The following is a 120,173-nucleotide window of genomic DNA, read 5'->3' as shown; positions in this document are numbered from 1 at the left end:
AAATAGTGTACGTCCCATGTATGGGGGGGGGGGAGAGGGGAGGAAGGGATTATAGTTACAGTGACCATCAGGAAACACAGTTTCAACCTTATTGAAAATTCTCATATAAGGGTATCAGATATATATTGATGGTCGTGCTCATTTGGTTCTATGACGAAGTTATTTGGCCAATTCAGCTTCAGGTTCAAAAGGTTGTTTTATTATTTACAAATATATACATGCATACAATAATGAACACAGTTACCCTAACTGTATGACTCAGATGTTGAGAGGAGAGAGAAGTCCACGTGTTGTCTCGCTGAGAGATAGATGAGAGAGAGGGAAAAAAGGGGAAGATATCCAAGTGGTTTCAAGGTAAGAGTCTAATAAGAGAGTTCATTGGCTGATATAGTCACATCTGATGTCTGTAAAGACTTAACTCCTTCTAGTCTCTGGTGCATCATATGCAGGCAATATCTGACAAAGGGTACCCAGATGTTATTTTACAGGGTTCAAGCCCTCTCCTACGAATTTAACTCATGGACCCTAGATGAATATATACAGTACATTAGTTTTAGGAGCAGGGTGATGCTAATATTATATTATTATAACATAGCTTCTCTTCCCTTTACTCTAAGAGTTTAAAAGATGATGAACTGAATATACCATTCTAATAGCATTATTAAACACAGAGAAGCAGGTGCCAAATTTAAAATACTTAATAGTGGCCAGGAGAGAGGTACTAGTAAAAGTCACAACTGAATTAATGCAGTCTAGCCCTCTAAAAGAAGCCCTTCTAAGGCCTAATATTATCTAGTTGTAATAGGCCTATGGTGGCAGTGCTGTGCCTTTAAGGTCACATTCATGTTATGTTAATGTATTTTATGAACCAGATGTTTCCATTGTTACAGTGTGATTTCATAGTCAGTGCATTTTAAAAAGTCATATTTGTGCAAAAAATATTTCATTCTCAGTAGATTTAATCATGACAGCATGTTATTATGAAATATAATAGATTTTATAAAGAAACTGATTTTTATATTAATATTACAAGTCCTGGAACTGAAACTTTCTTCTTTTGTGATTCATCAGTCTGTATATAGATGTAGAGATATTGATATAAATACAAAAAGCAGGCTAGTTAGAGCAATAGCCTTCCCTACAGTGATGTATGGGTTTGAGAATAGACACTAAGAATGGCTGATTGAAAAAGAATTGACACCTTTGAACTGTGGTGCTAGTGTAAATTATTGCATATACCACGGACAGCCAGAGTAACTAACAGAGAGGTATTAAATCATATAAAACCAAACACATTATTGGAAGCTAACATCATAAGACGTCTGATTAACTTTGGCCGTGTCATGCATGCAAATTCATTTGAAAAGGCAATAATGCTAGGAATGGTTAGTGGAACAAGAAGAAGGGGCAAGCCAAGAATACGCTGGCTTGATAACATAGGAAATTATCATGAACATCCAACAACTGAAAGAAGTTATTTGTGATGGGAGAGTACTTGTCTATAAAAGTCGCCAAAGAGTTAGACACAATTAAATGGTTAAAACAACAACAACATATAGAATAGAATTCTTTATTGGCCAAGTGTGATTGGACACACAAGGAATTTGTCTTGGTGCATACGCTCTCGGAGTATATAAAAGAATATATATATATATAGATGTGATGGGATGCAACTGTCATTAATGTTGCAAATTACATTATAGATTGGGTAAAATCTATTAAGTTACATACCTTTTTCTTACAGTTTATGAGAACAGATGCCTCTTTGAAAGACAAAACATTAACTCCAAGCGCTTTACAAGATGAAAAAAGAGAAACAGAAAGAATTTTCTTCTCTATTCCACAAACTTTCTCTCTGCATGACTTGAGGTTCTTGTATCAGGTTGGGTCATTCAGGCCGAAAATCAAAAGCCTATCAAATATAGTATTTATTTATTTATTTATTTATTTATTTATTTATTTATTTATTTATTTATTTATTTATTTATTTTGTTGAGTACATATTAGATAATATATATAAGTATAAGCATGAGTTGAATACATAAAATGAATACAATTAAAGGGAACATTAGGACAGGGACAGGTAGGCACGCTAGTGCTCTTATGCACACCCCTTACAGATCTCTTAGGAATGGGGTGAGATCAACAGTAGACAGTTTCAGGTTAAAATTTTGGAGGTTTTGGGATGAGACCACAGAGTCTGGTAGTACATTCCAGGCATTAACAACTCTGTTACTGAAGTCATATTTTCTGCAATCGACTTTGGATTCACTTTAAGTTTGTATCTATTGTGTGCTCATGTATTGTTGAGATTGAAGCTGAAGTAGTCATTGACAGGTAGGACATCGTAGCAGATGATTTTATGAGCTATGCTTAGGTCATACAGAAGGCGGCGTAGTTCTAAATTTTCTAAACCCAAAATTTCAAGTCTGGTGGCATAGGGTATTTTGTTATGAGCAGAGGAGAGGAGGACTCTTCTTGTGAAATATTTCTGGACGCGCTCAATTGTATTAAAGTCCAATATGCAGTGCAGGTTCCAGACAGATATAATATTTTTTATAAGAGTATATCAGGGCTCCCAGGAGATGCCAAATGTAGGAATATGACAGGCCAGATATAGGGACACTATGGTACCTTCTGCTGAAGAACAATTCAACTTCAAACAATGAAGTATAAAGAAGAATGGAATAGTGGCAGAACTCCATGATTTCCATGCTGAAGATCACATATTCAGTCTTTGTCACCTTCAGGCAAAGTTATAAAAAGCTGCATTGCCCGGCGGCAGCTGGTTCATATATTGTGCAAAGCAAAGATGCATTTTTGCTATGGCTTGTTGAACAAATTATAGTAGCCTGAGTTATCCACTTATGGGCTTACAAAATATATTGTTTAGTTTCATGTATTACCAATCAGTGGCTACTTCATATATTGTGCAAAGCAAAGCTTTCACTTGTTTTTTTCTGAACAAATTGCAGTGGCCTGATTTACACACAACATATGGGCAAATGACCAAGTGGTATACCTATTCCTATCAGGGATTTTCTGTGATTTTAAAACACACTACTTTATTAATGATTTATAAACAGGCCACCTGATTTAATATCATTCTTTCAACCAAGAGATCACTCTGTAGTATAATACCGTGTTTCCCTGAATATAAGACCCTGTCTTATTTTTTTTTGAAACCTGAAATAAGCACTTGGCCTTATTTTTGGGGAAATTTATTATTTTGGGGCACGTGGAGGAAACCAGAGGAAATGGTGGGGACCGGCTGTGCATGCGTTTAAATATTTTCGGGGAGGGGCTTACTTTAGTGCATGCGCTCAAAAGCCCAATTGGGCTTATTATCAGGGGATGTCTTATTTTAGGGGAAACGGGGTACATAATTTTTTTGTGAAGCAATACTAGGCAAACAGAACTAAAATGTTCTGTTTTAAGAATAACTTAGAATCCTATATCCAAAAAAGAATTAAGACACTCTTGGAAACATATTGTTAAGGCCTAGATGGGAATTCCAAGATTAGAAAACACGTGCTTTACTAATCTGTTTTACTGTGAATACACAAGCAGAACATTGGAACTCCTGTACCAAATGTCCTTATTGCTATAAAATATCAGAACTTCTCAAGTTTTTGTTTTTTTAAATGCTTTTAAAATATTATCATTTGTAAATGTTAGCAAGCCATGTTTATATTATGGGCATTTGGAATGAAATGAGAGAAAAAGCAAGGAAGGATAAATTTTAAACCTTTAAAATCCAATCCCCTATTTTAAAAAATTACATTTGGGCTTAAAATTTCAGAAGAACATGCATGGCATATTTATAACATCTTTGTAATTTGTGCATGATCAGGAAAATCCTAGCTACTGGCAAACTGGTTTCTCAGATAAATTAAAAACAAAACTCTTGATTCAAGCCAGGGGCTCTATGGATGTACCCATGTCATTTTTTAAAGCAATGATATATACATTTTGCTGTTACTGCCTCATGGAATGCTCCTACTTTTCAGTTTAGCCTACAGCTCTGGTATTCTGTCCTCCAAGTACTGCTTAGCAACCCCAGGCAAGGTCAACCAGATGCTACTAAGAGTTTTGGTTTCATTTAACTTTAGTTAAAAAGCAGGTCTGAACAAGCTACCATTTGCTGCTAACAACCCTAATTTCTGATTAAATTTTTAAAAAAAGTCCCTTTTCCCTAAGACTTTTTTCAAAACTACATTTTCATTTTATTATACTATGTTTTTTCCCTCTTGGTCAGAGTGATAAGAATAAGATTAAATATTTATTCATCATATTCAAGTGCTTTATATCTAAGGTGCAAAGAGATTGACCAGGAATGTTACAATATTCAGACTGATGGACTTTAACAAAAATAAAGATTTTCTGAGCAGGTTCCTTTCAATATGGGTAAAAGATTATTTGCATAGGGTTGAGTTGCCAGTAAGAGCACCTGATGAGGAATGTAAAATCTTGTCAAAGCTCCACTTGACAGCTCAGTATAAACAATTCATAAATATCATAGCCAAGGAAAATATATGCTTATGACTGTTTGCTCTTCTTGCAAAAATTAAATTGTTGGATAGCAAAGATCAGTAGCTTTATGCCGCTGACTTACAATGATTCCTCAGTACATATACATTTAAAATTAAGTTACTAGACTCTATAAGGCTTTTCTCGCCAATCTCATATCTAGAGAGAAATTACTCATTGAAAAATTATCCAAATCAACTGCATATTTACAACCACATGTCAACTGCACAATCACCTCAAGCAAGCCATTTTTGTCATTATTCTTCATCTGCTATGCCAAATACAATACTAATTTCTCTAATAGGGCTGGAGCAGGAGATGAAGAAATGTTTGAGCTAGTATCAGAGAAGTATCTTCAATGCCTAAAATATAATGTTTTCTGAACCTTTTGATCTCATTTATCGATTAATGCATGAATGTTCAATGGGAAATTGCACATAGATGTTGATGGTAGTTTTGTTTTTGAGTTTTGGGGGGCTTTTTTTTTTTGCAATTTTTTGTTGTGTTTTTGAAAATTCATATATCTTATGAAGTGGGCTGAGCATACTTCTTGAAGTCCAGCTGCTTTTATCAAACCCATCTTCTCGATCTACATTTAACAACTATACAACCTCTCTTTTTCTACCTCTGTGGCTGGACTATATACTTTAAGGCAGGGGTCCCCAATTCCCTGACCGTGGCCTACTACCATACTGAGCCTATTTGGAACCAGGCTGTATGAGCGGTGGGCTGGCGCATATGTATGTGCGCACAGCTCAACGTTTGAGCAGCAATCCACAGTGTGCACATACATCCATACAACTCAACCTGCTCACAACGGCCTGGTTCCCCTTCCCCTCCTCCTGCTAGCCCACCAAGCTGCAAAGGTTGGGGGCCACTGCTTTAAGGAAACTCAGAGAAATACTAATTATTCTAGATAGATCATTTCATGCTGGTTGTTCCTTAGCATGACCTCTAGGAATGGCAAATGAATCCGCCATGACCACTAGTGGCTAATATTAAAAGATACAAAATTTAATCTTTTTTAAGAAGTTCTCTGTTAACTTCTACATTTATTTCAGAAGTGGAAATAAAGCATTACTGCCTTTTAGAAATTTTAGCCATTAGTAATACTTAATTATGATTATTAAAAATGGAAGTGCAACAATATCTAGAGCAGTGATGGCTAACCTTTTCTGGACGGAGTGCCCAAAGCACGCGCGTGCCAGAACCCCCCAAATGCAATGTGCTCATGGCCCTGCGCATGCGCCCCTCCCCATGCATTTGTGTGTCCCCCTGCATGTGCCGCATCCCCATGCATGCACGTATGGCCCTGCATGTGCCCTGCCCCCACGCCCTACCCCTGTTCATGTGCACATGGGCCCACCGCACACACCACACCCCCTGTGCATGCACGACAGTGACCTGGCAACCAGCTGGCTGGTGGGAGGCACACACGCATGCGCAGCAGAGCTAAACTGGGGCAACAGCTCGCATGCCCACAGAGAGGGCGCTGCGTGCCACCTGTGGCACATGTGCCATAGGTTCGCCATCATGGATCTAGAGGAACTTGAGTTTCCATATCAGTCAAAGATTGTTACATTAGTTTATGAATCCATTCAATCTTACTTTCTTTTAGTAAGATTGAAATTAGAAAAAGGAATATAGGATCTAAATAAGAAAAAAGGCACCATAATTTTTACATTTATATTTCTTGTATTTTTTAAAATGTAGATTTCACTTTGGGCACATCCATTGTGAAAAATTTAGTGTGTGATTTCTGTTGAAATACTAGAGACATGCATGAAAACCAGGATATTGTCCAGCTTCTTATGAATTTCAATGAGATTTAGGCAGGACATTTTCTTTATAGATGGTGTCCTTTAATCCAATCATGTATTCGCATTAGGTTTTTCTGCAAAAAAAAATTTCTGCAGAGTCCCCACGGCTGAAGTCTAATAAATAAGCCTAGTAGTATATACATATGTGTAATTCAGCTTAAATTAAATTTCAGTTTGATCTAATATGTCTGCTAAAAAACATTAAGCTACAGCATGAGCATGTTTGCAGAATTTCCATATCATTCATATGCCAGAAAAAGAAGACATCACATTTGTTTGATTAACCATTCCATTCTGAGAGCTGAGAATGGATAAAAGCACTTATGAAACACTCAATAAAATGAGGGAAACAAAATTATTCCTGCTTAAAACATGGTCTACTAAACAAATTAAACATTGCAGATTTAAATATTAACTCCTAAATTGTCTTTTCATTTTATCCTCTTAACATAAAATCAACACATTAAAAATGGTATAAATCTTTATAGAAATTAAATTCTTCCAAAAAGGGCTAATACCTCAGAATACTTTTGTGTCCTAGATAACTTTTGCCCCTTAAATTTCTGTTGTTTGTTTTGATCTGTATGTTTTTAACTGTATGAAGAGCCTTGGTGACGCAGCAGACTAAAGCACTGTTAAGTAACACCAGCTGCCTGCAATTACTGCAAGTTCAAATCTCACCAGGCTCAAGGTTGACTCAGCCTTCCATCCTTTCGAGGTAGGTAAAATAAGGACCCGGTTTGTGGCGGCAATAAGGTGACTTTGTATAAAAAAAGAACACCGCTTGGGGGGGCGCGAAAGCCCTACTAAGCAGGTATATATAAAAGTATGAAGGCTATTGCTTAAAGCATTGTAAGCCTCCCTGAGTCTCCGGAAAAGGGCCGCATATAAATCGAACCAATAAATCAATAAATCAATAATTCATCATTTATTTTTATTTGGTTTTATTATGGAACCTGCCATGAGCTCCTCTGAATTATGGCAGGCAACAGGTGAAATAAATAAGCTGCACTTTGAATTCTCCAGCTCTTTTCTGCTACCTCTTACATTTCTTGTGGAAAACCTGATTTTCTGTGGCCAGTGCAGTGTATCATTATATTTTGCTTTACGACCACATCATTCAGCTGTCACCACATTAAAAATAATTTACCTGTAGTCTCCAGCGGTCTCAGCATTGGTTCTTGAAGCAATAGTGTCATTCTACAAAACATTAGCACTTGTCCTGCCTAAATCCTTGCAGAATAACGGATCTAAGAGCTCTCTGGAGCTAGAGGCAGCAGATCTGCCTTTCTCTAAAGATGTAGCTCTTAACAGTTTCTTGCAGGTCACATTTCCATGTCATTCTTACAATATTCAGGCAGATAACACTTCGCTTTCTGGCAAAATGTCATCTTCTACTTAAAAGATTGAAGAGTTTTTAGTTGTGTGGCACTACATCATTGGAAAAACAAATCATTACAGAGAAAGAAAGACATCTATTTTGGTATTAACTAAAACACATGATTTGGGAAACAGAACATAGTTCTCTACAAAAAGAAAATACATTTATCTCAATAGAAGTACAGTTGCATCTTTCTTAAAGCTTAATTTACATTCACAAGGAAAATCCTGAAAATGGTCATGATTATGCAAAATATAGAAATGTATCTTTCATATCCAATTCCCCCATTGATTTGGGAGGCTACAGTAGGTATTGCATGATTGCTGCAGTCAATCGGTTTCAGGGAAGAGATATTTATTCTTCTGTAAACAACTGAGCAGACTTTGTTTAACCCTATATGACTAGGTCAATCATTTATATCCACAATGAAGCGCCCCCTTCTTCATAACCAATTGCGTATATTTGTGGGAAAGGACCAGTGTCTGCCAGGCCAGTGGAGCTATAGCCAATGAAGTACTGAAGTTTTCTCCATATATTCCTGGTGTAAGATGAACTAGAGACAGCGGGTGAGGATTTGGTATTCCCTAAAATGGCATTTCTTGACCTATTAATGTAATTGGGTTCTGCCTGAACAATCAGTGTTAAACTAGGTTAGTAGCTCACTATTATATGTTATATATAAACAAGGCCATTGCTACAATATTTTGCTGATAACGAGATATGGAGATCTCAAAACATTTCACACTTTTGTAGTCCTTTGTGTTACCCTTATGTTTCATGATCTCATGAAAGCCATCAGGAAATTCCTTCTCCAATAATTTCAAACTGGTGACCTATGATCCAGTTAGCGTGATGGTGTGCTGCTGAAAGAAAACAAAAGTTTATGAGTTAAGTGGCTGATCGGGTCAAGCAGGGCCACCAAATGATTTGTCCAAAGAAAAGAGCAAGTTACCTTTCAGTTTTCAGTTAAATTCATTAAAATTCTTAGCTCATCTAGTCGGTGTCACACAAAAAATGTAACATCAATATATTATCACTACATATCTTAGTGATTATTATCCTAAAGAGAAGGCCTTCAGAGTGGTATCAGAAGCGTGAAACAACAAGACAGGAGTGCAAAAGAGCTGTATAATAAACAATGCTTGCTTTTATGTTTTATAGAATACCAGTATGCAAAGGTGAACTTATCCTTATTAGATCAAGGGCATAATGATCTCACATTATAGCATCCATGGATTCTCTACAACAGAGATATAGTTTAAATCTGCAAAAGCTGAGCTAAGCACCGAATGAGCTGCAGATTTCTTTAAATGCATTAGGTATCTACCCTGTTTCCCCGAAAATAAGACATCCCCTGATAATAAGCCCAATCGGGCTTTTGAGTGCATGCACTAAAATAAGCCTCCCCCCAAAAATAATCTCTCTCCAAAAATATTTAAATGTAGAGCTGGAAATCAGGTAAGACGGCAAGAGGAGCCCCATCTTGCTCCATGCCCAAAATAATAAGACCTCCCTGAAAATAAGGCCAAGGGCTTTTTTCAGGGTTCAAAAAAATATGAGACAGGCTCTTATTTTTGGGGAAACACGGTACAAATTTGTCAAGATTTGGACAAAAGGTATCAGGTATGTATAGCAGATGGAGAAGAGACACTGCCTTTCATTTTGATTAGAATCAGAAGCTGTGATCACAGAAGACAACATGATGACTGTTTATAAACATGCTCCCCAAGTTTGGTTAGAAATGAAGACTGGTATGATTTTGGGAAGGCAAATATAATGGCCATATTAAAAAGGGACATAACAAGAAAGATAAAAATACTAAATTGAATACTAAAATGAGAAGATAGAACTCTGGAAAAATACTAAGTTGTTTTGGAAATCTTGAGACATTTAACTCTAAGCCTGCCTCTTTCTCTTTGTTCTAGTTGTTGCTATCAAGCAAACTGCAGATTTATCCAGGCAGTCACCAGGAATGGAGTGATCAAGAAAGAAAGCATCTTCTTAGAAAACTGACTTGGAAAAGGCTCCTCAAAAGGCTGTTTATACATTGGCACAAGCTACAGGAAATGGCTGCCTTTGGTCATTAGTGCTCTTAAGCTTCCTGTCTAATTCTAGGGAGCCTGGCACAGGCAACTGTGATTTGAAAAATATGACCCTTTTAAAAAAAAAAAAAAACCACAAATTTTGGAAAAGAATTCAAACATCACATTGCAACTATGTATACGGGTCTAAGATACAATGCTAATTCTTATAAATCACCATTTTGCTCATGTTCAGAAGGGAATACTTAGAAGATAGTACTAAACAATTTTTAGTGTCCGCAAGAGTAGCTGCGACTATTTCCCCGTGCTGTTCATGTGCTGCTTAGCAAGGATCAGATATAAAGACAATATTACATAGCTAATTGCTAGTTTGTCTTATACATGTAGACTGTGAAACAAATGCAAGAAAATCTAAGCCATTTCCCCATCTTTGCAATGTATTAATCTTAGCTGCTGTAACCCAGTTGATAAATTAGAGACAAAACTATGCCGTTAACCAAATCACACATGCTATTTTTGTCTGACTTGGAAACTCAACATTTCCATCTTCCCCCAGGCAACATTAGCTTATGTAACAATTTGAAACACATAGTATTCTCATTGCTTGATAATATATAAGCTGTTTTTCCTCTGTGAATCCAGGCCTTAAACAAATGCCAGTCGTTAGTGTGGACTCATTGTTCCAAATGGGTGTTGCCAAAACTGGCAAAAATGTGGCAAATCATGGGATGTGACAACCCATAAAGGCAAGCCACTTGCCAATCCAGTCATGTGACCATGGGAGGATTGTTGCAACGTTTTACAATGACCAGAAATGTTTTGAGGGCTGTAAAACACCCATTTTGTCATAATTTGAAATGGTCATTAACTGACCAGTTGTAAATCAAGGATTACCTGTATATTTGTGTTCTTTTCCCAAATAGCCCATTTTCTTCATCTAGGCATTTTCTGAAAGTGTTCTACATTCTTTCATATGCGCTGTCTCCGACAAATTCTTGGCATCACCTGGCAGGACAAAGTTCCAAATAGCGCAGTCTTGGAACATGCTGGAATTTCTAGTATTAATACACTATTGAAACAGTGACGTATACGCTGGCTGGGGCATGTCGTGAGAATGGCTGATGGTCGGATTCCGAAAGATCTCCTGTATGGAGAATAAGTGCAGGGAAAGTGCCTCAGAGGGAGACCACAGCTGCGAAATAAGGATATCTGCAAGAGGGACCTAAAGGCACTGGGAATGGACATTAACAACTGGGAAACCTTGATCCCTGATCGTTCAGCTTGGAGCCTAAAAACGCAGCACGGCCTTCTCCAATTCAAAGAGACACTTGTTCGGCAGGCTGAGGCAAAGAGGCAGTCCCGGAACCAGCAAAATCTGGGGGCTGGGCAGGGGACAAAATGTATCTGCCCTCAGTGTGGAAGTTTTTGCCACTCTTGAATTGGCTTTTTTAGTCACACTAGATGCTGTTTTAGGATCTCTTTCCAGAGCATGATACCATAATCCCTTGAGACTGAAGGATGCCAGTGATCTACATTCTACACTGAATGTAATTACTATGACACAAAATACATTAACATCAAAAAAATTGCAAACTGATGAAAGGGTGATGGGTTCCAAAGGATTGGAGACACTTTGCTATGAGAGGAGAGATAGTACTGAAGGTGGTAGTACTGAAAGTTTCTGAAGGTGGAACCAGTCACTTCTGCATTTCTTTCTGTTAACAGAATTCTCTTTAGCTGTGAGTTGTTTTAGTTTTCCTTCCCTCATGGGTAAAATACAATTCAAGATTCAATTAATTAATTTCACATAAACATAGGCAGAACCATATCCTTAATTTGTTTATTATAGTGATAATCCACATTTGCAAACATAACAAAATACAAAATTAAACAAAGTAAAACATGAAAATAAACAATTAAATAAAGTATAATATACAAAGTGATTTTTTTTTATTAATGCAATTTTCATCTGAATTAGAAAACACTAAAACATATCCTCCAGTTGTACACATATCATAGCTAGGTACAAAACTTTACACATCTTGAAGCCTTCTAAAGGTTTATTGAGGCAAAATTTTCATGATCTGTCATCCTTGGCGGATTCACAAATTATTATTCTGAGATAATCTATATAGATGGTTGTCCAGAGAAAAGAGGAATACTAAACAGCAAGGCTAATATAGCAATCAAAAGCAGAAGGTGCAATTACATTTTCACATTAATCATTCACAAAATAAGCTCAAATAAATGTTTATCCATCAGATACCTAAGAGAAGTTGCTAGCAGTCCAATTAACTATTCAGATCAAATAAAAAATATATTTCCATATCACATGCAGCTTCCACCTTCACAAGATATCTCCAGTGAGAACTCACTACAGAAATAGTATCCAAAGCTGTAAGTTCTCAAAAATCACGAATCTGGTTTAAATAAGGTGAAAGATAAACCGGCCACATTATTTCAAATGGCATTACAAACAATTTGGGTAGATATGTTTCTACTTAAAATTTTTCCAAAAAAAAGTTTATAAAGTAATAAATGTCTATTGCTCCAGTTTAAGATGGAAATATACAATTGATCTGTTTAGTCTCACTGGTGGCCTCACATTGTATTTGATTGGGTGAAAGTTTCAATTAACAGAACAAGACTGTTCTTCCTTTGGCTCAACATGTCCCTTTTCACACTATTTCTGAAAGACCATTAACTACGCAAAGCAAATTTGATACGGGAAAACTGTGGTGAGTTATTCCTGAAAATCACATCTTCATAATGAATATAAGATTAATGAGCCCTAGTTTTCAGTTTTGTTTAAGAAACTTCAGCTGCATAATGACATGACAAAGCATGTAGGTTTGTTAAATACAGAGGAGGAATGTTATCCACAATAAAATATTACAGCATGTTCTTTTGGAAAAGAAAGTATTCTACTGAAGCCACCCTGTTTCCCACCATTTTCAAATTGTTATGCAATGTTCACTATAAAGCAATTTCAGTCTTTATTAGATCATTTTTCTTCCCTGCTTAAGAAGAAAAACAGCTTTAACTATGAATATCTAAATAAAGCAGCTATGCTGTGCTTCAGATGTAAAAAGAAAAATGTACCTTTGAGTGTACATGGATGCATATGTCCATACCAACTTAACTGCTGCTAAATCGAACAGCCTGGGATACTGGTACGGCTGTGAAGGTTATCTACGTGATCCACACAAAATACATAGTTGGCCTGAAGGAGGAGGAACATCCATTGAGCTTCAAAGCATTTTCTTCTCTTCAAGTCTGAAGCACAGTGCCGTGAACCATTTAGTGATTCTATTTTAATTATACAGTAGCATAGATATTGGAAATATCTGCTTTGATAGATGTTAGGAATGATTATATAGACAGAAATATATACAAAAAATTTGTACATTAGAAAAAAGTAAACAGATAGTTCTTGTACATTATTAGAAAAAGTAGATAATTGCTTGAGGAATGAATCAAGAACAAGACTTTTCAACACAATCTACGAATGTACAGAGATCAAAATGGAAAGCTGTTAACTCAGATTTTTGATATAATACTACAAATTTTTACTATCTTCTTAAATTTTCTTTTTTAAAGTCAAGTGTTCATTTAGGTGGTCTTTCCTTAAGTACAAAGGATCAGGGACGATATAATCCATTGCAATCAGGACGTTTAAATACTGGAAAAAGCCAATTTCAAGAACTTGAGCTGAGAGACTGTGGAAGGCTGCAGTGATTAAAAGGCCATATTCAAGAATCTGATGGTGCTGAAAGTACCGGCTAGCCAGCAAGATTCTTTCACTTACACCCTTTGTATTCTATTAACATAAAGGTGGTGTAAGCTATGATTGTGTGATGCCTCACCTCTGCAGTGTCAAATACTTGCCAACACCTACTTGACGCAGATTTAAAGAGCCTCTTTATTTAGCAGCATGGAAAGGATGACAGTATTGTTCCCCTCACTCCCCAAACATCTGTGATGTTTAAGAAAAAGTAAACTGTTTCTCTACCTCAAACTTGCACTCCTCTAGTTTTTTTTTTCTTCTATAGGGGAAAAAGAAACCTCTGAGGCATTTTATACTAGAATCATTAGATGCAAATATAATACTGTTGTTTCCAAAAGGAGGAAAGGAGGAAAAAAAAAAAGTAAAATAAACATTAAGTTCTACTGAATATTTATGTACAAATTTCGTGCAATGAAAACATCAACATTTCATTTTAAGGCAGTAGTACTATTTTTTCATTCGTTTTCATATCTACTATAGGGATGGTCGGAATCCTGGAGCAGACCTAAAAAATAAAATTACAAGAAAGTATTAAGGTAGAGATTAAGAATTATCCTTTGCTGAACATGGTGGCTAATAACTATTAAGAATGGAGCATCCCAATTTCTGTATGAATACAAAACAAGGGGGATTTTTAGTCATAACTGCAAACAGAAAATGCTTGTTGACAACCCCTCTTAGCACTGAGATAAAAGGAGTTTAACTCTCCAAGTCTTGGTTGATTTGTGTGTGACCTTTGATAATGCGGAATTCTTCTGGCTCAATAACTGAATGTGGCAATACTGTGTTGCTGTGGATCTCCTCCTTTCTCCAGGTCATTTCTAGATGGTGGAGGAAGAAATCAATCCCAAGACCCTTTGTAGGGCTTCTTGTAGCTTGATGCTCTCCTCATATATTATTTCTACAACTGCAAGCACTGAGTCAGGTTTCATCCATATGCAGAGAATAGCTCATCATCTTGAAGCCAGGATAACCATGAGATACTATGAAAGTCCTGTCTCAGTGCATTCTCGTTAATGACTGAAAGGAGAAAAATAAGCTTGGGCTCAACTCTAGCTAGACTACGTGACTGAAAATTCAAGGGTCCTCCATTTCCAGAAACTATCCAAGTTTCTGGGAATTGCAGTTCCCCAGATAGAACTGCTGCTGCTGCTGTATAGTTGGGTCTTCTCCTAGACTTGACTCTTGCTCAAGGAACCGTTAGCAGTTCTAGTCAGAGGGTTTTTCTATAGATGCATTTTGTGCATCAAATGTGCATCTTCTTCAGATTGGAAGGTTTCTTCCTGGTCACTTACGCTTTATGGTTGAACTTTTGCAATGCACTATGTGTAGGGCTGCTTTTGAAAACCATTCATAAGCTACACTTGGTCCAGAATGCATCAGAATAAGTGGTTCTGAGTGCACTTTGATTCAGCTACCCTAATTGTCAATAGCCTTCTGGGCAAAAATTCAAGGTGCCGATCACCATCTATGAAGCCTTTTACAACTTAGGGCCTGCTTATCTGTGGAGGCTACTTCTCGTGTTATGTCTGCCCGCTCTACTGTATTAGATCTAATAATGTGGGCCTGCTCCATGCCATCATTAAACACTAACCTCATGGGGGTTTGGAGATATGCTTTTCGTGACCATACTTGCTCTATTGGATAGTATCCTATCTCCTGAAGTCTACACAGTCCTAACCTGATACTGTTGTTTAGGAAAGTTCTTCACTGAGATTCTTTCCATTGGTTCTTAAACAAGTGATTTGGGATCCTGAGCTAAAATCAGGATTTTATTTCTTAGCTGTTCCCATCTCTATCCCCAATATAATACTATAGTTTTTGACTTTTATGTTTATTCCCTTGTTTTATTTCATGATGTTGTATGTTGCATTACTTATGAGGCTTATAAATTAAATACAAAAATAAATGAAATAGAAATGAGCTTACCATAATTAACTAATGCCCAGTAACAGAGACATACTGATTTATACAGCACAAATTTATCTCACTTAAAGGACTTTGTCATAATACATAAAATTAATTTGACTAGAAAAATTGACTACTACAAATATGCCTAGCACCTCAGAGGATATTTTCATAGACAGATTTTTAGTTCCTAAGTGTAGTTTAGCTCAAGATCCCTGGAAAAAAATGGACATCTGTGCATTAAACTGTAAAAAATGCTAAATCCTAATAGCCAATTAAAGTCTAGAAGCCTTCAAACCATCCTTCAAGTTAATCCAAAGCGTAAGTCATTCATCATCCATCAAAAATTTTAATCAAGGCAGAGTGCTCCCCAGACAGAAAGAAGTCTCCCTGTGTATATACTAACTAGATTGCTCACCAGTTAAATGAGCAATTGAGATTGGCATATGGTGCTTACATAACAATTTATGGCATTGAAGGATAAGCGGAACAATGGCAGTATCAATACAGTTTAAAGGGCAATCATAACACAATTCAGGAAGGACGTTTATGGAGCGCTTCTCTTGCACTAGAAAGTCCTATCTTTAATGTCAAGGACGAACAAGATTTACAGAACACAATATATAGGGAGCCAAGATGGGGTGATTAGAGTAGCCAGATTTTAATCAGTAAGTTACAGAGATAATGGTAGTGAATATCCATGCAGTAAACTTCATTCTAATGTTCACATATGCCAGTGCAAACACACATGTATAATACCGAATATGATACCCTATTCATATGCCTCATTATAAAGGCATGATTAAAAAAAATTAAAATACAAGACTTCTGTAAATATTACAGTCATGAATACAATGCATATAACTATAAGCAACCCTAGAAAGGAAAAACTTTCACAGAAGAGGCAGCATTAATGATTAAGGGGAATCTCTACAAGTATGAGGTTGCTATTAAAAACAACAAACTCATGTCAATTTTATCTGGCTCGTTATAATAATGTCCTCTTCAACTTGTGTTATGTCATTACAGTGTGTGTTTCCAAACCTTTTCCAGGAGAGATAGTAATAGGAAATGGGAAATACCTAATGCACTGGTAGTTACTTGATTAACAATCCCCTTGTTCATGACTGCTTGAAGTTACAATTATGCTGGATTACTGGTGCTTACCAATGTTCTTTGAAGTTCCGGCCATCCTAGCACCCCATAGTCAAATGATCACAATCTATGCAACAGGCTTGCATTTACAATGGTTGCAGTATCCTGTAATGCTGTGACTGTGATTTGCAATCTTTCTTGCTGGCTTCCCATAAGTAAAGTCAATGGGGAAGCTGGCAGAGAAGGACACAGTTTATTTGAATAAGTTTCTCCCGCCCATGTGCCCCCTTCAAAGCCCTCTGCACGCCATGTGCCACCTGTACACCTTTGTGCACCCTCCTGAACCTCACACCGTGCCTCCGCAGCTACTTGTGCAACCTCTCCAACCACTTACAGACTGTTGCCAAGCCTTGTTGAGACTGTGCCACTCCGTCCTCACCATTCGTGCACCCTCAACAGCAACCACTTACCTGCCTCCCAGCCTACTTCAAAGTCACCTGGGATTTCCTTCCGGCTTTCCCATTGCCTTTGGTTGTTGAAATCTGGCAGGAAGGAAATGCTCACCCAATGACCCATGATCCTCACTTAGCAATGGCAGTGAGTGCAGGGATTGCTACCATTAAGCAGTGTGGCTGCATATTATTGCGCTTTATGACCACATTGTTTAGTGATGGAAATTCAAATCCCAGTTGCCATCGTAATACAAGGACCACCTGTACTAGTGTCTTCTTTGAATCTATTCCCAGTCTAGTTCATCACAAATGTTTTGGGATTGTTGACTCCAGTAGTGGGTTTCAATTTAGTTTGCTATCGGTTCGCTCGTGTGCGCATCTGGGCGGAGCCTCCCGCCATCGCTGCTACCAGCAACCTACCACTGGTTGATTCCTACAATACTGAAAAAATTGTAGCTTTTGAGAGTAAAAACAGAACTGTAGTACATCAATAACATATGGGACCTTTGTACTTTTCGACCTTGGTTGTTGCACTGATATTATTACCTAGTTTGGTAATGAAATATCTACAAGAAAACTCACAGAGCACCAGGGACCTTACAGACCAACCCTGAGCCACTAATATTTCATTCCCTTCTATCAATGCTTACTCTATTCTGTAACAAGTTTTTAAGTCTAAAGACAATTATGGAAAGCATTGCGTTTTTCTTCTAGAATGTACAAGAATACAAATATATTTCTAAAAAAAATAATTCCTTTCATTTAGCAATGAAAGATGAATTTGGGCAATATATATTCATTCAAGAATATATGGGGGGGAAAGGACAAATCCTTGCACAAAGAAACCACTCATGTGGAGCAGTCCACTTTCGAAGTGCCGCTGCATTCTCCCCCCCCCCCGCCCCCAAAGGACCATAGCTAGAGTGAGGGACACATGGAATGCATTATCAATGTATAATTACCATTTAAATGGAGTAAGAAAAGTTAAAGGGGAGGAAGGGGAGGATGATTTTTTCCCTCCTAACAAAACAAGTCTGCAGTCATCTTAATTTAGAAATGTGTTAGCAAATTATTTCCCCTCTATTATGCATTCATGCATAAATATGAGAGAGAATTCCTTTTTCAAAATAGAGAATAGAGTAAGCAACTTAATCTACTGCTTATTTTATTCCTCTGTAGCCAGGTGAAACACAAGTCGCTTATTTTAATTTTATGGTAAACTGTTCCTTATGCTTATAACTGAGTCGTATATGCCACTGATGGCTCAATAATATTTATTTCTTTATTTCTATTTTCTTTTTTTCCATATCAAGCAATGACACAGTCACAATTCAATAGGTCTGAAGAATTAAAATAGCTAACTAACCTTTTGGTGTTAAAAATGCCATATATAGGTCAAGATTGTAGTCAAAGCTCCCACAAAGTTGCACTTCGTTTTTTAAAAAATTAACTGAACAAGACAGAATTGGAATTTTTGAATGCTAAGCATGGCTTTATATTAATCCCTGGTATGGTGCTTACTAGTGAAAACATACAAATACACCAATCTATTTTTTTTTCCAAATTGTGTTTCATTGCTCTAAAACAAAATACACATTAATTCTGATTATATATCATATTAATTATGTGTGATATGTGAATGCGGCCAACATTTTGAATGTACTATATTGGATTAATGTTATGCCAAAGGCAAACATTTAACCCTAATACTTACATGGACTAGAAAACTGTATTCAGGTATTGAATAACATGTATGAAGAATATTGGTTAAACCTGCCCATCACTTTACAAGCAGAATGGCTAATGATGCAGGAAAACTGCTTAACCTCACAATTTCACAAATTGCACTGCAAAACACTTAATGATATAGGAACAAATTGAATAAGAGGTTTCAGTAATCAGCCGTTTTCCTTTGCTAAACAGAATTTACACATCATGCTTACAAACACTGTTGAGATAAAAAGCTTTGGATGGAAATAATGTTGTACATACCATATTTTCTGCGTAGCTCATCATATTTCACTCTTCTTTCATGTCTCCTGCAAAGGTTATTAACATTAGAGAATATAACAAATATTTAAGGTGATGATGATTATAAAATAAAAATGACAAACCAGCACTAACTATTCTGTATAGCTATTAAAATAATGGAAAATGGATTACATCTACATAGTCATTTCTATCCATAAACTAGCTGAATACCCGTATTCCGCTACGAAACTATGTGATTGGGCTTGATAAATTGACACTTAAGAGTTTGAAAATTAATGAGTAGCTACGATCGGCCTCTCCTCTCCCCTTCTCTCCCTCAGGCTAGCCCCACAAAAGCCTCTCCTCCCTTCTCCCTCAGGCTGGCTCCACAGAAGCCTCTCTTATCCTACCCTTCTCTACCTCAGGCTGGCCCTATAGACCCTTTCCTATCCCCTTGTCTACCTCAGGCTGACCCCATAGATCCTCTCCTATCCCTTTCTCTACCTCAGGCTGGCCTATAGACCCTTTCCTATCCCCTTGTCTTCCTCAGGCTGGCCCCATAGATCCTCTCCTATCCCCCTTCTCTCCCTCAGGTTGGCCCCATAGATCCTCTCCTATCCCCTTCACTCCCTCAGGCTATGCCCTATAGATCCTCTCCCCTTCTCTCCGTCAGGCTAGCCCCACAGAAGCCTCTCCTATGCTATCACATTCTCTTCTGAGTTATTTTCAAGTTGGGAGGGGGAGTAGAAGTCTAACTAATTACCATCAGAGCATGTTATAATAATATAGGAAATACTAATGCTCCAATGGTCATTTTGAAAAATTCTTTCTTAGTGAGCACCTAGAAGCCAAGAGGAACATATGTGACAAATTTCAAGTTTGTAGGCTTTATGGTTCTGGAGATTTTGTGATTAATGCGTGAGTGGTTTTCGCTTTTATATATGTAGATTCAATATCAATTACTATATCAACAGAAGTTACAATATATCTGATATTGCAGTGTGATTTTCATGTCTGTAAATACTTCTGTAGCATCTAAACCAATCTTCAGTTCAAAGTTATTTTCCCTCCTCCAAATTTTATCTGTATTGATTTCCAATGACTGAGCACACATAACGAATGTGGTATGAGTACCAACCAACCTTTTCAAATTTTAGCATATCTAATGGCTTCTAAAATGAAAGTTTTGCTTAACAACTGTGACAAGAAAGGTCGTTAATCGAGAAAAACAGAAATTTTGGATTGAATTGTAGTCATAAATCGAGGACTGCCTGTAACCTAATTTACTTCTTGCCTAGATTACTGCAACACAGTCTACATGTGGCTGCTCTTGAAGCCCATTTGGAAGCTTACAGCTTATCCAGATCGCAGCAGCCAAACAGTCATAAGCATTTCTTGGTACCCTTATGTGACATCATTGCTATGTCAGCTGTTTGGCTACCAATGGGCATTCAAATAAAATTTAAAGTACTGGTTATCAAACAATTTCAAAATAAAGGAAGTAAAAGTTTACTTTATACACACACACACACACACACACACTCACACACACAAACACACTCATACTTCTTGGATCTCTCTTCTCCATCTATTGCAGCAGTAAAGTTTAAAAAAAAGGTAAGAAGCTGAATTAAGGGAGCAATTCATTAGAGCTTCACCTCAGAAAGAAATATGTCACAGGATACCCAATACATGATTAGTAGTGGAAATATATAGTAAGAAACAACAAGGCATTATTGCCTCTGGAGATTTTTTTCACTTTTAGCTCCAAAAATACATAGTTTCTCAATTTTTTCTTCTTTCCATTTACATCCTGATGGGCCTCACTTGATCTGGAATAACCCTAAACTTGTCCCTTCTTTGATTAGGTGCAGTAAGCTTTTTTAATGCCTTCATAAGTAGGCATTTTATATGTTGTTTTAACAGTCTCTTGGAAAAATGAAATAAATAAGAGTTCCCATCTAGTCTTCAGGTGAAGGTCTCTATCGTTTTAGATATTTATCAAGGAGACAAAATGCTTATCCAGCTGGCTCTTGCTGGATAAGCAAGAGAACATTTCTGCAACTTTGCCTAAAAACGAATTATATTTCACTAGACTTTATGTATATTTGCCTGTAATTCTTAACATACATGAGTTTTTAAAAACTGTACATTATGTAAGCCTCTAGACAAGACATGTATTTTAAGAATATATTAATTTGATTTATATATTGGATTTCTATTTTCAGTGGCTACCAAAATTTAAAAAAAACATTTACAATGGTTAAAAACTAAAATTGTTAACACAGTCAATCAATAATTAATAGCTTAATGAAAGAGCTATGCCTTTAAGATTTTTCTATATGTAGAAAGAAGGAAGCAATATTTAACTTCCAAGGGAGTTTGTTCCATAGCCCACAAGCAATACAACAGGTTTTCTCCTTCATTCCAGACTAACAATTGGGCATCCTCAAAAAGGCCCCTCTTGCAGATTAGGAATGGCTGCAAAGGTTTGCAACAGAAAAGATACCCTGTAAACAGCCAGACACGGACTATTTGAGAGGGAGATAGATGGCAAAAAACATGAAAAGTAGTAAATAAACAAACAAATAAACTATAATTTTTGTTGTGCACTTGATTAATCCTTGTCAACCAGTGCAGATCTCTGCAATCATGCTCTTTTAACAACCTCATAATCCCTTGCTGGGTGGAGTCTGGGCAATTGAATGGAGCTGAATGTTTACTGGCCCTTCTTGTCATCAATGCGGAGTTTCTTTTCAGCAGATATATTCTCAGTGTGCCCAGAGAGAGAAATATCTGCCTCTGCCTAGGTTCAAACTCACAGACTCCTGATTGTGATGCGAGAGCTACACCTCTAGGCCACTGCCTACTCAGTGCAGATCTCTGTAATGCATACACATTTCCTTACTTTGCTGGGCAGATCTGAATTCCAGCAGAATACAGTTAGTAGTTCTTGACTTATGACCACAATTGGGACCAGAACTTCTGTTGCTAAGCAATACGCTCATTAAGCAAATCACTGTGATGGTTAAGCAAATCATGTAGTCATTAAGCAAAATCTGGCTTTCTCTATTGACTTTGCTGCTTGAAAACCTTTGCTGGTTGAAAATAGTGATCATGTGACATGCAGCAGCCATCATAAATACATGCTGGTTGCCAAGGGCCCAAATTTTGATACATGACTGCAGTGATTCTGTAACAAGTGTCAAAGTAACTTTTTTCATGGTCACTTTAAAAGCTTGTTAAATAATTGGTTCTAACTCAAGGACTACCTATAAAAAGAAGCAGCACTATGGCAAGGATATTGGCAGAATTTCAATGAATGAATATCCAGATTGTTGCAATTTATTTCCTGCCACGCTTCCACTTGTGACCAGCAATAAACTTGATCCTTGCTTGTAACAAGCCAACAAACTATTTTGAAGCTCAAAGTTTTTCACTAAGGACAGGCTGAAAGGCATCAGGAATCCTTTTCTGTTTCTGCAACCTAATAATATTTCAGTAGCCAATACTTAAGATTTGCTAAGAGAATGGTATTACAGTTAAAATTTTCCAAACTTACCGTTGAGCGTATTGCAGTCGTCTTTCTTCCCGATCACCAATAAATGTTTCTTCTTCATCGGTTACTCTCCTGAAAATGAGAAAATTTTCATGAACATTTCAGAACATCTATATGTTCAGGTGGCATTAAATTATTAAATTACCAAACTTATAACAGGGAATTATCCTATTTTTAATTTTATAGCATCAAAACATGTCCCTTTACAAAGTGTACATTAATCAATAGTATTATCTTTACTGATTTACGATCAGGATGTATCTCAATCCCACATTATCAAATACTACTAAATTCACACTTCATCCTAAAATTTTAATTCAATTCTTAAATTAAATTTATCATTCAAATTTAATGTACTCTAGATATAGTAAAGAGATTTGTTTTATATAAAAATGAACCTCTTCTAATATATTCTCATGCATTCAAAGTGGTCGATTTATCATGATACTTGACAACATGACAAACAGAATAAAAAATCATGCAAGTATTACCAAATTTATTTTTCTGTTAGGTAGAATAGTGGCCATTCTCTACTTTCAATTCACATGGAAAAACAAGTATGAAAAAGGATCAATAGAAAAATAAATATTTCTTAGCTATTAACTTTTGATTTGTTAGACAAAATAGGAAATTTCATGTACTTGGACCATTTTAAGAAAGAACACTGACATCCAGTGGACATGTTTTGTAATAGATTAAAGAATTATTCAAAAAATACCATGAATGTATATATTTAATAAAAATGATCTACGGGGCATTTGACTTGATTTATTGGTATGTAAGTGTAGTTTAAAGACTAGTTTTCTCAACAGGTTTATATCTAACATTGTATGTAAAGTTTACAATATCAATAGGGGTTGGAATTTCCATCATTAAGCGATACAGTCATAAAGTGCCATGGCATGTGACTGCATTGCTTAGTGACATTAATCACTGCCTACCTCTTGTTGTTGTTAAGCGAGGATCATGATAATTAAGCTAGAATTCACATGAATGACTTGCAACTTCTGCTAGCTTCCCAGAAAGTGAATGGGGAAGCCAGCAGGAAGTCACAAGGCTTTGGGGGTTTACAAACAGGCAGGCAAATGAGTACTATAGAGTTAAGCAAGGTGGGAGGTTTGTGGCGAGTGTATGCAGGATATGGAGGGGAGGGCCCTGCTGTGCTGTGCAAGTGCATGCTAGACCTTCCTTTATGGTCTCTTCCCAACTGGCTGCCCCATTGATTCTGACTGTCGGGAGCTAGAAGAGGAGATTGCAAATAGCAATCGCATGGCTGCAGGATGCAGCAACTATTTTAAGTGTTAACCAGTTGCCAATTGCCCAGATTGTGATCACACTGGGATGGTGGGATGGCCAAAACTTTGAGACCTGGTCATAAACAGTTTGTTCAGCACCAAACAGTGGCTAAACAAGTAGTTGTCAATCAACAACTACCTGTATATTACATGTTTTTTCTTTAGGGCCAACTTCCATATAAGGACAATTGAATGAGTACAGGCAGTCTTCGACCTATAACCCCAATTGAGTCCAAGTGAGACATTTGTTAAATGAGTTTTACCCCATTTTACAATCTTCCTTGCCACAGTTGTTAAGTGAATCACTGCAGTTGTTAAGTTAGTAATATCGTTGTTAAGTGAATCTGACTTTCCCATTGAGTTTGCTTTTCAGAGGTGGCAAAAGATGGTAACATGACCCAGGGCACTGCAATAGTTATAAATATGAGTCAGTTGCCAACCATGTGGATTTTGATCACGTGACTATCAGGATGCTGAAATGGTCATGTCACTTTTTTCAGTGCCATTGTAACTTCTAACAGTCACTAAATCAACTATTGTAAATCGAGGACTACCTGTAATCCAAGTGCTACCACAGAGTTCATCTTGAGAGATCCATTCAGGAAGCTTTTAAAAAGGTGATTAATGCATAAGGTGTTTTCACAGCTTAACTGAAAGGAAGAGGGGATAACTGCATTCTATCTCCTATAGCCCCAAAATTCAAGGCGATATCAAATTCAGTCTATTTAGTCTAAACCGACAAGCCCTGAAAAACAATATCTGTACCACGTTATGGGGTTTAATATCGTTACTAAAAGATTACACACTTGTGGATTTATTAGACAAAAATAATATTTTGTAAAATTTATTAGATTAGACAAAAAATAATATTTTGTAAAAATAATATTCAGTTCTGAAAAATGATAATAGATTTTTTTTAATGGAAAAAATTACATTTGTCTTTTCTAGGATAATTATGGCCATCAATATTCTACTAAGGCTTAATTTCCCATGCTATGATCAGTTTTAATATTCTTGCACAGTGTTATTGTTGTGGTTTTTTAATCTTGTTGTAAACCACCCAGTGTCATGTAATAACATATTTACTTTATAAATATGCATTATCTTGCATGCATTTGGAACAAAGAAAAAAAAATGCTCCAAACAATATCTAGCCTCTGCCAAATATAAAATTACTCACAGCTTTAAAATGTGTCATAGATAAATCAAATGTGGTAAATTTCTGCAATCTTAAGTCCCATTTTTACATTTTAAAGATTTTTTTTGTTGGACAGATACGATCACACATTATTTTATTTTCTAAAATTCCTATGAGGTCCAGAAAGGCTCCAGGGATATCCTTGGAAATAAAAAGCATGTTAGCTAAAAGTTTTATAATTTTTCACTTAATTGGGAGTGAGGTGTGCATTACATATAAAGACTCTCTAAAAATTATTCAGGTAGGGAAAGTCTGGAAGATGCCAAGAGAGACCTCTATGTGTGTAATATAATCCATCATGCTTAGAGTTCAGGTCTAATATTATTTCATTATATTTGTTGCATTTTCTCTGGGAATTCAAGATGATAATTATTCAAGGTGCTATTTCCTTATTCAAGTTGTCCCTAATTATGTTTTTCATTTTTTCATTTCATTTTTTTCTTTCCAGCATATAAATAGGGTCATTATTGGTAGTCCTCGATTTACAACCACAATTGAGCCCAAAATTTCTGTTGCTAAGCAAGGCAGATGGTTAACTGAGTTTGGCCCCAATTTTATGACCTCTTGTTAAGTTTATGACCTCTTGTTAACACTTAAAGTGTTAAGTGAATTAAGTTAAGTTGTTAAGCGAATCTGGCTTCCCCCACGGAATCTGCTTGTTGGAATCAAGAAAATCTATTTAGAAAGTATGGGTACCTTTCGGAACGCCGGCGACATCTGCGGCAGCAATAACAGCAGCAACAAATTATGAACAGCAGAATGATGCCGACTACAACACCTATAGTGATGATGATTGCTTCCAAACTTGCTGGAAATCAGAAGTAAAAAAATGTTAGAAAAGGTAGAAAATGTAGCCATTAGAAGAGTTTGTCATGGAAAAAAGTGTTTTATGTCCATTATGCTTACAGTCACACTCTTATTAAAGCACTGTTATGTACCTGTCTGGTAAAAAGGCAGATCTATCACTACAATATCTATTTGCTAAATTTAGATAGTTTAATATTTTTTGACTGCGCAGTTGCCCACTTTTCATAATCCATATATCAGGACAGTATGTGTTCATTTATCACCTACTACACATTAATAGGAAGATGTCATGAGATGCAAAAATGAAAACGACTACGTAATCAATGGAACTATAGTTAATACTTAATGCTGTGCCATAATACGATTTGTTTGTCTTTAGCTTATCACAGAACATCCCCCTCAAAAAATACGAAGTTTATAAAAACCAGTGGAACAATCTGCATATCACACCAAGCTGAAAACAAACCACCCTATGGGGAATGTAGTTCGCAAACCAGACGAATATCATGTAATTCCAATATGCATTATAAAACAGTCATTTATAGATGTAACAATATTTGTCTTTCGTAAGATTCAATTTACAGCCAATATTTCTGTTATGAAGAGCCTTCAAGGTGGTTAACAAAACTATAGACACATACTGAATATAAAATTGAAAAAATATAATTTAAAATTATTAAGGGATCAGATTAACATTTGAAAGCCAAATAAAAGCAATGCATCCTTACAAATTTTCTAAAAATCTAGAGTGTGATCAAAAATGTTAGAGGGCATGCTCCATAGCTGGGATGAATACAGGACAAGGTTCTTTCCTCGGTGTCGAAAAAAAAAAGGGGGCGCAGACTATAAGGGCATCCTGCTAAACCTAAGAATTGCATCAAATATCAGACAGATTTTCCACATTTAGTCATTACAAAACTATTTTCCTGCACTGAATACATTCTCTCTTCATGTTTCACATTTATGCCAAAAAAACCTTATTAGCTGTGTTTTGATATCACAATAAATATTACATAGAATTCATTGTGATGGAAATACTCCGGAGAACCCAGGCTGCATGATCATTCTTCATCTTTTCACCTCTGGTGCAGTCTTTACATCCTTTCTAAATTAATGGAAAGTTGGAAGGAAATTAAGGGGGGTTGGGAGTCTGTCTGTGTCTGTTCATCTGTTAGCAGGGTAATTGGAAAAGAGAACAGAACTAGATCAGATCTGGTATGGGAAGAAGTTGGCAAAAGAATGACTGAGTTTGGAAACAAGCTGGATCAGGCCAAAGGTCGCAGAGATAAATAAACCTCAGTGCATCCCAATGCTGACTGTTCCATTTTAAACTTGTCACATTCCTGATCACATGGTCCAGCGCAGAGCATATGGTACAACTCAGTCTGTACTTCAAGTTCATATATATATATACAGAGAGAGAGATACAATCCACGAGAACTGAAACATATAAAATATAGAATTCCATGACATACAGAGATATGAAATTATATAGGCATCTCTTGAGCAGCCCTGAAGAAAAACAGAGCTAAATGCAGGTGAAAATCTTTATCAGAGTTTTCCTTGTTGTGATTAGAACAGTGAAGAGAGTGTATTTCTCCACTTTTGCTACAGCCAACAGCTGTTTTGGATGACAGATATTTCCTTGACAAGAACAATTAGGGGAACTCTTGCAGAGCTGCTGTGAAGGTTTTTCTGGGCATCTATTGGGTAAAGTCTCTTTGATTTGCTCTAGGTTGAACTCCAGTTGTGTAGGTCCTATGAAGTGACTGGGAAAATAGTTTTGCTACATTACCTGGGTTGATACCAAATTTACAGATAATACTAAGCTGGTAGGAAGAGCTAACACCCTTGAAGATAGACTTGAACACTGGGCCCTAACAAAATGAAATTCAATGTAGAAAAAAGTAAAGTCCGACACTTAAGCAAGAAAAACCGAAAGTACACATAGACTGGGTGAAACCAGGCTTAACAGCAGTAACTGTGAGAGGGGTCTTGGCGTCTTAGTGGACAACCAGCTAAATATGAGCCAGCAGTGTGCAGCGGCTGTGAAAAAAGCCAATGCAATCCTAAACTGCATTAACAGAGGAATACAATCAAGATCAAGTAAGGTACTAATGCCACTCTATAAAGCTTTAGTAAGACCACACCTAGAGTACTGCATCTGGTTTTGGTCACACTATAAAAAAGATGTTGAGACTCTAGAAAAAGTGCAGAGAAGAGCAACCAGGATGATTAGGGGACCGGAAACTAAAACATATGAAGAACAATTACAGGAACTGGGCATGGCTAGTCTAGTGAAGAGAAAGACCAGGGAAGACATGATAGCAGTCTTCCAATATTTGAGGGCCTGTCACAAAGAAGAAGGGTCAAGCTATTTTCCAAGGCACCTGAAGGCCAGACAAGGAATAATGGATGAAAACTGAATAAGGAGCGATTCAACCTGGAAATAAGGAGAAATTTTCTGACAGTGAGAACAACCAACCAATGGAACAGAAGTTGCCTTCGGAAGTTGCGGGAGCTTCATCACTTGAGACTTTCAAGAAGAGATTGGACTGCCGTTTGTTAGAAATGGTGTAGGGTCTCCTGCTTGGGTAAGGGTTGGACTAGATGACCTACAAGGTCCCTACCACTCTGTTAATCTGTAATCTGTAAGTGTGGACTTTTAGCTAATTGGTCCTGAAGAAGTGGACAGAGCCCCTGTAGTTGTGTGAGATCTGCCACCTTTGTTCTGAACCCATGACTCTCCTGCACATGATGAGGTCCAAGAGGTTAATGCATGTCTGTGGGAAAGGAGGTGGTAATTCACTTCTTTTCAAGAGGCCTTCTTTGGACCCTATTTTGTTGGGCAACAATCATCCATCAACAATTTTTCCTTTTTAGGAAAGTTGTTGAGGATGATAAGCATCTCTCTGGAAAATTATCTTTCACTCCTGATAGGGTACCACTTACTCAGTCAAAGGTAGTGTACAACATGGGGATCCTCCTGGAGTTGTAGCTCCTGCTTGAGGAACAGCAGCAGCTGTAACTAAGGGGACCTTTGCACAAATTAATCTTGTATGCCAACTGGGCTTATTTCTGGATCATGAGACCCTATTTCATGGTCACTGATTTTTGTTTGGATTACTGTAATGAGCTCTACATACTGCTGGTATTGAAGACTACATGGAATTTAGCTTGTTCAGAATGAAGCAATGCATGCCTTTTGGGACACCTATAATTTGCCCACATTACATCTCTATTGTGTGAGTTGCTATGGTTCCCAGTTTTCTATTGTGTGAAATTTAAAGTGCTATTATTAGTTGTAAAGTCCCATATGGCATGGGACCAGATTATTTGAGGGGCAGTCTCTTCATGAGGACAGCTACTCATTCCATTAGATTGCTTAGAGTGAATTTGCGCCAGGTCCCCACTATTAAATATGGTCACCTTGCAGGTCTTAGGAAGCAAAATTTTTGTATAGCTGCATCTACCCTATGGAACAGCCTCTCCCCTGAAATATGGAAGACCTTTACCCTTCTTGCCTCCCGAAAGGCCATTAAGATCTGGCTGTTCCATCAGATGCAGATAGGAGACTTCTGTAGTATTTTTTAAGAAGATGCTGATATGGCACTGATGTGTTAAGTGTTATAATCTTTTGTTTTTTTTTAACTGTGTGTTTATTAACCCTCTATGGTGTTTTACACAATACTGATAGCCATATTTTTTTCCCAAATAAACAAACAGCGATCCCATCTCACAGGAGACAGTGAACTCAATGTTCCTCCATAAAGACATTGTAATTATGTTCTGGCCTGTGCTAATTTAACATATATACAAGATTACATACCCCAACATATTGCCCAGTAAGACTTTGTAAGTGAACACAACGATGATGGTGGCATGATTTTGTTTACAGGATAATCCAAACAAGTAGAATTTTCACTGCACCAAAGACACTGTGAGGAAAAAGAATGAAAATAAAAACAAGTTTATCAGGAAGTATGAACCAAGCTTATTATTAAATCAGCAGTTTTATCAAGATTATCACCCATGCTTTTACAACATTATCAGTACCAGGAAAAGCCACCGAAACGGCAATTTGATTTGTATAAATCCTTAAAGCTTAATTTTTTCTTCATTACGTATTAATATTTACACCCCATTTTTACTGCACTATTCCAGGTAGTTTACATAATACTCTTGCCTATTTTCCCAACCTCCCTCTGACACAGATTGGGCTGAGAGTGGCTGACTCAATCAACCCAACCAGTGTTCATACCTTAGAGAGGAGTAAAATTTGGAATTTCTTGATATAAAGTCCAGGACCGTAAAACTATAACAAAGTATCAGTTATGGCAGGAAATGTTTTGTCCCATGAATGTTTTGTACAGATTGAATGAAATTATGCCATATTTCATCTTGATTTACCAAGATACCATTTTTAAAGGTTAGCAAGCTATAACAGCTAGCACATTTACCTTACAGGTAGTCCTTGACTCATCACAGGTAAGATGAGAACTTCTTCACTAAGCAAAGTAGTCATTAAATTGCACAGAGTTTTATAATCTTGTTTGCTGGAGCCATTAAGTGAATCACCATAATTATTAAGCAAATCCCTCTGGTCATTAAATGAATTCAGTTTCCCCCAGTGACTTTGCTTGTTGGAAACCCTCTGGGAAAGTGATCACATGATCCCAGGACCTGGCAATTATTGTAAATACATGCTGGTTGCCAAGCACCCAAATTTTGATCATGTGACTGGAACTGGGACACTGCAACACACATGAGTGAAAACTGGTCATAAGTCACTTTTTTCCAGTCACAATTTAAAATTGTTCTTAAAACAATTGTAAGTCAAGGACTACTTGTATTTGGTTTATTTCAGGCCAACTTCCTTAAATTAATCAGAAGAGTTTTAAAAATGCAAGTAGTCCTCAGCTTATGACTAGCAAATGTTCAAAGTTACAATGGACTCCTAAAAGTTACAAGTTGCAAAGTTCAGACAGCCAGGCCCCCTTCCCTATGATCACATGACTACATTTTGGGTTTCAGCAACTAGTTCCCATTTACCGCCATTTGCAGTGTCTGTAATTTACACTTTTGCCAAAAATCAGCATTTACTTCCAGTTTTTGGCAAAATCACCCCACAGCAAATAATGGGTTTACTTAACAATTGTGGCATTCACTGAATGACTGCTGTGTTTGCTTAATATTCATGGCAAGGCACCTAAGAATTTCCATTAAAAAAGTTGTAAAATCTGGTTAACCAAATGATTATCACTTTACAACTGTCATGACTTATGCTCATAATGGCAAGCTCCATTTCTGTTGTAAATTGACAACATATTATTTCCCATTCTTTATCTTGGTAGCTGAAAATACATTTTATATTAATCTGAGCAAGAAATAAAAATGTAATTTCCCAGGAATTCAGAATCTTTATACTGGCTTTACTTATAAAATTATTCCGTTGAACAATTTTATTTATGAACACTGCTATGATAAAATCCAGATGTATCTTTCCTAAGAACAATGCTGGCAGGGCTGTAGTAATTTCCCTGCTGCATTTATCATCCAATTATCAACACAACTCAACATCCCCGGAATTCAGGACTTAGTGATTCTAAAACATTTATGTTGCTTTAACAATTTCAATATGGCTTAGAAGGTACGTGTTCTGAAAAAATTCAGGGTGCATAGATACCATTTTTATTTGAAAATTGGGACTGGAAGTATCAGAAAACTTTATCAGTCTTCTTTCCTTTTTCTATACTCTTTTATGAATTTATATCTATAAAATAATTAACTTGGGCTGAGCAAGAAAGGGGAACATTTTAAAACATTACTAACAAAGTAATGGCTGTTTACTTGGCTGTTGCAATGCCAGGCTTTTCTGAAAAGAGGGCAATTAGCTGTTCTGTTCTGCTTCCTGAAAAAACCGGGTCAAACAACTCAAGGACCCTGCCTTAATGAAGCCACTCATGAATGAGGAGAATTTGGCATTACTGAGTTTCCACAATTTCATATCCTAATTTCTTATTCCTTCACACACAATCAAATTAATGAAACATGATGTGACTCTTGCTTCGCTGGCAGTATTCTGCCTTCCCACCCTCTTTTATCAAAGATGTTCTCGTCTGCTTTGTCACTGTCTCTCTCTTCTAATATATTCGGGTTTCAGCCTCACTTTTGTTCTTTTCTTGCTGAATCTAAAGTTCTCACTATAGCAAAAGAACCGAAGAATCTTTAATTAAATGGCTATCATACAACAAGAGAAAACTATTGGGATAAATGTTGTAGACAAATAATAAGGTCACTGTTACAAATTAAGCCATTCTGTGTAAAAGTTTATTATTCCTCTGAAATATTTTTTTAAAAAAAAAACTAAATATGATCTCAACTAAACAAGTGTTTATACATGAACAGTTCACAATCCAAATTCAGGAAAGTGAAACAAAAATCAATATTGATTTTAAGCCATTATCAGAATTCACCTGGGCATGAAATCCCCAGTATATGAATTCATGCCAAGAGATTAATTTTTAATTTAAAAATACACAATATTGGTAGTCCTCAAGTTATGACTATAATTGTTCACAGAATTCACAGTCATAAGTCATTACAATTGTTGACCCGATTATCACATGGCTGGACCCAATTTTACAACTTTTGTTGCAGTTGTTAAGCAAACATTGTGCTCATTAAACAAAGAGATAGTTGTTAAGGTTGGACACTAACAAAATGTTAGGTTGGGTGCTAACAAAATGAAATTCAATGGTTGAAAAAGTAAGGTTCTACTTTTAAGCAAGAAAAACAAAATGCACAGGTACAGTATATGTAGTACCTTGCTCAATAGTAGAACTCTGAGAGGGATCTTGGAGTCCTAGTGGACAGCCATTTAATATGAGCCGCAGTGTGCAGCAGCTGCCAAAAAAGCCAACACAGTTCTAGGCTGTATAAACAGAGGGATAGAATCAAGATTACATGAAGTGTTAATACCACTTTATAATGCCTTGGTAAGGCCACACTTGGAATACTGTATCCAGTTTTGTTCACCACGATGTAAAAAAGATGTTGAGACTCTAGAGATAGTGCAGAGAAGAGCAACAAAGATGATTAGGGGACTAAAACATATGAGGAACGACTGCAGGAACTGGGTATGTCTAGTTTAATGAAAAGGACTAGGGGAAACATGATAACAGTGTTCCAATATCTCAGGGGCTGCCACAAAGAAGAGGGAGGCAAGCTATTCTCCAAAGCACCAGAGGACAAAAATCAGTGGGTGGAACTAATCAAGGAGATAAGCAACCTAGAAGTAAGGAGAAATTTTCCCACATTGAGAACAATTAATCAGTGGAAGAACTTGCCTCCAGAAGTTGTGAATGCTCCAATACTGGAAGTTTTTAAGAAGATATTGGATAACCATTTGTCTAAAGTGGTGTAGGATTTCCTGTCTAAGCAGGGGGTTGGACTAGAAGTCCTCCAAAGCCCCTTCCAACTCTGTTATTCTGTTTTCCCAAAGGTAACACTGTGATTAGGCGAATCCAGTCTACCTAATGGGTATTTTTTGTTGAAAGTAAAATCTAAAAACTAACAAAGACCACTGACAATCATGGTCACGTGACTGTGGGATATTGTAAATGGCTGTAAAGGTAAGCCAACTGCCAGGCACCCAAAATGTGAGCATGTGACTGTGGGAGGGTTGCAGCTATTGTAATTTCAAAATCAGATCAAAAGTAACCAGTTGTAAGTCAAGGATTACCAGTAGTCACATTTATTTCAGTTATAAAATGTGTTGCACATTAAACACATTTGTTTATAGAATTGAGAAACAATTTTTTTCTTTCATGTTATGACAAACCATGTTTAGTAAATCATTTACAAACTCATATTTATCTCAGTCCTTGATTCCCCCCCCTTCCTTTCAGACTTTTTACAGTTTGCCTTCATGTATAATTAAATATATTAAGATTTGGTAACAAATCACAACTTGTACAATCAACTAGGTTAAACTGAAATTGTGATTTAACACAATTTCAAAAGAGGGATTAGAAGCCCACACAGGAAGAATAAACTTGAAGTTTCAGTTACCAAACAATGGCTTATTCCCATCTATGAAATAGCTTTCTTTTTCCAAATATTTATGACATCTTCCTTACATTTGAAAACTCAGCAGGAAGCTGTCAACTACCAGAGATAAAAAGAAACGTAACTCAAAACTGCATCTTTACTGTATTCTAGGGAATGGTAACCATAACAGAGAGCTAACAACTGCTGAGTGGGGCAGAAATACAAATTCATAATTTATAGCCAGCCAGATCTCAAACCTTTTGTACTCTCCTTGCAGCTGCACCCTCTTTGAAAATTTGGATTTCTTATCTATATCCCTCAGTGTCGAAATATGGCACAGTCTTCTTTATATTCTCTGCAGTCTGACTCTTTTATTCACATAAGCCCACCACTGTAGGCTGAAAATTTTTAAGTCACTGACTTAAATGTTGTTGTATTATAGTTGCCAGTGACCTATTGTTTACCGATATCAAACAAAAAATGTTTGCATTAAAAAAAATTATGTCCCTGCCCATAAAATACAGTAAAAATATTTAAATTTTTCCCTTGGTTAAATAAAAATGAAAATACTTACTGCAGTATTTTTTATACATGCTTCACATTTCATTCCAGTAAAAACAGAACATGCTGCAGAAAAAAATAATAATAATTGCATGGTAAAGTTTAAATCGGAAGGTTGTAAATTTTCTGACAAAAATGTATAGATACAGAAGCAAAGAATCCTAGACCTAGAAAGTCAAAATTTCAGAATGAATCAAATATGTATAAATACTTCAAAAGCAAATGCTTTTCTTGATGCTAGGCTTTAGAAAGCCTTTTGTTATATAAATTCCAAGTACACCTAAATAAAGCACTGTGATTGAATAGCAAAGTACACTTTATAATAAATTCCAATATTGTAATATAATAAATATGCTCAAAGCTAAGTTGCAAAGCATATTCAATGTATATCTGTAGTATTATATAAAACCAATAACTAGAATAAAATTAAAATAGTATTTACAAACATTTATCTTGTAAGCAGCGTTTTCTTGTGGTTTTTTTAGCTATAGAATAGTCTTAAGAACTGCAACCATTTCAGGAAAATTTCCTTGTAAAATCATTAAAGACTAACTTACATTTACACATTTTACAACATTTTGCTTGGGTGTTTTAAATAGTTGAGATATATTTATTTTAAATGGAAACTTCTGCAGAAACGCACTGTGACCCAAAAACTACAGAGTAACATAAAACTGGACTGCATCTGCCACATGTCATAGACAGATTAACATGCCTTTTTTCATTCTGAAATTCCTCCCTCTCCTGACCAGCACACACTTTTAACTATAAAAAACTCAAGCCACTTTAAATGACCTCTAGATCAGGTTTCACTGACACCCATATTAACTGAACTAAGGACTGATGTACAGCCAAAGTGGTTGCAGAGAAGCAGAGATTTGAATCTGCTTGCCACCTTCCCAGAGCATCCTTCCACTGGTGCCACACTGGGAGCAAAAGGGCAGGATGAGGCAGACAGAGACAAAGCCATTTAGATCACCTTTGCCCTCTACAGTCATTAATTGGAGTACTAAAGCAAGACTGCTTTGGGAAAAGAGCACAAGCTGAAAGATTTTTTTTTTTTGTGGTATCTACTAGGAAATCCTGACAAAGTGGAACATGTTTCTCTATGCAAGGGAGAGTAGAATACCATCTTACCCAAGCAATAAAACATGGTGGTTACACTCTGTATGCAGCCCCTACCAGCTCCACTCTCCCCCTTGTATCCTGCTGCTTCGTTCTCCTCAGAGCCGTCTCTCCAGAATCCCTAGGTGCTTTTTCCAAAAAACAACTGGACTTTTTTTTCTTTTGAAAACATTTCATTTACAATCCAAGAAGCTTCCAGAACTAAAGAGGTTTCTTGGATAAGAAACAAAACATTTTCAAAAGAAAAAAAACACAAGTAAGTTTAAATTGCCTTAATTGCTAGTAACACTTTTATTTATTGATAATTATAGAAAAAAATCATAATTTAAGAGATGTTAAAATATAACTTTTTTCTTATAACTGCTGTGAAGAGTATCAGAAGTCATTCTGTGTATATTTTTTTATTTTTCCTGTTGTGCTTTTAGCTTACTTTTTCACTTTTATTCTGTATTCACTTTTAATATTTTGTTGCTCAATTGCAACCAAACTAAATATTGTTGTGATTAATATAAAATCTTGCAAGATAAGGAACCGAAGTGAAACAGCAAATGGTGTTCTTCAATAAATTGTTTAATACATTTAGTTCAATGACATACTGTGAAACTATTCATTGACCTTGGAGACTTTTGTACCAATGTATGAAAAGGCTTCAGTGTTATAGACCTTTTAGGCAAATGACTGTGACAATTAGTGTTCTTTGTCCTAATCCATCATCTCAAAAGAAAAATGTTCGAAATTCACATTTTATTCAACCCTAAAATCTATTAGGGTTGAATAAACTACAAATTACTAGAAAATAAAAATCAGCTCTTTAATAAATTAGAACGTAAAATGGTTAACTCTCTCATACTATGACTAAACAGCACCTTTAGAGATATTTTAATTTAGAAATGTTATTGAGAGGTAAATAAAATCCCTCCAACTAGTCCTAAAGTGGCTCATATGCTTGATCTTACATTTTAAAATACCTACAATAAAGTCCACTTCAAATCCATAATACCTTGTCTAATTCAGTTCTAAGGCATTTTGTGGAAAAATATAGGAAGTGCTACCTGCAATAAAATCAGGTAGCTCCTGTAGGAGTTTCAGCTAAAGAGGAATGTCATTTCTACAACCTCTTAAAAAAAACAACAAAAGGCACCGAACCTTGAAGGCCCAGGTTATTCTAAGTGTTAATTATAACCATCTAATGCTCAATGAAATTAAGATTAATTAAGTTTGAGAGTACTACTGGTTCATGGAGGTTGTGGAGTAAACAGAGGAAGCCACAGAAGTCTGAGGGGGTGGTGGTGTGGAAAACAATACAAGAGCTGGAACTGCATCCAAGGAAATGTTTTAGGTCAAAAAGCAAATGATAAAACCAGGTTACTGGAAAAGATGTTCATCTGTAAAAGACAGAAGGGGATTTAGTACGATTATAGCAGATTATTTTTTTTAAAGACGCCCAACAAGACACCCAGGGGCGAGGCGACTCTGCTAAGGTACTAAAAGATTTTGCGCCCCGAGGCTGAGTTCCTGACCCTTGTCATCTCCGGGGCTATCAGTTTTGCCACTCCCAAAATGCCCAGCCATTAGGACGGGGCTTGACTTTCTCCCCACGTCTGCAAAAGACGCTTCTCTTGCAGAAGGGGGAAAGAGAGATGCGCCGGTCTCCTGAAAGGACCCTGGAAATATGGACGCCGAGGGAAGGGGGACGGGAAAAAGCGTCTCTCCCCACCGCCGAAAAGCTGCACGTGAGGCGGGAAAGGAAGCCGAGCCTGAGCGGCGGGACACGCTCCCTCCCGCAATGCACCCCCTACACCCCGCGCCCGGCTCGAACAGGGAGACAGAACCGCTCCTTGCTTACATGGAGCAGGAGTCAGCGGAGGCGACGTAGAGGGCACCGTGTCCAGTCCCATCGTCGGGCAGCAGCATAGCAAGACGCACAGTACGGCCAGAGTCCAGAGACGCTGCCAGCAGGCCATGGTCGCCGCCATCAATTCGCCCAACGCAAAGCAGACAAGCCACGCACTACTCCGCCCACCTGCTCCCATAGAATTCAGGGAGAACTTATTTTCCCGATTCGCGCAAGCGCACTTCTTAACCGCGTTGGGCAACGCCCAGGACTCCCGGCGAATAAGAACGCTCGGCACCTCCCACGTGGTCTTGATGCATTGTGTTCCCCCCCCCTCTTCCCCTCTCCTCTCGCGCGCGTTCGGGTCGCCGCGCCGTTTCTAGCAATGAAGAGAGAGGGAGGGAGGGGTGTTGTATGAAGTATTTCTATAGGGCAGTGCTTCTCACCTTCAGTAACTTTAAGAAGGATGGACTTCAACTCCCAGAATTCCTCAGCCAGTATGGTGGTTCCGGGAATTGAAGTGCGTTCCTCTTAAAGTCGTAGCAGTGTTTGAGAAACTCTTCGTGCTTCGAATTCTGGGAGTTGAAGTCCACAAGTCTTAAAGCTGCTGAGTTTGAAGACCTCTGTCTAATGCAATGCTTTCAGCACTTGATCTCTGAGATTGATGTGAGTAAACTTCATACCTCACGCAAGGTCTCATCTCATTTAACAGCTTACTAGACCAAAAAAGCTTAAAAGAATTTTCAGGTTATCTAATTCTTTTCAAACACTTTGCTAGCGCCTTATAAAGAAATTCAATTATTGATTCTCAACCTATATGGCTATAATCTTTTTTTTTTCCTTTTCCGAATCACAGGAGTTACTTTGAAGGAAATATGAACAAGGTTGCTAATTGTCGATTAGCGCAAGCTCTTTAGGTTACCACTAAAATGCCACCTTACCTCTTTTACCACCTTACAATTTTTAAGGAAATGCTGGAGAATTCAGCACAGATAAGTCTTGAACTTACAACTGTTAATTCAGCAATGATTTGGAATTATGATGGTGCTGAATAAAGGGACTTGTGACCTGTGCCCAAAGTTATGGCATCCCTGTGGACCAGTAGTGGCTTTCTACTGGTTTGCCCCCGTTCGGGAGAACGGTAGTGGTAGCGGCAGGAGGCTCTGCCCACCCTCCTGGACGTCATCACGGATGCTCTGTGCATGCGCAGAAGGTTCTGCGCATGCACAAATGTCGTGCGCGAGCTCCTAGTTCCAAACCAGTAGCAAAGGTAAAAGGAACCCACTAATGCTGTGGACATGTGAACAAATTTTGGGTGTTAGGCAGCAAACAAGAGTCCTGCAACTTCCTGCACCAACCTATCTCCAACCCCTTCCCCATCTCAATCATCAATCTAGTTCAGCAGTCTGTGCAATTAAAGCTGGCTTCCGGGACCATAGCTTATGGAAACCTGCTCAGCCCACCAGATCAGTCCCATTTAACTTCAGGTTTTTTTCAGCTGACACACCCAGTCTATACAAAGTGTGGCCTTCTTGCCACCTTTTGCCATTCCCCAACCAGGCTCCATTTTTGTGATTCTTTGAAAGCTGATTTGGAGAAGGCCCATCCAAGATCCTGATTCCCATCTGTTTACTGACCCATAAGCTCAATTAGCAACCACAATTAGGAGTCCTGGGGTTGTGGTAATTGAGTGAATCTATGACGTGCCTTGCTTTACAATCGCTTCATACAAATGACTGTGATTCTATGCCCAATTGTGGTCATAAGTCTACAAATCTTTAGCAATTGTTCAGTTAGATCTGTGATATTTTATTTTTTATTTATTTATTTTTCAATTTATATACCGCCCTTATCCCTGAGGACTCAGGGCAGTGCACAGCCAGAATTAAAAACATGAAATACAAATATTAAAAACAATTAAAATCTATATAAATTTGGCCCAAAATTTAAAAAACCACAAACCAATTAAACATTTAAAAATTTAAAAAAAATTTCTTCCTAAGCCAGCCCGGCTTGCTGGAAAAAGTGGGTTTTAAGGGCACGGCGGAAGGCACTGAGGTCTTGGATTCTCCTTATCTCTGGGGGCAGCTGATTCCAGAGGGTAGATGCCCCCACAGAGAAGGCTCTCCCCCTGGGGGTCACCAGCCTACATTGTTTGGCTGATGGCACCCTGAGGAGGCCCTCTCTGTGGGAGCGCACGGGTCGCTGGGAGGTCGTCGGTAGCAGCAGGCGGTCTCGAAGATAGCTAGGCCCTATGCCATGGAGCGCTTTAAAGGTGATAACCAACACCTTGAAGCGCACCCGGAAGACCACCGGGAGCCAGTGCAGTTCGCGCAGGAGCGGTGTTACATGGGAGCGCCATGCTGCTCCCATCACTACCCACGCTGCTGCGTTCTGGACCAGCTGGAGCCTCCGGGTGCCCCTCAAGGGGAGCCCCATGTAGAGAGCATTGCAGTAGTCAAGGCGAGAGATGACGAGGGCGTGAGTGACTGTGCACAGGGAATCCCGATCAAGAAAGGGCCGCAACTGGCAAATCAGGCGAACCTAATAAAAGGTCCCCTTGGTTACAGCCGTCAGATGTTCCTCCAAGGACAGCTGCATATCCAGGAGGACTCCCAGATTGCGAGCCCTTTCTGTGGGGGCCAAGGACTCGCCCCCAATAGTCAGTGATGGAGTCAACTGATGAGTAACTTTGCAATCAATCCTGGCATTTATGACCTTCACAGGTCAGTAAAGCAAAGGAAAGCTGATTTAAGATCCTAAGATGAGTTGTGATTTCACTTAGTGACTGTTTTGCTTAATGACTGAATTGCTTGTCCCAATTGTAGTTGCTAAACAGTAAAAACCATCTTCAAATCTTTAAGGTAAAGGTAAAAGTTCCCCCTGGACATATGTGCTAATCATTCCCGACTCTAGGGGGCGGTGCTCATCTGCTTTTCAAAGCCGAAAAGCCAGCGCTGTCCGAAGGCATCTCTGTGGTCATGTGGCTGGCATGACTAAACGCCAAAGGTGCACGGAATGCTTTTACCTTCCCACCAAAAATGGTCCCTATTTTTGCATTTTTTATGTGTTTTCGAACTGCTAGGTTGGCAAAAGCAACCTAGCAACCTCCAGGTGCCGTCAGCCAAACAATATCGACTGGCGGCCCCTAGGGAGAGGGCCTTCTCTGTGGGGGCACCTACTATCTGGAACGAGCTCCCCCCGGAGATACGGAGGATCCCGGATCTGCGCACCTTCCGACGTGCTTTGAAGACACTCCTATTCCAGCAGGCCGGCCTGGCCTAATTTTCTGTCTTTCTTTTAAATTTTAAATTGAAATTTTAATTTGTTTTAAATTTATTGGGAATTTTAATTGTCTCAGGCAAAATTATTTAATTTGGTTTTAATTATGTTTTTTAACTTTTGTATTTATGTGTTTTATTTTGTGCCTGTTCACCGCCCTGAGTCCTTTGGGAGTAGGGCGGTATACAAATTTAATAAAATGAAAAAAAAGCTGGGACAAGTAACGGGAATTCACCTGGTTATCCAGCACTAGGGATTCAAACTGTTGAACTGCCGACCTTTCAATCAACAAGCTCAGCATCTTAGCCGCTGAGCCACCGGGTTCCCTCTTCAAATCTTTAACCACTATCTTTTAACTCCCTCCCCCCTCCAAAAGCCCAATGAGAATACTTTGGAAACCTAGAATACTTAATTAGGAAGGTCCAATTTGGAAAGCTGAATTAAAAGAGCAGAGTAAATGGAAAGACAGAGATGAGATACATATAGGCCTAATTCATAATAGTATACTAAGTCATAGTGTGAATCATATCTTTCATCTTAGCAGGAATTTGTACTATTACAATGAAGAAGACTTTTCTATATGTCAACAATATATTGTCATCCTTTGCAAAATAATGTTTTATTTTTTTAATTAAAAATACACACTTTACATAAAAACATATACTATAGTATAAGATATTATTAAATGTCAAAACCAGATTTCTTCACAGTAGGCAACTCTGATTAAATACATTTCCATGCAACACAAAGATAATTTTTATTCTAAAATGAGTGGTGGGATTCACATCCAAAATTTTGTATTTGAAAAATTACTCTATTTAAATCATGCCAGACAAGATAAAATTCAAAAGAAACAGATTAATGTTATATCCAAGTCACAGTTTAATAGTTTCTGCATGCACAAGCAGTCAGCACTGTCAAAAAGTCCATTTATAATAAATATTTCATTAAGAAAATATACAAAATCCAACTAGACAAGCAGTTCAATTTTTTCTTCAGCATCAGTGAGGGATATTGTCTACCCATATTAAGGTGGTTAACTGGAGGATGAGGCAGAGGGCACAGAGCTATTACTCTGGTGCCACTTAACATGCTGGCACTGATGGTAACTTTCTCATTTTGCTTAGAGGCCTTGTACTCTTAAAACAGAAAAGCAAGATGGGCAGTATTGAGCTTCAGATTTAGTGATGTAGACCATAGGTAACTGAGCAAGATTTGACCGGGTTCTTGACTTTATAGTCAGTCAGGACACATATAAAGACTACAAAATTATATAGTTTTATATAACTTTATTAACAGTATGGCTATAAAAACAGGAGCAGTCAGCTCCTGTACAGTTGCCTGCGGTCCATGTGGCAGACAACTTTGTCTCTGAAGATGCTAGGTAGAATTGCTGCAAAATGTCAGGAAATCTGTTCCCTAAACCAATCACTAAATCCTGAAGCTCAATACTATTAAACAGATAACTGGCCATGAAAAGCTATCCCCAGAAAAGTAAGTTAGTATTTGAAGAATCCCAATACGTTGAGTTAAAATCCATAAAAATGGCTTTCATATAAAACAGCTACCTATGGAGTAATGACCAAACTAAAATACAGCAATCCTTGAAAGCATTCTCCAAGCCATCCTCTTCGTATATTAAAAGCACCAGCCATAATAAAAAGTGTATTCTCCACCATCTCAATGAAACTCACCCAGCTCCCAAAGGATCACCCTGACATACTTTCTTTCAGAGAACTTGAGCTAACAAGAGTACAGAGTACATAATGGAGTATTTATTTTGGAAAACAGTTCCACTGACTATGTGGCTATATCCATGCCACCTCGATCAATATAGTGAGTGTGTGTGTGTGTGTGTGTGTACATTCAATTGTGTCCGATTATCAGAAACTGCCTGGACAAGTCCCTGCAATTTTCAAGATTTCAGAAATGGCTTGCCATTGCCTCCTTCCTAAGGCTGAAAAGCCCAGCTGGCTTTGTGCTTAAGATGGGACTAGAACTCACTGTCTCCTGGTCTCCTTGATACCTTAACTACTACACAATATCCTTAACAAAGGGTAAAACAGAGCCTTTAAGCCAAGTACATTAGCCCCATCATTTATATTGCATGATGTAACTGATATATTGTATGCTAATTGTTTTCATACCTCCTTTGTTTTTTTATACAAGGAGCTTAAAGCATTATTCATAGGACGTCCTTTCATTTTTCCTGCAAAAACAACTCTGTGAGGTAGGTTGCCTGAGAAAAGAGTCACTAGCTCAAAATCACCCATCAAGCTTCTAAGACTAATCTGAGGCTTCTCACTCGTAGTCCTACTCATTGGTAAAATGAGACTTGAAGCAGAAAAAGAGGAAATGATCAGAATGCAGTTATTGTATTTCTGTAAGATTTCCAAATTGTCCAAAAGACAATAGAAACATTATACCTGAATGGGAGAACTGAACAAAAAGCATTGTTATATGTTTGTCATTAACAGAACACATAACTTAAAACGTGCCCTGCACTTTGAAGCTGTTTTTTTTGTGTAATTCTCTATTAACTGCAGCTATTTGAAGGAAATTGTACTCATTTCTCATTTATGAATTTCAGTTAAGTGCAAATATAAATCCTTTCTAACATTCTATTTTTAGTTGTAACAGTGCAAATATCACTGTTAAGAGTGTTACATACCCAACATTTCTGAGAAATTCCTGATTCAAAACAGTTAAAAGGCCAATGACTCAGGTTAATGTGCATATAATTGGAATGGTAAATGCAAAATAAACATTAATGCAGAACAATTTTCAATAATTTACCTAAAGAAATAGAGCTCATAAACAAAACTTTGCTTTTTAAAATTATTTTTTGCTACTTTTACTGTTTAAAGTAAATTAAAAAGTAATATACTTAGAAGCCAATAAGAAAGATACTAGATTTAATTCAATTTCCAGAATATGTTTAAAAGCTTTTGTAAATTCTTATTGGCTTAAAAAAGAGATCAAATAGCATACTTTAAAGTTCATATCTGCTTCTGGTACTACTTAGAAAGCAGTAAATACCACAAAATGGGAAAAAAACAATCTTTCTGAAAGCATAGTCTCCTGCATAAGAAAACAAAGTGGGATCTACAACCAAGCCAATATGCATGTAACAATACAGCGTTTTTAATGATAATCTCATCTTCAAAACTGTAATATTATATAAAAATATTCTATATCAGTATAATTTATTTGGAACATGGCTTTCAGGAAACCACTTATAAAAAGTAGCCCATAAATTTAATTCTCTACTTTAAAAAAAAAAATCTAAAATCAGAAAGGCATTTTTCAATAGAATAGGAAGATTTTCTTCTATGTTAACAAATATTTAGAATACTTATTATTTTAAGTATAAAGAAAAAATTCACATTAGTTATAAAAATATTTGATAATAAAAGGATATATATCATGGTAGCATAAGCCCTTAGGCAATAGCAGTCCATCTGATCAACACTTTTGACTTTGCCTCCATAATCAATCCTGAGACTAGTCTGATATTGATGTTACATTACTCACATGTTCTGTCTAAAAAACTTTTACATAATTTTCTTTGTTGAAAAAAAAAAGTTTTAACATTTTTTTTAACAAAACAAAATATTTCTTAGGCAATGTAATTTTACTCCTGCTAATTAGCATTATGCTTCTTTAGAAATGGCAATCTTCATAGGAACAAAGTTAACAAACATTAAAAAATGTTGACAAATATATTTTGTATGTGCCTAATGAAACACAATAGGCACAGGATTGAAAGTGTACATAAACTATTACTTTGCATACTGAATGTCAAACGATTACAGGTAGTCCTCAGGTTACAACCACAATTAAGCCCAAAATGTATGTTGTTAAGTAAGACATTTAAGTGAGTTTTGCCTCATTTTATGACCTTTTTTGCCACGGTTGTTAAGTGAATCACTTCAGTTGATAAGTTAGTTAAGTGAATCTGGCTTCCTCATTGGCTTTGCTTCTGAGAAATTCACAAAAGCTGATCACATGGCCTTAGGATGCAGCAACGGTCATATGTATGAAACAGTTGCCAAGCATTTGAAATCTGATCACATGATCATGGGGATGCTGCAAAGGTCTTAAGTGTGAAAAATGGTCATAAGTCACTTTTTTCATTGCCATTGTAACTTTGAAGGGTCACTGAACGAACTGTTGTAAGTCAAGGACTACCTGTACTGTTCAGCTTCAGACAAAATCAGTTTATTATTTGTAAAAATAAGAAATGACTATCAGTGAAGAAAAGATTTAAAATACAAATGTTTCAAATTAGAGAGATACTACAGTAGGTCCTTGACATGACAATTGAGCCCAAAGTTTCTGTTGCTAAGTTAAATGAATTTTGCACCAATTTATTATCTTTCTTGCCAGTTGTTAAGTGAATTGTGCAGTTAAGAAACACAGTTGTTAACTAAATCTGGCTTCCCCACTGACTTTGTCAGATGTTTGCAAAAGCTGATTATATGACCCTGGGACTCTTCAACCTTTGTAAATACATACCAGTTGACAAGCATCCAAATCATGAATCATGGAGATGCTGCAATGGTTGTGTGAAAATCGGTCATAAGTCACTTTCTGCAGACTTCAGTCATTAAATGAATGGTTATCAATAGAGGACTATCTGTAGTCTGGTAAAAAGAATAAGAAGTCCTTGACGTATGACCATAATTGTGACCAGAATTTCCTTTGTAAGTTATTGCAGTTATAAAATGGACTGGATTTTACAACCATTTTTACAATTGTTAAATGAATAACCACAGTTAAGTAATTCATGTGATCATTAAGCAGATCCACCATGCCCAGTGGACATAATTTAAATCAGCTGGGAAGATAGTAAATTGTGCTCATGTACCTGCAGGATGCAGCAGCCAGTCGTAAATGCAAACCAATAGCCAAGCACCAAATTGTGATCACATGACCAGAGGTATGGTGTCCCAGACATTAAGTACAGGTTGTAAATTATTTTTTCTGGCCATTGTAACTTTGAACCATTGTAAAACAAACAGTTGTAAGTTGAGCACTATCTGTACTTAACTGTTCACATACTGGAAGACGAACAGCATGACAGCATTATTCAGTACTATATTTTATGGAAGAAGCTTGAGTTCTGTAAAAGTAAGATGATCCTACTAAAGTTTGTTATTTTCTATAAACTTACAAAAACTGCTGGTTTCAGAGGTCCTTAAAAATTTGCAGTCACTTCTAGTATTTCAGCCTGCTCATTCCCATTTCTTATCAATCTAGGTAATGAAAGTAAAAGTCACCAAACTACACACACCCTTGCTATAGTTGCAGAAGTTGCTAAGCTGTGGGAAAGCACTTAACTTGTAAATGCTACTGTGTTTCCCCGAAAATAAGACCCTGTCTTATATTTTTTTGAAACCTGAAATAAGCGCTTGGCCTTATTGCCATGCGCTCAGAAGCCCGATTGAGCTTAGGGGATCAGGGGATGTCTTATTTTGGGGAAAACAGGGTAGCATAAGGGGAGAATACATAAAGGAATGTTTGGCTTTCTTGACCCATTCTTTTAAGAAGTACGTGTAACCACAGGGATGTCAATTTCAATGGCAGAGTGCCGTGATCGCGCAGAATATGGCTGGGAGGCATAGCTGTGCACACTAGGGGCATGCGAATATAGAGGCTGCCAGAAAGGGGAAGGTAGAGTCTTGCATGCACAGTACCAGAGGCATAAAAGAATAGCTGTAAATAATAAGCCACCTGCACTGGCAATAGCAATATAAACAGAAATGTCAAAGGTGAAAACAGGCTCATATTTCTGATTCAACTCTCTATTATGGAAGATAACCCAAACTGATGGTATCAGGCAAGTGACACAAGCAAGAAGAAAGAAAAGGCCGGCCACAAGATGGCAGCCTGCACTATTGATGAGGCACCTGACCTGCTTGATGTTGGGCACTGTGGATACAAAGGCGGTGTTACACATGCCAATTAAACAGAGAAAAAGGGCCAAGACGGTGGTCAACATGCTAATGGGAAGAGCCAACTGGAGGACACGCAAATCTAGCTGATCGACTGCTATGTACCATTCAGTGTCATAAATGACACAGTCTTTGCTCCCATCAAAGCGAACACACTTAATCCACAGCCCAGTGTAAACCGTCACGTTCTTTTCATTTTTGTTAAAGGTGTAGAGTCGCATTTGTCTCCAGTTTGGAAGCAGTGCCGCTGCAATGAGTCCTGATAAAGCAGCTGTTCCAGAGAGGAAGGCTAGGACTGTCGCAGCATGAACGTCCCGGCAGCCCATTGCAATAGGTGAAAAAGGTTCCTGTAAAAATTGGGAAACAGCACCAAGTTAACTTGTATAAGAATTCATTTCAATGTGATGAAAAAAACCAAGAAGAAATGGTGGATACAGCTGAACGTCAGATTCTTTACTGTAAATGATTCAATGTTATCAGCATATCACCTAATAGCATTGGTAATTCTCGACTTATGACCATAGTGGAACCTGCTCATTTACAACTGCAGCTCACAATGGCTAACTCACGATGGGGAGATCTAATTTGATCTCCCATTCTTATTCTCCCCAATGAATTGTTAAATAAACACACTGGTTATTATGCACTGTTACAGCTTGTGTGCCCTAGTGATGGGGAAGGCACTTGGAGGCCTTGCACAGGCCCAGATCTGCCTGCTCCGGGCCTCCCAAGCTCCTCACGCCATCCCTGAAGCATCTGGTGCTTCACTCCCTGTCCCTCGGGATTTCTGGCCAGTCAGCCCTGGAAGGGAGCCTAAAGGAGCCACTGGTGCACAAAGGGCAGGTAGAGCCAAGCATACTACTTCCCATCCAGCAACCCAAGGGACTTGCAGGACTTGACCTGTTTCCAGCCAGGCCACTTAAGACAGCCTAAAACTGGGCAATAGAAGCCACCAGAACAGGAGGCTGTTAAATCTTTTAGGCTCAGTCTACTTCTTATCCAGCATCCCAGGCATTTGCAAGTTTTGACTCTACCCCACATTCAGCTCCATGGCCCAACAGCAGTGAATTTACCTTTTTGCAGAGTAGCTTGGCTGATGCCATGCAAGGCTCAGCTTTCTCATAAAGCTGCTGGCCTCATGGCAACTTCATTCTATTCTGCAAGCAAGCAGTACTTCTCAAGAGACTGCTGGGATTTTTTAAGAAGGCTTCACAAATAAACAGAGCACAGCTAAGCTTTGGAGTAGGCTGAGGCTTGCAGGGACCCAACAGGATAGGTGAGGGAGATAGCTGTGGGGGAAGGGGGGCATTGCAGTTTCCTGCAGTTGGTCATAAGGGTGAATAATGGCAGGGGCACTGAAGTGGCTGTAAGATTAAGGCATAGTCATAAATACCTTTGGATGGTCTGTCGTAACTTCAAACAATCGCCAAGCTGTAAGTCAATGACTACCTATAATATATTAAATTTGGTCACAAAAAGTAATGCAAATGATCAATATAATTATTTGAACCAGTTTCTTAAGAGCCACAACCCCTTATTTACTTACTTGAAAATAAGGTTAAATGAATTAAATTGACTGTCAAGTAAATGAGCATATTAAATAAGTTTCTACTTCTTGATCTACATTCAACCATATTCAACCATTTAATGGCAAAGGAATGTAATTTTAATACAAAAAGCTATGTTACACTAAAATAATTCCCAAAAAATGTAAAAACAGACTCAATTACTGAGCATGTGTCTATTTGTAATTTTAGCTATAGTACAAGCACATACAGAATTTGCTATCTGACTTTTTAATTAAAACTAATTTGTACTGGTCTAAATCTAACCATGTTATTATTATTTTTTTTATTTGATTTATATGCCATCCTTCTCCAGAGACTCAGGGCGGCTTACAATGAGTTAAGCAATGTTATTATCTGTAAACCAAGATAAGTACTATTCCTCAGCCCTGAGAATGGAATTTAATTTAAAGGTGTAGTAAAATTCAGATTAATAGAAGAACTCACGTAAGTAGACCAATGTGTCTATAGCAAATATAGCTATATTTTGGTCAGTGGCCATGTTTGCATACATTTATAAGATAGGATTCCATTGAAATTCAATTTATCATTAATAAGCTGAATATTAGCATACTTAGCCCATTCACTTGCATTTTGCTCCTCGCATTTGCATGACTGTTAAACATACAGAAACACAGAAGCTTAGCATGATGCCCAAACTCACCTTGGAATCTTTGTTCTGCATGAATGCAAAAGAGTGCAGTTAATCATAGCAACTCTAAAATACTTCAATTCTATTGTAAAAAGTTCCCATATCAGAGCAAAATATCTAATTTCAGACACTGATTCTTAGGTTTTCTTTTCATTAATCTGTTGGCATCGGCAAACTTCTTTTTTAAATGCCTGGCCCTTAACTATTTTTAATAGATACATTTCCAATTTACAATATTGCTCTACACAGATGCATAGTTGTCATGGACTTGTGCACTTAAACTAGACAGAACTTAAATATTACACTGAAGGAGAGCTGTCACTGTCATTTTAGCATTCACGATAAACTGATCAATCACTGTGTAACATAATTTTGGATCAGATGACTTGAAAACACTTTCTTCTCAACTGTTTCTCTCACATTTTGATAAATCAGTGGTACAGAATACAAACTGAAACTAAGATGCTATGTTCTTCCATTTATTCTGCAAGTGCTAAAATGAATGAAACTGACAACCACCAACTCCTTACATAAAGAAAACATATTTTAAACCAATTTGTGTCTTCAGGCAAAATATCTAATATAGATGCTAAATCTATAAGAATCAGAAGCATCAACGAATCCTTCATTATCTTTCTCCAAGACAGTATTTTCTCAAGGGCAATATTTTAGGTGAACACTTTATTCTGCTCATGCTCCTCAACATTATGTTGAAGGTACATTCAAAAATGAATTTGTATTATTTGCAGGCAGCAAATCCCTCATTCAAATATCTGAGTGAGGCATGCTTTTTCTTAATTTCCAGTTGCAAGAATGGTGTGGGTACATGTAACTATATTGTAGAGATATGTCCATACAGAAAATCCAATGCCAAGTATGTAAACCATTGCGTAGACACCGAGTTCTTAAATATAGTAAAATGCAGTTGCCATTCTTTTTAACACAGGAAACATGAATCTTAACATACTGAAAATCAATTACGTTCATTAAGCTTTTCTATAGCTTCATGTATCTACCATTGTCTTTAAACTGGTCATCTGCCAAAAAACCCCCAACAGTCGTTCATAATTCTAAGTATTCAAAATCATTCAAAGAGCATAAAAATATCCATAATGTTTTCAACATAATATATATCTCAAATCAGAGTATGGAACCAAAATAGACACGGCATAGGCCATGCATACCTCATTCAGCCCCCAATCAGTTCTATACAGTATATGATTAAAAAAGCCAAGAAAACATGTTGCAATATGGTAAGACACTTACTTGTACACCGTATCTAACTTTCTTCAATCCCAATTACTGTAATCAAGAAAAATTAAAAATCATTATTAAACTGAAACATTCAAAAACAACTAAATAAAAACAATACGAAGTATTGTATTTTGTTTGCATTACTGTTTATGGCTACAATGATGAAAGACACTGACAGTAAGTTACAGCAGATGAGTTAAATTACGATTCAGGACAACATATAAATACCTATTTGAAACATGCAATTAAGAGACAATTAGAGTTCTACCAGCCAACTTGATTCATCCTCTGCCTCAAAGCAGCCAACCAGAAAATTTGTAAAGACTATTTAAAGATAGGGGTGTTGCCCTTCACAAATTTATCCAATTTCAATTTCAATTCATCTAAATCAGATCCCATAACAACTTGTGGCATCAAATCTTATAAAGCGGTAACTATATTTTTTTTCTTATCTATCCCACCAAATCTTTTCATAGGATGGCCCCTAATTTTAAATATTTTTTTTAAAAAAGTGTTTCCTTCCAAGTATTAGAATATTTGGCTTACAGGAATAGGCTCTGGTAGGCAGGCGACAAGATCCCCTCAAGAGGTTGCTGAATTACAATTCCCATCCGCCTCCCTCATCATTCAAACCAACCATGCTGATTTGAAATGCTGGATCTTGTGCTTCAGGAACATCTTTGTTATCACAGTTACCCAATTTTGCATTGGCAGATAAGCCTCTGACACTCAATGAGGCAGAGTCGCAGTATAAGTATAACAAACAATCGTAATAATAATTATACAATCGCATTTCATAGAAATGAACACTACACCGATAAAAAGCCCTAGCGGTCTAAACCGGCAGGAAAGAAAACTCATTAATGTATAATGAAAATTGGCATCTTTGTTGATAAACAGATAGGCAGACAGACAGCAAATCTCCCCTTTCTAACCTGCTTCCCACGCACAAAGCACACAATTGCAAACACCGAATCCATCTTCGATCTCCCGGATTTTCAGGAAGTGGCTGCCTTTTCCAGGTCTGCCCAAAGCTTCCTGGGACTGTAGTTTCTCTCCACAGTTCTCTTAGTTTCCACGTGCTTCCAAAGACTACAATTCCCAACATCCTCCTTTAATAGAGATTACTGAAGTCTACACCTTCCCGGCTGTAATTGAGGTTGTCCTTTGAGGACCGGATCGGGATTAATTGCCAAAAGGAAGCGGTTTGAGTGAAATGAGCTTTCGCCTTCGAGACTTCTAGTTGTTAGGGTTGCTTTACCGCAGTTTTTTTTTTTTAAACAAGCCAGTGTGAATTCTGCGAATGGATTTTTATCCTAAAAATATTAAAATGGATGTTTAATTACAAAATATATAGAAAGTACAGTTATTCTCTTGCGACGCTTTAAGTTTCATTTTGAAGAGGTGTTTTTAATGAACATTAGTAAAGTTATCGTTAGGACAAAAAACAAGTTCAGTTCCTGCAATGCATCCGTGGACCCACTATTGATCAGATAGTGATCAGATAGTGATAGTCAGATCTCGCAACTCTAGTTTGAACCAACGATAGCCAAGTTTTAAAGTAGTTGCTGATTTGGCATTAGAAAGACAGCAAGTTGCCCTTGTTTAAAAGGGGAAAGCATACACAGCCAAATCTTAGATCTAGGGAAAATTGACGTGACATTTTATAGGAAAGTAAAATGGGAATGGCCATCTCACACAAATCTGAATATGGTGCAATGGGTGTTCTTGATTTTCAGCAACTATAATCAGAGGGATGCAAAGGGTTGCCAAAAAGGAATAAAAGTCTACAAGCCCTGGGCTTTCATTTTACTCATCTCTGCCTTCAGGGAATTTACAGCATAACTAGATGGAAGTTTATTCAGAAGCTAGTTCTACTGGCTAGATAAAACCAGCCATTATATATCTAATAAGCCACAGGTTATGGCATGATGAAACGTGTACATCCATTATGGCTTAATCAACTATTTTCACAATAAATTATAGCTTAGCAGGATGTATTAACCAGGTGGCTTCTCTCTTTCTCCAATTTGGTCTCCACTCCCAACTCCACTTCCTAGAATACTAATGTACAAGCTTCATTACTGCCTTTCCATTTCTCCAAACAATGTAGGAGAACGAGAAGCTATCAATTGTCTAACTCACCACCTTTTTTGAATCATTTAGAAAACTTCCGTCTACAGAACAAGAAATTTTATAGACCACCATCCTCCCAGGTAGTTAAAATTCCCCAATGGGTACATTATATTCTGAACTCCAAGTATTTTCAACCCTAATGTTAGATTTTGCATTCATTTTTCATTAGATATGAAGTGCAAAACTAGATACATGTATGAACTATTGAATGACATTCTATGAATCGTCATTTCATACTAAGATGTTTGGTTGAATAAACCATAACTGACTAGATTTGCATAATATAGCATTAGAATTATAGAGCTGGAAGGGACCTTGAAGGTCTTCTAGTCAAACCCCATGTTCAAACAGATCCTATATCATTCTGGACAAATAGCTGTCCTATCTCTTAAAAATCTGCAGTGATGAGCACCCGTAATTTCTGGAGGCAAGCTGCCCCACTGATTGTTTTGTTCTCACTGATAGGAAATTTATCCTTGGTGGCGCAGTGGTTAGAGTGCAGTACAGCAACCTACTTCTGCTGTCTGCCAACTCCCTACAATTTGGCAGTTCAAATCTCAAGGCTGACTCAGCCTTCATCCTTCTGAAGTGAGTAAAATGAGGACCCAGATTGTTGGGGACAATATGCTGATTCCGTAAACTGCTTAGAGAAAGCTATAAAGCACTGTGAAGCGGTATATAAATCTAAATGCTATGCTATTGCTGAGTTGGATTTCTCGTTAAGCTTTGATCTGTAGGTCTTGTCTTGCTTTGGAGAATAGATTGACCCTCCTCTTCTATGTGACAGTCTCTCAAATATTGTAAGACTGATAACATGTCACTTCTAGTCCTTCTGTTTGTTAAACTAGACATTCTCAGCTCCTGCAACCATTCATTGTACAGTTTTTAGCTTCCAGTCCCCTAATCATCTTTGTATACCTCTTTGTACTCTTTCCAGAGTCTCAACATCTTTTTTGTATCCCGCTGATCAAAACTGGACACAATAGTCCAAGTATGGTTTTAGTAGTGCAGTGTAAAGTGGTACTAACACTTCACATGCTAAAAGATGTACCAGTGCAGGACTTTCTACAACTGCCATTAGAATGGCTATAAGTAATTTAAATATTTCTGCCCAAAATAGTTCCAGAAATCACTTGTAGCATTAGATATTTCTAGGACAATGTGTTGTGCTCTCTCAAAATAAATAATTATTGTATTATTCTTGAAGTCTTTCATAAAGAAAACTGAGCCCCAGGATCAATATATAAAAGTACATATTTACATGTTTTAAAAATTATTCTACAGATTTCATGAGATACATAATTTTAAAATCTGCATATGTTTTTACTATTTTACAAGAATAGAATACACATATTTATGCTTAAGAAAGAGAACCAATCATGAATTCAATTACAGGAAGAATTACAAAACTTGCTCAATTAGTTTAATTGAAAAGTGTTGCTATATTTTTGAGAGATGTAATGCACTGAGTTGCTCCCTCTGATAACTTTCAATCTTTTCTTCAGCATCTTGATCTATTATTTTTCTTAAGCATGTAATCAACTGCTCAGATCCTTCGCCAGTAAGTGCAGATATAGGAATGATCTCCCTGAATTTGACAGTGACTTCAGGAATCATCTTTCGTGGAAGCAAATATAAATAATCTGAAAAGAAGAAAATATGTCATAAATAATTAAGCTATAGAAAGTTGCTGCAAAACATCCTAACAAAGGAAAAGAAAATGCAATGAAAATGATCAGTGATGCTTCTAACATTTCCTTCTTTGAAAAAAGAGGGTAATTATACTCTCTGTTTAATATGTTTCTATTTTAAGACAAAAAGAAGGAAAAAAAGGCCAATGCATGATTGTTAATATATATTCGTTTTCTATGATAGTTCAAGAGGATAATTTGAATTGAAATTGGGATAACTACATCTCCACCAAGTAGCAATGGCCTTGTGTATTCATTATGATGCAGACAGAAATATTTTTGGTATTTTACCTTCTTGAACCACAATTATTATTTAGACACTAGAAATCTTGCTATGAATTTTTGATCTGTAAGAGAAGCCACAATTTTCACAATTATCAATTATTGTTGATACTTTAGATCCAAAAGGTAAAACTATTCTTCATTTTAAAAGGAACTAGTCAAAGTGAATCTTACTTTGAGGTTTCTGTAGTTGTTCCATTAACTTTTCAAAATTTTCTTTAGCATTAGGCAAATCCATTTTATTCACAGCAAGCAATGTAGATTTAGTTTGAAGTTCTTCTTTATACAGTTCCAGCTCCTTCAAATATAATTTGCATACAAAATAGACTTTTTGGAAAATATTTGACTACTAAGCAATTCAGTATTACTTAACATACATAACATAAACATGGTACGATATAATATTAAGGCAGTTGTATAATTATATATTTTAGTTCACCCCATGAATATGAAACTTTAGTTTTGCACTAGCAGTGAAAGGCACTCCCAAATAAAACATTTTTTAAAATGTCAAGGTGTCTTTTCTTTAATTTTTTGTTCATTTAGAAGAATACTTCTAGGTATATACACCATAGCATGGAGAGCACTTGCCTATAAAGAAAATAATCTTACAGTTAACACCAAAAAAACCTAAAGAATTTATAATTGACTTCAGGACGAAGAGAGATGTACATTTACCATTGTACATAAATGGTAAGGAAGTGGAGAGGTGGGTAGTTTTAAATTTCTGGGCATTTGTATCTCGGAGGACCTCTCATGGACTATGAATGTTAACATGCTTGTGAAAAAGGCACAGAAGAGGCTGTACTTCCTGAGAATGCTCAGGAAGATAAATCTATCTCAGCATCTACTTCTGTCCTACTATCGCAGCACCATTGAGAGTGTCCTGACATACGGCATTCTTGCATGGTATGGGAGCAGCTCTGTAGAGCAGAAAAGCTCTACAGAGAATCATTAAAACTGCCCAGAATATCATCGGGCTCCAGCTACCAGCCTTGGACGACATCTTCGAATCTCGCTGTTTGAGGAAGTTGCACAACATTCTCAGAGACTCTTCCCATCCTTCTTACAATCTTTTTGGACTGTTGCCTTCTGGCAGAAGATACAGAACAATTAAAACTCGGACCACACGTTTTCTGAATAGTTTTTATCCCAGAGCTATAATTGCACTCAACAATGAACTAAAAGGCCACCATCAGGGAGTTGTTGGACAGCATTGGTCTGTTGTGTGGATGTTTGGGTGGTTTAGGGGTGGGCAATTTGTGGTGGGTGGGTGGGGGTTTGGGTATTGTTATGTGTGTTGGACCTGGTCTTTGGATGTTAAGTGAATTTCATTGTATGGGTATACTGTGTATACATGTACAATGACAATAAAGTTATTAAATTAAATGAAAGTCGCCAAGATTCGGACACAACTAAATGGGAATTTGGTAATGGTATACTTTTGAAATATAATTACACAATTATTGCCATTCTCTGACTTAGAGGCCAGATCTGAAATCTACTGTCAATAGAAAGCAATATTTTTATCTAAATTGAAATAAAACATGCTAAACTGCTTTGAGTTATGCAGATCCTTCCAGGGACAAATTATCCCAACATCTTTATTATCACCTGTCCCTAGAAATACCAGGGGGGAAACTTCCAGATATACAATACAATTGAAACTCAATATTATAATTTCAAGGGATTTATTATGCAACTAAATATTTCATCATGAAATTATATATAGTTCAATATTGCAACATAAAAGGGACAGAATTTTACCTTTGCTAGTAACATTATAGTTTCAAATGCTGTCCTGAATGGTGTATGAGAAGAAAGTTGGAACCCAGACACATCAATCTAAATTTAAAAAATAATGAATATTTTCACTCACATGGTTATCTTTACTAAATGATGAGTAAAGGTGAAAAAAGTTAATAATGTAGCTGTTTATTTATATACAAAGTACAGTTTCAGAAAATAGCCCTTTACCTTCTAAATTACTGAAACTATTAAATAATTTATATACTTTTCTGGGTTCCATTATATCTGCATAGATCTTTTTATAGAAACTTCTTTACATAGTTGGCTATTGTCTTATTCTGGATCTAGTGGAAATTGTACCACAAGTGTCCCCACTCCTTTAAGTTACCCAAAATATTCACTACCAATTATTCATTTGCTATTTAAACTGATTGCTCAGCAGCATTTAGACAGACAATCTAGGAGACTCCAAGCTTTAATTTCAAAAATGAATTGCCATAAATATTAAAGAATTCATACTTTGAAATATACATTCAGTGTTCTGTATTCATGAAAATATTTCAGTATTTCATCTTGGAAATTGCTTTCAGTCTGAAGTTCAGACATTAAGCTTTGCCAAAATTATGGGAGGTTTGGTTTTGCTATTGTATTAATTCAACAAAGCATGGTTTAATAAATAATAGTTAACTGATTAACATGGTGTGAACAACCTTATATATTCTGCAGATAAACTGACCCTCAATTTTTTAACCAAAACACCATGAAAAATGTGTCACTTGTGAATAAGCTGGCATGCATTTTTATGGTACTTTGTTTAAAATGTGAGGATCTATTTATCCATGAGTTGGTTTATAAACAACAAAGTTGGTTTTTGTATATACACAAAAACACAGTTCGTATGTTGGCCAATCAGCCTAAATTAAGCATGCAAATGCTGACAAGGAATGTATTCTTACAACAAAGAGAAGTTGTTTAGTCCTTTCCACATGCTTCAAAAACTTATGGCCTCTTCCTTTATTTGCATGGGCACCTTCTATTAATCCTGGAAGATCAGCAACTGCTATCTACAGAGAGGGAAAAAACATCTTTTTAAAATGGTTTGGGCCTGTAGAATTCACTCAAGTGGATATCAAAATCATTAGGAAGCTAGTAACTTCATGTGGTAATTTTGCACCCCCAAATAACAAGAAGCCAAAAACAGTAGACATATATAACATATAACAATATAGTTTTAAACACTATAGCTTTAAAATCTTAACCTGTGTTTTAATATTAATGTTTTAATATTTTATTAATTTGTCTATTTGTTTTATAACTTGTAAACTGCCTAGAGTCACCTTATAGGTAAAATGGACAGCATAAAAATTTAATTAATAAATATATGCTGACAAATAAGTGAATTCATATACATTCATAAACATAGTACTTGTTTTTTTTCCTATATTCAATTTTGAGAAAATAAATACTTCCTTTTTTTTGGAAAATGCATGTTAATTGCCTTTCAGCTATTAGGAACTTTTTGATTCATACGTTTTATTGCACTAAGCGAGTTTACTTCAATCTTTAGTGAAAGAAGCTTTAAACATAAATTTAATTAATTAAAAAAATTGAAATAAACAGCAAAAGGGCAATTAGATCTTTGATTTTAAAAAGTTACAAACGAACTAAGGGCCCAGATGGATTTGAAATAAAATTTTGGGATTAATTATAAGAATCCTTCCAGTAGGAAAATGCCTTTATTTTAATTCTCTTAGAAAAAAATAGGATGAGACTTTGAAGGTTGGACCCTTAAGATTAAAAAAACATAATAAAATATGAATATTAAAAAACTCTATATTCAGGTACCAATGTCTAGGTGATCTAACCGTTCAAATTCAGCATCGTTTATATGGGAAAAAATCATATACTGGACTGGTATATATCCTCAGCTTATAGCCAGTCACAATGTGATCAACAGTTTGACATGGGACCCCACAGTCAGACTGAGGGGAGGATACTATGTCCCATTTATATAATGAATCTCAGCAGACATTGCGTGAGGTGCAAATCCTATTCAGAATTATCCACTGCTGGCAGGGTAATCAAAGCCTAGCATATTTTTTGTGGGGTCATTTATACAATATGTCTTCCTAAACCTGCACGTTCAGCGACTGATTTGGCTTTCCATTGGGAATCGATGTCAAAATTATTGAGCAGATGCTGTGCAAGTGCCAGTGGGGATTCCTAGATTTGACCCTTCTGGCTGATAAATAAGAAAGGTCAGTGTATGGCAACAGGAGTGATTTGTTCAGAATTTTTCTGTATTCTCAATTCTTCAGACAGCAACAGACAGCAAATGCTATATCTGCAAATGAGCTAAAGAAACAGCAGACCACATATTCAGCTGCTGCAAATTGACTGCAAACCATGGCACGATAAAGTAGCAACAATTGTGCATAGGAATATCTGCGAGAAATACCATTTGCCTGCAAGCAATAACTGATGGGACCACAAAATAGAGGTGGTTAAGAAACTAAAGTGCTCTGGGACTTTAGAATTCAAACAAACAAGTATCTGCCATACAATGCCCAGACTAAACAATTGTTGATAATTCATAAAACAAGTATATGGAGACTGAATGGGTCAAGAGAAATGGAAAGATGTGATTGGATGGACTTGATTTAACCTTCACAAAAAGAGATTTTTTTAAAAAAAAAGATAACACATGTAATAGGGCAGTGGAGGGTTGCCCACTGTTCGCACTGGTTCTATAGAACCAGTAGTAAAACTGGCAGGAGACTCCGCCCACCGACCCCGATGTCATCTGGAAGCTTCTGCACATGCACGGCCCCATTGCGAACCAGTAGTAAAGGTAAGTACAACCCACCCCTGTAACAAGGCATGGATGTGTAGAAGCAAGGATTTTCAAAAAATAAATGTTGAGATGTGTTGAGAGTTAGTTTTACTTCCTTTCTTACCTCATGTTTTTAATTTCTTTTGCATACTATTCCTTACTCATTTTCTACACTTTAACAATGCTTATTTTGAAAGAAATTATGGCTTCTCATCATGAGAAGGATTCACGGCTGTCTTTAGAAGAGCATTTGACGGCCGTGACCGGGAGGACTTTTCATCAGGTTCGCCTGATCCGCCAGTTGCATCCCTTTCTAGATCGGGACTCCTTATGCACGGTCACTCATGCCCTCGTCACTTCCCACCTGGACTACTGTAATGCTCTCTACATGGGGCTCCCTTTGAGGAGTATCCGGAGGCTCCAACTGGTGCAGAGTGCAGCCGCGCAGGTGGTTATGGGAGCGACGTGGCGTTCCCATGTAACACCTCTCCTGCGCGAGCTGCATTGGCTCCTGGTGGTCTTCCGGGTGTGCTTCAAGGTTTTGGTTACCACCTTTAAAGCACTCCATGGCTTAGGACCTAGTTATTTACGGGACCGCCTGCTGCCACCAATAGCCTCCCACCAGCCAGTACGCTCTCATAGAGAGGGGCTTCTCCGGGTGCCATCAGCCAAACAGTGTCGACTGGCGGCCCTATGGGGAGAGCCTTCTCTGTGTGAGCACCTGCTATCTGGAATGAGCTCCCCCTGGAGATACAGAGGATCCCGGATCTAAGCACCTTTCGCCGCGCTCTCAAGACTTTCCTATTTCAACAGGCCGGCCTGGCCTAACTTTTTCTTTTCCTTTTTAATTCTAATGATGAATTTTAAATTTGTCTTAAAAACATTGGGGTTGTTTAAATTGTCACGGCCAAATTATTTAATCAGATTTTATATTCTTTTTAAATTTTGTAATTTATGTGTTTTATCTGACTGTTCACCGCCCTGAGTCCTGCGGGAGTAGGGCGGTATATAAATCTAATAAAATAAAATAAATAAAATGATCATGTATTACAACTATCAAAGCTTTATATCAAAGTCTGTATAGTCCAACTTTCTATCACTTCTGCTATTTCTTACTGAAGAATTTGAGAATAGTAACGGTACTGCAATTATGTCCTACTTGGACAATGCCTGTATGTAGTAACCACTAAGAGAATTGAATCTCGGACTAGAGGTCCTTTAGTATAATGCGTTCAGATACTGTCTATGTTCACAAATATTTACTAAACTGCTGACTGTATCTGTGAAGCACACAAAGAGGCAATCTGAGTCATAAAGTCAAGAGATACAAGAATTAACCTATTAGAAAGATCAGAATAAATATTTCATTTCTTTATTTAGATGTTACTTTGCTGGAAGTATGCTGATCCAGCTGTAAAAAAAAAGGAAATCAATGAGGTAGAAAAATAGTAGATATTGGTATTGGTATATTGGTAATATTGACATTTTTTCAAAACAATAGTTATGGAATTTTGCTTTGTAGGTAATCAGACAATGTTGAGACCTGCAGATCTGAGATTAATAAAAAACAGATTAACATCAAAGCCCTCTTTATGCCTTAATTAGGGACCTGGAACAGACACGAGAAATATGCAATGTTGTCACAGATATCTTGGCAGCACCCTTTCCGTTATAAACCAGTGAGATCTCCTAACATTGCCAAAAATGAAATTCTATGATATATTTTATATAGAAACTAAAATGGAAACCAACCTGCTTGTGATCAGGATATATCACAGTTCCAATTTCAGGAGATAATGTTGTGACTGTGAAAAACAGGAAATAAGTCAAAAGTGATATAAAGGATTTTCAAAATGTACCCCTGGATTAAATTTATCTGTTCAGTGAGAGAAAAGTTCTCTGAGGATGGCCTACTGAAAGTCTGAAAGCTACCAGAAGACTAAATTTCTGGACCCATGATGACCCAGATTTGATTCTGTGCCATTATTCTGGGATATCTATATTCGTCTTCATACGCGCACGCACGCACACACACACACTCAATAGCAAATCTACTATCCGCTGAGTCAATTTTGCTGAAATGTAGTCTTGTGACTGTGGGATTCTGCAAATATTGCTGTAAATGCAGGCTGGCTGCCAATCCACCCAAAATGAAATTGCATTAACTGTCCTGGGAGCGGAAGGAGCTACTGGAACTTTAGAACCAGGCCATAGGTACATTTTGGGGATATCCATTGTAATTTCAAATGATTGTTAAGTGACTGGCTGTAAATCGAGGGCTATCTCTATACATCATGTGAACCAAAAATATCATGTTCTTTAGATACATAGCAAGAGTTATGCTGACAGCTTTTGTTTCATCTGCTGGAGGATTCATCTTCCTATTGGCTGAGCATCCTAGAATTTGTGATTGAGGTATAAACTGTTCTCCACTGCATATCGTCCCTCACTCATTTACATTACAGAGCTCCGTACCATAAAAGTAAACTACAGCTTTGCCATTTGGTGACATGCATTAACTGATGCTCTCCATATCCACATCCTAGTTATGGGAAGTCTCATTAACAAATATAGTTCCAAGGACTGGTGTTCCCCTTTAATGCCTTTTGATTTAGTATTTAATACTTTATTTTTTACTGAACCAATGATTTCAGGAATAAAGATAGAACCTTTTTGGTTGCTTCCCTAAGATCCTCATCCCCCAAGGAAGACGATCTCACTTCCTTATTAACAATCTTCATCATGAGGTTTCATAGTGAGGAAGGCATTGTGTGATATAATTTTTCTTGCTCCTTTTTAAAGTATTTATATGTTTTTGTGGGTTATTTTTCTGTTTTAAAGTAATGTTTTCTACTGATATTTATTGTCAATTGCCAGGAAAAAGGGTGATTATATATAATTTTAATAAATAAATAAAGGCATAGTAGAGAAGTATATAGAGACATTCCCCTTCATGGATCACTTGCCATGGTGAAGGGGCTAGTGCAGCTCACACTATCAGATAAGCTTTGCAGGGCCACCCAAGATGGACAGGTTATAGTGGACAAAACATGGACCGCTGAAGAAGGAAATACTAACTTGCTCCAGTTTACTTACCAAGAAAACCCAATGGACAGTATCAAAAGACTAAAAGATATGGTGTTGGAAGAGCTGTCCATATTGGACAGCCCATAAGATGTCCAATATGCTACTGGGGAAAAGCAGAGGGCAATTACAAGTAGCTCCAGAAAGAAAGAAGCAGTTGGGCTAAAGCTGAAAGGACCCTCAGCTGTGGATGTGTCTAGTGCTGAAAGAAAAGTCTGATGTAAAGAACAATATTGCATAGGAACTTGGAATGTAAAATCTATGAATCAATATAAGCTGCATGTGGTTAAACCTGAGATTGAACGCCTTTGGAATCATTGAACTAAAGTGAACAGGAATGGGCTAATTTAATTCAGGTGATTATTATATCTACTACTGTGGGAAACAATCCCTTGGAAGAAACAGAGTAGCCCCCATAGTCAATAAAAGAATGGGAAAAGTAGTACTGTAATAGTCTCAAAAATGACAATGATTTTGGTTCAAATAAAAGGCAAAGCATTCAACATCACAGTAATCCAAGTCTATAACCCAACCACTGAAGCTGACCAGTTCTACGAAGATGTACAACACTTTCTAGAACTAACACCCAAAAAGGATATCCTTTTCATCATAGGGGATTGGGAGACTAGACTAGACTAGACTAGACTAGACTAGAATAATTTATTGCCCAAGTGTGATTGGACGCACAAGGAATTTGTCTTGGTGCATACGCTCTTGGAGTACATAAAAGAAAAGATACATTCGTCAAGAATCATAAGGTACAACACTTAATGATAGTCATAGAGAAACAGTCAATATAAATCATAAGGATATCAGCAATAAGGTTATAGTCATACAGTCATAAGTGGGAGGAGATGGATGATAGGAACGATGAGAAGATTAATAGTAATGCAGATTTAGTAACTAGTTTGACAGTGTTGAGAGAATTATTGAATAAAATGGGAAGTAAAGTGATAACCAGAATAACAGGTTAGTTTGGCCTTGGAATACAAAATGAAGCAGGGCAAAGTTTTGTCAAGAGACATGCTGGCCATAACAAACACTCTTTCCAACAAACCAAGAGGTAATTCTACACATGGACATCACCAGATGGCCAATACTGCAATCAGTGTGATTATGTACTTTGCAGCTAAAGATGAAGAATCTCTATACAGTCAGCAAAAAACAAGTTCTGGAACTGACTGTGGCTCAGATTATGAGTTTCTTATTGTAAAATTCAGGCTTATATTAAAGAAATTAGGGAAAACCACTACACCATTCAAATGTGATTTAAATCATACACTTTATGAATATACAGTGGAGGTGATGAATAGATTTAAGGTATTAGGTCTGGTAAACAGTGCCTATAGAACTATGGACGGAGGTTTGTAATACAGTACAGCAACTAAAACTATCCCAAAGAAAAAGAAATGCGAGAAAGCAAAGTGGCTGTCTGATGAGCTGAGGGAAGAAGGAAAATAAAAGGCAAGAGAGAAATATACCCAACTGAATGAAGTTTTCCACCGAATACCCAAGAGACGTAAGAAGATCTTCTTAAATGAACAATGCAAAGAAATAGAGGAAAACAACTGAATGGGAAAAATTAGAGATCTCTTTAAAAAATTGGAGATATAAAGGAAATGTTTCGTGCATAGATGGATATGATAAAGGGTAAAAATGGTAGAGAGTAACAGAAGCAGAAGAGATTAAGAAGAATTGGCAAGAATACAAAGAAGAATTGTACAAGAAATATATTCATGTCCCTGATAACCACGATGGTGTGATCATTGACTTCGATCTCCAGATCAAAGATCTGGAGATCTGCAAATTCAAGTGGATCTTAAGAAGCATTACCAACAACAAAGCTAGGAGATATCACACTATTCCAACTCACCCATTTAAGATCTTAGAACAGTGTTGGTGAACCTTTTCAGCACCGAGTGCTGAAACGGGAGGGAGCGTGCGCCCGCATGCCAGAAAAGCACCCTACTGGTATGCATGTGCGCACCGGGAAGATGATCTTCCGGTTTCCAGGGTGCCACGTGGTCTTCCAGTTTCTGGAACGCATGAAAACCAGCTGGCATGCACATGCCGGAAAACGAAAAAGTGTCAATGAAACATCCCACCAGCCCGCCACTAAGAACAAGCCAGCGCAGCCCCTTACTCACGCCTCTTACCCAAGCCGGACAGATGGGCAGGCTTCTTGCATGGCCCCAATCCTCCAGCCCGCGGTACCAATGTTCGTCCGCAGTCCAGGACACCTGGCCGGCTCAGGCGCACAGGGCGGCGTTTGGGCGGCCGACCAGCTCGCCCGCTGCTCCTACCGGGAGTGAGAGGGAGATGGCGGTTCTTGCGCTGCCGCTTCTGGCCGGGATGCTGGAGCAGCCAGGAGGAGGAAGAGGAGGAGGAGGCGCTCTCGTTGGGGAGCTGAGTTGCCCCATGAGGGCTGGAGGAGAGTGCAGCTCCTCATGCATGGACACACCGCCGAGGGCCCAACTCGCCAGTGGGAGAGCTGCTGCTGCTCTTCTGAGGCGTCGGAGCAGCACAGAAGCTGAACAGCAGCTACAGGGTGAGGGGCAGGAGCGACCAGCCGGCCTCCAAAGCTGCTCCCCCTTCCCTGCTGTCCCATACACCCGAACCGGCCAGGCTTTCCGTGGACGCGCTTCAGTGCTGCGGGCTGTAGCTACGCAAGAAGCCCGCTTGGGTGGATGAAAGCCTCAGCTCGCCCATCTTGGCCGACAGCTCTGCTCCCCTAGGAAGTGAATGCCAGGATCACCTCTCCGCGTCTTTGGGCATGCAAGCTGTCGCCCGTTGCTCTTCTGAGTTCCACCTGGTCTTCACACACACCAGAAACTGGAAGACCAGGTGGCCGGCATGCATGCATGCACTGGAAACCAGAAGATCATTTTCCCGGCGCGCAGATGTGTACCGGACAGCTCCACATCTGGTTTCCGGTGCTCCCACGCACGTGAAGACCTGCTGGCCAGCATGCCAGAACCCGGAAGAGCAACAGCCAACAGCTCCCATGCCTGGAGAGATGGCTCTGCATGCCACTTCCGGCAAGCACGCCATAGGTTCGGGATCACGGTCTTAGAAGATAATGCTGTTAAAGTGCTGCACTCAATATGCCATCAAATTTGGAAACCTCAACAGTGGCCACAGATTGGAAAAGATCACTTTACATTCCAATCCCAAAGAATGTTGAAACTACTGTACAATTGCACTCATTTCACATGTTAGCAAGGTTATGCTCAAAATCCTAGGCTTCAGCAATATGTGAACCAAGAACTACCAGAAGTACAAGCTGAGTTTCAAAGAGGCAGAGGAGCTATAGATCAAATTGCCAACATTCACTGGATTATGAAGATAGCAAGGGAATTCCAGAAAAATGTCTACTTCTGCTTCATTGACTATATTAAAGATTGTATGGATCACAAGAAACTGTGAGTTTAAAGAGATGGGAGTACCAGATTACCTCACTAAGAAACCTGTATGTGGGTTAAGAAGCAAGTGCTACAACCAGACATGGAACAACCAATTGATTCAAAATAGGGAAAGGACATGGGTGAAATGCTCCCGGTTCGGACCGGCTCGGGTGAGTAGGTAGCATTGGCACTGGGCAGTTCGGAGAACCGGTAGCAAAAATCCCTGCCCCCGCCCTCCATGCCCAGCTGAGCCGCGCGATCATCAGAGCTTTTTTTTCTTTTAAATGGCTCTGACCAGCCAAGCTCTGACGATCCCAGATGACTTGCCTGCTAATCAGCCAACCCAGTTTGGATTGCCAGAGCCATGTAAAAGAAAAAAACTTTTTTCCTTTTAAATGGCTCTGCCTGCTAATCGGTAGCATAAATCCCTCCCCTTCCCCCCCTCAGCTTGCTTACTTTAGCTGCTGGTCGCAACACCTTCCTGTAATCCCTGCAATCAATTGCATCAGCAAGCAACTGAATCTCCCTGCCTGCAATCAAGCAGGCAGGGAGTTGTGGACTTCAACTCCAAGAATTTCTCAGCCAGCAAAGCAAAGCTGGCTGAGGAATTCTGGGAGTTGAAGTCTACAAGTCTTAAAGTTGCCAAGGTTGGAGACCCCTGTTCTATTGGGTTTTCCCCTTTGGGAGCTTTAAAAAAATAGTTAATTGGTTTTTTTTTAAGTTGTTCTTTTTTTAGACCTAGCCATTTAAAGTTTAGGAAGTTTTAAATTTAGCTGCTTTTATATAAAAATAAAAATAAATTAATATTTGTGCAGCTTTCTGAGATTTAGTGTGTTTCTGTAGTGTTTCACTCTAATTACACAATTACACAAAATCTCACAAAGCTGTATGTGGAATTTTGTGTGTGTAAAGTGTGAAAGTTGGTTTTTTGGACTTTTTGTGGCTGTGTGAGGTTCCTGCTTGTTGCAGGGGCCATTTTGGGTCTAGCACAGCTGCTTTTACATTGTGGGTGAGCCTGTTGTGTTGTGTTGTGTGTGTGTAAAGTGTGAAAATTGTTTTTTTGGGCTTTTTGTGGCTGTGTGAGGTTCCTGCCTGTTGCAGGGGCCATTTTGGGTCTAGCACAGCTGCTTTTATATTGTGGGTGAGCCAGTTGTGTTGTGTTGTGTTTTGTAGGTTAAAAAGGGCAAAGAAGTGACATTGACTTGGCCACGCCCACCTGACCAACAAGCCACGCCCTCCCAGTCACCTTACCACTAAGCCCATCCCACTAATTAAGCCACGCCCACAGAACCGGTAGCAAAAAAATTTAGTTTTCACCCCTGGGAAAGGAGCATGATAAGACTATGTATTGTCCCTCTGATTATTTAACTTATCATGCGAAATGCAATATTGGATGAATTACAAGCCAGAATTAAGAAATAGCAACAACCTCAGATATGCAGGCGATACCACTCTAATAGCTGAAAATGAAAATGAACTAAAGAGTCTCTGGATGGGATGAAAGGGGAGAGTGCAAAAGTTTGAAACTCAACATTAAAAAACTAAGATCATGGCATCCGTTCCCATCACTTCATGACAAAAGGAAAGGGAAGAAATGGAAGCAGTGACAGATTATTTTCTTGGGCTCTAAAATCACTGCAGAGAATGACTGCAGCCATGAAATTAAAAGATACTTGTTTCTCAGGAGGAAAGCTATAGCATAGTCCAGGGTACTGGATGAACTGTCTCATCCTGCTAGGACAAAGATGTCCTACTCCTGCTGGCAGAGAGGGCCTACTACAGATCCTGTTGGTCAAAGAACTATGCGATCCAGAAGAACCTTCTCTGCAATAGTCCCCTCTCTTTCGTACATCCTACCCTCTAGAGCAGTTTTCTGTAACCTTAAACATTCAAAGAGCCATTTGGACCTATTTCCCACAGAAAAGAAAACACCGGGAGCCACAAATCTGTGTGGGCGTGGCCAACTTGATGTCACTCACTCCCACACATTCACATGACCCTTCCTTCCTTCCTTCTCCCCTTCCTCTGATTTACCTTCCTTTCTTTAATCCTATATATTATGGTTCATTATTGTTGAGGGTAAAACTGCCCTCTGCAAAGTGGCGCAACAGACCAGACAGCAAATAGATACGTTGCTTAGCAAAACACACAGATACTCACAGACTCTGAATGTTTAAAGAAAAATAAACAGTCTTTACTTGTAGTAAAAAAAAACAAACTTGGCTTCTCAAAACAAAGATAACACTTCTTCAAATAATCACGGTTCAACCCAAAAACATAGTTTGCTTACAATTCCAGTTCTCTTCAGTAACACAGACAGCAGTTCAACCTTCTAATAGCAGGATCAGAAGTGAATGAACTTCCTGCCTTCTTTTATGTCTGCTTAGCACAGCCAATTAGTCATCTTTGTAGCAGTTAAAGTTACAGAACATAGTTTTCTATATATTATCTACCCAACCGTAGGATAAGCATCCAACAGTTATTGTTAGTATTTTTTAAAGAATGCTGTGTAGCTTAGAAGCTCTCAGCAAAAATAACAGCAGCTGTTGTTTGTGACTGAAGCTATCACGGGCTATTATTTACACTTACACACACACCTATTTTTATTCCACTTTCCCTGGATCCTTGGGAATGGAATGGCATATTTCCCCCATCCCTGTCTTTAATTATCAGGGCTTTGCACCAGCATAGGATTTAAGCACACATTTTGCAGAATGTTTTTCCTCCTCGCACCCAGAAAAAAAACAGGATTCAGAAATGATGAACCAGGAAACCCAGGGGGGAGTCCCCTCTGAACTTGGGCGAGTGGAGAGAGAGAGAGAGAGAGGGTCGCGGGGGCTATTAGTCTGAGAACTTGGTGTGGTCTTAAGCTGCTGCGTTTTATGCCTGTTGCCTCTAACCAAGGCCCTTCGCTTCCCCATGGAAAATGCTACAAAACGGATGGGAGGCAAAGAGCTGATCGATATCATGGAGGGATGTTCTATCCGCTCTCCCCTCACAGCCTTTTAGCTACTATTCTCCCCACTTGTTTTCCCCTCCCCTTAAAACGAGGCTAGTGAAGAAAGCCGGGAGGAGGGAATCTAAGGGGGAGGAAAGAAGCAGATCCCTCTCTGAATAGCCTCCTGCCCGGATTTTGACTGATTTCCTCTCCGATCCTCCGATGAACAGACCCCACCCCACTTTTGGGACTCTGGACTGTCAGGCCTTTATTTTCCCCATTTATTGGGTGAAACTGGATTTTTAATGGGTCTTCCCCCCCGACCCACGCCAAAAGGAAAGCCAGCTGGGCTTCTTCTCCTAGAAGCCCCCCTAGCCTTCCCTCTGCTCCCTACTCCCCACTTAATCCCACTTCAGGACAGAGGGTTATCTTTGCCCTGCCGACGAGGGAGGACGAAGGACAGGCTTGGCGGATGGCCCCCACCCCGCAAAATCTGCCAGTCACTCGCACTACCCAATTCTGAATAGGCCATGGCCCAGTAGGGCCTGTAGCCCAGGGGACCCCTGGCCTAGAGTAGGCCATGGTGAAATAGGTGAAAATAAATTTAATAATAAGTAATAAATAAATATATTAAGTTACTTACAAGCATAATCTGCAATTTGAGGTTTGGCACGAGAGATTTTAGCTAATAAAGAGGACTTTCCTGCATTTGGAAATCTAGAAAAATGAGAATTGAGTAAATGATTATTTAATGCTACTATAGAGCTTTTACATACAATAGAACAAAATTATTGAATATTTTCTAATAATGAATGGAAATGTCTTGGAAATTGCAGAATGAAGAAAAAAGATTCGATTTTAAGCAAAGCAAGTATAATAATAATAAATTTATTTACGGTCACAGACCAAAATGCAAGCATAGCTACAGAAAAACATAGGGAAAAGAACATCACGAACAGCCGGCCACCGGAAGCCCCGGCTGAGAGGGACCACAGCGCTCTCCTCTAATGGTTACGGCTCTTAGAAAAAATTTTGAAACCTGAGAGGTAGTGTATGAGGAGCCATCCCCTAGACAATACAAGGCCAAATCACTATCATTGGGCCCACAGAAATCTGTCTCTAAGAGAGACATCAAATTAGTCCTGGCTACGTTGTACATGGGGCAGTGTAAAAGGACATGCTCCACAGTCTCAACCTCCGCTCTACCACAGGGACATAGCCGCTCGACCCTCGGAAGCCTCTTGAATCGACCGTCCAGCAATGCTGAAGGCAAGACGTTAAAACGAGCAAGGGAGAAGACTCTTCTATACTTAGGGATGGTTAGAGTATAGAAATATGAGGCCATCCTCAGTCCAAAATTATTAAGTTGGCTGAAGACCAGAGGGGAGCAGGTTTTATTGGCTCTAGCTCTCAGATATTGTAAGTCTATGTCCACAAGCCGTTGGACTACCCTACATTGGGCGTCTTTAAGGCCATAGTCTCCCATGGCATCCCCCGAAAAACCTAACAGGTGGAGTTTCTTCATCAGATCCCTCTCCCACCGAGATGTATAGGGGTCAGCTAACACCAGGGAGAGGTAGCTGCCAGGGGCTGCCAAAAAGAGTGCCCGAAACCACCATTTAAAGGTGTTGATCCACGCCATGCATTCGACTGATCGAATGCCCAGTTCCAGATACATCGGAGCAAAGCCAACACAGGGAGGGAGACCCAAAAGTTTCCTTAAAAAAGCAGCCTGCGTTCTTTCAATACACTCCTTGAAGCCCTGTATCCATATCGGAATTCCATAAAGAGTTTGGGCCAAGGTTTTGGCTTTGTAAATACGCAGAGCAGAAGGAATAAATTGGCCACCTTGGGTATAGAAAAATCTTAAAATCTGCTGATGGCTACAAAAAGCTGAATTCAGCACCTGGGTTCGGTGTCTAGTCCAAGCACCAGTGTTCTGAAAATGTATACCTAAATACTTAAAATGGGAAACCTGCTTAACAGCATTACCCTTAATAGCCCAGTTGTGTAACTTCCGGGCACTAGAGAACACCAAGACTTTTGATTTGTCGTAGTTAATGGACAAGTGATTCTCAGCACAGTAGGACCCAAATGCAGAGAGAAGCCTTTTCAGGCCAAGCCTCGTCAGTGATAGGAGGACCGCGTCATCAGCATAAAGGAGAAGCGGGATCTTCGTTGTTGACAGCTTTGGGGCGTGAGACTCAATACATCCAATATAAGAGGCCAAATCAGATAAAAATAGGTTAAACAAAAGAGGAGCCAGGAGACAGCCCTGCCTTACTCCACTCTTTATCGGGATAGGGTTAGAGAGTTCTCCCTGCAAACTACACCTGACCTGACTAGAAGTCTGATTGTATAGGGATCTAATTAGGAACAACAGACGTCTGTCGATGGAGCTTTTGAACAATTTTGTCCACAACAATTCCCTTGGGATTGAATCAAATGCTGCCTTTAGATCGATAAAAGCAGTAAAAAGTTTACCACCTGGTATGGTGGCATATTTGTCAACCAGGTGCGCTAGGACAAAGCAGTGGTCCAATGTGGCACAGCCTGCTTTAAACCCAATCTGTTCAGCACCAATAATGTTGGACTCCTCGACCCAGGTGAGGAGTCTGCGTTGGAGATATTTAGCGTACAATTTCCCAATGATGGAGAGCAGACTTATAGGACGATAATCGGCTGGGTTGTTCCTATTTCCTCGTTTAAAAATAGGGACAATAATTGCTTGGTTCCAGGAGGTAGGAATCCTGCCAGAGGTATTGATATGGGTAAAGAGTGTTGCTAAAAGAGGAGACCACCACTTGGGATTAGATTTTAACAGATCAGGGGGTATAGCATCAGGGCCAGGAGCTTTGCCTGACTTAAGTTCAGAGATAAGCTCGTTGATCTCAGCATGAGTCACGGGGTGCCAGTCCGGAATTGCAGGGGGCAGTTGTTGTCCGAGTCCGGTCGTGACTATTGAAGCCTGGAAGATTGATCCAAAAAGCAAAGCAAGTATATTTTCCTGACCTTCCTTCTGCATTCCAAATCTACAAAATCTTTTCAGGATTTGAATAAAACTACATATTTCAATCCTTGTCTATTGTTCTGGAATTAATTAGAAATAGGAAGCAAGAGGAAAGATTCTAGCATCTGGAGAAAAATGAATAGTTAAGTCAATTTGAAATAAAGCTAGAATTAATAACAATATTTGTAGTACAAAGGAAATTACTTCAATTACTGAGATTTTAGACTATAAAATTTCAAGATAAATAACTTACCCAATTAAACCAACATCTGCAATAAGTTTTAGATCAAGATGTATCGCCTCAACCTGACCTTGGGTGGGCAAGAAATTTGTTACAGGACATCCACCAATACCACCATGGGCTACCAACAATCTTTCTCCTACTTTGTCAAGTTTACCTAAATATAAATACTAAATGTCAGGAATTTCATTAGCACAGAACTTTATTTTAATAGGCATTTTTAAATACATACGATATTTTTAGGCAACCCTTTTTTAAATTCAACAACATTGGAAAATAATCTTATCAATCATCTATAAATTATAGATTTTCTCATCATTTAGTGAACACATTGAATAGAAAATGTACAGTACAAGGGGCTTCTATGAATGAATGTACATTTCAAAGTCCTATGAAAACATTCACATTAAATCTGAATAATCTGAAATTACCGGGTAATATCAGGGGTGAAAGCTAAACTACTTTTTGCTAGGAGACCTTTATGCCTTTGTCCCTATAATAATCAGGAGTCAGGCTCAATATGATAGTATCTCAATCTTTACATTCCGTTGAGCTGAACCTAAAATATAACTTACAAATAAAAGTGGAAATAAATTAATGTTGTGGTCTGTTATCTGTTGGCCCCTCCAGCAGGTGAATCAGAGGAGGAGGAGGAATGGGAGTCGGGATCAGCCTCAGGGCAATCTGGGAGCTCCGAGGGGGAAGAGCGAATGGAGCTGGCAGAGAGATAGCAGAGGCAGAACCTGTTAGTCCTCAGATGGAGAATCAACAGCTCCCAGGTCTGGTTGATGAAGAAGAGGAGGAACAGCTGGGTCCAGTGCCTGATGCACAAATGCACAGAAGGCAGAGGAGAGGAGAGCAGTGGAAAGCTGTGGGCCGATCCTGGGGAAGGAAGAGCCACCATTCATAGCGAGGCCCCATCCTAGCTCTGGGGATAAAAGGCAGGGGAAGGAGATGAATAGATGTGGCAGACAACTATTCATTTTCTGGACGGACGGACTTGTTAGCCTGTGAGAGAAAGTTTTTGCCGAGCCTGCCGGCATTCCTAATAAAGAAATCTTTATTAAAGATTTCTATATAAAGAAATCATCAGAGGGTTTGTCGTGTTTGGAGAATGGGCCAGAACAATTAACATATATCCGCTAGAGCAGATTTCCCCAACCTTTCCAGCTTTTCTAGAAAGGTGGGGGTGGGGAGGATAGTTCCACATGAGCATTGGGCAAGCGTGCACACAGCTCCATTTTTGTAAGTGATGGGCACATTTGTCCGCCGCTCATGCAAATGGAGTGTGTGTGCATATGCTTGCCTGCTGTTCATACAAGTAGGATGCGTGTGCATGCCCACCACTTCTGTGGCCCAGTTCCGAATAGCTCAAGGCCCGGTAGTGGGCTGCGACCCAGAGATTGCCTGTACTAGAGTGACAGGGTTGGTCTATTCCATGCTATAAGATGGCTTTGATCTCACACCACTTTAACTTAACTATAATCATTCCCAGCAGATTGTTCAAGACTTTATAAGAATTATAATTTTAAGAACAGCAATGCCTAAACCTATTTTTCCCTTCTATTCTTTATTTATATTTCATATCCCTTAGATTGTAAGCATCAATATTTGCTCCAGTAACTACCTGTGAAAGCTATCTGAATGCTGATATTTCTGAATAAATGAGAAAATTAAATAGATTCTGAAAATTATCAATTATTTTCTGTTTCTAAATCTGAATGAATCCAAGGCAAACCATTCAATATCACAATAGTCCAAGTCTAGGCCAGAACCACTGGTGCTGAAGAGGATGAAATTGACTGGTTCTATGAAGCCCTGCAGCACCTTACAGAATTAACACCAAAAAATGATGTCCTTATCATCATGGGAGATTGGAATGCTAAAGTAGGGAGTCAAAAGATAACTGAAATAACAGGCAACTTTGGCCTTGGAGTACAAAATGAAGCAGGGCACAGGCTGATAGAATTTTGTCAAGAGAATACGATGGTCATAGCAAACACTATTTTCCAACAATCCAAGAGATGACTCTACACAGGGACATCATCAGACGGTCAACACAGAAATCAGACTGACTTTGTGCTCTGCAGCCAAAGATGGAGAAGCTCTACACAGTCAGTAAAAACAAGACCAGGAGCTGATTGTGGCTCAGATCATGTGCTTCTCATTGCAAAATTTAGGCTTAAATTGAAGAAAGTAAGGAAAAGCACTAGGCCACTCAGGTATGAACTAAATCATATTCCTGATGAATATACAGTAGAGGTGACATATAGATTTAAGGTATTAGATCTGATAGACAGAGTTCCTGAAGAACTATGGACAGAGGTTCGCAACATTGTACAAGAGGTAGCAATTAAAACCATCCCAAAGAAAAAGAAACGCAAGAAAGCAAAATGGCTGTCTGAGGAAGCTTTGCAAATAGCTGAGGAAAGAAGGGAAGCGAAAGGCAAGGGAGAAAGAGAAAGATACACCCAACTGAATGCAGAATTTCAGAAAATAGCTAGAAGAGATAAGAATTCCTCCTTAAATGAACAGTGTAAAGAAATAGAAGAAAACAATAGAATAGGGAGGACCAGAGATCTCTTAAAGAAAATTGGAGATATGAAGGGAACGTTTCATGCAAAGATGGGCATGATAAAGGACCAAAATGGCAGGGACCTAACATTGGCAGAAGAGATTAAGAAGAGGTGGCAAAATTACAGAGAAGAACTATACAAGAACGAGCTTAACGTCCCTGATAACCACGATGGGGTGGTCACTGACCTCAAGCCAGACATCCTGGTATGTGAAGTCAAATGGGCCTTAGGAAGTCTGAGCAACAACAAAGCTAGTGGAGGAGACAGCATTCCAGCTGAGCTATTCAAAATCTTAAAAGACAATGCAAAAAGTGCTGCCAGAACTTTTGCCAGCAACTTTGGAAAACTCAACAGTGGCCACAGGATTGAAAAAGGTCAGTTTACATTCCAATTACAAAGAAAGGCAATGCCAAAGAATGTTCAAACTATCGCATTATTGCACTTATTTCATATGCTAGTAAAGTTATTCTTAAAATCCTACAAGCCAGGCTCCAGCAGTATGTGTATCGAGAACTACCAGAAGTACAGGCAGGATTTTGAAGAGGCAGAGGAACTAGAGATCAACTTGCCAACATACACTGGATCATGAAGAAAGGTAGGGAATTCCAGAAAAACATCTACTTCTGCTTCATTGACTATGCTGAAGCCTTGATTGTGTGGATCACAACAAAATGTGGCAAGTTCTTAAAGAGATGGGAGTACCAGACCACCTTATTTGTCTCTTGAGAATCCTATATGCAGGTCAAGAAGCAACAGTGAGAACTGGACACAGAACCACTGATTGGTTCAAAATTGGAAAAGGAGTCTGGCAAGGCTGTATACTGTCGCCCTGCCTATTTAACTTATATGTAGAGCACATCATGAGAAAAGTGGGGCTAGATGAATCAAAAGTTGGAATTAAGATTGCCGGGAGAAATATCAACAACATCAGATATGCAAATGATACCACTCTAATGGCAGAAAGTGAAGAGGAAATAAAGAGCCTCTTGATACGAGTGAAGAAGGAGAGTGCAAAAGTTGGCTTGAAACTCAACATTAAGAAAACTAAGATCATGACCTCTGGCCCTCTCAATTCCTGGCAAATAGATGGGGAAGAAATGGAGGTAGCGACAGATTTTATTTTCCTGGGCTCCAAAATCCCCGCAGATAGGGGCTGCAGCCAAGAAATTAAAAGATACTTGTTTCTCAGGAGGAAAGCTATGGCAAATCTAGATAGCATACTAAAAACCAGAGACATCACCCTGTCAACAAAAGTACGTATAGTCACGGCTATGGTTTGCAATATATGGCTGTGGAAGCTGGACCATAAGAAAGACTGAGCGCCAAAGAATTGAGGCCTTTGAACTATGGTGCTGGAAAAGACTCCTGCGTTCCCTTGGATTGCAAGGCGATCAAACTGGTCAGTCCTAGAGGAGATCAACCCTGACTGCTCTTTAGGAGGCCAGATCCTGAAGATGAAACTCAACTTACTTTGGCCACCTAATGAGAAGGAAGGACTCACTGGAGAAGAGCCTAATGCTGGGAAAGACTGAGGGAAAAAGAAGAAGAGGATGACAGAGAACACGGTTGCTGGATGGAATCACTGAAGTAGTAGGCGTGAACTTAAATGGACTCCAGAGGATGGTAGAGGACAGGAAGGCCTGGATGAACGTTGTCCATGGGGTCGCGATGGGTTGCACATGACTTCGCAACAAACAACAACAACAAATATATATACAATTCCAATATTGATATCATGTATCAATAGATACATGATATTTCTGCAATGGCAGTCAAACATTAGGTTTATTATGTTGCATTGGGTCACTAGAAGGTAGACTAAGCCATTAATTATTTACTACAGAAAAAAGCATGTAAAGGAGCTTAAGTCTTCAAGGTGTTACAGGAAGGTTGGGAGTTGTAATTTTACCCTGCAGCATTAAAAAAAAATTGGCATAAAGGAAAATGAAACTAGATACCCAAGCTGTATTATGTTCAACATCGCAATAAAGATAAGAGTAATGATGATTCTTACCAAGCTGTTTCCCATCATCTGTAGTAACAAATATTCCTGGAGGCACATTTACTTCACAGTCTTTTCCTTTATTACCTTTCAGTGCAGCAATACTTGGGAGACCAAAAAATAAACATCACATGACTGTTTTCTAGGACAGGATTGAGGATCTCATGCATTCTCAGTCAATGAAAAGAACTCACCTACTGTTGGTTCCTGGTTCTGCCACAAACCGCTTTTTTGGATATTTATCTTTCATTTTCTTCAAGGTCATTTTTTCATCTGCTATTAACCAAACATCACCGCCTTTTCCTCCAGTGCCACCCAAGCGAGAATAACCCATTCCACCAGTTCCACCTTTCACATAGATCCTTAGGTCATCCATAAATCTGCCATACTGAAAAAGTTAATACATGAAACATATATACTTCAGACCCAACAGAAAATTGCAATGTATTATAAAAAAAGATGTACCGAGCAGAAGTGGTGTTACCATAACTTCCTATACCTTAAATGAAACTCTTCATGTTATAATATAAGCCACAATATTTCTTATTTGATATTGCTAATTTTATTTCTGTAGAAACAAATAAAGCACTGTTTTTGAAGATGGCACTTCACTGTTTTAGTGAGGATGAAATAGTTGTTGGATTTATAAATTTTATTAAAGTGTGGTTTCCTTTATTACCTCTATTCCATTATTCCATTAGTGAGTTAGTGCTAAATCATGGTTTACAAACCACAAAATATGTATTCACTGTTTGTGAAAGCTATCTCAATGCTGATTTTGCCGAAAAGCTTTAAATAAATAGAAAATTAAATAGGTTCTGAAAATTATTACTTTCTTTCTAACTTATTTTTTCTTTCTAAATCTGAACAACTATATTCCAATAGATACATGAGATCTATGCAATGGCCATCAAATATTAGGTTTATGATATTGCATTGAATACAAATGTTGTGGTTTGTAAAACATGGTTTAGCAGAAACTCACTAGTAATAACTTATTTGATTAACCATAGCTAAAGAAACCACACCTTAATAAAATTGATAAATCCAACAACTATTTTGTCTTCACTAAAACAATGAAGTGCTATCTCCAAAAACAGTGCTTTATTTGTTCATATAGAAAATAAATAAAATTAGTACCTTAAAACCCTGCATAAATCCATTTTCGAGGATTAATTAAATGAATGAAGCAATCTCTAGCTCTATAGAAAGTTATGCCATAGTAAGTCCTATACAGTGAATTTCTTCTTCAGAAATTATTTCCTGAAGCTTTTTATAAACATGTCATGTTAAACATCATGCCAGAAATTGACCGTATTAAGACTCACATCCCAACAATAAGCATAATTATAGAGGCATACATTTCCTATTTTTATAATTTAACAGAAAAACTCAATTGCTCTTCTTTAACTTAGCTGTTCATTGCCAAGATATTCCTAGTTTGCCCAACACATTCATCATGAGGTAACTGAACCATTTAAGCAACTATCAATTTTTAAAGTTCATCCATACTGAACCATAAACTAACCATAAGGACTAAGTTCATATTGCACAGTAAGCAAAATATATTGTGCACTGAGGCCAGTTTGTGACTCAAACAACTCTAGGAACATTTACTAAGACTATTTTTTCCCCTTGGGACCTCTTCCTGCTTATAAAAATGACAAGGACTCTGAAAGAGCTTTTGTTCGTATGGGTTATATCAGTCAATATTCATCATATTGAAATGAAAAATGATGTATTAGTTGCTGCTACTGTATATCAAACTGCAAGGCAATCAAACTGGTCAGTCCTAGAGGAGATCAACCCTGACTGCTCTTTAGAAGGTCAGATCCTGAAGATGAAACTCAAATATTTTGGCCACCTAATGAGAAGGAAGGACTATTCACTGGAGAAGAGCCTAATGTTGGGAACGATTGAGGGCAAAAGAAGAAGAGAACGACAGAGAATGCGGTGGCTGGATTGAGTCACTGAAGAGAATAGGCATGAGCTTAAATGGACTCCAAAGGATGTTAGAGGACAGGAAGGCCTGGAGGAACGTTGTCCATGCGGTCGCGATGGGTTGGACACGACTTCGCAACTAACAACAACTGTATATCAAAATTGTTCAATGGGAGGTTAATATGATATCATTTTCCGACATGGGCTGTAAATAATTTCAATTCCACGAACCCCGAGAAGGGGCACGCACCCCTCCAAAAGTCCTAAGACCATATTTGAAAAAAACAAAACAAACAAAAAAAAAAAAAAACCCAGTGCCTTAAAAGAAACATCTCCACCAAACCAAATGATTTTCCCCACTACCTTTTCCTTTCAAATCCAAAGTACCCAACCAATGAGGGGAATGACTGAGACGGTAAGACAGAAGTCTTCAAACTTGGCAGCTTGAAGACTTGTGGACTTCAACTCCCAGAATTCTCCAGCCAACACAGCTGGCTGGAGAATTCTGGGAGTTGAAGTCCACAAGTCTTCAAGCTGCCAAGTTTGAAGACCTCTGCGGTAGGAGCTCAACAGCAGAACATATAGACCATAATCAACCTGGGGAAACGTTCAATGATCTGGACGAACCCTAGTCACCCAAGGGCATCCATCCTCTTTCTCCCAGGGGTACGAACTATGGGGAAGAGGAGGATCACTTTTAAGATCTCACTAACCTGCCTGCCTAAGAGAGCGCGGCTAACCCACACCATACCACCCGCCAATACGTTTAAGCAAGTCCGCCGCGGCTTCGGCGATGGTTGGAACCTCCAAGCCCAGGAGGACGCAGGCTGATGACGTCAGACGACAGCCCAGTTACACTTCGGAAGTCATAGCGGAAGTCGATGGGGCAGCTGGGTTCTGCAGGACGCGCCCGGAGTTAAGAGGGCGGCAGTGGGCGTTCTGTGCAGCGTTGGCTTGATGAGGATGTCCCTGAAATTGCCAAGGACGAAGCAACGCGTGCCAGTTTCGACGTCATTCCAACGGATTAATCCACTGGATTTTGCAGCCTGTTCCATAGTTACGCCTCTCCCTTTGTTGTGGTGGTGGATATGGAATCGAGAGCTTAACCTTTTCCCAGAAAGTGGCCGGGAAAGTTCATGTTTCCCGCTATTTTTGAATCACAGACCGGAAAACACGGGACGACTGAATGAATCTCTCCTTTCCGTAGCACCTGCAATAATAAAAATCACCGCGTTTTAGTGGCTGTGCCCCTCAGGCGCCCTGTACTCGAAATTAAGCAAATGCGTTTTTACCTAGTGTAAGAAAGAAAAAGAGATTTAAAATAAAGACTGGATACGTCTTAATTATTACTGGATATATTTTTCATCCACAGAAATGTTGCATTAATTACATTTTTACATTTTTATTTATTTTAGGCTTGTAAACTGCTTCAATTCTAGCCAACTCTAAGTGAATATTCTTTTTTTTAAATAAAGTTTAAAACAGTGATTAAAAACAAGTTTAAAACATTAATAACCCTAAACTAGATGTGATTCCAAAACACTCTTCTTATAAAAGAAGTACTGCCCTACAGAGGTCAATCTATATTTCATTTCCGAAATCTTGTTGAAACAGTTTTCATACATTTCTTGTATTGGGGAAATTCTAATCCCTAGGGTGGAGCAGGGGGATATTTTTCCACTGGACACGAAACGTTTTGAATTTTATTGTAGCCTCATGCTGAGGTTTAGAATTTTCTGTGAGTCAGAAGGTGAACTAGCAATTCAATTAAACTGTATTTTTGATATATTAGTTTCTATTGTGATTTCTATTATTTCTATTTTAATTTTTTTTACTCTGCCATATGGTGTTAGGATTAGGGTACAGTATAGATATTGGAAATAATAATTCCCCAATGAGATGTTATGGAAATGTGTCATTAGGCAAATGTACTATCCTGCATGTTGGGAACTTTATTCAATACCTAGACTTTGAAAATAAATCAGCTGATGTTTATCATATCCATTACATTTATATTTGAAACGGTGATGTTTGATTGTAAAATTTTTAAAAAGCATCTAAATAAATGTTGTAGATTTTTTTTTTAGAAAACATACAATCTTCATTTATTTTGCCTAAGGGATTATTGAAATTTATTTGATCTTTATGACTGGTTAGGGTTAGCGTTGCTTATATATCATATTCCTTGATGACATTGTGTTCGTGAAAACTGTTAAGTGCTTGCAAATGACAATTGCAGATCATGTAGATTTTATTCCTCTTTTTGAAAAGTTCACTAAGAACTTTGCAATGAGTTATAATTCCCTTTCAAACCAATTTCAGCAGTTTAAACTGAGAGGTAACAAAGACATCAACAAAAATTTCCAATCTACGAATGGCCACAAGTAATACACAACAGTGGTGGGTTTCAAAATTTTTTACTACTGGTTCTGTGGGTGTGGCTTGGTCGGCGTGGCAGGTGAAGGATACTGTAAAATCTCCATTTCCTCCCCACTCCAGGGGAAGGTTACTGCAAAATCCCCATTTCCTTTCGATCAGCTGGGACTTGGGCAGCAGAGAATAGATGGAGGTGGGGCCAGTCAGAATTTTTACTACTGGTTCTCCAAACTACTCAAAATTTCCGCTACCGGTTCTCTAGAACTGGTCAGAACCTGCTGAAACCCACCTCTGATACACAAGCTGTGCAATGGCCACATGCTAGCCAAACCCAATTCCAATTTGAAATGGAGCATACATAGAGACTTGGATCAAAATAACTGTTGCGAGATTTTAAGGATCAGACTCAATAATTGATTTAAGAATAAAGTATTCAAACAAAACACTGTTTATTTACAGTAGGCATTCTATATTCACTGAATAATCACAGATAGAAGCAAGGAGAAGGTGCATACAGCTCCTTTTATATACACAAGGCGGAGCAAGATATGGGAGTGGTTACATATGAATATATTAAGTGATGAAGAATAAGTTAACCCCTAATACCCCGATTATATGCTATTTACATATTGGAGAATAAGGCATTTACTTGTGACAAATCCCCCTCTAAATGCCGATTCGATATACAACAATAATTACATTCAGATTCAGAACAATATAAAACTTGCAATTTTGAAGTCAAGTATTTGTGCTATTTAGAAGGCAAAGGCTTTGTCAATATGTCAGCTATTTGCTCTGATGTTTCGCAATGAACTGCTTTAATAAATCCATCCTGAGATAATTGTCTCATGTGCTTGAATGTTATATCTATATGTCTGGATCTTTGACCAATAGCATCAGACCTAGATATTTCAATAGCAGCTTTGTTATCTTCGTGTATGATAAATGGTAATGAAGGTTTCTTCCAAGTATTTGACAATAAATCATTAAACCATACAAGATTGTTGGAGGCTTTAGACAAACAAACATACTCCGCCTCAGTTGTTGAGGTGGCTACTAAATCTTGTTTTCCAGTGTACCAGTAAACTGGACAATCGTTAAGAAAAAATATATAACCAGATGTGCTTTTTCTACATATAGTATCACCTGCCCAATCCGCATCGGCGTAACATGTGAGGATGGGCTCTTTGACATTATTAGGTTCCAATAATAAACAGAAGTCTAAGCTGTTCTTTAAGTACCTTAATATTCTTTTAACGGCTTCCCAATGATACATTAAGGGTTTGCTGACGTACCTGGATAACAAATTGAGGGGCAAAGCAATATCAGGTCTAGTCCAATTAGAAATATATAGAAGGGAACCAATAACTGATCTGTAGAGTGTATTATCCTTAAATTCGGGGGATGATTCATCTATGTTCCTCAAGAAGTCAGTTTGCATAGGAGTGTCACAAGGCTTAGCATTGTTTAAATTACACTTGTTTAGGAGTTCTATAATCTTATCTTTCTGAGAAAGTTTGAATCCTTTTTTGGTTTTACTGATTTGAACTCCAAGGTATTTATTTACTTTCCCTAATGATTTTAAAGAAAAATGTTCATTTCGTTTTGTTACAAATGTCTCTCTCTTTTCTTTACGTTTACCTATATACAAAATATCATCCACATAAATTAACACAAATTCTAATGAGTCACCCACCTTTTTGACAAAGAAACAGTTGTCAGCAGTAGTAGCATTGAAATTCATAGTTCTGAGTACTTTGACTAAACATTCATACCAGCGTTTGCCAGATTGTTTCAATCCGTACAAACTTTTATTTAGTAACCACGTTTCATTTTTGTTTGTGTATTGACTATGAGGTGCTCTTACATATATCTCTTTATCAAGTTTTGCGTGTAGATATGCAGTCTGTATGTCATATTGGAATACATCAAGGTCAAGTGCTGATGCTATAACTAAAGCTGTTTTTACACTCTCAGTTCTTACTGTGGGAGAGTATGTGTCTGTGTAATCCTCAGGATATTTTTGAGCATAACCTTGTGCAACTAACCTAGCTTTGTATAATGTGTTGCCTTCTTCTAGATTTTTAATTTTATATATCCACCTGGTGCCTATAATAGTTTTATCCTTAGGTGCAGGTGTAGGTGTGAATACATTTAACTCTCGTAAACTGTCCATCTCCTTGGCCATGGCTGATTCCCATTTTCTTCTTTCTTCAGAGGGAAACTTTAATACTTCCTCGTATGTGTTTGGTGTTGATGTTTCACTATCCATGTACATTACGTAATCTTTGTATTTATTTGGCACTTGATTTCTGTTACATCTGATTGTTTTTTCTGGTTTACTATCGTTATCATGTAAATATCTTGCCTCCTTTTTTGTTAACGAATCTGTCTTTATTTTGTGTTGACTGTTTGTCCATGTTTTAATTTTGTTTTTATGTGTGTTGTGATTACATTCTTCTCTGTTTATTTTATCCTGATGCTCAGTGTCTGGATTTGTGATTGGGAATATTTCATTAAGATGTATTTTAGACCAGTTGGCCTGTTCATGAAATACCGCTGTTCTAGAAATTATAAATTTGTTATTATTATCAATAAATCTGTACCCTTTTGTGCCTGTTTCGTATCCCATGAACCTAAGTCTTCTGGATACGTTCTCTCCTTTACGCCTCAATTGCTTTGGTATGTGTACATCCGCAGTGACCCCAAATATGTGCATGTGTGCTATCTTGGGTTTTCTACTATACATTAGTTCATATGGTGTCTTGTTTATAATGCTGGACCAAGTTCTATTTTGTGTATAATTGGAATATTGTAATGCTTCTGACCAGAATTGTTTTCCTAAGCCAGCATCTTCTAATGTGCATCTAATCATGGTTTGTAATGTCGAGTTCTTTCTCTCTGCTACTCCATTTTGAAATGCAGAGAAAGGGCTAGACGTGAAATGTAGCATCCCTTTGTTTTTTAGCCATTGGGAGAATTCCTTTGACATGAATTCAGATCCCCTATCTGTCATAATTTGTTTTATTTTAATATTATGTTGCGTTTCTACACGTTTGTAAAACTCTTTAAATTTCTGAAAGGTTTCATCTTTGTGTTTTAAAGTGTAGACAAACCCGTAACGACCATAGTCATCTACAATAGTCAGAAAATAACGTTTTCTATATGTGATTGATGGTGTTAATGGACCAACTAAATCCATATGTACCAAATCAAAAATTTGATTAGTTGATCTTGTTGCCTTTCTTGGTTTGGGACTAGTTCTGAGTTTTGTGGACTTACATAATGACATTCCAAATAGTTTTTACAATTTTTTATTTTAACACCTTCAGCATGTTCAATCATCTTTTGTACTACAGGAAAACTAGCATGTCCTAATTTCCTATGTAAAATATGCGCACATTCATCGTGAATTGGTTTTCCAATTTTAGGTTTTTTGTCATTGGATGTGTCATTAATAGATGTGTCCTTGTGACTATGAATTGTCTCATGTTCTTCATTATCACTATTGCTATTGTCTTCATTATCTATGTCATTGTTATCATCCATGTTGGAATCAATGTTGTGTAACCATCTTTCTTTTGTGATTAATTATGGTAGACCTCCTTTGATAACCACGCTACCTAAGCTTGTTTTGTTTTTCTCTAGTGTTGCTTTTCCTTTTGAGAATACTATATTTATGTCAGAATCTTTACTTAGTTTTATTGCACTAAGTATGTTATGAGGTATTTCTGGTATTAGTAATACCCCCTCTATTTTTCCTAGACCGGGTAAGTTTACATTTCCTCTACCAATGACTTGGACTTTTTCTTGATTAGCTACTTTAATTACAAATTTATCTTCTATAAATGAAGATAATATACTTTTGTTATGTGTAGTGTGATTAGTTGCCCCAGAATCAATGAGCCAATCATTGTCCTCTAACTGTTGTATGCTAGTTGTGTTACATTTGTTTAATCCATTTAGTGAACCAGATCTTCTATCCTTTGAATTATCCCTGCCCCCTCTATGTTCTCTATAGTTGGGTGGACTTCTATATCTATGTCTATCAATGGATGATTGTCTGTTATGGTATCTATTTCTATAGTCAGTTTTTTGCCTTTCTCTAAGGAATTTAGGACAATCTCTCCTATTATGTTCTTTAGATCCACAGTTGTGGCATTCAATTGATTCACGATATCTTTCTTGTAATGCTACCCTCTTATATTGTTTATGTTCTATGTGGTTATTACAACGACTCCTTCTTGAATTATCTTCAGCTATTAGCTTATTTGATAAATTTTCTATGGATAAGTACCCTAAATTGATTGTGTCTAAATGTGATATATAGTTATCCCATGATGGGTCTAGAGAGTTAATGATAACACTCTTCATTGTTTGATCTGAAATTATCTCTCCCCTTAAATGCAGCTCTGCTCTGATTTTGTTTAAAGATATTAAATGTTCACTTATAGTAACCCCTGGCTTTATCCTAGCTGAGAAGAAATCTTTAGACATTCTTGTTGTAGTGGCTACACTTTCACTGTGAAACAATTTAAACATGCATTGAATAATTTCTGAGACAGTCAGATTTTGCTTAATACTATGGTACATAGCAGGAGATATACTGGAAATTAATAAGTAAAATGCTCTGTGGTGTAGGCAGTCCAATTTTAGAGTCCAAGGTCTTTTGGGGGGGTTAGTAATAAAGAATAATAAGTTTTCTTTTAGAAAAACAACCTGAAGTTGTTGACACCATTCCTGCAAATTAATACCATCTATTCTCAGTTTTGGGAAATCATTGGGTAAATTCCCAATATTGTTAGATCCATTACTTACAACTGGGGGTAGTCCGTGATCTTGCAAGTGTTGATAGTTGCAGAATGGTGTGGGTATGCTTGCAACGAGTCTGAATGGCTCTCTCTGTTCTTCATGTCCTCCGAAGTTGTCTGCGTAGGTCTGCACATGCGCGTTGCTCATTTCGCTCCTGGAGCTGTCGGGAGAGGTTCTCGCTGCTGCAGCTCCCTCGTAGCATTCCTCTTCCGATGAATCGGTCTCCGGCTCGATCTTGGGAGTCCAGGTGACAGCAGGCGCTTTCTTTCTTTCGTTGAGATGATTCTTGTTGAGATCGCTGGTTCCTGGGATCGTCTGTGGGGTGGGGTGGTATTTGCAGGGCTCTCTGGGTTCAGGCGTCGGTGCTCTCGTCGTATGAATAGAAGCAGGTAGATTCTGAGACGTTTGCTTGCTTGTTTGTCTTTTCTTTATTTTTCGATTGCTAGCTTTTGTCGATTCTTTTGTGATTTTCAATTTTGGACCGAATGCTGCAAAAAGCGTTTTCATTGCTGATTCTATTTGCATTTCTATTGAAGTTTCTTCGATGTCTGTGTCTGATTCTTCTGGAGAGTAAATTTTGTCCCTTTTGTTTTTTGCATCATGTAAGGCTTTTCGCGCCAGATATTTTGAATTCTGCTCTCTGATTGGCTCTGCTTCGCTCATCTTAGTGGTCTGTTGGAACCAAGATGGCTGCCATTCAAAATTTTGTGTGGAACTGTTAGTCTTCTTTTTTGTTATATTCTTATCTACAGGTAGTTCGCTCACCATTTTTGAATCTTTAGGTTCATCTGTTGCGATGTGTTTCTCTCTCACTGCTCCGTTGTTTTTTATTATGTCTTGGAGGTTCGCGATGAGATTTTCGTCATTCTTTTGACTTTTCAAGAGTCTCAGTATCTCTGACCTGAGTTCGTTGTTTTCTATCTCGTTTTCTTCTTGGTCATCAGTTTCATTCATTATTTCCTCGTTGTCTGTAGTGCAGTCTTCAGATTCTCTCGATATTGCAGTTGTGGATTCATCGATCATTTCTTGATCCGCTTCCATTTCTTTACTGTGTGCCCTGGTGTTGGGTCTTTCTCTTTTGTTTCTGGAGTTTTCTCTCTTAGGCATATTTAAAGTTTTATTGAGTCAATTCAACCATCCTCTGCTACCAGATTGTTGCGAGATTTTAAGGATCAGACTCAATAATTGATTTAAGAATAAAGTATTCAAACAAAACACTGTTTATTTACAGTAGGCATTCTATATTCACTGAATAATCACAGATAGAAGCAAGGAGGAGGTGCATACAGCTCCTTTTATATACACAAGGCGGAGCAAGATATGGGAGTGGTTACATATGAATATATTAAGTGATGAAGAATAAGTTAACCCCTAATACCCCGATTATATGCTATTTACATATTGGAGAATAAGGCATTTACTTGTGACAATAACGCACTTAATAAATTCAATTACCTTCTAAAAACTTATGCTTCCATTACCAAAACAAATATTTCTCTGTTCCTAATGCGCCATGATATTGTAAACAACTGGAGATGGCTTTGGAATTAAAGTAATTTATAAATCATTTACAAATATACATAGAAACATTTAAAAATATTATATAATAATCCCAAATTAGGCTTGAGATTTACACAATATTAAACATTATAAACTCTTTGACATAGATGTCATTTCAGTTTACTGCTTATCCCTATGGGAATGAGAAGCCTCATAGTTAACGGGCCTCACTTAGGCCAATCAGTCAAAATGTAGGGTTCTTTTTTCCCCAAATGGAAAACAGGATACAACTGCAAAGGATTGTTTCTGGAACTGAATCTCTCTAGTTGAAATATATCCCACAGAAATAAATCTCATTTTCAGGCCAATAATTTCCTTAATAATTGGGCGACAATAACTCAAGCACTAAAGACAGCATGCCCTGCAATCTCATTACTCAATGGTTTTCATGGGATTCTTAAGAGAATGATTCCAATTAATTATCCAGGTCAGTCTATAGTGTTCATTTCATTACAAGTACTTTAGAATGAACTGTTCTATTCAGTTCATTACTGTTTAGTTCATGAATAATTCTTGAGGTCATTCTGTACTTGTTTACATGGAGAAAAGTAGTGACGGTGTGTCCTTATCATATGGAAGTTATTCTCTTAAGAATCCCATGTTCCTGAAACTGAATCAGTGTAGTTGAAACATATCCCACAGAAATCAATCTCATTTTAGGCCAATAATTTCTTTAATAATTAACAGAATAGATGAGTTGGCGTAACAGAGTAACAGGAAGGGACCTTGAAGGTTTTCTAATTGTACCCCCTGCTCAAGCAGGAGACCCTATACCATTCCAGACAAGTGGCTATTCGATTTCTTCTTAAAAGTCTCCAGTGATGAAGCACCCACAACTTCTGGAGGCAAGCCGTTCCACTGGTTAATTGTTCTCACTGTTAGGAAATCTCTCCTTAGTTCTAAATTGCTTCTCCCCTTGTTTGATTTCTGCCATTGTTTCTTGTCTTGCCTTATGAACAGTTGGCCAGCATTTTTGCTGACGGGTGCCCTGAGCAAGCTACGAAATGAGCTTGCTTTGTGAACAAATCTATTACGATCCAAATGACCGTATTCCCCCCCCCACTCTCAGGGAGCTCGACAATGAAGTCCATGGTAATTTCTTCCCATGGTTGGGACAGATCTACATCTTGCTGAAGCAACCCTGGGGGTCTCCCTGGCCTCTTCTTCGTGGCTGCACAAGTGGCACAGCTTTTAACATAGTCCTCAATGTCTTTTTTCATCTTTGACCATCAAAATTGCCTTCTGGCCAGATGCAGGGTTTTCGGATAGCCAAAGTGCCTTGCCTGCTTGGAATTGTGACTCCTCTGGAGTACTTGGAGTCGCAGGCTATTGGGCACATACAATTTGAAGTCTTTCTAGGCTAGTTCATCTTTTAGGATCAGTGCTTCTTTGTTGTCTTTATATCATGGGTCAGCTGGCAGTTCGTCTCTTAGTTTTTGGATCATTCCCCCCCCCCATCTGTTTTTCATCGTTTAGCCTGTTCCTTGGTTGTGGCTTACAAGGCAGGTTGGGAGGGGGAATCTTAGTGTGGACCACCTCTTCACATTTACTATTTACTATTGTACTATGGTTTGCATAACAGAGCATCTGCCAGGAGTTTTTCCCCCCCAAACGGGTCGGTTCTACTTACCTTTGCTACCGGTTCACAATGGAAGCATGCATGCACATGCGCTTCGTTCGAGCACGCATGCACGCTTCTGCGCATGCGCAGATTACGTCAGGGTAGGTGGGTGGAGCCTCCCACCAGTTTTACTACTGGTTCTACAGAACCGGACAGAACCGGGACCAACCCACCACTGCCCCAGGGATATATTTTAGATTGAAATTGAACCATTTGAAATACTGCGCACAATGAACTTGCTTTGGGGAGAGTTTTTATGGGGTCTTGAGTGCCTCTAGATTCTTATGATTGGTCCATACTTCAAACAGCACGTGAGTGCCCTCAAGAAAGTGTCTCCAGGTCAGTAAGGCTCATCGGACTGCATTGGCTTTCCCTTTTAAGATTTTCATCCATTAAATACTTCCCAAGCTCTCTTTGAGTTTGTTAAAATTAGCTCTTTTAAAGTCTAAGACATTGATTTGATTATGTTCTGTTACTTGCATTTGCATTATATTGAATTCCAATATGACACGGCCATTCTTACCCAATTTCTGGCAACTTCAACCCCCTCTATCGCTTCTTCTCTATTATTAGGTACAGTATAGCTGTCCCTCTAGTTCCCTCCTCAACCTTTTAGATGACAGTTGTCAGCTAGGTAGGTCAGGAACTTGTTCAATACCTCACTTGATGCAGAGTTTGTCTCCTAGTTGATGTCAGGATAGTTAAAGTTCTCCATTGCTATTGTGGTATGTTTCCTATATACATTGGTTAACTGATTAGCAAAAAGTTCATTTTGTTAGGTCTGTTTAAATTGAACAATTTGTATCCTTTCATTAGTATGTTTCAGTTATGAGTTTCAGTAATAGCACCAAGTTTCAGTAATGGCAACTGTAGTGCACCTATTACCAGTATAATAATATTTCAAATTAACCCTGTTTATTTTCCAGACTTTGAGCATTAATCTGAGTCTTTTATGGCCAACCCTGTGTATTCTTTCTACATCTCCTACTTTGTATCTGAGTTTTTCTTCCTGTCCATCACTACCTAGCTCATTGTTTGATTGGTTTTCTTGGGGTTTATGCCAGGGGTGAAATGCTCCCGGTTCGGACCGGATCATCTGATCCAGTAGCGATGGCGGCGAGTGGTTCGGAGAACTGGTAGCAAAAATCCCTGCACCTCCCGCACCATGCCCAGCTGAGCCGCACGATCATCAGAGGCTTTTTTTTTTTTTACTTTTAAAAGCATCTTTTCTACAACCTCTTCCAACGAAAAACAGTTTGGGGCTGATTATTTTCAAACTGTCTTAGGCTCGAGTTCCCTATTCATCCCCGGAGTTGGTCTATATGCCTTCTCCAAACTTTTCCATCCTCTAGTTCTACCTGGTATGACTTGGGATCCGTAATATTAATTATTTTTGCCTTTAACCAGGCAGGGGTCCCTGCATAATTGTGAGCATATATTAGATCCCCTACCTGGAAGCTTCTGACCTTACTGGTAGAATCGATGGGGGTATCTGTGCTATAATTGGGGTGCAGTCTGTCTAATGGGGATCTTAGCTTTTTTCCCATGAGTAGCTCAGCTGGACTCCTATTCATGGTCGCGCTAGGGGTTATATGTTGCATTAATAGGAATTTGTCTATTTTGGTTTGCCAATCCCCAGGGCCCATTCTTGCTAGTGTTTCTTTGGTCGTTCTAACCATTTGTTCGACCTACCCATTACTGGCTGGCGAATATCATGCGACCAATGCGTGCCGTATGCCCTGTTCAGCTAAAAACACCTCAAATTTTCTGGCGGTGAATTGTGCCCCATTATCTGATACCAAGACATCAGGTAATCCGTGAGTGGAAAATACCTTCCTTAACACCCTAATTACTGCCTTGGCCGTTGTGCTGGCACATTTTGAGTATGCATCTACAATGATCAAGAATGTTTGGCCTTGGACTGGTCCCGCTAGACCTATGTGCAATCTCGATCATGGGCCCCTTGGTTTGTCCCACTCTGTTACAGGTATCTGGAGTGGCGCTGGTGTAGATTCCTGACAGGGGATGTACATTGCCACCCACTCCGTAACATCCCCATCCATGTTGGGCCACCACACGTAACTCCTAGCCAGAGCCTTCATGCGTACTATCCCAGGGTGACCCACATGCAGCGCTTCTAACACCTGTTCCCTTAGCTTTTGTGGAATTACCACCCTGTCTCCCCACAATAGGCATCCCTTCTGTATCGACAATTTCCATTTCTTATTTACAAATGGTTTATATTCCTCCCCCATGGTTCCTCTGGCCAACCTCTCAACACCCAGTTAAAACCCTTGATAGGATTCTGTCTTTAGTTGACTGACCCACTATTTCCGTTGCTGTCAGTGGGATGTCTGTGGAGTCCTCGATGAGTAGAACAGGTGCTACTGGTGCTGGGTCTTCAATGAAGTCCAGAAGGGGGCACCGGCTGAGGGCTTCTGCATGTCCGATGTCCTTGCTCGGTTGATGTATTAACTGGTAATTGTAAGCCACTAAGAAAATTGTCCACCTTGTCATCCTTGGTGATAATGTGTTTGGTGTTGGCTGATCTCCCGCAATAAGTCCTAGTAGCAATTTATGATCGACCACAACAAAGTCCCTTCCATACAAATATTCATGGAAATGCTTAACCCCCGCTATTATGGCCAGTGCTTCCTTATCTAATTGACCATAGTTCCTTTCTGCTGATGACAGTGTTTTTGAGTAGCACGCAATAGGTGTTTGGCACCTATCTGTTCCGTTTGGCATCTTATGGCTGAGCACTGCCCCTATTCCAAATGGTGATTCGTTGCATGTTAGTATTAGTATCAATGTTTCATTATACTGAATGAGAAAACTCTGTGCTGATAATAAGTTCTTTACTGCAGTGAAAGCGGTGGCTTCCTTCCATCCCCACTTCCAACTGGCTTTCTTATCTAACAGTCTATCCAATGGTTCGGCCACTGTCGCTTCTGTGGCAAAAAAATACTGTAAAAATTTTAAAGTCCAAGAAACGCTTGCAACTCCGTCTGATTTTGTGGTGTGGGAGCTTTTGTAATAGCTTTTATCTTCCTTTGAGTGGGGTGTATCCCTGACCCATCAATGAGATATCCTAAGAATTCAACCTTAGGCATGACTATTTTACATTTTTCCTTATTTACCTTCAACCCAGTTTCTTTAAACTGGGTGTAAGGTTTCCCTTACCCTCTGTAATAATTCTTCTTTGCTGTCCCCTGATATGAGGACATCATCAAAATACTCTGGGAATGCCTTGTAACAAGCGTTCCATTATACTTTGGAATAGCCCAGGGGCTACGCTTACCCCAAATTGTAATCGATGGCATTTGAATGCCCCGCGGTGAGTTACAATTGTTTGGGCTTCTGCCATAGTATCATCTACTGGCAGCTGCTGATGCTTGTGCCAAATCAAGCTTTGCAAAAATTTTCCCTGGTCCCAGCGAGTGTAACAGATGTTGAACCATTGGGACTGGGTATGTGTATTGTTGTAGGGCTTTATTAAGGGTACCTTTATAGTCAGCGCAGACGCTGACAGACCCATCTGGTTTCATGGGGGTGACTATCAGGGTCTCCCATTTAGCGTGGTCTACGAGCGCTAAGATCTTTTGCGCAATTAGCTTGTCTAATTGGGCATCTATCTTGGGCTGGAGAGCAAGGGGAAACCTCCTAGGCTTCATTCTAATAGGAGCTACATTGGGGTCAAGGTTAAAAGATATGGGTTTCCCCATGTACTTTCCCAAAGTCCCATCAAACACCTCTGCAAACTCCTTCATTAAGTCCTCAATGTCATCATCGTGGATGGCATGGATGCCCGTCACACCCAGGCCCAGGGCCTTGAACTTGAACTCCAACCCCAGCAGGCTTGGTAGGTCATTGTCCATGATGGTCATCTGCAACTGGCCGGAGAATTCTTTAAAGCTGATTTGAAGCTGATTCCCAAGCTGCTTCCCAGCACAGGAATCTGGTTCTCTTTTTGGTGGCTGCTCCTTTGGAACTGTGCTTTCCTGGGTCTGTCTGGGTTCTCAGTCTGCCACATGGTCTGTCAAGGTCTGTACATGGCTGTCTGGCTGGCTTGACATGCTCTGGCGATGTGCCCTTTCCTTTTGCATCTCTGGCAAATGGCATCCCGGAACCTGCAAGTAGATCTGGGATGATTCCCTCCACAGCCTGCGCACATCTGCGGTCTCTCCCTCATCTCGGTCCTTGCAGGTTTCTTCTCAGACTGTATCTGATGTATGTCCTCATCATTATCGGTAGAGTCCTCAGTTTCCCAGTGCTCCTGGTTCACACTGGTGGTTTTCGGCTGCCCATTGGTGCTTCCCGTATTCTGGATTGCCGCTGCCATTCGAACTATGGCTTCAGCTGCCCGCGTTTCTTCTAAAGCGATTTTGAATGTGAGGTTCAGCCTGGGTAGTAATCACAATTGCAGGTCTCTGAGTCTGAAAACCAATCTATCGATCATGGCCTCCTCTATGTTGCTGAATTCACAGCACGCTGCAGTCTTCCTTAGGGCTGCAACATATTGATTGATGGTCTCACCTTCCTCTTGGTTCTGATGATAAAACTCATGCTTATAAACCATCAGAGAGGGTACGGGAGCGTAGTGAGCCTGGAGTGCTTCTTGCAATGTCGGGCACGGCACGGTCTGCAGGTCAGTGGGTTCCAAAACAGCTTCGGCCATGTCGAGGACTTCGGGTCCACAATAGCTCAGAAAAGTAACCTTTTTTGCTTGTCTGAGAGTCCTAGCAGGTCATTGGCTTCCAAGAAACAATGGAATTGAAGCATGTATTACTTCCATGTTTCCTTAGCCGGATTGAATGGAGCTGGTGGAGTGTAAGATGTCATCCTGGAATTGATGCAGTGGTTCAGCTGCTGAATAATGGTGAATGCCACGTGTTGCTCCTTCTGTTCAGCCTGAGTCCTTCATCTTCTTCGATCCCATCCTCATCGCCAGTATTAGATCATGGGAGGCAATGAAGAGGCAGGAGGACAGACAGTAACTTCAGCTCTTTATTTAATTGAGTGACTTCTGCAAAGGCTTAGCCGGCAGCACTCACCTTTAAAGGGAGCAGTCCCACCAATTCAGCCACTGACAATGCTTTACATTTCCCTCCGTTTGAATTCACCAATCAGTGGCGGGTCCCATTTGAATCCACCAATCAGTGGTGGGCATGTCCAGCTAAACCCGGACCTGAGTGAAGCCTACATCCCTGGCTTCACTTGCTATTTACATATGTAACACCCACCGTACCCACTGTTCAGTTTAAATGTTTATCTAGAAAATATGTGAATTTAATGCCAAGTAACTCAGTCCCTTTCTTTGATGGATGCAAACCATCTCTTTTGTACAATTTTTCATTGTACAATGAAATGTCAGCCGCAGACATCATGACTAATAAAACCAAAGCCTTTCCTTTTACACCACTCCTTTAGCCACACATTAAACTCTGCTACCCACTGGCCTATCCCTTTTTGTTCCTCATATACTGGTAAAACCTCTGAAAAGATAAGCCTACAACCTATACTACTAAGTTCATATCCCAAGCTCTGGAAATCATTCTGCAGAGAAAGTACATCTTTTTGGGACAGATCATTTGTGCCAAGATATATAATAGCATCAACATCACAGGCCTTACTGGCATTCTCAACTATCTTAAGAATACCCCTTTTGTCTCCGCTGGCAGTAGCACCTGTAAGACACCTGACCTCTTTCAAAACTTCCATATCCTTTCCTAAATTTACATCCCTTACAATTAAATCACCAGCCAGAAGGTGGCTGCTCTTTTTGAATACCTTACTTTTCTTGTGTGACTGATGTGTAATACCTGATTCACACTTTTCCCTTTCCAAAGTAAGTTCTTCATCTTGGACCACGATTTCCTGCTTATTTGACTTATCATTATCACAACTACCTTGACCTGTCACTTTAGTGTCCCTATTAAGGTCAGCAAGGGCACTGTATCTGTTATGCTGGGACACAGCAAAAGCTTTGTGTTTATGGTTCACAGCTCTCACCCTGCCAGGTCCCATAGTTGTCCATACTGCCCTTCTCCTGCAGGATCTTTGTGGTAGAAATAGCATGGCAGCTCAATAGAGTGGAATGGCTGAATTGGGCACCTAATTTCTGCTTGGAGAGCACAGATTAGATATTCTAGATAGGTAATCTGTCCATGTAGACTAGTAATTTGTTTACAAAGAGGACAGTATCCAAATTTGAAAAGAGTACTGCAAAAGACAGCTGCAAAACAAGCATTGCACTGAATTAAGCCAATTATTTTGAAATAAAATAAAATTGCAATCTCAAGATCACTAACCCTGAGTGTATTATTGCTATTTTTGGTTTATAGTTATATGATTCACGCACCCAACGGCATGCGGGCCGCTACCTTTGTCCTTTGTACTCCCTCTCAGTCTCTCCCACTCACAGCCAACAGGTCCTCCCAGCAGCCTCTGGGAAGTTAAAATCATTTAACTTAATTTAATTTAATTCTTGGTTTTTTGTTATGCCAAATAAATTTAGATACATTGTATCTTTTTGCCACTGTTTAAAATAACCTTTTAACAATGTCAGTAAAGTCTGGAATAAAAATAACATTCTAGTAGGTTTTATCTCCTGAAGTTTAATTATTCTCCCCTTTTCAATCTGTTTTCTTAATTTATATGCCAGCCACTTCTCTGGTTTATTTGCATGTTCAAAAAAATTTGGTATTTCAATTTCTTTTCAACATTTGAAACAATCAACAAATTTGTTGTTGCAATAATTATAACTGGTTAAGTATGTTAAAATCTTCTGATAATTTCTGAAGTTCTCTTTTCCTCAGTTTAATTTCGTGTAATATGTTTGGATTTTTTTGCATTTTTCAATCGGTCTTCTTAATGAATGTATATATTATATAAAGTATTCTCTTGTCACAGTTTTACAGACATCTCAAACTATTACCAAATTAGTTATCTTGCCCAGATTATTGTTAAAATAATCTTGGAGTACTTGTTACATTCTTTAACAAACTGCAATCTCTGCAAAACAAACTGATTTCATCTCTAATTGAAAGACTGGGCTACAAATCTAACATGTAAAGTCATTGGGTTATGATGAGAAAAAAAATTCTGGAAGAATATTAGCTTTAATTGTTTTATGAAGCAATTTTTTTGTAATCCAGATCATATCAATTCTAGAAAAAGATTTATGTTCTCTGAGAAAAAAGTGTAACCTTTTGCCAGTCCATTTTAACCCAATTATTAAGGAAATTATTGGTCTGCAAATGAGATTCATTTCTGTGGGTTATGTTTCAACTAGAGGGGACGTGGAATTCTTAATAATAATTTCTGCATGATAAGGAACCATCACCACTTTCCCCCCCATAAACAAGCACAGAATGAACAGAAGAATTATTAATGAACTGAAAAGTAATGAACTTTTCACTGAACTGAATTAAACAGTTCATTCTATACTGTTCATAAAGAAATGAACAGTATAGAATGAGCTGGAGAATAATTAATTATAGAATCCCATGAAAACCACTGAGTAATGAGGTTGCAGAACATGCTGTCTCTAGCGCTTGACTTATTTTAACCCAATTATTAAGGAAATTATTGGCCTGAAAATGAGATTGATTTCTGTGGAGTATGTTTCAGTTAGAGGGATTCAGTTTCAGGAACAATCCTTTGCCTGTTTATTGGTGTATTTGTTGCAGTTCTGTCCTGATTTCCATCTGGGAATTCAGAACCATACATTTTGACTGACTGGCCTAAGTGAGGCCCATTAGCTATTTGCATACAAGGCTTTCCATTCCCACAAGGATAAGCAATAAAGTTTAGTAACATCTTTGCTAAAGAGTTTATAATGTTTAAGATTGTGTAAATCTCAAGTCTATTTGGAATATTATATAATATTTTTAAATGTTTTAATGTATATTTATAAATAATTTATAAATAATTTTGATTCCAAAGCCATCTCTAATATTAGTTGTTTACATTACCATGGCAGTTTAGGAACAGAAAAATATTTGTTTTTACATTGGTAATGGAAACGGGTTTTAGGGAGGTAATTAAAATAACAATGTCCATTATTTTGATCCAAGCATCTATTCCTCCATGCCAAGTTAGCGGCCATTGCACAGCTCGTGTATTACTTGTGGCCATTCGTGGATTGGAAATTGTTGCTGATGTCTTTGTCACTGCTCAGTTTGACTACTGAAATTGGTTTGAAATGGAATTGCCCTTGAACCAACTCAGAAAATTAATAGGTGGTCCATAAAGCAGTAGTTCATCAATGAAGTGAAGCGAGAAAAGATTGAACAAACCATGGAAATTCTCACCAAAACAAATGTATTACAAGCAGTCATAATCTGAGATAGGTCAAGGGATAATGCAACAATAAAAATACAAAGATAACATTTTCCTATGTATTTGCAATCTGATTGCTAGATAGTATCAAAGTATATCTCTAAAGCAGGGGTATCAAACTTACGGCCCATGGGCCAGATGCCTCACGCACTGGCCACCTCCACCCTCAATTTAGCAAAGGGGGGAAAAGTTGCAATATGTCATGTGACAACAACATGTTGTTGCTCTCTAAAGTGTCTAAAATCAATGAAACTCTTTCCTCTACCAATGATACTAAGAGAAAGGAAATACATGGTGATTTGATCTTTGTTGGAGACTATATTTAGTGAAATGACTACTCATATAGCCACATTGGGAGGGGTAAGATATTTTTATTTAAAAAACACAATTTCCTGCCATGTACCATCGTCTCTTATAATTATAGTAGTAAGGAACACTATGTGCTTGTTGGGTGCATTATGGCAGTCGCTTGAGCTCTGAGCCATGACTCATTCATGAAAAGGAAAAACAAGGTTTATTTGTTTGCAACACTTCTCCACCTGCTACAAAAAACTATATCTCCTAACTTCACTGAAGTTCTCATTTAAACTTTAAATTTATATAGAAAAACTAAATAACATGTTTTCATTACTAATGGAAGGAATGAAACAATATTTTTAAAAAATCATTTTTCATCAAGAAGCACTTGGTGCTATCTTAAATCTCATATTTCATTAGTTTTAAAACAAGACTAGATAGATGGTTCATTCCATCACTTTTAAGGAAGTGAATAAAATTCTTTCTCTCTGTTTTGTTGGCAAACTAACTGAATTATTGGTTTATGGTATTTTACAGTGAAAGAAATTGGAAGAAACCAGAAATTGTTTCCTCAGTATAGAAATTCATGGTTGGGTCCTGAAGATGATAATTTTTTTCCTTCCTTTTGGGAAGAAAACTATTATGTTTATGGCATTCGTCAAGACAACTGTGAAAAACTTCAAAATAAAGACTTCTTGTTTAATTGTAAAATAATATTTGTCATAATGCTGAAGCAGATAATAGCTATTCAGTTCTTGTCAATCTTAATACTTAGATCTATTTCAGCCTGATGTTAGATCTGGTTTCAGAAAAGAAATTGCCTTGATCAATTATGCTGTGGGAAGGCCAGAAAAGTAAGACTTTAGACCAGGGCAGTAACTCCTTTTTACATTCACATGATGCATTTTGTTTTTAATATTTACAGTTGGCCATGGGAAGTTTCCTATTGGTCCATTCTAAGACATATTAATTTGAATGGCCCATTCTAATAGGATATTCCTGATTGATTTTACTTGATTTCTATCTCATATTCTATATGTTCTTTACTATCAACATTAAAAAACAAAACAAAAACAAAAAACAAAAAGAGATATCCCAAAGGTGCTTTTTCAAAAGGCAACTACACTTTCTTTCTTTCTTCTTTTTTTCTTTTTCTTTTTCTTTTTTTAATTTGATTTATATGCCGCCCTTCTCCGGAGACTCAGGGCAGCTTACAATGCGTTAAGCAATAGCCTTCATACTTTTGTATATTTATACAAAGTCAGCTTATTGCCCCCACAAACTGGGTCCTCATTTCACCTACCTTAGAAAGGATGGAAGGCTGAGTCAACCTTGAGCCTTGGAGAGATTCGAACCAGCAGTAAATTGCAGGCAGCTGTGTTAATAACAGGGTGCTTAGACCACTGTACTATCAAGGCTCTTGAAGATGTTTCACTTCTCATCCAAGAAACCTCTTCAGTTTTGACTGAATGATGGGGAATGGAATGATCTATAATCCTTGCAGTCATCTAGTCATTAGCACTCTGAAGGTTGATCATTAGCTCTCAGAGTCATTGAGACCACATGGGGGGTTTATCACAGGCTCCACTGAATTGAAATGCAAATGGTGTGGAACGTTCTAGAATCTGCTGAAAGGACTGTGTTGTAAATAGGAGAGAGGTGGTATCGTACCTTTCCCCCTCCATTGAGAGAATGCTGTTCAATTTTAACACAGATGGCCTCTTTTACTTGTCTTTCAAACCAGTAGTCCTCTCTGTCCAGAATATGTCTTCAAAAGAATAACCTTTCAATTGCAGATGGGCTGCTGAATTTAGCCTGATGGGATTGTTCTCCTATGTTGTGCTGTGTATTTGTGAAACGGTTATTTTGTTATTCCAATGTAAAGATCTGCACATATCTCACTGCACTGTACTGTATATATCAAATTGCTCATTTTGTTTCTGGTGTTTTATTGTCAGGGTGGACAAGCTTCTGCCTTAGGGTATTCTTGGGTTAAAAGTGTGCAAGTATATTGTGTTGGTTGAAAATCTTGCTGAGCTTTTCAGATATTCCTTCAATGTACGTAGTGGTGGGATTAAAATAATTTAACAACCAGTTTGCTGCCCTAATGACTGGCTGGATAGGCATGTCTGGGTGGGCATGTAACTGGGTGGGCATGGCTGGGTGGGCCAACTCAACATCACTCATTACAGGGGCGCCTCGCCTCGCCCGCCCACTTGCCTGGCTTCCCAGACGCCAGAGCTCTTCTGTCTATTATTTGTCTACTACTACAGTGCCTAGTGCTATCTAATGCCTGCCTGCGCATCTGGATCCGGAACTCTCATATAGAGCTAAAAATAGAGATTTTTAGCTCTATTATTCTCTACAACTTTCTGTGGAAACTCCTTGATGGCTGGCTGGGGAATTCTGATAGTTAAAGTCCACACATCTTTCAGTTGAGAGAAACTGATATACCCCTTGGGTTCAATCCAGTGTGGTAAATCCCTGCTTCTATGGAGCTTGTGCTTAGTGCCTGTTCTTGTGCTGCTATGATCAGTGATCAGTGCTGAATTCTACATACAAACACACACACACACACAAACAGAGCACTCAGTGCTCTGGGATTGTGTGTGTGTGTGTGTGTGTGTGTGTGTGTGTGTGTGTGTATTAATTGTACCATTGCCCACAGAGTACATGGACACATATTTCCCCTAGGGACAAATTCTAGAAGGCCAACTGTGTTATCCTTTGCCTGGCCTTCCAGCTGCCTGCTCACCTGGCTTCACCACCACTTCTCTGGCTGCCGAGCCCAAGCAGCTGATCCAAAGAGCACATTTAAAAAGCAAGAAGCTCAGTGCTACAAGGAGAAGAAGTGCCAAGAAGCCATTGGCAAGAGGCCTAGGAGGGGAGGGGTGAGGCATGCTATTCAGCCGGTTCGCCGAACTGCACAAAAAGTTGGCTACTGGTTTGGGTGAACTGGTACAAACAGGCTGAATCCCACCACTGAATGTATGGAATGACAATGTTACTTCATTTGTTGTTCTCTTCTTTGTCTGTTATGGAAGAGCTGCTGCTAGGTCTATTTGGATTTGATGAAATCCCAGTTGGGATAGCCACAAATTTGGAGGGCTTCCTTGACGTGTTTTAGTTCTTTTTCTTTTCCCTCTTTGCTGATGGTACAGCAGGTGGCATGGTGGCTCAGTGGTTAAGATGCTGGACTTGTCATCTGGAAAGCTGGAAGCCCAGGTTGGAGACCTGAGCGCCATGCAATGGGATGAGTTCCTGTCCTCACCCCATCTCCTGCCAATCTAGCAGTTTGAAAGCATGCAAATGCAAGTAGATAAATAAGTACCATTTCAGTGGGAAGCTAACAGCACTCCATGACATCATACTGGCCACATGACTGCAGAAATGTCTTCAGACAGCGCTGCCTTGAAATAGAGATGAGTTGGCGACAACTAGTGGAGCAAAATCTACAAGGGCTCTTTTACCGGTTTTTACCTTTGCTGGTACATGAGTGGTGCGAAACAAAATGTAAATACTGATTTGTATTTTCTGTAAACTTCAATGTTACTGTCTTTCTTAATGTGTGCCACACAGTCCAAGAAAATCAGACTATTCTCCTTAACATCTTCCAGTGTGAACTTAATGTATCTGTCCATAGTTGATGTGTTTGGTGAAGACTTCCACACCCACCAAGCCATGCCTGTCAAGCCAAACCACACCCATCAAGTCATGCCCACAGAACCGGTAGTAAAAAAATTTGGATTTCACCACTGGTGTGATGAATGTGACAAAATGATTAATGAATAAAATCAGCAATGGCTCTTTTTTTTGTCACCCTTCTTCTATCACTTTCAGGCTAGATTTAAAAACTGAGTTAAACATGGTTTGGTTTTGGCTCACTATAATGTGTAATTTCTAGTTTCCAAATCATGATCTAACCTTGATGTTTTGCATGAACTCACTAAATTTAGCATATTCAAAACTTCACAGTTAAGTAAACCATAAATTAATACATTTTGTGTTCCCAGTCTCCCCTCCCCCATTTCTTCACTGTCCATTCTTACAGGATTTCAGTTCCTTATCTCTACTTTAAACCATGAAGATCACATGTACTACATTTTACCTGTCTGACTCTTCCTGCATGGAGAAATTGCTTGATAATATTTTGAATGTTTATTGATTGTGCATGAGGTGTTTTTAAAGGGCCCTGGAAGCTATTAGCTTCGAAAGATAGAAATTGAGAAATGCTGAAATAGTGATATTAAGTGCCATTCTTGTTGGGATAAAATTCAAAATAATGTTTTTTCACTCTAAGCATCTGTAATGATTTGAACTGGCTGATTTAAGTATCTCTTGCTCTTTATCTGAAAATTATCTCTGATGTCCTAATGAGACAGAGGGAAAAAAAGAAAGAAAGGGTGATTTTTCTCTTAATAATTTTTATTGCTGCCTGGCAGGAAACCTCTTAGACCAAAAGCAGGAATCCAGAGGATAAATAAAGCATTAATAACCTAGGAAAAAGGATAAAAACCATTTTTAAAAAAACAGATCTTACAGATTATGGACAATATTTTCTTGCCCCTTTAAATTATTAAAATATTTTAATGCTTTTTTTTTAAGAAAGAGGTTTTAATGTCTATTTAATTAGAGGTAAGCTTTTTTCTTTTCTTTAATCACTGCAGGAAATTAACCTTACAACTCTAATAAACATTTTCTTGTCATCTGTGTTTTTTAAATTTTTTCAATGATTCTAGACATATCAGGTCAGACCATCTTAAATATTATTTGGCAGAAAGATGACATATAAATCTTTAAAATAATCTTTATTTTAGGATATGATAAAATAATGTTCTTACACTAGTTAACAAGCTAATTTATGTCTAGTTAACAAGCTAATTTATTTCTGAATTAAATGCCTTCGCTTGCAAATCTACTTTTATGAAATTTGTTATTATTTGAAAAATCTACAGTGTCCACATTGTCAATAGTATGAGGAAAGGAACATAGCATATTGACTATTGAAAGATAAGGTGGAGAGAGGCGGGGTTATGTTTTTATAGCCCCTTTCCATTAGTGATTAGCGTAACTGCTGTTCTATATATATAGATCACCAGTAGTAGCTTCAGTCTTCTGCTCTGGGACAGCCAATTGAAGACTTCACTCTAGTTACTCCAGTTAACAGAACCTCTTACCAGAGACTGAATAGTTGCACTCAGGACTGTATCTCTCAGTAAGTATGATTTTTTCACTACTTCTATCACTTGGTTGCATGAAACAGGTGTTTTAAAAGACTTTCATTACTTAAAAAGAGAGAGACTTAGATTTCAGAATTTTCTGTGTACTGCCGTGTTTGAGAGAGCTAGGAAAGTATTCCTTAGTAAATGTATTGAGGGCCTGAGCTATAATTTTTTTCAGTGATCTTTTATTTTAAGTACTAATTTTACTGAATTCTCTTGGTGTTTCATTGCACAAACTAAAACTACCCCTGATCATATTGATCGAATTTCCTTGATTTATTGCTTAGCCCTCTGACAGACTTTTTGATATAGATGACACCTGATTTCCAGAAGGAGAAGGAAGAAGCTCTGTATATTTACAAGTGTAGATGCACAAAAAGAAATAATGTAATCAGGGCTTCCAAGGGATCCACATAGGTCCAAATATTATGAGTGCATCTCTCAGCAAAGGAACTGGAGAGAAGAAAGCATTAACTTTGATCCTGAAGTTAAGTAAATAGAAAATTATATATAAATAGAGAAAATAAATGTGGCACGGTTGTTGTGCTGCCAAGTGTGAGCTGCTATATTATTGGGTCAACAATTCCATGAAAAAGCTTTGCATTGTAAACTTTTTTAAACTAATGTCTTTTGAACCTTTTGTTTTTCAGAGGAATCAACTAGTAAAAATCAAAACATACAGATAACTCACTCCCATTCTCATCTTCAGTTCAGGCCAAAATGGGATGTAAGGGGGTGCCACACACAGTCCCTCCGTGCCCCATTTTGGCTGGCAGGGTGCTGCAAGAGGCATCCGTCCCATCTCTCTCCACTGCAACCAGTTTGACACCCTTGAACTAAAGGATCAATATTGTAAAAACTAAAAGTACTAATATTGTTATGTTAATAATATTAAATAACTCTTTCTGCTTCATTTCTGGTAACCAGTTGATACAATTGCATTAATGATATTTTATGATTAACATGCTGATTTTTAAAATTATGTAAAATATTTTTAATTAGAAAGCAGAAGTCTAGAGGAGAAAAACAAGTCTTTCCCTCCCCTTTTTAAATATAATGTTATTAAGGATTATAGTATATCAAACAAATTTAAAAAATACAAAAAGCTAACATAAAAATATATTTTAAAAAATAAAGAAGAAAAAAATATTTAGAAAATGTGAAACTTCTTAAAAAGGGGGGAAAATATATAAGAAACTTCCCCCTTCATTCCCAACAAGTATATTGAACATTATTTTATTTATTTATTTATTTATTATTCAAATTTCTATACCGCCCTTCTCCTTTCAGACTCAGGGCGGTGAACAGCCAAAATAAAAAACATTTATACATAAATACGATTAAAAATAGATTTAAAATAATTAAATTTGGCCCATAGTTTAAAATTTATCAATTTAAAATCCATATCAAAATTTAAAACCAACCATAAAATCATAAAATCAAGAGAGACCGGCTAACTGAAAGAGATGAGTTTTTAGGGCCTGACGAAAGGTCCGGAGGTCGGAGATCGCTCGTATCTCTGGGGGTAGATTGTTCCAAAGGGTAGGTGCCACCACAGAGAAGGCTCTCCTCCTGGGGGTCGCCAGCCGGCATTGTCTAGCCGACGGCACCCTGAGGAGGCCCTCTCTGTGGGAGCGAACTGGCCGGTGGGAGGCTATTGGTGGCAGAAGGCGGTCCCGTAAGTACCCTGGCCCTAAGCCATGGAGCGCTTTAAAGGTGATCACCAACACCTTGAAGCGCACCCGGAAGTCCACCGGAAGCCAATGCAGCTCGCGCAGGAGAGGAGTCACATGGGAGCGTCCAGTCGCTCCCATAATCCCCCGCGCAGCCGCATTCTGCACCAGTTGGAGCCTCCGGGTGTACCCCAAGGGGAGCCCCATGTAGAGAGCGTTACAATAGTCCAGACAAGAGGTGATGAGTGCTTGAGTGACTGTGCGTAGGGAGTCCCGATCCAGAAAGGGGCGCAACTGGCGTATCAGGCGAACCTGATAAAAAGCCCCCCTGGCCACGGCCGTCATATGCCCTTCTAAAGACAGCCGTGCATCCAGGAGGATGCCCAAGTTGCGGGCCCTTTCCATGGGGGCCAATGATTCGCCCCCAATAACCAGTGATGGCGTCAGCTGGCTATACTGGGACGCCGGCAGCCACAGCCACTCGGTCTTGGAAGGGTTGAGTCGAAGCCTGTTTCTCCCCATCCAGACCCGCATGGTCTCCAGGCACTGGGACATCACTTCCAAGGCATCGTTGGGATGGTCTGGGGTGGAGATGTACAGCTGAGTATCATCAGCGTACTGATGGAACTCCACCCCAAAACGAACATTAACGGTTCATTGCTATCTCTTAAATTCAATCAGATCATTCCATATTAGTCCATTCTCTTTAAACCCATCTCCAAATCTTCAACTTTCCTTCCTAGTCAGCAAAGATAAGTCAATTTTATATTCTTGTCTTCTTTCTCCTAATCATACTCATAAATAAAATTCTGGTTTCCATTTTCTTCTAGCATTTTATTTCTTCTCTTGAAATTTTTACCATCTTTTAAGTCCGGTTGTGATTTTCATGATGCAAGTTCAACAAATGTCTTATATTTCAATTTGAAAGGGTAATCTACAATATCTTTTTCAATTTTGAATAATCATTCAATTGATTATTTTTTAATATAGTGAATCTATCTCAGTTGTTTCCAGAGGGATTTGTTTGTCTTCAGTGGTAAGTTTTGTTACCAGTAAAAAGTTGAAAAGTTCAAGTACTTCACAGGGCTCATAAATCACTGTTTCCTCTGGCATCTAACTTCAAGGTTTTGTTTTATAATCGATATATAACAGCTATCCCAAATAAAAGGCTCTTTCTAATTAGCTTCATAGTTTTTCTTTTTTCTTTTTCTTTTCTTTATGCTTCCAGAGACCTTTAAAAACAACATGGAATCCACATCCAGAATGTTATATCTTCAGCTGGTCTTCCTCTTAATAGTGAATTTAGTTTACGGCGATGAAGCATTTCAAAATGAAATCCTTGCCTCTTTCGGACATCAAGATCGTCATTGCTTTGATACGGCCTCTTTACATCTGATTCGGTTCAGGAAAATGAGAGTGCAGACAACTCCTGAGCTCTGGACTTTCATGAAGAGCCTATATGACAGGCGAAACAGGGACAAGTGGTTTGAGGATTCCTACTTTAGCCTCCTGTATGATTTTCAGAGAATGTATGTTGATTGTCTTCTCGGAAAGGAACATGGAGTGGGCAAGAGACACGCAGCATCCAAGAGATCACTTTAATATGCAGACCAAAAACTTTACAAGGTAAAAATAATCTGAGTTTTCCCTTTCTATTTGGTTTCATATTAATGAATGTTGTTAAAGATTTTGATCTGATGTTAAAGATTTTCTCTTTTCCTGGATTGTTTTAGTCAATTTTTACTTTAGAATTATTATCGCATTGCAAGCAATACAAAGCAGGGGTCTCCAACCTAGGCAACTTTAAGACTTGTGGACTTCAACTCCCAAAGCTGGCTGAGGAACTCTGGGAGTTGAAATCCACAAGTCTTAAAGTTGCCAAGGTTGGAGACCCTGATACAAAGGACCTCCTTTATATATCTCCAGATTAGAGATATAATGGGGGGAATCTTCCCTCCTCTCCAATTTTTGATAGAAAAAACAAATTCTATTGAATAAGGATTCCAGTCTTAAGACTCAGGGACCATAGGATTACAGCCTAATCGAACCATTGTTGATTTCTTTTCTGTATTTCTTTCATATATTACAGCTGAGCATTTAATGCTTTACAGTCTTTTGTTACACCAGTACCCTACAGAGTTTGGGAATTAAACATTGTTTAATGTTTTAAATGAACTTTGTGGTGGGGTCTTCCTGGATTCAGAACACCTGCTTAATCAGCAGATGGTGGTGGCTAGAAAGGCCTTTAGTACAGCTTCATCCAGTGTTCCACTCTATTATAGATTGGAGGACTCTTGAGGTCCACTCTAATCACCTCACAACTTGACTATTATAGCGTGCTCTATGTGGAGCTGCCCTAGAAGACTACAGAACTTTAACTTATCCAGAATGCAGTATCACAAGCATTGATGAGTATACTTCAAAGTGCCCATATAACATTCTGTTCTACACACAACACTTGTTGCCAGATTGCTTCTGCGTGTGATTCAAACTGCTATTATACCTATAAAGTCCAATATAGTAAAGGGCTTGGTTATTTGAAGGATCAACCATCTCCCTTTGTATCTGGCTGACTGACTCAATCTGGCAGGGCTGACGCACTCTGGTTCCTTCAATTAAATAATGCCATCTATATTGTAATCCTGAAAGCACACTTTATTTGTTATAGCTCCTTCCCTTGGAATGAGGTTATTCCAGAGATCTGACTGGCTTTTGGTGGGAATGACTGAAACCTTCATTAAACCCAAGCAGTTTTTCTTTGTTACCACCTGCTTTTGTCATTTTTATCCTAATTTTGTTTCTGGTTCCCCCCGCCTCCATGTTTTAAACAATAAATAAACTGTCCAGAGTTGCTGGGAATCAGGCAGCATACAATTAATAAATAGTAATAATGATTTACTTATTATAATAATTGCTTTCATGGGGATTGAATTTATGTTCATTCATAAACATTAATAAATTTTAAAAACTTTGAAAAGGGATTTTAATTTCAATTTTATTTAATATTTTATAAATGCAGTGTTAATCATTAAAGCAGATTATAAATCTGAAAATAGGAATGTTTAATTTGCATTTTTATTTGTACCATTATGTTATTACTATTTTAAAAAACAAAGCTGTTCTCTTTACCAATTATGAATTGAATTGAAATCGAATTGATTTTAATTGGGTTGTTTTAAATTGTGGCCAAAAATATTTAATTATTTTTAAACTGTTTTTAAATTTTGTATGTTCTGTTTATTCTAGCTGTTCACCGCCCTGAGTCTCGTTGGAGAAGGGAGTTATACAAATTAAAACAAATAAATAAATAAAAATGAACAATTTATAGAATTTAAATATTTCTTACCATTTTCTTTTTTCTTATGCAGGCTTCTTGAATCCTAAGCATAAAACGAGGCAAATTTATAGGAAGCATATGGCAAACTAAAGCCAAAAAGAAAAAGAAAAAAGCTTGTTTTACCACAGATGGTTCTGAATACTATTTCTTATCTTTTTCTGATTTGAAAAACATGTTGCATATAATAATTACAAACATGATCTTCTGTTATTAGTGTTTCAAAACTTGCATTTGCCAGTTCCAGTGCTTTATAAATGTTGAGTAGTTAACATTCTCTTAGAAAAAATTGTATCTTTAAAATTAGCACATGTTTATAAAATTCTTACTCATTCCTTTTTGGGAAAAGTGCTAAATTAAGTGGAATTCCAATATATTTTTTATAGATTAATAAATGATGGTGCAACATCAAGAAATATATTTGTAATGTATCTTATAAATGTGTTACATTTCATTATAAGTTATATGAGAGGGCAATGTCTATGAAAAGCCAAGGAAAGCAATCATGGTTGATGTGATTTTCTGTGCAGTCTAGAATTATTAATTTTATGGTTCATGTTGATTATTACAAATTAAAATATGCTTTTCCTGAAGTAAAGATTGAAATAGTGTTGCTATTCTTTTAAATGTAATTCTATTGACTTGTAGTAGTATACTTTTCTTGATTTAACATGATCAAGGCTCTTCTGTAGTATCCAATACTTTTCAGTGCACATACAACAGTACAGAGAATCGTCACCATTTGAAATTATGGTGCTAAAAAATGTCTGGTCCTCACACTTATGTCTGGTGATTGCAATTCAGGTATTTGGCAACCAGGTCCCATTTACAATCGTTGTAGTGTACTGTAGTCATGTGATTGCAATTTGTGACCTTATTTGCTAATTTTCAACAAAACATACCCATTCAAAAGACAGGGATTGCATTTATGACCGTGGTATTCATATAACAACCATTGAAAACATAGTTGTAAAATAGGGTTTGACTTGACTTGTGACTGCAAAATTTTGGTTCCAATTTTCCAACAGAAATTACTTTATGTGGGGAAACTTGCGATACATGCAATATGTATAACCTATATAAAGAAAAGATGTAAACATCCATACATTTAGTCTAGGGCCTGAAAAATAATATTAAGAAAAGCAGTGACATTAAATGTTAAAGGGGCTCTTAATAAAGGAACATCCTCCATTGGCATTTTAGTGCCTATCTAATGATCTTTTAGCTTCAAATTTGCAGCAAGGTTGGAATACACGTTAACAAGAAAATTATCCTTCCAAGTCAATTGATAATCATGGGGGGAGGGGGGGATCAATTCAAAGTTTGTGAATGACAAAGTAAATGCTTCTTGCAGTGGTACAGTCTGTAACGGAGTCTTATGTGGAGCCTGGAGCAGAATAATAAGATCATAAAGATTCTTATGGAACTTTTTGGGGTCAAATGTAGAAATAAGAGCCAATAATTTCTGTCCAAGATTTGAGGAGGGCAAAATGCAAAATTTTCTTCCATTAGTGGCATTTGTCACCAATTCATGTGAGCATGAAAGGCAAGGAAAGGCAAGGGAGAAAGAGAAAGATACACCCAATTGAATGCAGAATTCCAGAGAATAGCTAGAATTTTAATTTAATTTAATTTAATTTCCAATTTATATACCGCCCTTCTCCCTGAGGACTCAGGGCGGTGTACAGCCAAGATAAAAAACATAGAATACAAATATTAAAAAACATTTAAAAATATATATAAATTTTGGCCCGAAAGTTAAGAAATCACAGACTGATTAAAAAAATTTAAAAATTTCTTCTTAAGCCAACCCGGCTTGCTGGAAAAGATGGGTTTTAAGGGAATGACGGAAGGCATTGAGGTCATGGATTCTCCTTATCTCCGGGGGCAACTGATTCCAGAGGGTGGGAGCCCCCACCGAGAAGGCCCTCCCCCTGGGGGTCACCAGCCTACATTGTTTGGCTGATGGCACCCTGAGGAGGCCCTCTCTCTGGGAGCGCACGGGTCGATGGGAGGTCGTCGGTAGCAGCAGGCGGTCTCGCAGATAGCTAGGCCCTATGCCATGGAGCGCTTTAAAGGTGATAACCAACACCTTGAAGCGCACCTGGAAGACCACCGGGAGCCAGTGCAGCTCACACAGGAGCAGTGTTACATGGGAGCGCCATGTTGCTCCCATCACTACCCGCACTGCTGCATTCTGGACCAGCTGGAGCCTCCGGGTGCTATTCAAGGGGAGCCCCATGTAGAGAGCATTGCAGTAGTCAAAGCGAGAGGTGACGAGGGCATGAGTGACTGTGCACAAGGAATCCCGATCGAGAAAGGGCCGCAACTGGCGAATCAGGCGAACCTGATAAAAGGTCCCCCTGGTAACAGCCGTCAGATGTTCCTCCAAAGACAGCTGCCTATCCAGGAGGACTCCCAGATTGCGAGCCCTTTCTTGGGGGCCAAAGACTCGCCCCCAATAGTCAGTGATGGAGTCAACTGACTATATCGGGATGCCGGGAGCCACAGCCACTCAGTCTTGGAAGGGTTGAGCTTGAGCCTGTTCCTCCCCATCCAGATCCGCACACCCTCCAAGCACTGGGACATCACTTCAAGGGCATCGTTGGGGTGGCCTGGGGTGGAGATGTACAGCTGGGTGTCATCAGCGTACTGATGGTATCTCACCCCAAAGCCACGGATGATCTCACCCAGCGGCTTCACATAAATGTTGAACAGGAGGGGCGAGAGGACCGATCCCTGCGGCACTCCACAGATGAGAGGCCTCGAGGTCGACCTCTGCTTCCCTGCCAACACAAACTATGACCGGCCGGAGAGAAAGGAGGAGAACCACCGCAACACAGTGCCTCCCACCCCCAACTCTTCCAGCCGGTGCAGCATGATACCATGGTCAATGGTATCAAAAGCCGCTGAGAGATCTAATAGGACCAGAACAGAGGAACAACCCCTGTCCCGAGCTCTCCAGAGATCATCCACCAACGCGACCAATGCCATTTCCGTGCTGTGCCCAGACCTGAAACCCGACTGGAACGGAACTAGATAGGATGTTTCCTCCAGGAATTGCAGAAACTGTTGCGCGACCACACTCTCAACAACCTTCGCAATGAAGCGAAGGTTGGAGACAGGACGATAGTTAGCCAATATTGCCAGATCCAGGGACGGCTTCTTGAGGAGAGGCCTCACCACCGCCTCTTTCAGGGCAGCGGGGAAGTGACCCTCACTCAATGAAGCATTAATGACGCCCTGGAGCCAGCCTCGTGTAACCTCCCGGGAAGCCAGTGCCAACCAGGAGGGACACGGGTCCAATAAACATGTGGCCGCACTAAGTCTTCCCAAAATCCTGTCCACATCATCGGGAGTCACAGCATCAAACTCCTCCCAGATAACATTCTCAAGACTGTTCCTCTCACCCTGCCCTGATCTACCCAGTCAGAGTCCAAATCCCCCCGGATCTGAGCGATTTTGTCATACAGGTATTGTCCGAAATCCTCCGCCCTGCCTTCTAAGGGATCCTCCCGCACTCCCAGATGGAGCAGGGAGCGGGTCACCCTAAACAGGGCGGCCGGATGATTCCCTGATGATGCAATAGAGGCGGAAAAGTAGTTAGACTTTGCCGTCTTTATTGCCACTAGGTAGGCCTTAATATGCGACCTTACCAGTGTTTGGTCAGATTCAGCGAGACTGGCCCTCCAACCGCTCTCCAGGCGTCTTTTCCGGCGCTTCATTTCCCTCAGCTCCTCAGTAAACCAAGGAGCCGCACGGGATTGGCACCGGGTCAGAGGCCGCAAAGGCACGACTCGGTCCAAGGCCCCACCAGCCGCCCGATCCCAGGCGGCTACCAGGTCCTCGGCCGAGTCATGTGCTAGATCCTCAGGAAATGGCCCAAGCTCCGTCTGGAACCTATCAGGATCCATCAGGCGCCTGGGGCAGATCCATCTAATTGGGTCCACCTCCCTGCGGCGAGGGGTCGCGGTTCAAAGATCTAGGCAAAGGAGTGAGTGGTCAGTCCATGACAAGGGTTCCATGTCTATATCCCCTATAACAAGACCACTCAACCACTGGCCAGAGACAAAAATCAAGTCCAGAGTGTGACCTCCCCTGTGAGTAGGGCCATGAACTAACTGGGTAGGTCCATGGCTGTCATGGAAGCCATGAACTCCCGAGCCATCTCAGACATTTCACCAACGGATGGCAAGTTGAAATCACCCAAGACTAAAATCTACTGCCACCGTGGCTATCATGTCGAGTAGCTCAAGTAGGGCTGTTGCCACGCGGCAGGGAGCCAGGTACGTAAGCAACAAGCCCATCTGGACCCCACGGCCCCACCTCACAAGGAGGGACTCACATCCGGCTATCTGAGGCACAGTGGTCTCCCTCAGACCCAGATCCTTGTTAATAATAACCGCCATCCCCCCTCCCCTCCCCTGGGCCCTCGGCTGATGGAATGATCTGAAGCCTGGTGGGCACATTTCAACCAGAGGGATGCCACCCTCCGGGCCCAACCAGGTCTCCGTAATATTTATTATTTATTTATTTTATTTATTTATTTGTTTCCATTTCTATACTGCCCTTCTCCAAATAGGACTCAGGGTGGTGAACAGCCAAAGTAAAAAACAGAACATACAAAATTTAAAAACAGTTTAAAATAATTAAATATTTTGGCCGTAAATTAAAACAACCCAATTTAAAATCAATTTAAAATTTAACTCAAGCCAGCCCAGCTAGTTGAAATAAATAGGTTTTCAGGGTCCGACGAAAAATCCGGAGGTCTGTTATTGTATGTATCTCTGGGGGGAGGTTGTTCCAGAGGGTGGGCGCCGCCACAGAGAAGGCTCTCCCCCTGGGGGTCGCCAGCCGACATTGTCTGGCGGACAGCACCCTGAGGAGGCCCATTCTGTGCGAACGTACTGGCCGGTGGGAGGCTATTGGTGGCAGAAGGCGGTCTCATAAGTACCCCGGCCCTAAGCCATGGAGCGCTTTAAAGGTGGTCACCAACACCTTGAAGCGCACCCAGAAGACCATTGGGAGCCAGTGCAACTCGCGCAGGAGAGGTGTCACATGGGAACACCTCGTCGCCCCCATAATCCCCTGTGCAGCTGCGTTCTGGACCAGCTGGAGCCTCCGGGTGCACCCCAGGGGGAGCCCCATGTAGAGAGCGTTGCAGTAGTCCAGACAGGAAGTGACGAGTGCCTGAGTGACTGTGCGTAGAGAGTCCCGATCTAGAAAGGGGCGTAACTGGCGTATCAGGCGAACCTGATAAAAAGCCCCCCTGGCCACGGCCGTCAAATGATCTTCTAAAGACAGCCGTGCGTCCAGGAGGACGCCCAAGTTATGAGCCCTCTCCGTGGGGGCAAGTGATTCGCCCTCAATAGCCAGAGATGGCGTCAGCTGGCTATATCGGGATGCCGGAAGCCACAGCCACTCGGTCTTGGAGGGGTTGAGTTGGAGCCTGTTTCTCCCCATCCAGGCCCACACGGCCTCCAGGCACTGGGACATCACTTCAAGGGCATCATTGGGGTGGCCTGGGGTGGAGATGTACAGCTGGGTGTCATCAGCGTACTGATGGAACTCCACCCCGAAGCCACGGATGATCTCACCCAGCAGCTTTACATAAATGTTGAACAGAAGGGGCGAGAGGACCGACCCTTGTGGCACCCCACAAGCAAGGTGCCTCGGGGTCGACTGCTGCCCCCCTGTCAACACAGATTGCGACCGGTCAGAGAGGTAGGAGGAGAACCACCGCAGAACGGTGCCCCCACCCCCAACCCCGCCAACTGGTGCAACATGATACCATGGTTGATGGTATCAAAAGAGGTCTAACAGGACCCGCCAGGTCTGCTCCTCCCTCTTGTATAAGATCGTGAATGAGGGGGGCCTTATTGACCACGGACCTGGCATTGCACAGCATCAGCCGAAGGCCCAGCTCCTGAGTATCTAAGCCACCTAGTATCCAAGCGGAGCCTTGGGGACCGGGGCAAGCAATTGCTCTCAGACAGTGAGTGCGAGCCCCCAACACCTGATGTGGTTCCCTGCTCCCGCCATATCTGCCCCTCCTATCTACCGTGCCGATGGTACAGCCCTCATAGATATCGTCCCCCATCCCTTTCCCAATCCCTCGTCCGATGCCCCCCAAATCATTACCCTGTGCCGGGCACGGCTCTGACCCTGGTGGATTTCCCCCCCTCATCTGCCATAGTCGTCTTCCCAGTATCTTTAAAAGAATAATTACAACCCCCCCCCAGAACCCCTTAAAATCTTAAAAAATTTCCCTAAAAAGCCCCATAAATTCTTCCTTGCTCCATGCCATCTCTCCGGACTCCAAAGTCCGTCATCGAGATAGGCCCTCGATAATGTGGGGGGGCCAAACCTGCGAGAGGGGAGAATCTCACAGGGCGAGGAGTTCCGACACCGAATACATATAGTCATCAGGGGAAACAAAGTCCAAGGATGGGGGACCACTGATGTTACAGACATAGGGAAAATTCCAGTCCATGGTCAGGCCGCCAAGCTCCACTGTCCTCTCACGACAGTGGCTAAGGAGGTGCATATCATTCGACCCCGAAAGTTTCCAGGACGGCCGTCTCTCACCAAGGCCAACCCATGGAGACTTTGATAGAAAGCTCAGGGGTGAGGATAGCCATATTCCGCCTCCTCGGGCCTTATGTCCATAGAACCAGTATCCCTCCTGGGATTAGCGGCATCAGGGAATCCAATATCCAGCTCAAAGGAGGTTTAAGTTCATAAATGTTCGTCAAAGAAGTTCTACATGGTAGGAATCCAGACAGGCCAGATGGAAGTGGGGAAATTAGGGGTAGTTCAGCAGGCCAAGATGGATGGGAAGCTATGATCATAATAGGCCAATAGGCCAAAACTCAGTCCGAAGAAAGGAAGAGGGGGGGATTCAAACTGCATAAGTTTGTAGTAATTTTCCAGCCCCAGTAACCCTCAACCTTCCATTCTAGTGAGTAAAGCTCCCCTATTTCATCCCCACCCCTATCCAGCTCACCCTGGGGGGGGTCTCTGGGTCTCCCTGGAGGTAACCCTTCCCCCAAGGGTCACATACTCTCCAGTCACCCCGAAATCAGATCTAAATCCACTGCTGAAGGGTGCTGTGCCGTCTGTTTGGAAGTCTGTAGGCCCTTGGGAGCCACCCCAACCTCAGGCGCCATCGCCACGGTCACCGCTGCGGCCGCTGCAGTCCCCATCATCATCATCGCCATCGGCCCCCCCATGGACGTCCCCAGCTGCCCCCTGCCTCCAAAGATCCACCTTGAGGCATCCAGGGGTGTGGGGAACCTCCGTAGGGGCCTCACAATGCCGACGTCGTCCAGGAGTTGCCGCCATGATCGCCTGTGGCCGCCGCCGCTAGCGCCGCTCCCCTGCAGGCCGCTGACCGCCGTCACCCACTGCCGTCCCGACGTCATCCCCCTCAGAGCTGGGATGGTCCGGGGAGCCGACAAAGCTCCCAACAGGGTCCTCAGATGCTGCTTCGCCCGGGCGGGGGTCATAGATGTTCGAAATAACCCCCCTGAGTCCCCCCAAGCTGAGGCATCGCCCCCAAGAAGCCGAGACTCAGCGTCGGAGCGCCATCTTGGGCATGCGCAGAAGAGATAAGTATGCCTTCTTAAATTAACAGTGCAAAGAAATAGAAGGAAACAGTAGAATAGGGAGGACCAGAGATCTCTTCAGGAAAATTGGAGATATGAAGGGAACGTTTCATGCAAAGATGGGCATGATAAAGGACCAAAATGGCAGGGACCTAACCGAGGCAGAAGAAATTAAGAAGAGGTGGCAAAATTACACAGAAGAACTATACAAGAATGAGCTCAACGTCCCTGATAACTACAATGGGGTGGTCACTGACCTCAAGCCAGACATCCTGGAATGTGAAGTCAAATGGGCCTTAGGAAATCTGAGCAACAACAAAGCTAGTGGAGAAGACAGTATTCCAGCTGAGATATTCAAAATCTTAAAACACGATGCAAAAAGTGCTGCACTCAATTTGCCAGCAAATTTGGAAAACTCAACAGTGGCCACAGGATTGGAAAAGGTCAGTTTACATTCCAATTCCAAAGAAAGGCAATGCCAAAAAATGTTCAACCTACTGCACCATTGCACTTATTTCACATGCTAGCAAAGTTATGCTCAAAATCCTACAAACTAGGCTCTAGCAGTATGTGGACTGAGAACTACCAGAAGTAAAGGCAAGATTTTGAAGAGGGAGAGGAACTAGAGATGAAATTGCCAACATACACCGGATCATGGAGAAAGCTAGAGAGTTTCAGAAAAACATCTACTTCTGCTTCATTGACTGTGCTAAAGCCTTTGATTGTGTGGATCACAATAAATTGTGGCAAGTTCTTAAAAAGATGGGAGTACCAGACCATCTTATTTGTCTCTTGAGAAACCTATATGCGGATCAAGAAGCAACAGTGAGAACTGGACACGGAACCAATGATTGGTTCAAAATTGAGAAAGGAATCTGGCAAGGCTGTATACTGTTGCCCTGCCTATTCAACTTATATGCAGAGCACATCATGAGAAAGGCGGGGCTAGATGAATCACAAGTTGGAATTAAGATTGCTGGAAGAAATGTCAACCTTAGATATGCAGATGATGCCACTCTAATGGCAGAAAGTGAAGAGGAAATAAAGAGCCTCTTGATGCAGGTGAAGGAGGAGAGTGCAAAAGTTGGCTTGAAACTCAACATTAAGAAAACTAAGATCATGGCATCCGGCCCTCTCAATTCCTGGCAAATAGATGAGGAAGAAATGAAGGTAGTGACAGATTTTATTTTCCTGGGTTCCAAGATCACTGCAGCATGAAATTAAAAGACGCTTGCTCCTGGGGAGGAAAGCTATGGCAAACCCAGACAGCATACTAAAAAGCAGAGACATCACCCTGCCAACAAAAGTGCGTATAGTCAAGGCTATGGTTTTCCCAGTTGCAATGAATGGCTGTGAAAGTTGGACCACAAGAAAGACTGAGTGCCAAAGAATTGAGGCTATTGAACTATGGTGCTGGAGAAGACTCCTGTGAGTCCCTTGGACTGCAAGGTGATCAAACCAGTCAATTCTAGAGGAGCAATCCTGACTGCTCTTTAGAAGGCAAGTTTGTGAAGATAAACTCAAATACTTTGGCCACCTAATGAGAAGGAAGGACTCACTAGAGAAGAGCCTAATGCTGGCAAAGACTGAGGGCAAAAGAAGAAGGGGATGACAGAGAATGAGGTGGCTGGATGGAGTCACTAAAGCAGTCAGTGTGAGCTTAAATGGACTCCAGAGGATGGTAGAGGCCAGGTAGTCCTGGAGGAATGTTATCCATGGGGTCACGATGGGTTGGACATGATTTTGTGACTAACAACAATAACATGTGAGCAACCTGGATGTTTTCTATACTCCAGATAGGAATATGTTCTAGACTGTATATACATGCAAGAAGACATTGCATCAGAACAGGAATTTGGACAGTAACATATAGGATATTTATTTATTTATTTATTAAATTTTTATACCGCCCCCTCTCCTGAAGGACTCGGGGCGGTGAACAGCCAAAATTAAAACACACAATACAAATATTAAAATGCAATTAAAAACAAAATTAAATTATCTTTGGCTTCTCCAATTTAAAACCCCTTACCCATAAAATACACCCAATTAAATTTTTTTAACCCAGTCCGGCTTGCTGAAATAAAAAAGTCTTCAGGGCCCGGCGGAAGGTCCGGAGGTCCGGGATTAGTCGTATCCCTGGGGGTAACTCATTCCAGAGGGCGGGTGCCCCCACAGAGAAGGCTCTTCCCTGGGGGGTCGCCAGCTGACATTGCCTGACAGACGGCACCCCGAGGAGACCCTCTCTGTGGGAGCGTGTTGGCCGGTGGGAGGTTATCGGAGGCAGAAGGTGGTCTCGTAAATAACCGGGTCCTAAGCCATGGAGCGCTTTAAAGATGAGAACCAGCACCTTGAAGCGCAAGGCATATGGTTTATCACGGGCAACAAAAGACTTTAAAAAATAAAAACACAGTATCCAAGAAAACACTAGCCATGAAGAAGTCATGGCTATTGCCATGTTATATAGAAGTTTTTCCCACACTGCACAGTTAGTGAAGAAAAGTCCGCTATAACACACAATTACATTAAAAAAGCAGACAGAAATGTTCAAATACTATTTTCTATTCTGTCACCTGGAGCTTTTAAACAGCAGCTTCAGACCCAAGTTGTTTGGCACAATATAACACCCAAGCAGGGTTTGGTGGATCTGCAATCTTCAATCTGGTATAATGAATCCAAGATTTGATTTCCTGGACTTTAATACAGGTTTAAGTGGTCAACAATATTTGAAAATGTCCCTTCCACTTGGTTGCCAGCAGATCTTCATTTCTTCAAGACTTCTCCTACACCAGGAACAAAAGGATGAACTGGTTGGTCCAATTTAACAGGTGCAACTTCCTGCAAATATTTAACAAGAGAAAATAAATCATAGCAGAGAGTTGTTTATCATAAGCCTGCCTAATATCATTTACAATTTGGTGTGGGTCAGAAACTGAGTCAGATGAAAATAATCTGTTAGGATCTACTTTAAAGAAATTCAAAAAGACTAATTTTTGTTCGCTTATTTGGTGAAATCCGTAGTCTTAAAAGACATAAGGGCAATGCTTTGACCCAAGTCAACTTAGCTTCTTTGGCCAATTTAGCCAAGTGCTTTTAATAAAACCATAGTCTTTTTCATTCTCATATTTAATTCTGCATGATAAATGGCATAGAATTTCCATTCCATTCTAATCCATCCAGGATTGATGAACAATGTTTGAAGTGATTTCCATTGTCTGAGCCAATACCCAAATAGGCAGTCCAAATCTGGGAATAGTTTATTTCAATAACACTTTAATCAGTCTCCTAGTCTTGTTAGTTTTAATAGGAAATGCTTCATCCCATACTTAGAAAGTGGCCAAGTACTAATATCTTCACAACTTATTTCCCATAAACAACATATTTAACATCCTCCGATTTTCTGGGGCATCTGGATCCAAGTCTGAATACTATCTTATAACATGTGATTAGGGAATGAACTAGGGGTCTCACAAGGAAGTTGTCTAGTTTCATAAATTTTCCCTAAATGTTTCTTCTTTGGAATAGCAACCATTAAAGCTGCAACCACTTTGTTTCCGTATTACTGCAGTGCTCTCAAATCTGCTGTGATGCTTGGATCTCACAAAGGATCTTGGAAATGTAAGGTCCCAAAATACACTTGAGACACCAGAATGCCAAAGAGAGAGACTCAAGATGAGGCTTACAAAAAAACATATTTTATTTATGGCAAAAAACAAAATACTGGGTGGAACTATATCCAGAACATACAGATACAATGCATGCGAGGAGATAGCCACATCTTGGGGAAGGTATGGCGTCCTTTTATACCCTCAGAGACGTCAGCTTAGTACCCAATTCTGGCCTCCTAATTTAGGTTTGTGTATTGCTTGTTGCCCTGCAAGGGGGAATAGAAACTTCCCAATTAGTCATCTTGAGCATTTCTTTGTTTACTCAATTGGCCACTTTGGCCCCTGGCTCTGGAAGACAAGATCTTATCCAGATCAAACATAAATTAGGACTGAGGTGTAAATTATCCTTTTGTTGATGGCTAGTTTCAACTGAGATACGTACCATGCTTTTAGATGGCACAGAAAGAGATTGATATGAGTTCAGGTCAAATGGCAGGGACATACGTTTGACAAATACCAGATACATTACAGAGGCCTAATAACAGAATATGTTTGTTACAAGAGATACAAATATAAAGGCATATATGTATTACAGGAACCTAATGGTTACAGAATCTAGTATACCAGTATATCATATTCTAGTATTATTTATTATATCCTTAGTATTGTTTCCCTTCAAAAGGAAAACAACATATCCCTGTCATTCTCTGATAGTTCTGATTTTTACCTTTCCCCACAACCATCTGTTTTTCCTCTTCAGTCAGAAAAACATTAAATATAATCTGTAAATCATTCCATGTAAGACCATGAGTAGAAATAATACAATTCAGCCATTTTTGTAGGATTTTCACTATCTGCTTGAATATTATTTTGTATAAATCACTGGTAGAAAAACACGTATACAGTAAGATCTTTAGGGATCACCTGAAGGTGATATAATTTGTTCGGCAAAGGCAAAAAGCATATAGAGTTTGTCTATATTTAAAAGGATCCATGTGTAAGAAAAAGATAAATGATGTGAACATATTCAATACATGGTTAATGAACAGATTAATGAAAAGTCACACCATAATAATCAATTTGCATATATGAAGTTATGCCAGAATGATCAGGAATAGCCTGTATTCCAGATTAAGACCATTGCATCAAATATGAGGACAGAACAGCTACAGAGACATAAATAAGTAGCCAACAGATGAATGAAAATATCATGGGGAAATGGTATCTGAAAATAAAATTCCCAAGATCAGAAGAAAATACACGTCACAACATCTAAAATTATTTTTTCTTCTTCTAGTGCTTTAGAGCCAGTGTTGAATCCTAATGACTGCCTGGTCAAGTCCCTGCAGTTTTTTGGCAAGATTTCAGAAGTCATTTGCCACTGTCTCCTCCCTAAGGGAATAACTTGCTCAAAGTCATGGAACTAGAATTCAGTTTCTTCCTGTTTTTAGTCTGGTGACTGATTCAATCAAACTATAGTCTTTTTTAAACACAAGACTCTGTCAGGCCTCTGCCCATTTCTCCAGCATAATAAACTCAGCAATTTGAAATTGTTGCAACCAGCAGGAATGAAATACAGATGTTTCAATTTCCTTTCTTTTGAAAGGTATATATATGCATTCTGAATTATTGTTCTTCTAAAAGACTTCCGAAAGTCTTTTAAAACTTCTAAAATTTTCCCCTTTCCAGACAATGACTCTCAAATG

General features: G+C 39.0%; 3 protein-coding genes across 6 annotated transcripts; all 3 read right to left on the bottom strand.

Annotated features, from left to right (window-relative positions):
- Window positions 1-11,599: 11,599 nt before the first annotated feature.
- On the bottom strand, window positions 11,600-37,694 carry PTTG1IP2 (PTTG1IP family member 2). The gene is made up of 7 exons (XM_034402291.3): window positions 37,430-37,694; window positions 34,472-34,524; window positions 29,675-29,783; window positions 25,735-25,846; window positions 22,549-22,617; window positions 19,008-19,054; window positions 11,600-14,065 (listed from the first exon to the last, which is right to left on the bottom strand). Exons 1-7 carry the CDS (start codon window positions 37,614-37,616, stop codon window positions 14,016-14,018), a joined length of 627 nt encoding a protein of 208 aa, XP_034258182.1. The 5' UTR covers window positions 37,617-37,694; the 3' UTR covers window positions 11,600-14,015.
- A 7,214-nt stretch (window positions 37,695-44,908) lies between these two features.
- Window positions 44,909-51,724, bottom strand: CLDN12 (claudin 12). 3 transcript variants are annotated; one of them, XM_060684454.2, is made up of 5 exons: window positions 51,063-51,724; window positions 50,140-50,175; window positions 48,886-48,900; window positions 48,050-48,105; window positions 44,909-47,003 (listed from the first exon to the last, which is right to left on the bottom strand). In XM_060684454.2, exon 5 carries the CDS (start codon window positions 46,980-46,982, stop codon window positions 46,245-46,247), a length of 738 nt encoding a protein of 245 aa, XP_060540437.1. In that variant the 5' UTR covers window positions 46,983-47,003; window positions 48,050-48,105; window positions 48,886-48,900; window positions 50,140-50,175; window positions 51,063-51,724; the 3' UTR covers window positions 44,909-46,244. The 3 variants fall into 3 exon arrangements, with proteins under 3 accessions (XP_060540437.1, XP_087748986.1, XP_034258553.1); XM_087892860.1 differs by lacking the exon at window positions 48,886-48,900 and adding an exon at window positions 48,796-48,836; XM_034402662.3 differs by lacking the exon at window positions 48,886-48,900.
- Window positions 51,725-53,669: 1,945 nt separating this feature from the next.
- Window positions 53,670-78,866, bottom strand: GTPBP10 (GTP binding protein 10). Of its 2 annotated transcripts, XM_034401835.3 has the most exons (10): window positions 78,728-78,866; window positions 76,268-76,461; window positions 76,086-76,177; window positions 71,508-71,652; window positions 68,888-68,961; window positions 60,571-60,623; window positions 56,942-57,049; window positions 56,004-56,081; window positions 54,411-54,534; window positions 53,670-53,906 (listed from the first exon to the last, which is right to left on the bottom strand). In XM_034401835.3, exons 1-10 carry the CDS (start codon window positions 78,761-78,763, stop codon window positions 53,704-53,706), a joined length of 1,107 nt encoding a protein of 368 aa, XP_034257726.2. In that variant the 5' UTR covers window positions 78,764-78,866; the 3' UTR covers window positions 53,670-53,703. The 2 variants fall into 2 exon arrangements, with proteins under 2 accessions (XP_034257726.2, XP_087748984.1); XM_087892858.1 differs by lacking the exon at window positions 56,004-56,081.
- Between the last annotated feature and the right edge of the window lie 41,307 nt (window positions 78,867-120,173).

Source organism: Pantherophis guttatus, chromosome 4 (genome assembly GCF_059756535.1).
Source record: "Pantherophis guttatus breed Tessera chromosome 4, ASM5975653v1, whole genome shotgun sequence".
Lineage (NCBI taxonomy): Eukaryota > Metazoa > Chordata > Lepidosauria > Squamata > Colubridae > Pantherophis > Pantherophis guttatus.
The sequence above is the reverse complement of the archived record's forward strand: the minus strand, read 5'-3'. Positions and strand labels throughout refer to the sequence as shown.

Coding starts and splice junctions, on each gene's coding strand:
- PTTG1IP2 (XM_034402291.3), bottom strand. CDS start 37,616: ATGGGAGCAGGTGGGCGGAGTAGTGCGTGGCTTGTCTGCTTTGCGTTG. Junction 34,525..37,429: donor TCCGCTGACTCCTGCTCCAT/GTAAGCAAGGAG, acceptor TTTTTTCTGCAG/CATGTTCTGTTTTTACTGGA. Junction 22,618..25,734: donor TGTCGCCGGCGTTCCGAAAG/GTACCCATACTT, acceptor TCTCATTTTCAG/GAGAGTAACCGATGAAGAAG.
- CLDN12 (XM_060684454.2), bottom strand. CDS start 46,982: ATGGGCTGCCGGGACGTTCATGCTGCGACAGTCCTAGCCTTCCTCTCT.
- GTPBP10 (XM_034401835.3), bottom strand. CDS start 78,763: ATGGTGTGGGTTAGCCGCGCTCTCTTAGGCAGGCAG. Junction 60,624..68,887: donor TCAAATTGCAGATTATGCTT/GTAAGTAACTTA, acceptor TGTTTTTCACAG/TCACAACATTATCTCCTGAA. Junction 53,907..54,410: donor ACAACTACAGAAACCTCAAA/GTAAGATTCACT, acceptor TCTTCTTTTCAG/ATTATTTATATTTGCTTCCA.